Source organism: Hyla sarda, chromosome 2 (genome assembly GCF_029499605.1).
Source record: "Hyla sarda isolate aHylSar1 chromosome 2, aHylSar1.hap1, whole genome shotgun sequence".
Taxonomy (NCBI): domain Eukaryota; kingdom Metazoa; phylum Chordata; class Amphibia; order Anura; family Hylidae; genus Hyla; species Hyla sarda.
This window is the reverse complement of record NC_079190.1, coordinates 339,724,889-339,838,573: the sequence shown is the minus strand read 5'-3', so window position 1 is coordinate 339,838,573 and position 113,685 is coordinate 339,724,889. Positions and strand designations below refer to the sequence as shown.

Sequence of the window (113,685 nt, the reverse complement as noted above, 5' to 3'; positions counted from 1 at the left end):
CTGTTTCTTTCAGGAACTACTTGCCTCCCTGCCCTCAGGCCTTGGGCCTTCAATTTTTGGATGTTTAGCAGTAGCTAAATACATGCTTAATGCAAATTTCAACATTCATCTTTAAATGTAAGGGGTTGATTATGAAACCCTCTTGGGTACTGCGATTGCCTGCTCCTGGCTCATCCTGTGTCTTTCAGGAAACACTTGCCTCACTGATGCTTCTGGCCTTGGGCCTTTAATTTTTGGATGTTTAGCAGTAGTTAAGTATATGCTTAATGCAAATGTCCACATTGATCTTTAAATGTAAGGAGTTATGAAACCCTCTTGGGTACTGAGAATGCCTGCTCCATACTCATTCTGTGTCTTTCAGGAACTACTTGCCTCCCTGCCCTCAGGCCTTCAGTTTTTGGATGTTTAGCAGTAGCTAAATACATACTTAATGCAAATTTCAACATTCATCTTTAAATGTAAGGGGATGGTTATGAAACCCTCTTGGGTACTGCTCCTGACTGCTCCTGACTCATTCTGTGTCTTTTGGGAACTACTTGCCTCCCCGACGCCTCAGGCCTTGGGCCTTCAATTTTTGGATGTTTTGCAGTAGCTAATACATGCTTAATGCAAATTTCAACATTGATCTTTAAATGTAAGGGGTTGGTTATGAAACCCTCTTGGGTACTGCTCCTGACTCATTCTGTGTCTTTCAGGAAATAATTGCCTCCCTGATGCCTCAGGCCTTGGGCCTTCAATTTTTGGAAGTTTAGCAGTAGCTAATACATGCTTAATGCAAATTTCAACAATGATCTTTAAATTCTCGGCGCTCTGCTAGGGCCTTCTCCTACCCCACTGGGCCGATCCGAAGACCTCACTAAACCATCCAATCGGTAGTAGAGACATGCGGTGTGCACAAAGGGCAGGGACTTAATGAACCCGAGCATATGACCCGCGCTTAGTTGTGATTCTTCTTTCCTGGCAAATAATATCGCGAACGGGGTTCAGCGGGTTACCTGCACCTGTCGGTGAAAGATATACACACGCTGGTCCGTTCAGTGTAGCGCGCGTGCAGCCCCGGACATCTGAGGGCATAACACACCTGTTATTTCTCGATCTTGCGAGTGATTGTGCAATGTAAAGGGTTATTAAAGCCTCTTGGGTACTGCTGATGCCTACTCCTCACTGCTCCTGTGTCTTTCAGGAGCTACTTGACTTCTTGATACTTCTGGGCTTGGGCCTTTAATATTAGGATTTTTTAAATACATACATACTTGCTTAATTTAAATTTCAACATTTATGGTGCAATGTATGGGGTTATTAAACACTCTTGGGTAGTGTTCAAATTTTCTGATAATTATCACAGTAATAAACTTGAATTGTCCACAATAATAACCATTACACCATTGAACGATTGTTGCGTGTGATTTTTTAAGTAAAATAATTTTTAAAAAAAATACCCAGAGGGATGAACTGTGCTTCTTTATTTCATAAAAAATTATTTTATAGAAGAATGTCTTTTGGTGGTCCACCGTCCTGCATTATAGAGTCTTCTGTACTCTTGGATATGCGCTTGTTCTTAAACAAAGGTACAAAAACCAAAAATGGCCGGTCAGGGCTATGGATATGTGTGCCTACATCTTACGGCCACATGAGCCCTGTGGGTGCTTGTGAGATTAGGTCCTTTGTACCCACACAGCGGGGTCCGGGACACAAATTTTGATTTAAATTTCAAATAAAAAAATCACTCATTTCAATGGTCTCCTCATGCTGCAGCCAACTCCAGGCTGCGTCATTCTGGTAATATATAGAGAGCACTCGCTGTCCTAAATTTTCGTTAACATTTTTGGTAAAAAATGTTTGTCTTTTTTATTAGGGATTGTGAAGCTTTGGTGCGTACTCATGCATCAGCCAACTCCAGCCTGTGTCATTCAGGCAATGTATGGTTTGCTGATGGCCTGGGTCTGGGAATTTCAAATTTTCTCATAGGTAGCACCCGCTATCCAAAAGTCGTCTTGATAAATTTCTACAATTGTATTTTTTGGGAGGGATTGTGAAGCCATGAGTGTACTCATGCATCAGCCAACTCCAGGCTGTGTTATTCAGGCAATATATAGGTAGCACCCACTGTCCTAAATATTCTTAAAATTATTTTAAAAATGTTTGTTTTTTCTTTGGGATTCTGAAGCCCTGGTGTGTACTCAATGCTGCTTCCTACTACACTCTGTCAGCCCGTTGGTCCTGCGGCAGTGTGCTACTCCGCCTCCACATCCTCCACTGTGTCTTAAGCCTCCACTGCCCGGACAAGTCTCAGTTGCCCTTCAGCATACCATGTGTGCAGATCACGGCGGTGTCACGTTGTTCTTCACATGTTTTGCTTTGACGAGAAGTCTTGGAAACAATGGCCGGTCAGGGCAATGGAGACGTTGCGCCTAAATCTCACAGTCACATGAGCCCTGTGGGGGCTTGTTGGATTTGGTCCTTCGTATCCACACGCTAGGGTCCGGGACACGCAAATGGTTGTTTTAAATTTCAAATCAAAAAAATGATGGCGCTGCTGGGCCTGAGTATTTCAAATCTTCTCATGGGTAGTACCCGCTATCCAAAATCTTTTTCATAAATTTCTAAAACTGTGATGTTTTTTGGGGGGGGGATTGTGAAGCCCTGGTGTGAACTCGTGCATCAGCCAACTCCAGGCTGTGTCATTCAGGCAATATATGGGTTACTGATGCCGTTGTGGGGCCTGGTTCTGGTAATTTCAAATTTTCTCATAGGTAGCACCCGCTATCCAAAATCTTTTTCAAAAATTTCTAAAATTGTGGTGTTTTTTGGGAGGGATTGTGAAGCCCTGGTGTTTACTCGTGCATCAGCCAACTCCAGGCTGTGTCATTCAGGCAATATATGGGTTACTGATGCCGCTGTGGGGCCTGGGTTTGGTAATTTCAAATTTTCTCATAGGTTGCACCCGCTATCCAAAATCTTTTTCAAAAATTTCTAAAATTGTGGTGTTTTTTGGGGGGGAATTGTGAAGCCCTGCGGTGTACTCGTGAATCAGCCAACTCCAGGCTGTGTCATTCAGGCAATATATGCGTTACTGATGTTGCTGTGGGGGCTTGTTGGATTTGGTCCTTTGTACCTACACGATGATGTCCGGGACACTCAAAGTTTGTTTTAATTTTCAAATAAAAAAATGATGGCGCTGCTGGGCCTGGGTCTGGTAATTTCAAACTTTGTCAGAAGTAGCACCCGCTATCCAAAATCTTTAAAAAAAAATTCTAAAATTGTTGTGTTTTTTGGGAGGGATTGTGAAGCCCTGGTGTGTACTCGTGCATCAGCCAACTCCAGGCTGTGTCATTCAGGCAATATATGGGTTACTGATGCCGCTGTGGGGCCTGGGTCTGGAAATTTCAAGTTTTCTCATAGGTAGCACCCGCTATCCAAAACCTTTTAAAAAAAATTCTAAAATTGTGGTGATTTTTGGGGGGCGATTGTGAAGCCCTGGTGTGTACTCGTGCATCAGCCAACTCCAGGCTGTGTCATTCAGGCAATATATGGGTTACTGATGCCACTGTGGGGCCTGGGTCTGGTAATTCAAATTTTCTCATAGGTAGCACCCGCTTTCCAAAATCGTTTCCAAAAATGTCTAAAATTGTGGTTTTTTTGGGGGGGATTGTGAAGCCCTGGTGTGTACTCGTGCATCAGCCAACTCCAGGCTGTGTCATTCAGGCAATATATGGGTTACTGATGCCGCTGTGGGGCCTGGGTCTGGTAATTTCAAATTTTCTCATAGGTAGCACCCACTATCCAAAATCTTTTTCAAAATTTTTTAAAATTGTGGTGTTTTTGGGGGGAATTGTGAAGTCCTGCTGTGTACTATTGAACCAGCCAACTCCAGGCTGTGTCATTCAGGCAATATATGCGTTACTGATGTTGCTGTGGGGGCTTGTTGGATTTGGTCCTTCGTACCCACATGATGAGGTCCGGGACACTCAAAGTTTGTTTTAATTTTCAAATAAAAAAAATGATGGAGCTGCTGGGCCTGGGTCTGGTAATTTAAAATGTTGTCATAGGTAGCACCCGCTATCCAAAATCTTTTTCAAAAATTTCTAAAATTGTGGTGTTTTTTGGGAGGGATTGTGAAGCCCTGGTGTTTACTCGTGCATCAGCCAACTCCAGGCTGTGTCATTCAGGCAATATATGGGTTACTGATGCCGCTGTGGGGCCTGGGTTTGGTAATTTCAAATTTTCTCATAGGTTGCACCCGCTATCCAAAATCTTTTTCAAAAATTTCTAAAATTGTGGTGTTTTTTGGGAGGGATTGTGAAGCCCTGGTGTGTACTCGTGCATCAGCCAACTCCAGGCTGTGTCATTCAGGCAATATATGGGTTACTGATGCCGCTTGTGAAGCCCTGGTGTGTACTCGTGCATCAGCCAACTCCAGGCTGTGTCATTCAGGCAATATATGGGTTACTGATGCCGCTGTTGGGCCTGGGTCTGGGAATTTCAAGTTTTCTCATAGGTAGCACCCGCTATCCAAAATCTTTGGTTTAAATTTCTTAATTCATCTTTTAATCTTAGGGATTGTGAAGGCCTAGTGCCTACTCATGCTGCTGGCATCTCCGGGCTGTGCCATTCATCCACTATATGGTCTCCTCATGCTGCTAACACCTCCATGCTGTGTCATTCAGCCACTATATGGTCTCCTCATGCTGACAACATGTCCATGCTGTGTCATTCAGTCACTATATGGTGTCCTCATGCTGCCAACACCTCCACGCTGTGCCATTCAGCCACTATATGGTCTCCTCATGCTGCCAACACCTCCATGCTGTGTCATTCAGCCACTATATGGTGTCCTCATGGTGCCAAGACCTCCACGCTGTGCCATTCAGCCACTATATGGTCTCCTGACACTGATGCCACCACCAGGCTCTGTAATTGTGCTGCTGTGCGGCAGTGATTCTAAAAGCGATGCCGGTAATCTGCATGTTATTCTGAATAATAGTATTATTTCACTAACCCAGCACACTCCATATGCGTTTTAGAACACAGCAAAGTGTTCTATACCCCTATAGAGGCTGTATGTAGGCTAGAAATAGCCTTTTTTAATATAGATTCGCCGCAAAAAAATTCGGATCAAAAAAATTTATCGGAAAATTCGGCGAATCGGCGAAATTTGAAAAGTTTGCTCATCTCTAATCACTGCCCTAGAGGAGATCTGCATGGAGGAAAGGGCCAAAATACCAGCAACAGTGTGTGAAAACCTTGTGAAGACTTACAGAAAATGTTTGACCTCTGTCATTGCCAACAAAGGGTCTATTACATAGTATTGAGATGAACTTTTGTTATTGACCAAATACTTATTTTTTACCATAATTTGCAAATAAATTCTTTAAAAATCAGACAATGTGATTTTATGGATTTTCTTTTCTTATTATGTCTCTCATAGTTGAGGTATACCTATGATGAAAATTACAGGCCTCTCAGCTGTTTAATTGGAAGAAGTTGCACAATTGGTGGCTGAATAAATACTTTTTGCCCCACTGTATTACCACTTTTGGCTGGATATCTCCTTAAAGGCCATCCTGTTAAGGAGATGGGTCCCTCAAAAAGCTGGGCCAGTCGCACAGGGAGTTTTTAGTTTCTACACTGAGCACATCCCTTCCCTCCCCTTCCTAGTCACAGTCATACCTGTACTGTACCTATTAGGTTTCCTGGCCACATTTACTCTTTATCACTTTTTTTAATATGTTGACTATTGTGTCAGGCCTTTGAGGTGTATATAAATACCTTTGATGATTTATATATGACTTTAGTCTTAAAGGAGAACTATCATGCAGAAAAACATATACCCTATCCAAAGGATAGGGGATAAGTTTTAGATCCCAGAGGAGTCTAACCGATAGAACCACCCCGTGATCTCCTGCACAGGACGCCGCTTTCCCCGGGAAGGGGACCCTCGCATGAAGTGGCGGCCAACGTACCCTTCCATGTTTCTTTATTGCAGAGCAGGATATACAGCCTTCGGCTATCTCTGGCTCTCCCATACGTGGAAAAAATTCTCGTTGTGTTGTGTTTGATTTTTCCTTTAACACCTTAAAGACGCAGGGAGTGAATGTACGCCCTGCGCCCGCTCCCATTCTTCAACATGTTCTCAGGAGCTGAATGCATGTCATAGCGGGATGGTCGTGGTGGCTATCCGCCACTGGCACCCTTGGCTAATGCTGGACATCATCATTCAGGGTGATGTTTAGCATTAACACCTTAATGCCACATGTAACCTCTTAAGGATGCAGGCCGTACCTGTACGCCCTGCGCCCAGTCCCAGTCTATAACACGGGGTTACGCCGATTGTTGTGCCGCGTGCTTTTAACCTTTTAGATGCGGTGTTCAAAGTTGATTGCGCATTTAAAGTAACAAAAATACACTTCTGGCAGTGTATTTCTTTCAGATCTCTTTCAGCAGAAAGTATTGGAAGATATAAATGCCTTAAATTATCACTTAGACCCCCCTAATTTCACCGCTGAGGAAAAGAGAGCCCTTAGTTGGCTCAAATCCCTTAAAGGAACTGTGATTAAGAGATAAGATAAAGGGGGCAATATAGTGTTAATGACGGAAGAGTACTATAAAAGGGAGGTTATACGACAATTAACTAATGCTTCAAATTATGAATGCCTGAAATTGAATCCTATTCCTAAACTAACTACAAAACTGCAATTATTCTTAAGAATTTATGTGGAGAAAAATTTTATATCTAGCAACACAGCAAAAAGGTTATTTCCCCCCGAGCCCCAATACCCTTGTTGATACTTTCTACCAAAAGTCCACAAGAACATGGGGGGACATTTATCAAGGGATTTAGAGCTCTTTTTTTTGCTTACAAAAGTCGCACAAAAAGTCGCATTAGCACCTAAGGAAATTTTTGTGTGACTTTTGGCTGTAAGCAAAAAGCTACAAAAGAGCTTACAAAAGTGAATTTCATTTTTCACTTTGAGTGGTCAGGGATTTATAAAGTGTGAAAGTCGTACAAAAAGTCACAAGCTCTCCAAAACAGCGTAAATGTAAGCCAGCTCGGAGCTGAGGATATAGTTTGTTTTTATGCTTGTTTTTATAATCTTGTGTTTTGTAAATGCCTGCCTGGTGATCCTGACAGGTATTGATCCTGACCGGGATCTGTTTTCCCAGGAGGCGTGGGACTGATGAAGTAGGCACTGACCTACAAAACAGCTGTCACACCCTCCAGTTTGGAGGTCCACAGCGTCCGCATGCAGGCTTGCATGAGGCCGTTCCCCGCTGTTTTAAGCCGTTGAGATATGCATGAACAAATAAAGGACAAGTAAGAGAGAACGGTGTGGTCTCTATACATAAATTATAAAATTAAATAAAACCTATATAAATTGGGTATCATTGTAATCATATTGACCTACAGAATAAAGATGTCAATTTTATTTAAAACTGCAATGCATAGAAATTGAAGCCCCCAAAAGTTGGTTTGGCCTTAGATTTTGTGGTGAGATGATGTCATTACAAAGTACAATTGTGGGGCAAAAAACAATCCCTCATATGGGTCTGTAGTTGGTAAATTGAAAGTGTTATGATTATTAGAAGTACAGGAGCAAGTTGCGGGAGTCCCCACAAGGGGATCTTTCCCAGAAAAAATTGCTCAGCGTTTGGTATGAAAGCGCTTCTCCGTTGCGACAATAAGGTGTCAGAAACTTCTTTGATTAGAAGGGGGGGGGGGATTTATTAAACAATTAGGTAACAAAAATAATAAAGGACATAAAAAGAAAGTAGAAAATGGCAAATAGGAATGGACAACGCGTTTCAAAAGGGTATCCCTTTCTTCTTCAGGTCCGTTGGTATAATGTGACAAGTGTGCTTATATACAGTGTGAGGGGTGTTACAGTTTCACATTTTGGCAGTTCTTTTGTTACCTAATTGTTTAATAAATCCCCCCCCCCCCTTCTAATCCAACTGAGAAGCGCTTTCATACCAAACGCCGAGGAATTTTTTCTGGGAAAGATCCCCTTGTGGGGACTCCCGCAACTTGCTCCTGTATTATTCCCACCGCCTGCCAGCGGTCTCAGCAGAAAGCTGCTCCCGATCACCAACCTAAAGATTCAATCACATCACTATATCATCGGGATATAAAGGATAGCGGCACCCCCCTGCTCACCCCGATCTCCACCGCGCACTGGCCGCAAATTAACAGCACACATCGAGGGGGCCACCCAGCTGACTGTATCTGCCGGACCGCACCAGACCATCTGGGATGCACCAGCCGACGGTGCCTACTCCACTGAAGTAGAGCTCTACATCACTGGCACCAGCGAACATCCCTCAGCACCGGAGACCAGCAAGAACATCGGCAGCAGATCCAGCGGTTAGCGGCCCCGTAACCTTGCCGCACACCAGCATCACAAGCATCACAGAGTTGTGCCTGGTATACAGCACAACTCTGAAAGGTGAGCAGAAAATCTCCCTATCCTTTCCCGTTAAATCCCCCCTTTACCTCCTGTAATTAGAAAGGTAAAGGCACCATCAAGGCGCCACTTCTGTGTGTTTTTTTTCTTCCCACATATTCTACTCATGATTATTAGAAGGTGAGGTTAAGCAACCACTTGATTTCTGAAGAAGATTTGAGAGGCCTGCATACTTGGAACCCCCATAACCTTCCTACTTTTACAGTATATTGAGACCAATATTGCCAATAATACCAGTATTCAAGGATGAATATTATTACCATACATATTACCATCATATTGTTACTGACTAAATTCTGTATAATGAGACCAATATTACCAGTATTCAATAAATAATATTGCCACAACATGACCACTAGAGATGAGCAAATATAAGCTGACGAACCCGAATTTGTTACAAATTTCATTAAATATTCGATTCGCAAGGAATGCGAATATCGCCGCGATTCTATTGCGCGAATTGCTTAATTAAATTCCATTTACTGTGGTCCAGGCTCCAGGGCATCTAAAATGGCAGATCCACATGTCAGTCCATGGGCAAGGAATGCTGGGACAGGAAGTAGGCGGCATGACCCTGAATCACATGCAGGATGCAGCCTATCAGCAGCCAGTCACCCCTGTGATGTCACAGCCCTATATATTCGGCAGCCATTTTGCAGCTTGTCATATCATTCATTACACTGCATACAGATAGGATGGACATGTTTGTGTTGTGCTGCCAAATCCAGGCTGTGCCATTCAGACACTATATGGTCTCCTGATGCTTCAGCCAACTCCAGTCTGTGTCATTCAGCCAATATTTGGTTTACTGATGCTGCTGGGCCTGGGTCTAAATTTTTTTTATGGTAGCACTAGCTACCCTAAATCTTCAATTTAAATGTCAAAATTAATCTTTTAATCTTAGATATTGTGAAGCCCTAGTGTCTGCTCATGCTGCTGCCAAATCCAGGCTTTGCCATTCAGACACTTTATGGTCTCCTGATGCTTCAGCCAACTCCAGGCTGTGTAATTCAGCCAATATTTGGTTTATTGATGCTGCTGGGCCTGGGTCTGGGCCTAAAAAATTTTTATGGTAACACTAGCTACCCTAAATCTTCAATTTCAATTTCAAAATGTGTCTTTTAATCTTAAGTATTGTGAAGCCCTAGTGTCTACTCATGCTGCTGCCAACTCTAGGCTGTGCCATTTAGACACTATATGGTCTCCTCATGCTTCAGCCAACACCTCCACGCTGTGTCATTCAGCCACTATATGGTCTCCTCATGCTTCAGCCACATCCAAGCTGTGTCATTCAGCCACTATATGGTCTCCTCATGCTGCCAACACCTCCACGCTGTGTCATTTAGCCACTGTATGGACTCCTCATGCTGCCAACACCTCCACGCTGTGTCATTCAGCCACTATATGGTCTCCTCATACTGATGCCACCTCCAGGCTCTGTCGTTGTGCTGCTCTGCGTCAGTGATTCTAAAAGCGATGCCTGTAATCTGCATGTCATTCTGAATAACAGTATTATTTAACTACACCAGCACACTCCATATGCGTGCTAGGACAAAGCAAAGTGTTCTCCACCCCTATTGAGGCTCTCTGTAGTCCAGAAATAGCCGTTTTTAATTCAAAAATTCGGCGAATCGAATTTTTCAAAAGTTCACTCATCTCTAATGACACTACTGTTGCCACCACATAATGACTATATCTACTATGTAATTACTGAACAAATCCAATATAAAAAAACATACAGTGGTAGATAAGAGCTGAATGCAGGCTATGCAGATCGTATAAATGATTATATTGCAGTTACATTAAGTGCCTCATTGGAGATTTTTTCTCTGATTGGAGTTGTTCACCTCTCCTTTTCTTCTCCATCATGCTGGACCATCAAAAAGGACTTTTCCGTGATGCATCTTCGCAGAATATGCCAGACAAACATTTTAGGCTCCTTGCACCAGCACAATCCCCAACTCTATACAAACTTCCCATCTGTATTGCTCCAAACAGTAATTGTGCCCACTTCTAGCCACCATGTAGTTTTAATCCCACCTCTGTGCCCAAACATAGTATCAGGCCTCTTTGTTTCCCAATATAGAAGACATGCACACCTCTGTGCCTCCATTTAGTATGAGTCCCACCTCAAGCTCCATATAGTATTAGGCTCATCTCTGTGCCCCATATAGTATAAGGCCTCCTTTCTGCCCCAATATAGTAGTTGGGCCCACCTATGGCCCTCATATTTTAGTATGGGTCATCTTAAAGACTATTTTTAATGGGGGAACCAGAGTGTGAACGATGTGTGGTCCAATGTGCCTTTGGGCCACAATAACTTCTGTAACGACTGACACATAGATCAAACTCGTGTCTTAATCAGGCATTGGGAGCCTGAACGGTGAGTCTGACAGGTTAAGAATCGTACTTACAGATCCACCGCTTGTGCACCATAATCCCCATTCAGGGCTCATGCGTTGGATCTCACACAGCTTGCATCTGGCAGATGAGCCTTACGTGTCAATCACATGGACTGAGCGTGACATCACAAGAGAGAGGCATTGCAGCCAAATGCACTCACAGACACTTTTTATATACACACATACATGTATTCATTTCTGTTGCTCCTACCCATTTAGGGTCCGTTCGGCACAAAAAATAAATAAATAAAAAATAAATAAAGCCAAATGGTCCCTGAACAGGTCAGAGCACAGCAGGAACGTGAATCTAGTCTAAGCCACCATGCTGCTGACTAGCACTTATAGTAACATAGAGTCCTATATTTCCCTATTGTTTTTGAACAAAATGTTTTTGTGCTCGGAGCTTCACACTCGTACTTACATCGATACGCACACACCTGCATGGAACAACATCAAACTCAACAAAGCGGTGAGATCTGTGCCCAATAACCGCGATGGAGGCCACACCTTAAGAGGGCAAAAGGTTTACCTGGTAGGATAAAGAAAAGAATTCATAATTGTAAACCATTACCACAACTACTAACATAAACCCATATTTAGACTCTAAGTTCAGACAGAATAGTAGGATCTGCAAACTAGCTGTCCTAGTAACCGATGCCTGGTACGGATGAGCTATGATGGTCACGCCAACTCTGAAAGAAACAAACTGACACTGAAACAGGAGCAGGCTGACATGCTAGCTGATCTATTCATCTTTAACATACTTACTTCTGACAGAATGACATACTTATGACATCATGGCAAAAGTGAAACCGATAGATACCTGTCAGGCATAACATGAAGCTATCCAAGTGCCTGCTATTTAGAGGCAAAAATAAACTGTTAACAAAATGATATACAATACCAAAACTGCCTGACAGACCTTTAGTGATAATAACCTTGTGACGCCATATCGCCTGTACACAAACAGGCATGCCTGTAGACGTGACATAAGCATCGTGCCTGTAGATGTGACAGGTCTTTGCGTAACCCTCCTGCCTGTAGACGTGACAGGTCTTTGCTTATCCATCGTGCCTGTAAACATGACACATCTTTGTGTAACCATAATGCCTGTAGACATGACAGGTCTTTGCGTAACCATCGGGCCTGAAGTCTTGACAGGTCTTTGTGTAACCATTGAGCCTGTAAACGTGACAGGTCTTGCGTAACCATCGTGCCAGCAGATGTGTCAGTCATATAGGGTATACAACTGCTTATGTGTAACGAGCATATGTACAGTATAATGGCACAAGCCTATGTACAGTAAAACTATTGGTGAACATATGGTATGGCTACGAAACATTTGTACTGTATGAAAGCTACAAGCGTATGTCCAGTATGAAAGCTTGGAGCGCATGAACAGCATAAGCTATGAGCATATGTATGGTAAACAGTATGAAACTATGAGCGTACACAGTAACAGCTATAAGCATATGTTTCGTATGAATGACAAAAGCGTATGTCCAGCATGAAAGCTACGAGCGTATGTACAGTAAACACAATATAAAGCCATGAGCATATGAAAAGCACAAGTTATGAGCATATGTACGGTAAACAGTATAAAGCTATCAGTGTATACAGTAACAGCTATGAGTGTATGTTCCGTATGAATGTCACAAGCGTGTGTACAGTGTAACTACGAGCGTATGTACAACACACATGGTACAAGCGTATATACTGCATAACAACTACTACAGTATAACCACCACTAGCGTATGCACGGTATAAATGGTACAAGCGTATGTGCAGTTACAACTACTAGCATATGTACGATATGAAAGGTACAAGCGTGTGTACGGTATGACAAGCTATAAGCAAATAACGCTACTAGTGTATGTACCCTGAAACCTAGAGCGTATGTAAAGTACAAATGTAACTGGCGTACGTACAGTGTAAATTCTACAAGCATTTTTTTTTTTTACAAAAGCACAACTTAAATGCATAAATTGACAACACTAGTAAGAGGATATATACCTGAAGTCACTATTATAAAGCCGTATATAAAATGACTAGCATCAGGACATGCTCATGAAAAAACAAAACAAGCATATCGCTAAATTGCAGCTGTAACAAGTCAGAAAGCATTGGGGATACCGCTTATGCTCCGTATATCTGGTCCTATAGCTGAAGCCGGATCATGAGCACTGCATCTGAAGCAACGGCCCCATGCAAACCCTGGTGTCAAACAGCGGAGAACCCCCTTACTGCATACTTACTTACTACTGTGCTGCGCCCCGACACTCCATGCATAGCTCGCGGAACAACTGCTGTGCGGGCTCTCTTTCCCCCAAATCTATATATGAAAAGTACCTTTAGTGGCGACCTCCGTACTGTAGGTAAGCCACGATCTTACCAAGCGGTCGGCCAGGCACCTCGTCGAGAGGATGGTAGTAGACTATGGGAGATGTTGCGATGTAACCCTCAGAAACAGTGAGGCTCAGTAGAGGTGAGCAGCCGCAGCACTTCAACACGTGGCGGGAGAATCAAACGCTGGATGCAGCACATCTAACTTCCGAAAAAATGTCACGTACGCCCCACCAGTAGGTGCAGGGGTGTTATATATACCCCCTCCACATAACTTCTTAACACCCCACCTAGAAGTGCGGGGCCAAAGTATTCACGCCCCTCGCAGAAATACAGCCTGATAGGCTTAACACCTATACACTGCTCAAAAAAAGGAGGAAACTTGTTGCGAAACGACGTTGGGGTGGCGTCTAGGAGTGGGGTAAGACATCCGCATGGTTCACTTATGTATGTGCTGTGGGTTCCTGACTTGCCTTGAGGTCGTTGGATCTTTTTTGGTCCATTGTGACACTTTGGATCCAGGACTCCTGTAGCCTCCCTCCCTCTAATTTACCAACCAATATTACATAACTGAACTTATATTTGGCATTTTTTGCGGTCTTCTATGTTGGGCTAGTGTGCAATTTTGTCTGTTTACTCTCTGTGTGTATACTGTATGTTACGCCGAGCGCTCCGGGTCCCCGCTCCTCCCCGGAGCGCTCGCTTCACTCCCTCCGCTGCAGCGCTCCGGTCACGTCCTCTGACCCGGGGCGCTGCGATCCTGCTGCCAGCCGGGATGCGATTCGCGATGCGGGTAGCGCCCGCTCGCGATGCGCACCCCGGCTCCCCTACCTGACTCGCTCCCCGTCTGTTCTGTCCCGGCGCGCGCGGCCCCGGGTCTCTGCGATTTAAAGGGCCACTGCGCCGCTGATTGGCGCAGTGGTTCCAATTAGGGTTTTCACCTGTGCACTTCCCTATATTACCTCACTTCCCTTGCACTCCCTTGCCGGATCTTGTTGCCTTAGTGCCAGTGAAAGCGTTCCTTGTGTGTTCCTTGCCTGTGTTTCCAGACCTTCTGCCGTTGCCCCTGACTACGATCCTTGCTGCCTGCCCCGACCTTCTGCTACGTCCGACCTTGCTTCTGCCTACTCCCTTGTACCGCGCCTATCTTCAGCAGCCAGAGAGGTGAGCCGTTGCTAGTGGATACGACCTGGTCACTACCGCCGCAGCAAGACCATCCCGCTTTGCGGCGGGCTCTGGTGAAAACCAGTAGTGGCTTAGAACCGGTCCACTAGCACGGTCCACGCCAATCCCTCTCTGGCACAGAGGGTCCACTACCTGCCTGCCGGCATCGTGACAGTAGATCCGGCCATGGATCCCGCTGAAGTTCCTCTGCCAGTTGTCGCTGACCTCACCACGGTGGTCGCCCAGCAGTCACAACAGATAGCGCAACAAGGCCAACAGCTGTCTCAACTGACCGTTATGCTACAACAGTTGCTACCACAGCTTCAGCAGTCATCTCCTCCGCCAGCTCCTGCACCTCCTCCGCAGCGAGTGGCCGCTCCTGGGATACGCTTATCCTTGCCGGATAAATTTGATGGGGACTCTAAGTTTTGCCGTGGCTTTCTTTCCCAATGTTCCCTGCATCTGGAGATGATGTCGGACCTGTTTCCCACTGAAAGGTCTAAGGTGGCTTTCGTAGTCAGTCTTCTGTCCGGAAAAGCCCTGTCATGGGCCACACCGCTCTGGGACCGCAATGACCCCATCACTGCCTCTGTACACTCCTTCTTCTCGGAAATCCGAAGTGTCTTTGAGGAACCTGCCCGAGCCTCTTCTGCTGAGACTGCCCTGTTGAACCTGGTCCAGGGTAATTCTTCCGTTGGCGAGTATGCCGTACAATTCCGTACACTTGCTTCAGAATTGTCCTGGAATAATGAGGCCCTCTGCGCGACCTTCAAAAAAGGCCTATCCAGCAACATTAAAGATGTTCTGGCCGCACGAGAAATTCCTGCTAATCTACATGAACTTATTCACCTAGCCACTCGCATTGACATGCGTTTTTCTGAAAGGCGTCAGGAACTCCGCCAAGATATGGACTCTGTTCGCACGAGGCGTTTCGTCTCCTCGGCTCCTCTCTCCTCTGGTCCCCTGCAATCTGTTCCTGTGCCTCCCGCCGTGGAGGCTATGCAGGTCGACCGGTCTCGCCTGACACCTCAAGAGAGGACACGACGCCGTATGGAGAACCTCTGCCTGTACTGTGCTAGTACCGAACACTTCCTGAGGGATTGTCCTATCCGTCCTCCCCGCCTGGAAAGACGTACGCTGACTCCGCACAAAGGTGAGACAGTCCTTGATGTCTACTCTGCTTCTCCACGTCTTACTGTGCCTGTGCGGATGTCTGCCTCTGCCTTCTCCTTCTCTACAGTGGCCTTCTTGGACTCTGGATCTGCAGGAAATTTTATTTTGGCCTCACTCGTCAACAGGTTCAACATCCCAGTGACCAGTCTCGCCAGACCCCTCTACATCAATTGTGTAAATAATGAAAGATTGGACTGTACCATACGTTTCCGCACGGAGCCCCTTCTTATGAGCATCGGATCTCATCATGAGAGGATTGAACTTTTGGTCCTCCCCAATTGCACCTCGGAGATTCTCCTTGGACTTCCCTGGCTTCAACTTCATTCCCCAACCCTGGATTGGTCCACTGGGGAGATCAAGAGTTGGGGGTCCTCTTGTTCCAAGAACTGTCTAAAACCGGTTCCCAGTAACCCTTGCCGTAACTCTGTGGTTCCTCCAGTAACCGGTCTCCCTAAGGCCTATATGGACTTCGCGGATGTTTTCTGCAAAAAACAAGCTGAGACTCTACCTCCTCACAGGCCTTATGATTGCCCTATCGACCTCCTCCCGGGTACTACTCCACCCCGAGGCAGAATTTATCCTCTCTCTGCCCCAGAGACTCTTGCCATGTCCGAATACGTCCAGGAGAATCTAAAAAAGGGCTTTATCCGTAAATCCTCCTCTCCTGCCGGAGCCGGATTTTTCTTTGTGTCCAAAAAAGATGGCTCCCTACGTCCTTGCATTGACTACCGCGGTCTTAATAAAATCACGGTTAAGAACCGCTACCCCTTACCCCTCATCTCTGAACTCTTTGATCGCCTCCAAGGTGCCCACATCTTCACTAAATTGGACTTAAGAGGCGCCTATAACCTCATCCGCATCAGAGAGGGGGACGAGTGGAAAACGGCATTTAACACCAGAGATGGACACTTTGAGTATCTGGTCATGCCCTTTGGACTGTGCAATGCCCCTGCCGTCTTCCAAGACTTTGTCAATGAAATTTTTCGTGATCTGTTATACTCCTGTGTTGTGGTATATCTGGACGATATCCTAATTTTTTCTGCCAATCTAGAAGAACACCGCCAGCATGTCCATATGGTTCTTCAGAGACTTCGTGACAACCAACTCTATGCCAAAATTGAGAAATGTCTGTTTGAATGCCAATCTCTTCCTTTTCTAGGATATTTGGTCTCTGGCCAGGGACTACAGATGGATCCAGACAAACTCTCTGCCGTCTTAAATTGGCCACGCCCCTCCGGACTCCGTGCTATCCAACGCTTTTTGGGGTTCGCCAATTATTACAGGCAATTTATTCCACATTTTTCTACCATTGTGGCTCCTATCGTGGCTTTAACCAAAAAAAATGCTGATCCCAAGTCCTGGCCTCCTCAAGCAGAAGACTCCTTTAAACGACTCAAGTCTGCCTTTTCTTCGGCTCCCGTGCTCTCCAGACCTGACCCTTCCAAACCCTTCCTATTGGAGGTTGATGCCTCCTCAGTAGGAGCTGGAGCTGTTCTTCTACAAAAAAATTCTTCCGGGCATGCTGTCACTTGTGGTTTTTTCTCTAGGACCTTCTCTCCAGCGGAGAGGAACTACTCCATCGGGGATCGAGAGCTTCTAGCCATTAAATTAGCACTTGAGGAATGGAGGCATCTGCTGGAGGGATCAAGATTTCCTGTTATTATCTACACCGACCACAAGAACCTCTCCTACCTCCAGTCGGCCCAACGGCTGAATCCTCGCCAGGCCCGGTGGTCTCTGTTCTTTGCCCGATTTAATTTTGAGATTCACTTTCGTCCTGCCGATAAGAACATTAGGGCCGATGCTCTCTCTCGTTCCTCGGATGCCTCAGAAGTTGATCTCCCTCCGCAACACATCATTCCACCTGACTGCCTGATCTCCACTTCTCCTGCCTCCATCAGGCAGATTCCTCCAGGAAAGACCTTTGTTTCTCCACGCCAACGCCTCGGAATCCTCAAATGGGGTCACTCCTCCCATCTCGCAGGTCATGCGGGCATCAAGAAATCTGTGCAACTCATCTCCCGCTTCTATTGGTGGCCGACTCTGGAGACGGATGTTGGGGACTTTGTGCGAGCCTGCACTATCTGTGCCCGGGATAAGACTCCTCGCCAGAAGCCCGCTGGTTTTCTTCATCCTCTGCCTGTCCCCGAACAGCCTTGGTCTCTGATTGGTATGGATTTTATTACTGATTTACCCCCTTCCCGTGGCAACACCGTTATTTGGGTGGTCGTTGATCGATTCTCCAAAATGGCACATTTCATCCCTCTTCCTGGTCTTCCTTCTGCGCCTCAGTTGGCTAAACAATTTTTTGTACACATTTTTCGTCTTCACGGGTTGCCTACGCAGATTGTCTCGGATAGAGGGGTCCAATTCGTGTCTAAATTCTGGAGAGCTCTCTGTAAACAACTCAAGATTAAATTAAATTTTTCCTCTGCATATCATCCCCAGTCCAATGGACAAGTAGAAAGAATTAACCAGATCCTGGGTGATTATTTGCGACATTTTGTTTCCTCCCGCCAGGATGACTGGGCAGATCTCCTTCCATGGGCCGAATTCTCGTATAACTTCAGGCTCTCTGAATCTTCCTCCAAATCCCCATTTTTCGTGGTGTACGGCCGTCACCCTCTTCCCCCCCTCCCTACCCCCTTGCCCTCTGGTCTGCCCGCTGTGGATGAAATTTCTCGTGACCTTTCCATTATATGGAGAGAGACCCAAAATTCTCTCTTACAGGCTTCTTCACGCATGAAGAGGTTCGCGGATAAGAAAAGAAGAGCTCCCCCCGTTTTTTCCCCTGGAGACAAGGTATGGCTCTCCGCTAAATATGTCCGCTTCCGTGTCCCTAGCTACAAGTTGGGACCACGCTATCTTGGTCCTTTCAAAATTTTGTGTCAAATTAATCCTGTCTCTTATAAACTTCTTCTTCCTCCTTCTCTTCGTATCCCTAATGCCTTTCACGTCTCTCTTCTCAAACCACTCATCCTCAACCGTTTTTCTCCCAAATCTGTTCCTCCCACTCCTGTTTCCGGCTCCTCGGACGTCTTCTCGGTCAAGGAAATTTTGGCTGCCAAAAAGGTCAGAGGGAAAAATTTTTTTTTAGTAGACTGGGAGGGTTGTGGTCCTGAAGAGAGATCCTGGGAACCTGAGGACAACATCCTTGACAAAAGTCTGCTCCTCAGGTTCTCAGGCTCCAAGAAGAGGGGGAGACCCAAGGGGGGGGGTACTGTTACGCCGAGCGCTCCGGGTCCCCGCTCCTCCCCGGAGCGCTCGCTTCACTCCCTCCGCTGCAGCGCTCCGGTCACGTCCTCTGACCCGGGGCGCTGCGATCCTGCTGCCAGCCGGGATGCGATTCGCGATGCGGGTAGCGCCCGCTCGCGATGCGCACCCCGGCTCCCCTACCCGACTCGCTCCCCGTCTGTTCTGTCCCGGCGCGCGCGGCCCCGCTCCCTAGGGCGCGCGCGCGCCGGGTCTCTGCGATTTAAAGGGCCACTGCGCCGCTGATTGGCGCAGTGGTTCCAATTAGGGTTTTCACCTGTGCACTTCCCTATATTACCTCACTTCCCTTGCACTCCCTTGCCGGATCTTGTTGCCTTAGTGCCAGTGAAAGCGTTCCTTGTGTGTTCCTTGCCTGTGTTTCCAGACCTTCTGCCGTTGCCCCTGACTACGATCCTTGCTGCCTGCCCCGACCTTCTGCTACGTCCGACCTTGCTTCTGCCTACTCCCTTGTACCGCGCCTATCTTCAGCAGCCAGAGAGGTGAGCCGTTGCTAGTGGATACGACCTGGTCACTACCGCCGCAGCAAGACCATCCCGCTTTGCGGCGGGCTCTGGTGAAAACCAGTAGTGGCTTAGAACCGGTCCACTAGCACGGTCCACGCCAATCCCTCTCTGGCACAGAGGGTCCACTACCTGCCTGCCGGCATCGTGACACTGTACACCTTTTATTGTACGTTTGCTAGTATATATTTGTACAGCATTTACTTATTTGTGTATGTATACACCTGATTGGAGTGTATCTCCTTTTCTTTATATCTCCTCTGTATGCACTTTATACCCATCTTTATTGCCCATATAATAGACGCCTTAGTAGTCTGTCTGTTGCTGTTCCTATTTTACTTGATTTTATTAATAATATGCACTGTTCTCTAATAAAGTTTATACACTATTTTCATAATTTTTTTGTCTCAGTGTGACTCTTTGGGTATTATTTAAAAAAATTAAATAAAGGCAACACTAAGATAATACATCCTAGTTCTGAATGAATGAACTAATCGTATGAAATACTTTCGTCTTTACATTGAATGTGCTGACAACAAAATCACACAAAAATTATCAATGGAAATCAAATTTATCAACCCATGGAGGTCTGGATATGGAGTCACACTCAAAATCAAAGAGGAAAACCACACTACAGGCTGATCCAACTTTGATGTAATGTCCATAAAGCAAGTCAAAATGAGGCTCAGTAGTGTTTGTGGCCTCCATGTGCCAGTGTGACCTCCCTACAACACCTGAGCATGCTCCAGATGAGGTGGCTCCTGGACAGTCTGTGGTGCAGACTGAGCGAGACATGATGTCCCAGATGTGCTCAATTGGATTCAGGTCTGGGGAACAGGCGGGCCAGTCCATAGCATCAATGCCTTCCTCTTGCAGGAACTGCTGACACACTCCAGCCACATAAGGTCTAGCATTGCCTTGCATTAGGAGGAACCCAGGGCCAACCGCACCAGCATATGGTCTCACAAGGGGTCTGAGGATCTCATCTCAGTACCTAATGGCAGTAATGCTATCTCTGGCAAGCACATGGAAGGCTGTGCGGCCCCCCCCAAAGAAATGATACCCCACACCATTACTGACCCATCGCCAAACCGGTCTTGCTGGAGGATGTTGCAGGCAGCAGAACATTCTCAATGGTGTCTCAAGAATCTGTCACGTTTGTCACGTGCTCAGTGTGAACCTGCTTTCATCTGTGAAGAGCACAGGGCGCCAGTGGCGAATTTGCCAATCTTAATTTTCTCTGGCAAATGCCAAACGTCCTGTACGGTATCGGGCTGTAAGCACAACCCCTACCTGTGGATGTTGGGCCCTCATACCACCCTCATGGAGTCTGTTTCTGACTGTTTGATTGTACACTTGCACATTTGTGGCCTGCTGGAGGTCATTTTTCAGGGCTCTGGCAGTGCTCCTCCTTTCACAAAGGCAAAGGTAGCGGTCCTGTTGCTGGGTTGTTTCCCTCCTACAGCCTCCTCCATGTCTCTTGATGTACTGGCCTGTCTCCTGGTAGTGCCTCCATGCTCTGGACACTATGCTGACAGACACAGCAAACCTTCTTGCCACAGCTCGCATTGATGTGCCATCCTGGATGAGCTGCACTACCTGAGCCACTTGTGTGGGTTGTAGACTCTGTCTCATGGTACCACTAGAGAGAAACCACTGCCAGCATTCAAAAGTGACCAAAACATCAGCCAGGAAGCATAGGAACTGAGAAGTGGTCTGTGGTCACCACCTGCAGAACCACTCCTTTATTGGGGGTGTCTTGCTAATTGCCTATAATTTCCACCTGTTGTCTGTTCCATTTGCAAACAGCATGTGAAATTGATTGTCAATCAGTGTTGCTTCCTGAGTGGACAGTGTGATTTCACGGAAGTGTAATTGACTTGGAGTTACATTGTGTTGTTTAAGTGTTCCCTTTATTTTTTTGAGCAGTGTATTTAGATCTGAAGCATGATCCTCAGCAGTGCAAGGAAAAAGGCTAATCACTTATCCACCATGCTGCCCGACATACATACACTTGCAGTAACACAGAGTCCTGTATTTCCTTGCCTAGGGGTAGAGTACCAAAGCTACATTCGCAGAGGGTAGTGTGGTGCGGGAGGCTTGCAAAGCTTACTGTGATGTCAGCACTGCCCACCCCTGCGACCCAGATATGATGTCAACAGGAAGTTCTTCATGTACATAAACAAGCACACATTGGAAAAGCAGCAACAGAAGATGCCCAGGTGCACAAGGGCAAAAAAAGGTTGCAGGAAACAAGCAATGGAAAAGGAGGGATTACAAATGATGGTCAATTCTAGTAAGAAAAAAGGGTCATACAACCCCTTTAAGTCAATCTTCAACTAAGGCACAAATGGGGAGATTTATTAAAACCTATACAGAAGAAAAGCTGATTAGTTGCAGATAGCAAACGATCAGATTTCTTTTTTTCAGGGTATAAAAAAAATGTGAAAAATAAAATAAGAAATCTGATTGGTTGCTATGTGGAACTGGTCAGCTTTTCCTCCTCACAGGTTTTGATAAATCTCCCGCATAGTCTCAACCTTCAGACCTTTTTGCTGCAGTAGATTGGAAAGAGTCCTATTCATCTTTCTATATATCTGTAGACGTGACGCTCTGGTCTATGTAGAACTATGTAGTACTGAGTAGAAAACAAATGGGCACAACACTGAGGCACTTGCCTCTTCATGTTAGTGATCAAAACTCGTGACATATCACTATAACATATCAGAAATTTGTTAAGCAAAAAGCAAGGTTTATTTTTTTAGCCCACATCATGCACGCTCACCATAACTATTCTGACTGTGCCATTATTCTGACTGTGCCAAAACAGCAAGTTTGCATCAATGTGTTTCATTACTGTAACTAGGTCATGTGATCCCCAGCCTGACTCGCAGCAGATCAGAGTTTAATGTGTCAAAACAAAGTTGTGTCACGTGCTCCTCTGTATTTCTGCCCATCCTGTCTGGCAGATCCAGCTCAATGTCCGTCATGGGTCCCCTCTCCCTAGAACTATATTTATTGCATTAAGGAATGTATTAATATATAATGTATTTTATATGCACTGTTACCTTAAATCTGTGTCACTAAGGACCTTTGTTGTCAAGGGGAGTATGCAAGGTGAACAGGTGGCTTGTCGGTGACCAATGGGATCTCTCTAAACTGTCCCCCTTATATAGTGAGGTCAGGGTTCAGCTCTCTCTCTGGAGTTGTAGCTGAGTGTGAGGACCTAATAAGTTTGCCTGGTGTTTCTGAGGGAGGCCCAAGGCCTAGTCACGCAGCCCTGCATCTACTGCAAGTTAACCCCTGCAGGTGAAAGTCAAAGCCTGGTGGTAAGCACAAATACAGGGGAGAAGCCTAGTCAAGATAGTCAAGTGTCATTTACTAAAGTCAGCGTGGGTTGCATCATGGGTGATTAAACGTCAGTTCCCTTTTACTACCGTGTCAGCGCCTTGTTATCCCGTCGTTCACCGGAGGATCCATTGAATATTTCAGCCATATACATGATATATTAGGCAGTAGGAGAACAGTCAGTTCTTGAAGTTGATGTACTTGAAGCCGGGAAAAAATGACAGTAACAAGTCAATTGCTAAATCGTGATTGCTATATGACCGGGTCAGATCATCTCCAAAACAGCAGGTCCTGGTCATTGACACAAGGCTTATTGATGCATGTGGTTAGTGACGGCTAGCCTGTCTTGTCAGATCCTGCAGTAGCACAAAGATTTCAAGGTGTTGACTTCAAATTCCAAATATGTCAACCATATCAAGCATCTGTGGGTTCAGCTTAAAAAAAATAAAAGCCAGATTCGTAAAGGCCTATGCCTTCAACTTATATGCAAGGATCTGCTGTTAACATCTTGGTGCCAGATGCTTTTGATGGAAGCACATAGCACACAGAGCAAGATATGTTTTACCTTTATGTTAAATGACTCTGAGCCTACTTTTTATTAATGTATTTATTATGTTATCCCCATTACAGAGCAGATGTTAGATTTATTGAATATTTTTGTCACAGCGTAATTACAATATTTATTGAATTATAGTTTTTCTAACTCTTACAAATTTGCTTGTCATATAAACCTTTAGATTTGCAACACCTGCTACAACATTGGTACAAATGTGATGCTTTTTGTACAGCTTTTTTACAGAAGATTTAATACATTGTGCAATTTCTGACATTCAATAACATCTGTACATATTCTGCAAATGGAAACACTTCCTATAACTGTCCACTAGATTTGTTATAACTTGATGCAGTAAGGCCGGGTTCACACAGGAGAAAAATGTGCGGACTGTTCGCATGAAAAACAGATGCGGACATTCTGTACATTTGACTAACTGGTAGGCGCTAGGATCGCTCGGAAATGCAGTGTCTCATAGACTGCAGTGCATTTTTCTGAGGATGCCGAATCCCATTGAAATTAATGGGACTCTGCTGCTGCGGAATGTCTGTGCAGAATATTCCTGTGGAATTTCGCATGGACATTCTGCCATGTGAACATAGCCTTAAGTGTATGTTCACATGGGCAGAAAAAGCCTCAAAGGCCCCCATAAAATATGCAGTTTCCAGCTCCCATTGATTTCAAGTTTGACTGTTTAAAAAAGCATTAAAGAGCACTAAAAATTAGCACTTAAAAAAAGAAAGTGTCATACTTCTAAGCTCACACTGAAATCAATGGGAACTCAAAGACTCATGCAGAAATATGTGCAATCATTATGCCCAGGCTTCCAGATGCCAGCGATTCTCCGCCTCCGCAGTGTGATGCTTTGAGCCCCGTTTGCTGTTTTCTATTCTGACAGCCTGGGCCTAATGGCCACACATATTTCTGCATGGGACTCCTACTTTAAAGAAAACACATTAAATGAAGTGCTGAATTCCGAGGTGATTTTTGAAGCAGGTTTTCCTCAGGCCTATTTTAAAAAGCTTTTTCTTTTTAATTGTGGGAACATACCCTAAGTGTAGTTTGTATTAGGGTATATACCATTGTTGTCCGGGCCTGCTGGGAGTTGTATTTTTTGCTACAGCTAGAGGCATACAGCTTGGAAAACACTGAAATATGCTGAAAGTTACAACATTTATGCAACAAATCTTTTACATGTGAATATGTCCTTTAAATCATTCTAGTTTACGTACAGTAAGGCCCCTTTTCACATGTCAGTAGTTTGCATTAGTATCTTTAAGGCAATAATATAAAACTTGCAAGAAAAATGCCACCAGTTTGTAAAGCACTAACAATTTAGTCCCAAAGATGAGACCATTGACAAACTGTAGGAATACATGTTCACATGCAGAGAGCAGACATTCTGCACTTCTTCATGTCTTTGCACTCAATGCATCATTATAATCTGCTGTATACACATCCATACAGCTGCAGTCCAAGTCATCTTAGCTTAGTGACCTCATTTTTAGCACTTTTTAATTTAGCTATTGCTTATGTTTTTACTAGTGTACAGGAAGTTTAAAACAAAACAGCAAAAAAACAAACAAACAAAAAAAAACTTGAAATAGTCACTGTTATTAAAAATTCAATTGTTAAAGGGAATCTGTCAGCTGCAATTTACATTCCAGACTGCTGACACTGTTAGATAGCTGTTAGGACAATAAGACACATTCTACCTTGATTTGTGTGCACCAGAAAACAAAAGCATTTTTTCTATGGTATGGAAGCACAAAGTGTCAAAGAGGTGTTCCATAGCCCCTGAAGTGCTTAGGGCTAAAACGCCTCATTGCTTCCCCTTCCATTCCCTGTGCCTACATGATTGACAGTTAGCAGAAAGCCGAGCCCTGTTTCCAAATCTCACATCTGGGCACAGTGGTCCTGATTTATTTAAAAACTGGACAGATTTGCCAATAACAGCTAATCACCGCTCAGCTTTCATATCTCAATGAGCTGTGGTAAAATAAAAGCTGTACTGTAATTTTTCTCGTACACATTTTGATAAATAATTTTGACAAATAAATTTGTATGCACATTGCAGGAATGAGATTTAGAAACAGGGCACAGTTTCCAGCTGACTATCAATCAAGCAGGGACAGGGATGGGAGGAAAAGCGAGGAGGCGTTCCAGCCCTCAGCACTTCAAGGACTTGAGAACACCTCTTTGACTCCTTGCACCAGAGAATAAAAGCATTTTTCTATGTTACCGAAACAAAGAGACAAAGCATTCTGTCAGCAGCCTAAAATGTGAATTACAGTTCACAGATTCCCTTTAAACATATTAGGCATGGTAAGTGTACTACAATACAGTTCATGGTGAATTTAGTTATATATTTTAGATGTTAGGTTCCTTCACACACTGTAGATTTGCAGAGTTTTTGGTGCAGTAAGTTTCCACAGCGACCAGATGTTACACTTTGCTTGAGATTTTTTTAATAGGCTTTTCCAATTGGCTTTAATTGGGAAAACCAGAGCTAGGGTCTATTCACACGTACAGTATTCTGTGCAGATTTGATGCGCAGGATTTCAAGCTGTGTTCAGTTTGCATTGAAATCTGCACATCAAATCTGCGTGTCAAATCTGCACAGAATACTGTACGTGTGAATAGACCATTAATCTTTTTTCTTGACTTTTGCAATGATAGCCAATCAAGAGGTTAGTCAATTAATATCTGATCAGTGTGGTTCTAACAATAGAGCTACAGTGCCCGCATACACAGTGAATAGAGCCAGAAGCAAACAGTGTCATTATTTGTGTAGTAATTTTGATGGGCTACTACAGCTCCATTTGACTTCAATTCATGGCCACTGCATAATATACACAGCTGTTTTCTATTGTTGTATGGTGGTTCAGTGTAAATAGGGGGTTTAGAAATAGTAGTCATGAGTATAGTAGGGTGGGTCAATATATTATTTTCCGCTGGGTTAATGTAAAATAGGTGGTTTAAACATGGTGATCTGGTGGATAACTTGCCTTCTTAGACTCCAGTAATGTAATATGCTGTGTCCTGTCAGAAACCGCACTGTAAGGCTATGTGCTTAGATGTGTAGGATAAGAAAACCGAATGCCTAGGTGTCCGGATAGCTGAAAGAAAACTGGATCTATTGGGGCACACATGGTGGGGGATTCGTAGATTAGTCGCCAACACGTATAACATAAATAAAGGGGAATTTTATTATACAATCAGACGACCAGTTTCGGGAGTCCTAACTCCCTTTGTCAAGTCTTTCTCTCTCAAGGAAAGACTTGACAAAGGGAGCTGGGACTCCCGAAACACGCTGTCTAATTGTATAATAAAATTCCCCTTTATTAATTTTATATTGTGTCCGTGACTAATCTATGGGACCCCTGCTGGGTGCGCCCCATTAGACCCAGTTTTCTTTCAGCTATCCGGACACATAGGCGATAGGCTTTCTTTTCCACATTGGACCTTCATTGACGGTTCCGGGTCGGAGGCAGCCAAGGTACATATTTTAACCCATGCGATCAGAGATGTTGAGCTCTTAGCCCAACATCACCAGGCAAATGTATCTTTCTTCTATCATCTGCAACCATTAAATTGGGTAACAGCACTAGGCAGCGCCTCTTTGTACGATTTTCTCTCCTTCATTATATAGATGTGTAAGATGTTTTTCCTCCGTTTTTTTACTACAGCAAATTCTATTATACAATCTGAAAACAAGTTGTTATTGGGACACAAATGTCCCCCAAAAAAACTTGAAAAAAAAATTTTCAAACATTTTTGCTTTTTTGAACCGTAAACTTCTGAAAAACAAATTTGCACTTCATTTTATGATTGTAAAATTTTACTAAATATAAAAAAAAATGACAGATTTTCAGTCATAATTGGAGCTGTATAACTGCCGATTTGGTCGTTTTACAGAATAAAAATGACCAAAATACTCTGTGAACATTGCTTGAGAGAGAAGACTGTAATTGTGAGCAGTGTAGCTGTGTGAGAGAACTGTGCTGCTGCTGTGACTGTAGCCTATGAGATGTATGGACTTGCTTGCAAAAAATGTGTATTAGGGTATGTTCACACTACAGAATTAGCATGAAAAATTTCCTTGGTTAATTTCTCTTGGGACTCGCACATTTCTGCACCATGGTAAATGAAGATGAAATTATGTGCAATTGGTGCTTATTTCCACAGCAATTTATCACGGAAATAAACAATGAATAAACACAGGTACAATTAAAGGAAAGTGACACTATCGATATAGCATATACAATCAAAGAAGAACTTAGGGGAGAGCACTCCTGAGAACACACTATTCCAATAGGATCAGGCTAAAGGATAAATGCGCTGACAGTGTGAAGATCCAGTGTAACAATGACACCTGTGTTTTTACTATCGATATAGCTATAGTTATCCTGTATGCTTACAGTCCATTGTTGCACTTGGGGTGGTCGCGCGGAATAATCCTGTGTCCTACTGTAGCCTCGCCAGACCACTAAGCCTAGGCCGCCCCCCAGCAGTGAAATGAAGCCAAGGCCTCCTGGGACTGTCACATGGCTCCAAGGTACTGCTGAGATGAGACTTGGGCTTGATGGTCTGGCAGGGCTACAGGAGAAGACAGGGGTGGTCTGGGAGACCGCCTACAGTGTACCAACGGGATTGTAAGGCTATATTGATATACATATTATTTTTTACCAGTGTCATGGAAGTCATTTTCCCTTTAATGAATCAGACTGTGCTTAGGATTCTGCCAAAAGAATGAACATACATTTTCTGCTGCTGAAATTCTGCATTGTAAACAGGTCAGAGTAAGCCCATTTACACCAATGTTTAGGTTCATGCAGTTGGAATTTAAGAGCGCAATGCACACAGAAATTCTGTAGTGTAAACATACTCTTACAGTCTATAAATTCCAAAAATGTGTATGGCTAAAATCATTGCTTGCATATGGTGTTAAAATGGTCTTACATGTAACAATGAAAATCAGTACAGGTTTTTTTTTATAATTATCATTATGTGTATGTTTAAGGGCAGCATAGTATTGGCACAGGTCGGTACCCCAATTGTCCGTAAAAGAAAAAAAATGTAATACTGTAGCCTAGCTGCATCATATGGAGATTCAGAGCTGCCTGGCAATCACAGGTTATGAGGATAGGAAGAGGCAGGGAGATACAGAGGTATTGATCACTTTATGAGTACAGCAGACTCATAACTTTAAGTCGCTGTATTCTTTGATAGCTCCAATAAGGAAAACGGCACAAATTAATTCTTCTTTGGCTACAGGTTGTATTTCCTCATACTACAGTCAAGGCCGTAAATGTTGGCACCCCTGACATTTTTCTAGAAAATGAAGTATTTCTCACAGAAAAGTATTGCAGTTAACACATGTTTTGCTATACACATGCTTATTCCCTTTGTGTGTATTGGAACTAAACAAAAAGGGGAGGAAAAAAAGCAAATTGGACATAATGTCACACCAAACTCCAAAAATGGGCTGGACAAAATTATTGGCACCCTTTCAAAATTGTGGAAAAATAAGATTGTTTCAAGCATATGATGCTCCTTTAAACTCACCTGGGGCAAGTAACAGGTGTGGGCAATATAAAAATCATACCTGAAAGCAGATAAAAAGGAGAGAAGTTCGTTTCTTTGCACAGTCTTTGCATTTTTTTGTCTGTGTGTGCCGCACTAAGCATGGACAACAATCTCAAGGTTACAAGTCCATCTCCAGAGATCTAGATTTGCCTTTGTCCACAGTGTGCAACATTATCAAGAAGTCTGCAACCCATGGCACTGTAGCTAATCTTTCTGGGCGTGGACAGAAGAGAAAAATTTATAAAAAGGTGTCAACGCAGGATAGTCTGGATGGTGGATAAGCAACCCCAAAAAAGTTCCAAAGATATTCAAGCTGTCCTGCAGTCTCAGGGAGCATCAGTGTCAGCGCAAACTATCCGTCGACATTTAAATGAAATGAAACGCTACGTAAGGAGACCCAGGAGGACCCCACTGCTGCCACAGAAACATAAAAAAGCAAGACTACATTTTGCCAAAATGAACTTGAGTAAGCCAAAATCCTTCTGTGAAAACATCTTGTGGACAGATGAGACCAAGATAGAGCTTTTTGGTAAAGCACATCATTCTGCTGTTTACCAAAAAGGGAATGAGGCCTACAAAGAAAAGAACACAGTACCTACAGTGAAATATGGTGGAGGTTCAATTATATTTTGGGGTTGTTTTGCTGCCTCTGGCACTGGGTGCCTTGAATGTGTGCAAGGCATCATGATATCTGAGGATTACCAACAGATTTTGGGTCGCACTGTACAGCCCAGTGTCAGAAAGCTGGGTTTTTGTCCGAGATCTTGGGTCTTCTAGCAGGACAATGACCCCAAACATACATCAAAAAGCATGCAGAAATGGATGGCAACAAAGCGCTGGAGAGTTCTGAAGTGGCCAGCAATGAGTCCAGATCTAAATCCCATTGAACACCTGTGGAGAGATCTTAAAATTGCTGTTGGGAAAAGGCCTGAAGCAGTTTGCAAAGGAAGAGTGGTCCAACATTCCGTCTGAGAGGTGTAAGAAGCTTATTGATGGTTATAGGAAGCGACTGATTTAAGTTCTTTTTTCCAAAGGGTGTGCAACCAAATATTAAGTTAAGGGTGACAATAATTTTGTCCAGCCCATTTTTGGAGTTTGGTGTGACATTATGTTCAATTTGTTTTTTTTCCTCCCTTTTTTAGTTTAGTTCCAATACACACAAAGGGAATAAACATGTGTATAGCAAAACATGTGTTACTACAATCCTTTTCTGTGAGAAATACTTCATTTTCTAGAAACATTTCAGGGGTGCCATGATTGTATATTGCCCTTAAAGGTGTACTCTGGCCCTAAGACAACTAATCCCCTATCCAAATGATAGGGGATAAGATGTCTGATCGTGGGGGTGCCACCGCTGGGAACCCCTGCAATCTCTCCTGCAGCACCCCATGTCATCTGCTGCATGGAGCAAAGTTTGCTCCATGCCTGATGATGGGCAATACAGGGGCCAGAGTATCGTGATGCCATGACCCCGCTCCCTCGTGCCATCACGCCCCGCCCCCTCAATGCAAGTCTATGCCGTCCTGCCCCTGTATTGCCCGTCATCAGGCACAGAGCGAACTTCGGGGTGCTGCAGGAGAGATCACTGGGGTTCCCAGCGGTGGGATCCCCACAATCAGACATCTTATCCCCTATCCTTTGGATAGGGAATAAGATGTCTAGGGGCGGAGTACCCCTTTAAATAAAGCATGTGAACAGACCTATCTTGAAAAACCAAATTCACTAACATCAAAGAAAAATTCAAATGGGCAGTATCTGTTTATATCATGAGAATTGCACCCGCGTTTGTGCCCATTTTAGAATAATGGTCACAAATTTTAAGAATGGCACCAAATAGTTTTGGGCACTATGGGGGAAATTAATCAAAACCTGTGCAGAGGAAAAGTTGCCCAGTTGCCCATAGCAACCAATCAGATCGCTTCTTTCATTTTGCAGAGGCCTTGTTAAAAATGAAAGAAGAAATCTGATTGGTTGCTATGGGCAACTGGGCAACTTTTCCTCTGCACAGGTTTTGATAAATCTCCCCCTATAACCTTTTCTATCTGAGTACATTGCTGTGTAAAAACATGCACATCACTCGCCTGCAAAAAAATGAGTACACTTCTAATGGAGGTGGTTATTGTTCTAGAAATTGCATCAGACAGTTGGGGAATTGGGCAGCTTTTCTGATCTGAGGTGCAGGCTGAGGAGCAATAGTGTCATTGATCCAACAGTAGTGTTTATTTGGGGGGGGGGGGGTGATTTCCAGGTATTCCAGTTTTTGCTTCACTTCCAATAATTTATTACATGTCCCAAAGTACAGTCACTTGTGGCTTCACATGAAAGTACTGTTTAAACCTTGACACAGCATACCTGATGAAAAAGAGAAAGATAATTTGCAAGATAAGGATGATAATACAATATAAGGAAAAAAGTTATTAAATTATCATCGAACAATGTTCCAGTAACACTCATACACTGCAAAATGTTGCTGAAAGGCCACTCTAGCTACACGGTAAACGCAATATAAATATTTTAGAATCTTATCCCAAACCCCAAATTAAACCGATAATGCCAATGTGAACAGAGCCTTTGAATGAACCTGCTAAACAATGTAAATTCTAAGAAGCACTGTAGAAAAATTATTATTGATGTATTTCTTAAGGTTTATATGTTTATAATTATTTGGTCAATTGCATCGGTTAATGCTAGCTTACCAAAAAGCAGTAGATGCAAAATCAGAGAATGTTGCAGAATCTCGTGATACTTTTTTTTTTTTTTTTTTTATTGAACTACTGTACTAAAAAGCAGCATATGGATAAGGTTCATTCGTGATCATTTATGTTAGTCAAGTAATAACCCATTTGGACACCAGAGGTCATTCAAACTCTTTTTGTTGTACTTCCCTGAGTGTTTTACAGCTGCAATGATATACTTACTGTGCAAAGTTAAAGTCAATGTCTGAAAACCTGTGCTGAATAAGAGACCATAAACCCCAGAAATAGTGTGATGCCTGCAAAAAGTAAAAAATAAAAAAAAGAATAAAATGCAAATACATTTTATTTACAAACCTTAACAAACTTTAATACACCCAGACAAAGAAGCTCCGAAATATTAAAATGAAAACTAGTGGTTTTTATAGATATAATTTTCATCATTATACAAACAATGTATAAGCAAGAGTACACATATCAAGCAATTTTATCTTGGTTTCCTATTTCTACCAGAATATGGCAATATGGAAATTTCTTCCGGAGTTTAATGTAATTGTATTTAATATAATGTAAAACACATGTTTGCCTTTCTCTCTGCTCCTAAAGTAGTAACTCCCCACCTTTAAACTTACCAATACAAACTTATTAACTTGGATACAAAGATTGTCCACCTCTTTGTCGTCCGGCTCTCTCTCTTCTCCTTTTAATCTTCTGCAGGCACCCAAGTAATGCCGTAACCACTCCAGTTGAGTCTCTCTGTCAGGAAACAATCGATAGTCTGGCTCATTCACTCCTAGAAATGCAGGCAGAAGTTTAAACTATTATCTCTTTTACATCTATAATGTCACTGCCTTAAGGGGTACCCCGGGTAACTTAAACTTATCCCCTATTCATGGGATTGGGATAAGTGTCTGATTCCAGGGAGGTCTGTTCGCTGGGGCCCCTCATAATCTCTGGAACGGAGCAAGGCCACTCACTTGTGTTTGGAGAAGAGTGGCCTCCTCCCTTGGGAGATGTGCTGGACTGACAGCCTGCTCAGCTAGTCACTGGCTGCAATGGGACCCCAGTGGTTGGACCGCCCTGTGATCAGACACTTATCCCCTATCCTGTGGATAGGGGATATGTTTTAGTTACCTGAAGTATCCCTTTAAACATTATGACCATACACTGCACAAAAAAAGTTGTAATTCTGTTGGACATGCTAAGCAATTTTTAAAGGGGTAGTGTAGTGAAAGATAACTTATCTCCTATCCTTTGGGACCCACTGCGATCTCCTGAACGGGGCCCGGCAGTCTGCTGGAAGGGAGCGTGCTGACCTCCGCATGGAACGGCAGCTGACATCCCCCCTCCATAGTCCCATAGAGATACATGGAGGGGCGTGTTGGCCGCGGCTTCCTGCGTGGGTCAGAATGGCTGCTTCCGGCAGACTGCCAGGGCCCCGTTCAGGAGATCACGGGGGGTCCACTGCACTACTCTTTTAAGCATATAGTAAGGAATAATGGCACTGAAGAGTAATACTGTCAATATATGGCCGCCAAATATTATCGAGTATAATATTACTTGAGGTAGGGAAGGCCAAATGCATATGCAGGTCATAGACATTAGCTTTTTCATGGATTCTGTTAATATTCTAGTATAAATGAGACTAAGCAAGTTATGAGCTGTTGTCAGTGTTAGGAATAAGACATTGTCAGCCCAATCCTTATCCTCCTTTTAGGTTAAATGACTCCTGAATTGTTTGGCTGCCTATCACTCCAACTCAAACCAAACATCAAACCATAACTGCACATAGGTATCATCCAGATTAGTGAAGCTAAGTCCTCTGTGGCATCTATAAAATGCACTGAGCATGCAAGTCTACAAGCACTCTGCTTATCAGGCGGACATGCATTTTGCTATTCAATTTGAACATCAGGTGGCACCATACTACGTAATCAAAGGCATGACTCATCATTGGATAGTTTTTGGAACATGTAAATAATCAACATTGTTATTTGTTTATTAATATGCAATAAACATAATGAATGGTGGCAAAAACCTTTAAAGAGTACCTGTCATCAAACCATATTTTCTTAACTAACAGATTATATTCCCTACTCCTAACACCCCTCCTTCAAATAAAAAAAATTCCAAGCTTTAAAAAAGCTCTGTATCATACCTTTCCCCTTGCTCACATTGTGTGAGCTCCCGGCAGGAGAAAGTGGGCGTTCCCCAGCAGGCCCAACTTCATGCCCCACACGCACTTAGTTAGTTAGGTCTCCTCCTGGCCTGGCAGGAGACCAAACTCAGGGTTTGACTTACAGCAGGGAACAGAGCAGAGACACCTAATGGCCATTTTTCAATCATATTAAAAACATATAAAGGTTGAGAATTTTAACAGCAAGTAAATAGCAAAGTGTCTTATCATTACCTAAGGAACAATATATTAAATGTTAAGTTTGGTGACAGGTACTTTTTAAACCTATAAGATCTCACCAGCAATACAAAGAAGTTTTCAAGAAGAAGTGAAGCCTAAATTTCAGTGTCATTGTAGTAATAAGTGGAAGCACATAGCATAATTTATATAAAGAATATATTAATATTACCTGCAAATTCATTAAAATGATTAGCGATGTCATAGGCCTGGTAATTGTATCCAGCATACTCATAATCGATAAATCGTACATGACCTGTCAGTAAATAATAAGAACTTGTTGGCAAACATTGGTGAATCTATCCGTTTTTTTTCTTTTTTCTTTTTTTAACTGGAATCCCTTCAGTGCCCCTACCTTCTTCATCACTGTAGATGACATTCTTACATAGTAGGTCATTATGGCAAAGAACAATAGGTGATTCTAGGGAAGGCAAATACTTTTGCAGCCAGATAAGTTCTTCTTCCAACACCTTCAGGCTGGGAATCCCTGCTAGCTGGCTACAGATGATAAAATAGACATAATTTGCCATTATGCATATGAATAGAGATCCTGAGTTTGTCTCGTGTGGATGCATGTCTTGAGTAAAAAAGATACACAGATTAATGCAGTCATTGTCAAAGACGCGTCAACCAATGAAAATATTGCTAGAAATGCATCCTGAGTAATCTATCTTAAAAGGAGATGTCCCATAAAGAATATTGTTTATACTTAAATCCAGAGCCAAATCATGAGGAAGAAGACTGCAATGCTTTCGAAATGTGTTGTCCTTTTATCAATAAACCTTTTAGCTTTCCTCCTGTCTCCGAGACAACTTAATTCTCCATCCAGTCATAGCGGGAAGCATTGTTTTTCCTCTCCTATACTGTAAATGTATAGAGGTGGACACACATGCTTAATTTTTCTTCTCTCTCTTATCTACTGTGTATGTCGAGAGATTCCAGGTGAGGTGAGCCAAATGCCTCTGAAGAAACAGCATCTTCTCTGCATTTCAAACATGAAATGCTATTCTGCATTTTTTTTTACCCTTTCAGAGGTCATTCTACATGGAGTGGTAATAATGATCTCTGCTGTGATGGTGGATTCAGTGTTATCTATCTATTGGTGTCACCGTTCACTGTACTCCTGTCTGTGCTTAGAAGTAAGGCGGGGTGTAATGGATGTCGGTGTGAGCAGACGCAAGCTCTAGGAGCTCCCGCTACCCTGCATAAATTTACCCTGTATGCTTACCCTGCAGCAGCTGGTATCTGTCCTAAGTGTATCTGTCCTTTAGTACTGCAGTTTTAGTCTTCTCCAGCGTTCTTTTAACGCTCCATAGTTGTAACGTTTAGGGTCTAGGTCTGCACCGTTTTAGGGACTTGCAGTTTTCTATGTCCCGTTTAGTGTTAGACAGGGTGTTATTGGGGATGTTTTTTGTTCTGCCTTATTGCCGTTGTTTTTTGTTTGTGCCGTTTGTCTTTTTGTTGGTTGTATGTGGTATGTATGGTCCCGGAGCTCTGCCCTTCTCTGTCCATATCCTCCTGTGGGTTTTCTTGTGTGTACGCAAAGTTATTTTCCGCAATGGGGGCTCTGAAGGTGGTTAGCTGGAATGTACAGGGCCTAAATTCTAAGTTTAAAAGGGGCTTGTGTCTGGACTTTGTGAAACGCCAGTCTCCTCAAATGATATGCCTGCAGGAGACTTATGTTACGGGTCAGAAAGTTATTTCTCTAAAAAGGGCCGGAATAGCTAAGGGATATCATGCCTCAAATTCTAATTATACTCGGAGTGTCTCTATGTTAATCACCAATTCCCTGCTGTTGACGGTTACACAGGAAGCTTGTGATCACTGGGAGATTTGTGATTTTGCACTGTTCACTGGGTTCCTTCTCCTTTGCTCTTGTCTCTGTTTATGTGCCTCCCCCCTTTCAGGTCTCAGTACTGGAGCTCATTACTAACCTTCTGCTGTCTTTTCCCTCTGATCCTATTCTTTTCATAGGTGATTTCCATGTAGCTCCTGATCCATTGCTTGATCGCACCACTGCTGTTGACCCTGGCTCATCGTCCTTTAACACCTGGCGCTTGGCGTTGGGCCTGACCGACCTCTGGAGATGGAAGTACCCGGCCTTTTCTTCTACTTCTATTCTATAGGTTATTCTCTCGAATTGACATCCGTTGGCATCAGAGGACCTCCTCCTGGCGGTAAGAGATGTTTCCTACACCACTAGGGGGATCTCATACCACTCTGCTATATTGATAGTTCTGCACTTAGGCCCTAGTCCCCCCTCCCGTATCTGGTGCATGCACCCTGGTTGGTTGCAGACAGGGGCAGTGGTGGAGGCTCTGGATGTAGCTCATGTTGAATACTGGGAGCATAATGCCGATTATCCTGATGCACTGGTTCAATGGGATGCCTACAAAGCTATGGTTAGAGGTGCCTCTATAATGAGACTTGCGAGCCAGAGGAAACTTCTACTATTCGCTCCGGGTCTGATTACGGGCGATCACAGGGCGGGCGGCGTGTGACGTCACGCCTGCGCCCCCGTGTGACGTCACGCTCCGCCCCTCAATGCAAGCCTATGGGAGGGGGCGTGATAGCTGTCATGCCCCCTCCCGTAGGCATGCATTGAGGGGCGGAGCATGACGTCACACGGGTGCGCAGGCGTGACATCACACGCCGCCCGCCCTGTGATCGCCTGTAATCAGACGCGCAGCGAACACACTCCGGGGACTGATTATAAACGGGGTGCCGCGTGCAAGATCACGGGGGTCCCCAGCGGCGGGACTCCCGCGGTCAGGCATCTTATCCCCTATCCTTTGGATAAGGGATAAGATGTCTAAGCCCTGGAGTACCCCTTTAAATTGTTTCACTCGATAGCGGCTGCTGATGCTCTTCTGGACTCTATGAGGGAGGCGCTGATTGTAGTGCTACCTAAGCCTGTAAAGGACCCATTGCTGCCCGATTCTTATAGACCTATTTCCCTGTTGAATGTTGATATTAAATTATTGGCAAAAGTGCTGGCTACTCGCCTATATGGGGTCATTAACGCTATCATTCATCCTGACCTAACTGGGTTCATGCCACGTAGGGCCACTGATGTCAATGTGAAGCGGTTGCAACTTAACATAGCCGCGGAGGGGGAAGATTTTTCTTCTGGTGTGGTGGTTAGTCTGGATATTTACAAAGCCTTTGACTCAGTGTTGTGGCCCTATTTGTGGGAGGTCCTCAATTGGTCCCCGATTTTGTGCTTGGGTTTGCTTGCTATACGATAGTCCTAGGGCCCGTATTTGCACTAACTTGGATGTTTCCGCCCTCTTTCTCCTGGGTTGTGGGACAAGGTAGGGGTGCCCGCTATCTCCCTTTTTGCGCTGGCGATGGAACCCTTGGCGGCAGCAATATGCAGGGACACTGCTATTTGTGGTATACCTAGGGGGTCAATTATAGAAAAGGTTTCCCTCTATGCAGATGACACTCTGGTCTATCTAGCGGACGCTGGGGGCTCGCTCATGTCCCTTATTGATCTACTTGACCGGTTTAGTTCAATTTCGGGCTTGCGGGTCAACTAGACTACGTCATCCCTAATGGCTCTCTCCTCTGGAGTCACCCGACAGGGGTGAAGGTAGTTTCCTGTTTAAGTACCTGATGGATTACATGCCCCTGAACTTGGAGCCGCTTTTACGTTCTACTGTGGAGTGACTGAATTACTGGTCCTCACTTCATCTCTCCCTAACTGGTAGGATTAATATTTTTAAAATGATTTACCTCCCTAAATTTCTTTATCTATTTCATTTAGCTCCCATGATTCCCCTTAGGAAGTATTTTAACACACTATGTGGTGCTCTGGCATCCTTCTACTGGCAGGGAAAACCTCCCAGGCTTGATCGGGCTCTTCTACAGGCTCCTAAGCAGCAAGGTGGCTTAGCTGCCCCTCATGTCTATAACTACTTTCTTGCCTTTTAGTTGGTCTACGCAGCATGGTGGATCAATCTGGATCTGTCGAACTCGGTGACGGCCTTAGCTGGAGCGATGATGGGTTTCTATGAAGTGCTTACTAACATACTCTACAGGTATCACTCCCACTCTTCTTTTCCTCTCCCTCTTCAGACTATAGCTAAAGTGTGGTTCGTGGTGTCGGGTAAATTCCCACAGCCTCTGGTATCTCCTAGATCACCCTTGTGGGGGAACATACATTTACCTCACCTACATGGGTTACAGGAGGCCAAGTTCTGGGGTTCTCATGGTGTAAAATTTGTGATCCACTTGTTTGGAGAGGATCAGATTTTCGATTTTCTTATGCTTTTCGGACATAATGGAACGTTATGGCAACCCTGAAAATGCCTTTTACAGGTATCTTTAGCTTCGGCATGCAGTTCAGGTGCAGTTTGACTACCTGATGTTTACTCCAGTATTTTTCAAAGTGGAGTTACTTCTGGGCACTACGGACCTCTGTAAACCCCTCACTTAGGCCTATGCTCTCCTCCAAACTCTAGGGCCTAGCCCGTTCTCACAAGCATGTCAGATAGCAAGTCAGATATCCCGGATTTGTCTGAGGATCAATGGAAGGAGGTCAAAGGCTCTTAGTATTCTACAGTAGTGAGTAGTAGAGATATGCTGATCAAATCTAGATATGCTTTGCGGTTGTATTATACCCCTGCTAAGCTGAAGCGTATTGGTGTTTCTCTATCTGATTTGTGCTTCCGTTGTTCCTGTGAAGTCGGTACCTTCTTGCATGCTGTGTGGGAGTGTCTCATTGTTGCAATCTTCAGGAGGGAGGTGATGGGGTTTTTGGCGGATAATCTAGACTTCCCCTTCCTACTCACCCCTATGGTATGCCTGCTGGGAGTCCTTAATGAGGGGTTTCTAGTTCTCATAGATGCTTACTGATCCGATTTCTACTGTTCTGTGCCCACAAAGTGGTGGTAATGACCTGGAAGGATACCTCTCCTCCCCGCTGTTTTGTTGGCTGACCTTGGTCAACAAGTATGTCTTGTTGTACCAGGCCCTCTACGTGAGTCATAAATGCCCTAAAAAATTTGACAAGGTCAGGACCATCTGGCTTTTGCTGGATGTGTCAGCGGACCCTCCGACTAGACAGTCCCAATAGTCTGCTAAGTATACTGTGATTTCTTGTAAGTGTGTGTGTGTGTGTGTGTGGGGGGGTTGTCGGAGTTACCAGGAGGTGTATCTGTGTGTATGTATGTTTGTCTGTGTTGGGCTTTCTTCGGTGGGTCTCAGAACGCCCTGCCGAGTAACCGGTGCAACTTGCTGTATGTTATGATTTTGGTTATTATGCTGGAACCGGTCTCCGGGACCCTTGGGGTTGTTGTTGTTTATGTTCTATTCCATTCCACCATTGGTGGTGTTTGTTATATATACTACAAAATTTAAATAAATACTTAAAAAAAAATAAGTAAGGCGGGAAAAGTCTTCACAGAACAGGAAGTCTCACCTAAGTTTTAGGCCTAGTGGCCAGAATGTAAACTGCAAGATTTTAGGACTATTATAAAATATAGATGGTAAAATCAGAAAAAATATCACCCAAAAAAATATGGTTAACATGAAAATATGATTTAAACAATAGGTAATTTTCTGATGACACATAACCTTTAAAAAGTGCAAATGAAATCGTAGAAGCAGAGAAGAAACAAAACTAGGCATGCATGTCCAACTCGCCACTTTCTGGAATCGATATAGTGGAGCTATTAAAAAGAAAGAGCAGGTAACGCTACAATAATATCATTCCTAGAATATCTAGTAATAGCAGCATGTTTGTTTTGCTGGTGCACCTACTGATACTCAGAATAAAAGAGCGTTGATGCTGACAAGTTATTCCTGCACAGCCATGGCCCTAGTCACTTTGGAACTATAAATACAGATCCATACATACAAAGCAAGAGGCAGATGGTGGCTGGGACGCTGTGCAGGGAATAAACAAAATTGGCCCTTATTCTTTTTATTTTATGACTGGTGGCTGTTGCAAAGGGCATACCTCACTGATCAAAATGTTATGACATATGACATATGTTACTATATGGAAATGTCCCTTTTAAAATCATTTTCTTTAAAAGGATGTTCAAATAGAACTGTATTTTTATGATCCATCATTAAGACAGTGCCCTCTGCTTTAGTAAGAAAAAGTAAGAAAAAAGAAAAAAAAAATTTCTAATCAACTGGTGCCAGAAAGTTTAACAGATTTGGTAATTACGTCTATATAAAAATCTTAATCCTTCCAGTACTTATCAGCTGCTGTATACTCCAGAGGAAGTTGTATAGTTCTTTTTAGTCTGACCACAGTGCTCTCTACTGACTCCTCTGTCCATGTCAGGAACTGTCCAGAGCAGAGAGGTTTGCTATGGGGATTTGCTCCTACTCTTGACAGTTCCTGACATGAACAGAGGTGTCAGGCAGAAAATAACTATACAACTTTCTCTGTAGTATACAGCAGGTGATAAGTACTGGAAGGATAAAGATTTTTAAATAGAAGTAATTTACAAATCTGTTTAACTTTTTGGCATCAGTTGATTTTGTTTAGGGTAACAGAAAAACAGAGCAGATTTCTTCAAAAAACTGCTGTGTGTTGTATTGCAGCTGATTTCCATTAGGCTAGGTTCAGACTACGGAATCTCCGCCTGCAATTCCTCTGTGAAATTGCAGGCGGAAATTCCGCTTGCTAAAATGTATAGTGTAGTGAATGGGTTTCTGTTCACAAATTCACACTTCGGAATTTGTGAAGCAGAATTTGTGAACGTAAAATCCGCTAGGAAATTTCCGCCTGAAGTAAGGGGTTGCTCTTTCTTCAGGCGGAAATCCACGCGGAACACATTGTAGTCTATTGGAGACTGCAGTGTCCGTGCGGTCCTAGCGGCGACTGATTCAGTCAGCGCTGGCCGCACTCGGAATCTCCGGGCGGAAATTTTCTGCCCGGAGATTCCGTAGTCTGAACTTAGCCTTAAAGTAAATGGAGCCAAGTTATTACCACACACAACCCGAGGACAGGTGTGGTACCTTTTTTTTGGTGGAAAATATTAGCTGTTTGAAAAAATTAATTTTTTATTCCTTTATAAAACTGCACTTTTCAACTGCACTGACAACTGCTAAAAAGAAGTAGGGTTATGTTCACACTTAAAGGTAATGGTGCAACACTATCTAAAAACATGAAATAAGCCTCATGTATGCAATTTCTATACTGTCCATACCTGCTGCTCAATGTAAAGCTATTTCTTCACTATATACAGTATTTTACAATAATCCACTGACCTCCAACTATAGACTGTGTTCTTGTGTTTTTAGGTTTCTCCAGCAATCTTGATAATGCCTCTGGTTTGCAGTATACACCTTGCAACAGAGCTTAGCTAACTGTTGTATTATCTAACATGTCCATAGCAATCTCTAACACTCATTAGTATAATCTGGATAAAGACAATGCAGTTTCTCAGGTAACCAATAAGCCAGGCGAGTAATCTTACTGAATATTCTATGAAAGAGAAGTGTATTCAGAGCTATTTTATACAGTCATTTAAAATGCTACACGACGTTGGGCAAATCTGATTAAACACAAATTACTGACACAGTAATACATCTAATTTATAAAAGGGAAGCAGTTGCCCATAGAGACAATGGTGAAGATTTATCAAAACCTGTGCAGAGGAAAAGTTGACCAGTTGCCCATAACAACCAATCAGACTTATTTTTAAAAAGGCCTCTGAAAAATGAAAGAAGCAATCTGATTGATTGCTGTGGATAACTGCAACTTTTCCTCTACACAGGTTTTGATAAATCTCCCCCTATGAGTTTAAGTTTTTTGCTTTTTCTTAACTAGGCTGGAAAACGATTGGTTGCTATGGGCAACAACTCCAAGTTTTGTTTGCATTTTTTATGTTTATGCAAGGTCTACAGTGTTAAGATTTGGGATTCTTTTACACATGGCACTACCGGCTGTAGTTATTAGCAAACGGCTGTAAATGCAGCCTACAATTGTCAATGACTAGCAAGCAAGCTGCTATTCACTGAAGCCTGCACCCTGACTTGCCACTGTTTAAAGGGGTACTCCGGTGGAAAACTATTTTTAAAATATTAACTGGCTCCAGAAAGTAGAACAGATTTGTAAATTACTTATATTAAAAATCTTTACTTGTATTAACCCCTTAAGGATCACGGATGTACCGGTACGTCCTTGGTCCTGCTCTCCTGATATAACGCGGGGTTACACAGTAACCCCGCGTCATATCACGGCGGGCCCGGCGTCATAGTGAAGCCGGGACCCGCCTCTAATAGCGCGCAGCGCCGAACGCGGCGCCGCGCGCTATTAACCCTTTAGCCTAAAAGCAAAAGTGAAAGTTGCCGGCTAGCTCAGTCGGGCTGTTCGGGATAGCCGCGGCTAATCGCGGCATCCCGAACAGCTTACAGGACAGCGGGAGGGCCCCTACCTGCCTCCTCGCTGTCCGATCGCCGAATGACTGCTCAGTGCCTGAGATCCAGGCATGAGCAGTCATGCGGCAGAATCGTCGATCACTGGTTTCCTATGAGAAACCAGTGATCAATGATAAAGATCAGTGTGTGCAGTGTTATAGGTCCCTATGGGAGCTATAACACTGCAAAAAAAAGTGAAAAAAAAAGTAAATAAAGATCATTTAACTCCTCCCCTATTAAAAGTTTGAATCACCCCCCTTTTCCAATAAAAAAAACACAGTGTAAATAAAAATAAACATATATGGTATCACCGCGTGCAGAAATGTCCGAATTATAAAAATATATCATTAATTATTAAAAAGATATCATCAATGGCGTGCGCGCAAAAAAATTCCAAAGTCCAAAATAGTGCATTTTTGGTCACTTTTTATATCATTTAAAAATGAATGAACAATAAGTCCTATCAATGCAAAAATGGTACCGTTAAAAATGTCAGATCACGGCGCAAAAAATGAGCCCTCATACCGCCCCATACACGGAAAAATAAAAAAGTTATAGGGGTCAGAAGATGACAATTTTAAATGTATTCATTTTCCTGCATGTAGTTATGATTTTTTCCAGAAGTCCGACAAAATCAAACCTATATAAGTAGGGTATCATTTTAATTGTATGGACCTCCAGAATAAAGATAAGGTGTCATTTTTTACCGAAAAGTGTACTACGTAGAAACGGAAGCCCCCAAAAGTTACAAAACGGCGTTTTTTTTTCAATATTGTCGCACAATGATTTTTTTTTTCCGTTTCACCGTAGATTTTTGGGCAAAATGACTGACGTCATTACAAAGTAGAATTGGTGGCGCAAAAAATAAGCCATCATATGGATTTTATGATTTTTTAAAGGCAAGGAGCAAAAACGGAAAACCCCCCGGGTTCCTTAAGGGGTTAAATTAATCCTTCCAATACTTATTTGCTGCTGTATGCTCCAGAGAAAGTTTTTTTCTTTTTGAATTTCTTTTCTGTCTGACCACAGTGCTCTCTGCTGACACCTCTGTCCATTTTAGGAACTGTCCAGAGTAGAAGCATATCCCCATAGCAACCTATCCTGCTCAGTTCCTGACATGGACAGAGGTGTCAGCAAAGAGCAGTGTGGTCAGACATAAAAGACCTACTCAACTTCCTCTTGAGCATACAGCAGCTGATAAGTACTGGCAGGGTTAAGATTTTTAATAGAAGTAAGTTACAAATTTCATATATCCATTGAATACTTTAGCTCTGTATAACTGCCATATTGAATGGTTATTGGCGTTGCTGTAGTGCAGAGTTATTGGTGTTGCCTAAAGCCTCCTGTCCTTCTGAACCAGGCTGACCAGAATTTTTAGCCACTGAACTAATACTACTTTATGTTTTCACACACCATTCTATGTAAACTCTGCACAGTTATGTTGTGCTTAGGTGACCTTTACACCTCAAGATGGCTTTTGGTCTAAACAACTGAATCTCTTGACAATAGTAAACCCATTTCAGCTTTGCTCAATAGTAATAGTAACACCAAGCCTGTGCTTTATTTGTGGTCATACCTGTCCTGGATTTCTTCTTCAGTATGCAGGATTGATAGATACTTGTTCAGTTTCTGCCACAGAACTACCTTTGGAAGACAGCCATTATGGGCTGGGATACAGTGATATTTGGCCATCTCATGTGCGATCAGGCTGTCAAATAGGAGAATCCAGTCTTAAATGACAGGTAATTAAGTCCAATTACTACAGATCTTCCATGGAAATATGTAATAGTAATAACTATATAGTGACATCCATATGTAATAGGCATGATCAGTACAGTTAAAATCAATTTCATTATTTAATTAACTATTGTGCACACTGGAGATATTCTTCTAAGGTTAAATGTCAGTATTTCCCATCATATGTATAGTGAAGGCTTTATGCACATAACACAACCATGTTTAACAAAGCTGTACAGTAATGCATGGGAGACCCTGTGGCTGCAAACTACAGAACCATAGGCTGCTATATAGAGACCGACAGACATGATGATGATATGGTGCTGTACATAGAGACTGACATACATAAGGATGGGATGGTGCTGTATATAGAGACTGACAGAAATGATGATGGGCTGGTGCTGTATACAGAGACTGACAGACATAATGATGGGATGGTGCTGTATATATATATAGACTGGCAGACATGATGATGGGATGGTGCTGTATATATATAGACTGACAGACATGATGATGGGATGGTGCAATATATAGCCTGACATACATGATGATGGGATGGTGCTGTATATAAACTGAAGTAGTGAAGGGGGAATACTTTTTGTCAAACCGGAAGTAAAGTGACAGGTGCCACGCCCCCTTTTCGAACAGAGCCTCACTAGGCCACGCCCCTTTGTGACATCATGTCATGCCCCCTCCCTGCACAGCTTTACCCCCTTTTCTCCCACAGTCACTGACGTAATCTTCTAAATGGCTGTGAATATTTATAGTAATATATAAACATGTCTCGACATGTCTGCGTAGCAGAATGTCTTATAGTAAAAAACAGACAGCAGTGTATCATTTATAAAGCTTTATTAATAGAAGTGATCATATATTCAAACACGTTTCAAAGAACTGTTTCAGAGTTGTGAGAAATGTTTCTAAGACAGTAATGTTCAAATACACACCAGCTGTTGTAGCACGGGAGTTGTAGCACAATAATTTGTCATGTTATCCATTTCAGTGTATATATTTCACCAGAGTCATGAGATGTGTTTCTAAGACGGTATGGCTCTTTGTATACACACCTGTTCTTAACTGCAGTCATGTAATGACTGTTTATACTTTCTGAGAGTGACAGCATGTTCTATAAATTTATAGCCACATGTGAATATATCAGGTTTTCAACAGCTGCACAGAAGGTAATATAAATAATTATATCACATTATATAGAAACAGAGGCTTTTGTATGCTATATTCATACATGCAGATATAATCTGATAATCCATCAATACAGCTGAATAGTTTGTTTATACAATATGGGGGACATGTATCAAAGATTTATCCCTGTATTGTGTTTAAAAATTTGCACAAGCTGTTTTTTTGCCTTCTTTTTTTGCGTACATTCTGGTGGAGCATTTCCTCCAGATGTTTAGGTTTCGGTGTACCTTGGAGTGACATATTTAGTATGCACAAATTTATTAACTGCGTACATTTCATTTACCCGCAGAAATCATGCGCAATGACCATATTTTTTATGCAAATATAAGCCATCTTGGACTGCACGTAGCAAGATGCTCTAAATCATCGGTTTCATTTTTCAAAGAGTAAATTGAGATTACTATATTTGCCCGCAATTTATTAAACTCACTGCGATTGATTGATAAATTTAGCGCTTCTGCGCATAATTTAGAATTTGGCAAAAGGGGTAAACTGCTTCTACCATACACAAATAATGATACATGTCCCCCTATGAGTCTATATCAATGAATAAAGATGCCTTTATGTAAGGGATCTTGAATTATTTTAGTGTTGGATCTAAAACAGATAATTTATAGTATCGCACATTGCATAATATTAATACAGCCTTCTAATATAGCGTTTTATGACCCATAACATTAATACCACCATCTAATATTCTGTCCCATGAGCCACGGCCTGATATTATGTCCCATCAACCATAATATTAATACCACTGCCTAAAATTGTGTCTCTAGGTTGAAGTCTTTTTTCAACCTTACAAACTGTTACTATGTGTCTTTTATATAGTTTTTGATACATATATCAAACACATTTCATAGAATAAGAGATTTTCTTTTGTACATTTGTAAAGTTAAATAACATTTGCAGGAATAAGGTAATACTAACTCTTAATATTGTGCCCCAGCACCCATAACATGAATACCACACCTAATATTGTGCCCCAACAGTCATAACAAGAATACCACCGCCTAATATGTTTCAGCAGCCATAAAATTAATACTGCCTTCTAATATAGAGATCCATGACACATAACATTAATACCACCCTCTAATATTGTGTCCCATGAGCTATAATATTAATACCACAGCCTAATATTAATACCGCAGCCTAATATAGTGTCTCTAAGTTGAAGTCTTTTTCAGCCTTACAAACTGTTACGATGTTTCCCTTTGGAGCATTCTAGATTTTGTTTTCTTTCTTTGTAAACCATGATATTCTCAAAGTTCACAACTTAGAGTTACAATAATTTACACCGCTCTACAAGCGCTTTAGGCACTGTATACATGACAAAGATTTAGGAAAATATTACACCCAATAATATACAGCGCAACCAAGTATTGTTCCAAATGTAAGGAAAATAATTACAGTGACCCCCCGACCTACGATGGCCCAGACATACGATCACTTCAACATACGATGGCCTCTCAGAGGCCATCGCATGTTGAAGGCAGCATCAACATACGATGCTTTTGTATGTCGGGGCCATCGCATAAACGGCTATCCGGCAGTGCAGACTGCTTCAGCTGCCACGGGATAACCATTTACTGTGCCCTGTGTGGTCCGCTGACAATCACTTACCTGTCCTCGGGGCTACGGCGCGTCCTCTTCGGGATCCCCTGCCTCGTAGGCGCTCTCCACCGCCATCATCACGTCGCTACGCACGCCGTCCTGTTATCCAATAGGAGCGGTGTGTGTAGCGACATGATGGGGGCGACGTGAGAGCGAGGATGCTGGGGAAGCAGAGGCCTTGCCGGAGCGCCGGGGACACCCCGGGGATGCGGTGACAGCGATGGAAGGCGACATCCAGGGCAGCGGTGACGAGCGGTGACGGTCCGGAGCGGCGGGGACATGTGAGTATAACCTCCAATACCAGTGGTCTTCAACCTGCGGACCTCATGTCCGGGCATGCTGGGTGTTGTAGTTTTGCAACATCTGGAGGTCCGCAGGTTGTAGACCACTGTCCTATCCTTTACATTGCACGGACCCCTCAACGTACGATGGTTTCAACAAACGATGGTTCATTTGGAATGGATTACCATCGTATGTTGAGGGACCACTGTATATCCAAATCGAGCTGTATAAACAGAGTTTCCAGCAGAAGCACATTTTTTTCTGTACAGAAGCCAAACATTCCACAGAGTAGTGAAAACAGGGTACAGGCAGGTTTTTCTATTACACCCTTAAAAACTGTGCAAAAGCAGCGTACATAGCCGTATCCCAGAACAGCTGTATAAACAAAGCGTTTTCCAACAGTCGATCCCCCTATTTCTCACATTAGACACCCCTAAAAGTAACATAGCTGTGTATGTAGGGGCTATATCAATGCACAGAGATGCCTCTCTGTCAGGGATCTTGAATTATTTTAGTGTGGGATCTAAAACAACTCATTTATAGTATTGTACATTGCATAACTTTAATACCACACCTAATAGTGTTTCATCAGACATAACATTAATACAGCCTTCTAATATAGAGATCCATGACCCATAACATTAATACCACCCTCTAATATTGTGTCCCATGAGCTATAATATTAATACCACGGCCTAATAATCTGTCCCATCAACCATAATATTAATATCACTGCTTAATATTGTGTCTCTAGGTTAAAGTATTTTTGCAACCTTACACACTGTTACAATGTTTCCCTCTGGAGCATGTCAGGTTTTGTTTCCTTTCTTTGTTAACAATGATATTCTCAAAGTTCATAATTTACAGTTACAGTTATTTTACACCGCTCTATAAGTGCTTTAGGTACTGTATACATGACAAAGATTCAGGAAAATATTATCCCCAATAAATACATTGCAAGCAAGTATTGATTCAAATGTAAGGCAAAAATATATCCAGTCATACAAATATTACTAATATATAGACTAAAAGAAAATACTATATTGATGATGTTATATAATTATAATACATAAATAATTCTAGAGTAGGTGTATTTTTGGCTTCTGAGTCAAAGGGGAGATTTATCAAAGCTGTCTATGTACCGCATCAATATAGACCAAACTACAGAGTGTTAGGCCGGTCTATTGTGTGCCTAATTTATCAAAAGTCGCACGGCTCTTGATAAATTCCGCGCACAGACTTCAGGATCTATGCTTTAGACTGTATATAAACCTGCTTGAGCATGGTCTGACATTTCAGCGTACTTTCAGCCGATGCGAAAAGTCGCTATTGATAAATTCAGCACCAATGCATTTTTCCGTCTAAAATAGACTAGAATGCATCATGTTCTAAAAATCCTCTAAAGCAGCACATATTTTGACTGCGACTTTCTGTGCGACAAATTTAGATGGGAAAAACAGCCTAAATCCTTTGACAAATCTCCCCCAAAGTATTTACATGAACAGGTCCCATTCATTTAATATAAAGCTTAATTTTATACAATAAAAGGGTTGCTGGAGAACGCAAGTAAGTAACATAGACAAAATAAGTCTGAGGCAAGGATCTCCTCTCTAAGAATTATACAAGCTCACATTCTATAATGAAGTCACTACCCATGTAACTGCCTGGCAGTGCTGAAAATCATGGTAGATTCTTAGGCTCCCGGTAACATGTAATGTTCTGTTGGACTGTAAGGTTTCACATCTTCAATGTAGCCATCTATGCCAGTAGGGGTCAATTCAAACATACAAGGCCTGAGAGCGTATGTTTTAGTGGTAGACCAAGTGAGCTACATTGCTAGTGTTTGTCATTTTACTGCTGCAGTTTTAAACTCCAATAGTAGAGTTTAATTTATAAAATAAACGTCACACAAATTTGTGGTGGATTTACAAATGAGTCTATTATTTTAAGCATTTTCTGTTTGGTTTGCTTTATTTGTAATTTAAAGTCAGGCTAATCCAGCTCCTAATTTTGGCTAAATAATGACCAAAATTCAAGGTGCCATTTGAAGTTTGTCCCTAACTAGCTGATAGGAAAGCAATATGAGAACAAAAAGGAATAAATTAATTGAAAAATGCACACAACATTCCATTAGATCTTTGAGGCCTTATGGTATATTCACACATGTAGATATAATCTGATAATCCATCAATACAGCTGAATAGTTTGTTTATACAATATGTGCATGGGTTTAACCACCACAGAGACAAAGTCCTGCAACACATTTCAAATTTGCGCTGTTTGGACATACCCAAAGGTAATTAGTTTCAAAGTGCACAATTTATAGTTACATTTATTATGCACCCACTCCATAAGTGTTTCAGGTACTATATACATAACAAAGATTCATGAAAATATTGTGCTATCCAGGTAATATTCAGGGCAAACGGGCACTGTGCCTGTTGTAAGTAAAAGAAATGTGGACAATCGTAGAAGATTTAGTAACATATAAACTTAAAGAAAATACTATAGTAAAAATAATGATGTTATATTTTTATAGCACATGATGAATAATGGCATTAAGTATTGTCAGTGACAGTAATATTAATAGGACATGTATGAACACATAGTAAATACCAGAGTTAAAGGGGTATTCCAGGCAAAAACTTTTTTTTATATATCAACTGGCTCCGGAAAGTTAAACAGATTTGTAAATTACTTCTATTAAAAAATCTTAATCTTTCCAATAGTTATTAGCTTCTGAAGTTTTCTGTCTAACTGCTGTCACATCCCGGGAGCTGTGCATGATGGGAAAATATCCCCATAGGAACTGCACAGCTCCCGGGACGTGAGTCATCAGAGAGCAGTTAGACAGAAAACAACAACTCAACTTCAGAAGCTAATAACTATTGGAAGGATTAAGATTTTTTAATCGAAGTAATTTATCAGACTGTGTATAATTTACAAATCTGTTTAACTTTCCGGAGCCAGTTGATATATAAAAAAAAAGTTTTGGCCTGGAATACCCCTTTAAAGTATTTTAGGTTTTGCCAATCATTCTCACATGAACAAACATCACAGGACCCGCTATGAATTGACTCTAAACACGGCACAATTCTTTGGTATTCTCACAAAGGCCGGCCTTATGCTTACTGCACTAATAAACAGCAGGCTGCATTCTCCAGAGGCGCTGAGACACGTGACTGTAAGCTAGTGGCTTCTCCCTAATACTACGTAGGGGCCCTCACCTCTGTAGCAATGTGTAGTGCCACACCATGAAGAAACTGCAGGCGGTGTAAAAGTTTACAATAGTGGCTCTTTCCATTCCTTAAATAACCAACACAAATCTGTTTTTATCACATGAAAAATGTATAACATTCCCTTATTATTATTTAACATGTATTTATTTATTCAGCTTTTCTATTATTTGTTGTTGAATGATTTGTAAACACAGCCAATTATTCAGGGTTATATTAACCTGTTAAGGACGCAGGGCATATCCATACGCCCTGCATGCCGAGTCCTTAAGGACGCAGGGCGTATGGATACGCCCGTGGGAATTCCGGTCCCCGCCGCTAGCTGGTTGGGGACCGGATCGGAATGCCTGCTGAAATCATTCAGCAGGCACCCCGGCACATCTCCCAGGGGGGTCCTGAGACCCACCCATGTCGGCGATCGGAGAAAATCGCATGTCAATTCAGACATGCGATTTTCTCCAATTCCGGGCTGATTGGGTCTCTGGTGACCCGATCACCCGGAAAATAGGGATGATCGGAGTTGTCAGTGACAGCCCCGATCAGCCTAAGGGATAGGAGTGATGTCACAGTGCTGCAATCTCTTCCTATCCCCTGCCATTAGTCAGAACTGGGTTCTGACCAATGGCAGCGCAGGACAGGGGGTTGCCATGGAAACCCCCCATTCTGCCCACCCCTGGATGTCGATGGGATCGTAGGAAGAAGATGGAGGCCGTACCTGCAGGAGAAGATGCCTGGGGACCCTGGATCTTCGTCGGAGACTGCTGGATACTGGATCAGGTAGGGAAGCGACGGTGGTGTGGGGGGGGGGGGGGAATTGAAAGTGAAAGTAAAACTTTACTGTGGCAACCACTAGGAAGGCCAAACTGCAACTCCCAGCATGCCCAGACAGCCATAGGCTGTCTGGGCATGCTGGGAGTTGTAGTTTTGCAACATCAGGAGGGTCAAAGTTTGGAGACCAATGTTACAGTGGTGCCCAAACGGTAGCCCTCCAGATGTTGCCAAACTACAACTCTTAGCATGCCTGGACTGCCTTGAGTGTTCTAAAAGATGAGCTTGAGAGGGACCCTAGAGACCCAAGGTGCATTGTAGAGGAGCAAATCTGAAGCACATATACTGTTTTTCAACCCTGTTAGGGTTTTGGAGAGGTCATGAGGCCATTCCATAGAGTCTTTAATGGGGCTGTTCCACTAGAGTCCCAAAACTGTTACTATAACACTTGCCACACAGTGGCACTATACAGGAAACACCGTAATCACACTGACAATTTTAACATAAAACAGCTCTAGGAACATTTTTGCTTATTTTGAAAGCAGCAAATTGATTGTTATTTTAAAGTTTTTAATATAACCCTGAATAGTTGGCTGTGTTTTCAAATCATTAAACAACAAATAATAGAAAAGCTGATTAAATAAATACATGTTAAATAATAATAAGGGAATGTTATACATTTTTCATGTGATAAGAAACAGATTTGTGTTGGTTATTTAAGGAATGGAAAGAGCCACTATTGTAAACTTTTACACCGCCTGCAGTTTCTTCATGGTGTGGCACTACACATTGCTACAGGTGAGGGTACTACGTAGGTTTAGGGAGAAGCCACTAGTTACAGTCCAGTGTCTGTTACGCCTAGCGCTCCGGGTCCCCGCTCCTCCCCGGAGCGCTCACGGCGTCTTTCTCCCTGCAGCGCCCCGGTCAGTCCCGCTGACCGGGAGCGCTGCACTGTCATGGCCGTCGGGGATGCGATTCACACAGCGGGACGCGCCCGCTCGCGAATCGCATCCCAGGTCACTTACCCGTCCCGGTCCCCTGCTGTCTTGTGCTGGCGCGCGCGGCTCCGCTCTCTAGGGCGCGCGCGCCAGCTCTCTGTGACTTAAAGGGCCAGTGCACCAATGATTGGTGCCTGGCCCAATTAGCCTAATTGGCTTCCATCTGCTCCCTGGCTATATCTGATCTCCTCCCTTGCACTCCCTTGCCGGATCTTGTTGCCTTGTGCCAGTGAAAGCGTTTAGTGTGTCCAAAGCCTGTGTACCTGAACTTCTGCTATCCATCCTGACTACGAACCTTGCCGCCTGCCCCCGACCTTCTGCTACGTCTGACCTTGCCTCTGCCTAGTCCTTCTGTCCCACGCCTTCTCAGCAGTCAGCGAGGTTGAGCCGTTGCTAGTGGATACGACCTGGTTGCTACTGCCGCAGCAAGACCATCCCGCTTTGCGGCGGGCTCTGGTGAAAACCAGTAGCTTCTTAGAACCGGTCCACTAGCACGGTCCACGCCAATCCCTCGCTGACACAGCGGATCCACAACCCGTAAGCCGAATCGTGACAGTAGATCCGGCCATGGATCCCGCTGAGGTGCTGCTGCCAAGTCTCGCTGACCTTACCACGGTGGTCGCTCAGCAATCGCAGCAAATTGCCCAACAAGGACAGCAGCTGTCGCAGTTGACCGCCACGTTACAGCAACTTCTGCCTCTGCTACAGCAGCAACCATCTCCTCCGCCAGCTCCTGCACCTCCTCCGCAGCGAGTGGCCGCTCCTAGCCTCCGCTTGTCCCTGCCGGACAAATTTGATCGGGACTCTAAACTCTGCCGTGGATTTTTGTCTCAGTGTTCCCTGCATATGGAGATGTTGTCGGACTTGTTTCCTACAGAACGGTCTAAGGTGGCGTTCGTAGTAAGCCTTCTTTCAGGAAAGGCCTTGTCTTGGGCCACACCGCTCTGGGACCGCAATGATCCTGCCACAGCCACAGTCCAGGCCTTCTTCGCTGAAGTCCGGAGTGCCTTCGAGGAGCCAGCCCGAGCTTCTTCTGCCGAGACTGCCCTGTTGAACCTGGTCCAGGGTAATTCTTCAGTGGGCGAGTACGCCATCCAATTTCGTACTCTTGCTTCCGAGTTATCATGGAATAACGAGGCTCTCTGCGCGACCTTTAAAAAAGGCCTATCCAGTCGCATCAAGGATGTGCTGGCCGCACGAGAGATTCCTGCCAACCTCCAAGAACTCATCCATTTGGCTACCCGCATTGACATGCGTTTTTCTGAGCGACACCAAGAGCTCCGCCAGGAAAAAGACTTAGATCTCTGGGCACCTCTCCCACAGCATCCTTTGCAGTCTACGCCTGGGCCTCCCGCCGAGGAGGCCATGCAAGTGGATCGGTCTCGCCTGACCCAGGAAGAGAGGAATCGCCGTAGGGAAGAAAATCTCTGTCTGTACTGTGCCAGTACCGAGCACTTCTTGGTGGATTGCCCTATCCGTCCTCCACGTCTGGGAAACGCACGCACGCACCCAGCTCACGTGGGTGTGGCGTCTCTTGGTTCCAAGTCTGCTTCTCCACGTCTCACGGTGCCCGTGCGGATTTCTCCTTCAGCCAACTCCTCCCTCTCAGCCGTGGCCTGCTTGGACTCCGGTGCCTCTGGAAATTTTATTTTGGAGTCGTTTGTTAATAAATTCCGCATCCCGGTGACCCGTCTCGTCAAGCCGCTCTACATTTCCGCGGTCAATGGAGTCAGACTGGATTGCACCGTGCGTTACCGCACAGAACCCCTCCTGATGTGTATTGGACCCCACCACGAAAGGATTGAGCTCTTCGTTCTCCCCAACTGTACCTCTGAGGTCCTCCTCGGTCTGCCGTGGCTCCGGCTTCATTCTCCCACCCTTGATTGGACCACCGGGGAGATCAAGAACTGGGACTCTGCCTGCCTTAGGAAGTGCCTCTCCCCCCCTCCCAGTCCCGTCAGGCAAGCCTCTGTGCCTCCTCATGGCTCCCGTCCTTGTGTCACCCTGCCCCGTGCCAAGCTTCACCCTCTGCCCTCCCTCCCCATTCCAACTCCTGCTGCACTGCCTGCCGTTGAGGAAACCCTCCATTCTTTCCCGGTGTCCTCATCCCAGGGGAGGCAGTTACCGGACAAAAAAAAGGGGAGACCTAAGGGGGGGGGTACTGTTACGCCTAGCGCTCCGGGTCCCCGCTCCTCCCCGGAGCGCTCACGGCGTCTTTCTCCCTGCAGCGCCCCGGTCAGTCCCGCTGACCGGGAGCGCTGCACTGTCATGGCCGTCGGGGATGCGATTCGCACAGCGGGACGCGCCCGCTCGCGAATCGCATCCCAGGTCACTTATCCGTCCCGGTCCCCTGCTGTCTTGTGCTGGCGCGCGCGGCTCCGCTCTCTAGGGCGCGCGCGCGCCAGCTCTCTGAGACTTAAAGGGCCAGTGCACCAATGATTGGTGCCTGGCCCAATTAGCTTAATTGGCTTCCATCTGCTCCCTGGCTATATCTGATCTCCTCCCTTGCACTCCCTTGCCGGATCTTGTTGCCTTGTGCCAGTGAAAGCGTTTAGTGTGTCCAAAGCATGTGTACCTGAACTTCTGCTATCCATCCTGACTACGAACCTTGCCGCCTGCCCCCGACCTTCTGCTACGTCTGACCTTGCCTCTGCCTAGTCCTTCTGTCCCACGCCTTCTCAGCAGTCAGCGAGGTTGAGCCGTTGCTAGTGGATACGACCTGGTTGCTACTGCCGCAGCAAGACCATCCCGCTTTGCGGCGGGCTCTGGTGAAAACCAGTAGCTTCTTAGAACCGGTCCACTAGCACGGTCCACGCCAATCCCTCGCTGACACAGCGGATCCACAACCCGTAAGCCGAATCGTGACAGTGTCTCAGCACCTCTAGAGAATGCAGCCTGCTGTTTATTAGTGAAAGTGCAGTAAGTATAAAACTGGCCTTTGTGAGAATACCAAAGAATTGTGCCGTGTTTAGAGTCAATTCATAGCGGGCCCTGTGAGGTTCGTTCATGTGAGAATGATTGGCAAAACCTGAAATACTTTTACTCCAGTATTTACTGTTCATAACCTATTAATATTACTATCACTGACAATGCTTAATGCCATTATTTATCTGCTAGAAATATATAACATCCTTATTTTTATTATAGTATTTTCTTTAACCCCATAAGGACCAAGCCCATTTTAACCTTAAGGACCAGGCCAATTTTATTTTTGCGTTTTTGTTTTTTCCTACTTGCCTTCTAAAATCCATAACTCCTTTATATTTCTATCTACAGACCCATATAAGGGCTTGTTTTTGCATGACCAATTGTACTTTGTAATGAAACCTCTCATTTTACCATAAAATGTACGGCAAACCCCAAAAAATATTTTTTTAGGGAGGAAATTTCAATGAAAAGCAAATTTTTTCATATTTTGGAGAGTTTAGTTTTCACACTGTACACTTTCGGTATAAATGACATGTGTTCTTTATTCTGTGGGTCAATATGATTAAAATGATACCCATGGCTAGATACTTTTATATTTTTGTACGGGATCATTAACATTATATTTTGATAGTTCGTACATTTGCGCACCCGGCGATATCAAATATGTTTATAAAAAAAAAAATTTTATGCTTTTTGAGGGTAAAATGGGAAAAACTTTTTTTTTATTTTTACATTTTTCAACTTTTTTTTTACACTTTTTATGTCCCCATAGGGGACTATCTATAGCAATCATTTGATTGCTAATACTGTTCAGTGCTATGCATAGGACATAGCACTAATCAGTATTATCGGGTATCTTCTGCTCTGGTCTGCTCGATCTCAGACCAGAGCAGAAAACCCGAGGAGACGGACGGAGGCAGGTGAGGGGACCTCCGTCCGCCATTACAGATGATCGGATCGCCGCGGCAGCGCTGCGGGCGATCCGATCATCTATTTTAACATGCGCATTGCCGCAGATGCCGTGATCTGTACTGATCACGGCATCTGAGGGGTTAATGGTGGACATCTGCGCGATCGCGGATGTCAGCCATTACAGGCAGGTCTTTGGCTGCTGACAGCAGCCGGAACCCGCCGTGTATGACGCGAGCACCGCTCCGATGCTCGCTGTCATACACAGGATGTAAATCTATGTCCTGGTCTGCAAAGCACTGCCAAACCAGGACGTACATTTACGTCCGTGGTCGTTAAGGGGCTAAGTTGATATGTTACTAAATCTTCTACAATTGGCCACATTTCTTTTACTTACAACAGGCACAGTGCCCGTTTGCCCTGAATATTACCTGTATAGCACAATATTTTCATGAATCTTTGTTATGTATATAGTACCTGAAACACTTATGGAGTGGGTGCATAATAAATGTAACTATAAATTGTGCACTTTGAAACTAATTACCTTTGGGTATGTCCAAACAGCGCAAATTTGAAATGTGTTGCAGGACTTTGTCTCTGTGGTGGTTAAACCCATGCACATATTGTATAAACAAACTATTCAGCTGTATTGATGGATTATCAGATTATATCTACATGTGTGAATATACCATAAGGCCTCAAAGATCTAATGAAATGTTGTGTGCATTTTTCAATTAATTTATTCCTTTTTGTTCTCGTATTGCTTTCCTATCAGCTAGTTAGGGACAAACTTCAAATGGCACCTAGGAATATTCTTGGAATTTTGGTCATTATTTAGCCAAAATTAGGAGCTGGATTAGCCTGACTTTAATTTACAAATAAAGCAAACAAAACAGAAAAATGCTCAAAATAATAGACTCATTTGTAAATCCACCACAAATTTGTGTGATGTTTATTTTATAAATTAAACTCTACTATTGGAGTTTAAAACTACAGCAGTAAAATGACAAACACTAGCAATGTAGCTCACTTGGTCTACCACTAAAACATACGCTCTCAGGCCTTGTATGTTTGAATTGACCCCTCCTGACATAGATAGCTACATTGAAGATGTGAAACCTTACAGTCCAACAGAACATTACATGTTACCGGGAGCCTAAGAATCTACCATGATTTTCAGCACTGCCAGGCAGTTACATTGGTAGTGACTTCATTATAGAATGTGAGCTTGTATAATTCTTAGAGAGGAGATCCTTGCCTCAGACTTATTTTGTCTTTATTCTTTGTTCTCAAGCAACACTTTTATTGTATAAAATGAATCTTTATATTAAATGAATGGGACCTGTTCATGTAAATACTTTGACTCAGAAACCTAAAATACACCTACTCTAGTATTTACTATGCGTTCATACATGTCCTGTTATTATTATTACTGTCGCTGATAATAAATGGAATTATTTATGTATTATAATTATATAACATCATCAATATAGTATTTTCTTTTAGTCTATATATTAGTAATATTTGTATGACTGGATATATTTTTTCCTTACATTTGGAACAATACCTGGTTGAAATGTATTTATTGGGGATAATATTTTCCTGAATCTTCGTCATGTATACAGTACCTAAAGCACTTAGAGAGAGGTGTAAAATAACTGTAACTGTAAATTGTGAACTTTGAGAATATCATTGTTTACAAAGAAAGAAAACAAAACCTGGCATGCTCCAGAGGGAAACATTGTAAGTTTGTAAGGTTGCAAAAATACTTCAACATAGAGACACAATATTAAGCATTGATATTAATATTATGGTTGATGGGACATAATATCAGGCCGTGGTATTAATATTATAGCTCATGGGACACAATATTAGAGGGTGGTATTAATGTTAGGGGTCATGGATCTCTATATTAGAAGGCTGTATTAATGTTATGTCTGGTATTAAAGTTATGCAATGTATGATACTATAAATGATTTGTTTTAGATCCCACACTAAAATAATTCAAGATCCCTTAAATAGAGGCGTCTCTATTCATTGATATAGCCCCTACATACACAGCTATGTTACTTTTAGGGGTGTCTAATGTAAGAAATAGGGGGATCGACTGTTGGAAAACGATTTGTTTATACAGCTGTTCTGGGATACGGCTATGTACGCTGCTTTTGCACAGTTTTTAAGGGTGTATTAGAAAATCCTGCCTGTACCCCGTTTTCACTACTCTGTGGAATGTGTGGCTTCTGTACAGAAAAAAATGTGCTTCTGCTGGAAACTCTGTTTATACAGCTTGATTTGGATATATTTCTCTTCTTTACATTTGGAACAATACCTGGTTGCGCTGTATATTATTGGGTGTAATATTTTCCTAAATCTTTGTTGTGTATACAGTACCTAAAGCACTTAGAGCGGTGTAAAATAATTGTTACTCTAAGTTGTGAAGTTTGAGAATAACATGGTTTACAAAGAAAGAAAACAAAACCTAGAATGCTCCAAAAGGAAACATCATAACAGTTTGTAAGGTTGAAAAAAGACTTCAACCTAGTGACAATATTAAGCAGTGGTATTAATATTATGGTTGATGGGACATAATATCAGGCCGTGGTATTAAAATTATAACTCATGGGACACAATATTAGAGGGTGGTAGTAATGTTATGGGTCATAAAACGCTATATTGGAAGGTGGTATTAATATTATGCAATGTGCGATACTATAAATGATCTGTTTTAGATCCAACACTAAAATAATTCAAGATCCCTTACATAGAAGCTTCTCTAGTCATTGATATAGACTCCTAGGGAGAGATTTATCATTATTTGTCTATTGTAGACACAGTTCTACCTAGAGCTGGGCGGTATACCGGTTCATACCGAATACCGAAATTTTTGGGCTGCACAATATGAATTTTTCCCATACCGCAATACCGGTTGGGCCCCTCCCCCTTGGGAATGAATTATCAGCCCAGTGCAGCGCTGTCCCCACATCGGGGAACTAATCATACGTGACCCGCCAGCGCTGTTCTGCTCCCCCCCAACTAATTATCAACCCAGCGGGGTACTAGTCACATATGTCACCCGCAAGCACTGCCCTCCTCCTCTTTGTTGCGGGCCGACACAGGCGCTGGAACTCTATACTGTATGCCAGTGGTCTCCAACCTGCAGACCTCCAGATGTTGTAAAACTACAACTCCCAGAATGCCCGGACAGCCAACGCTGTCCGCTTACGCTGGGGACAGCCGTCAGCCTATCACCGGCCGCAGCGACGTCCCGCCCCTGCCAGTGATAGGCTGAGCCCACTGTCATGTAAGAAGCTCTGGCCGGCTTCTTACATGACAGTGGGCTCAGCCTATCACTGGCCGGGGCGGGACATCGTTGTGGCCAGTGATAGGCTGACGGCTCTCAGACGTTCCCGTCCCCAACGTGAGGCCGACGTAGGTAAGTTAAAGTTTATTTTCTTTATCTTTTGCAGCCCGGGCATAGGGATACAGAGTACAGCAGTGCTCTCAAACCTGCGGGCCTCCAGCTGTTGCAAAACTACAACTCTCAGCATGCCCGGACAGCGTTGGCTGTCAGGGCATGCTGGGAGTTGTAGTTTTGCAACATCTGGAGTCCGTAGGTTGGAGACCACTGGCATACAGTATAGAGTTCCAGCGCCGGTGTCGGCCCGCAAACAAAGAGGGGAGGGCAGTGCTTGCGAGTGACATACGTGAGTAGTACCCCGCTGGGCTGATAATTAATTGGGGGGGAGCAGAACAGCGCTGGCGGGTAACATGATTTGGTGGGGGGGAGCAGAACCGCTCGCGGCGATGGTCACATGATTTGGGGGGGGAGTGAAAGAAATACCGTTATATACCGTGGAACCGCTATAAGTTACAAAAATACCGTGATACACATTGGTCATACCGCCCAGCTCTAGTTCTACCCCTTTACACTGCTTGTCTAATTTATACTCTTGCTCAGAATTTACTAAGGCTGTGCACTCCTTTGATAAATCTTGTGCAAATATAGAAACGCCCTCCCTCGCTCTACCGTACACTCCTTCTCTACCTCACTGGAAAAGTGGACGTAAGGATTTTGTTCTATTGCTTTGAGGTCGGATTCCATTGAGGTTTTTTTGTCCATCAGCAAAAACGTCAGAAAAACTGTCCCAGCTTTTTCCTGCGTTTTGTCAGTTTTTCTTGCATTTTTTCTTACGTTTTTGCTCGCGTGTGGAAACAAAAAAATGTACTAAACTTTTTGTTGTTGTTTTTTTCTTCAAAATTTAGATACGTGAATGCGGAGGACTATGTCAGATTTGGTTGATTGCGACGATGAACAGCGTTTTTTTTTATGTCAATAAAAGGGTTAACGAGGGCTGTGGGGGGAGTGTTTTTTTAAATAAAATGTTTTTTTCAATGTGTTGTGTTTTTTATAATTGAATTTTCAGGCTTAGTAGTGGAAGGCGTCCTGTTAACCGGATCTATTACTAGGCCGGGGCTTAGTGTTAGCCCCAAATCAGCTAGCACTAACCCCCAATTATTACCCCGGTACCCACCGCCACAGGGGTTCCGGGAAGAGCCGGTACCAACAGGCCCGGAGCATCAAAAATGGCGCTCCTGGCCCTAAGCTGTAACAGGCTGGCGTTATTTAGGCTGGGGAGTGCCAGTAACAATGGTCCTTGCTCATCCTCAGAACGTCAGGCTGTTGCTGCTTGGTTGGTATCTGGCTGATACTGAAAAAATTAGGGAACCACACACTTTTTTTTTTGTTATTTATAAAAAAAAAAAAAAACGCATAGGGTTCCCCCTATTTTCAGTATCAGCCAGATACCATCGGGGCAACAACAGCCTGATGTTACCAGGGTGGGCGAGGACCATTGGTACTGGCCATACCCGGCCTAAATAACGCCAGCCTGTTACAGCCTAGGCCCAGGAGCGCCATTTTTGACGCTCCGGGCCTGTTGGAACCGGCTCTTCCCGGCACCCCTGTGGCGGTGGGTACCGGGGTAATATTTAGAGGTTAGCGTTAGCTGATTTTGGGGCTAACGCTAAGCCCCAGCTTAGTAATGAATTCTGTCTATATGACAGCTTCCACTACTAACCCTGAAAATTCATTATAAAAAACATGACACATTGAAAAAAATTTTTTATTTAAAAACAACACTCCCCCACAGCCCTCATTAACCCTTTAATTGAAATAAAAAAAAACGCTGGTCATTGTCGCAGTTCACCGAATCTGACGTAGTCCTCCGCATTCAGGTATCTGAAATGAGAAGAAAAGAAAAACAAGAAATATGGGTTAGTACATTTTTTGCGCTCTCCCCTGGGAAGAGCACACATAATGCAGCGTGTTCCTAAACAGGGAGCCTCTAATTGTTGTTAAACTAGTTGTTAAACTAGCAACAGCTGGAGTCTCCCTGTTGGAGAACACACTGCCAGAAACGCATAATGTGAACAGAGATCTGTCCCTCTTCCCTTGGACTACTACTCCTATCATGGGACAGAGTCTGTCTTATGATGGGAGTAGTTGTAGTTCCGCGGCGCTGCTGAGGGATGGCACTTGCACATCCCCTGGCTGCAGGACTTTTAGAGCCACTACTCCCATCATGGACAGACTCTGCCCATGATGGGAGTTGTAGTCCAGGGGATGAGGTGCAGCTCGCACCGGGTCATTCTGCAGAGACCCGCTGCGATACGCATTTATTAACTGTAAAACCCAGCGGTACATGCGGCTTCACTGCACTGCCGCCGGCTCCCATAAACATTGTCATAATTCATAATCCCCGCCGCCGGGACATGGGAGCTTTGATTGGTCAACAGCTATTCACCAATCAGTGCTCCCGTCTCCCGGCGGGGATTAGGAATTATAAGAACTTTATATAGGAGCCCGCGGGCAGCGCAGTGGAGACGCATGTACCGCGGGCTTGTATAGTTAATATATGCTGATCGCAGCAGATCTCCAGAGAATGATCTTCTGCGATCTGCCTCTCTGCCCTTGGACTACTACTCCCATCATGGGACAGAGTCTGTCCCATGATGGGAGTAGTTGTAGTACCGCGGCGCTGCTGAGGGATGGCACTAGCACATCCCCCATGATGGGAGTTGTAGTCAAGGGGCTGAGGTGCAGATCGCACCGGATCATTCTGCAGAGACCCGCTGCGATCCACATTTATTAACTGTAAAAGCCGGCGGTACAGGCGTCTACACTGCGCACTCCACCGGCTTCTATATACAGCTGTCATAATTCTCAATACTTCTATTAATAAAGCTTTGTAAAATGATACACTGCTGTCTGTTTTTTACTATAACACATTCTGCTATGCAGACACGTTGGGACATGTTTACATATTACTATAAATATTCACAGACATTTAGGAGATTACGTCAGTGACTGTGGGAGAAAGGGGGGCGTGGCATGACATCACAAAGGGGCTTCGCTTAGTGAGGCTTTGTTAGAAAAGAGGCGTGGTACCTGTCACTTTACTTCCGGAGGGCGGTTTGACGAAAAGTATTCCCCCTTCACTACTGACCGACAGACATGATGATGGGATGGTGCTGTATATAGCCTGACAGACATTATAATGGGATGGTGCTGTATATAGACTGACAGACATGATGATGGGATGGTGCTGTATATAGAGACTGACAGACATAATGATGGGATGGTGCTGTATATAGACTGACAGACATGATGATGGGATGGTGCTGTATATAGACTGACAAACATGATGATGGGATGGTGCTGTATATAGACTGACATATATGATGATGGGATGGTGCTGTATATAGAGACTGACAGACATAATGATGGGATGGTGCTGTATATAGCCTGACGTGCATGATGATGGGATGGTGCTGTATATAGACTGACAGACATGATGATGGGATGGTGCTGTATATAGACTGACAGATATGATGATGGGATGGTGCTGTATATAGACTGACAGATATGATGATGGGATGGTGCTGTATATAGACTGACATATATAATGATGGGATGTGCTGTATATAGACTGACCAACATGATGATGGGATGGTGCTGTATATAGGCTGACAGACATCATGATGGGATGGTGCTGTATATAGAGACTGACAGACATGATGATGGGATGGTGCTGTATATAGACTGACAGACATGATGATGGGGTGGTGCTGTATATGGAGACTGACATACATAATGATGGGATGGTGCTGTATATAGAGACTGACAGACATGATGATGGGATGGTGCTGTATATAGAGACTGACAGACATAATGATGGGATTATGCTGTATATAGACTTACAGACATGATGATGGGATGGTGCTGTATATAGACTGACATACATGATGATGGGATGGTGCTGTATATAGACTGACAAACATGATGATGGGATGGTGCTGTATATAGACTGACATATATAATGATGGGATGTGCTGTATATAGACTGACCGACATGATGATGGGATGGTGCTGTATATAGGCTGACAGACATGATGATGGGATGGTGCTGTATATAGAGACTGACAGACATGATGATGGGATGGTGCTGTATATAGACTGACAGACATGATGATGGGGTGGTGCTGTATATGGAGACTGACATACATAATGATTGGATGGTGCTGTATATAGAGACTGACAGACATGATGATGGGATGGTGCTGTATATAGAGAATGACAGACATAATGATGGGATTATGCTGTATATAGACTTACAGACATGATGATGGGATGGTGCTATATATAGACTGACATACATGATGATGGGATGGTGCTGTATATAGAGCCCGACAGACATGATGATGGGATGGTGCTGTATATAGACTGACGTGCATGATGATGGGATGGTGCTGTATATAGACTGACAGACATGATGATGGGATGGTGCTGTATATAGACTGACAGATATGATGATGGGATGGTGCTGTATATAGACCGACAGACATGATGATGGGATGGTGCTGTATATAGAGACTGACAGACATGATGATGGGATGTTGCTGTATATAGACTGACAGACATCATGATGGGATGGTGCTGTATATAGACTGACAGACATGATGATGGGATGGTGCTGTATATAGACTGACGTGCATGATGATGGGATGGTGCTGTATATAGACTGACAGACATGATGATGGGATGGTGCTGTATATAGACTGACAGACATGATGATGGGATGGTGCTGTATATAGACTGACATACATGATGATGGGATGGTGCTGTATATAGAGCCTGACAGACATGATGATGGGATGGTGCTGTATATAGACTGACGTGGATGATGATGGGATGGTGCTGTATATAGACTGACAGACATGATGATGGGATGGTGCTGTATATAGACTGACAGATATGATGATGGGATGGTGCTGTATATAGACCGACAGACATGATGATGGGATGGTGCTGTATATAGAGACTGACAGACATGATGATGGGATGTTGCTGTATATAGACTGACAGACATCATGATGGGATGGTGCTGTATATAGACTGACGTGCATGATGATGGGATGGTGCTGTATATAGACTGACAGACATGATGATGGGATGGTGCTGTATATAGACTGACGTGCATGATGATGGGATGGTGCTGTATATAGACTGACAGACATGATGATGGGATGGTGCTGTATATAGACTGACAGACATGATGATGGGATGGTGCTGTATATAGACTGACGTGCATGATGATGGGATGGTGCTGTATATAGACTGACAGACATGATGATGGGATGGTGCTGTATATAGACTGACAGACATGATGATGGGATGGTGCTGTATATAGACTGACAGATATGATGATGGGATGGTGCTGTATATAGACCGACAGACATGATGATGGGATGTTGCTGTATATAGACTGACAGACATGATGATGGGATGTTGCTGTATATAGACTGACAGACATGATGATGGGATGGTGCTGTATATAGACTGACAGACATGATGATGGGATGGTGCTGTATATAGACTGACATACAAGCTGATGGGATGGTACTGTATATAGACTGACAGATGTGATGTGGAGATGCTGCTGTACATAGGTTGACAGACATAGGATATAAAAGCCAAATAATATAAAATGCATGTGATCATAAATTTAAATACTTGCATATCAGAAAAGTTTATGACTTCCTATTACATAAACACATAAAGAAAAATATTTTAAAAAAATGGTATTCTTGTTTTCTTGGGAATGGAGAATATAATAAAGTTTAGATAGTATTAAACTGTGGCATGCTGTAAATATAATAAGTAAAAGTGGAGTTTTACTTTCATCCCTGTACATGGCAAGGATTATGTATAAAAAATAGTGCACAAAAATAAAGTTCTTATTATCAATCTAATTGCAACCATTTACCCTAAGTTTTACAGCCTTGCTCTAAAAGCTAAATGTTACCGTAATATATGAGGTTGGCGCACATGCTCTGGTCCCAGTGCCAAGCCGCGAATGAACTCATAGCAAAGTCCATTTTGAAAAGTACAATACAGTTCTGGGGCACAACCATGAGCTCGCAACAGCTGGAAACTTGTCACCTCATCATCACGATCCACAAACAGTTCAGTCCTTTTACCATAGACACGCACAAGTACTGCATCTTTCATACAAGTATCCACATAGCAGGCAAGCAGCTTGTTTGTGATGCCTTCAGTGAACAACTGCGGATATATAAGAAACAGAAAAAGACAATTTCAATTTTACTAGTCATCAATATATATGCAATATATATAACAGCATTTTAGCACAGTATTAAAAGAATCTCCTGTTGCTACATGGAAACTACCACTCTTAGGCTGGGTTCACACTACGTTTTGTAACTACGGTTCCCGTATACGGCTGGGAGGAGGGGTCGGGGCTTAATCGCGGCGCCAGCACTCAGCCGTATATGGGAACCGTATTTAATGCATGTCTATGAGCCGACCGGAGTGAACCGCAGCCTTCGGTCGGCTGCTTTTTCGGCCGTATGCAGTTTCGCGACCGTTGGCAAAAACGCGGTCGACCACGTTTTTGCCTGCGGTTGGGAAACCGCATACGGCTGAAAACGCAGCGGTTCACTCTGGTCGGCTCATAGACATGCATTAAATACGGTTCCCCTATACGGCTGAGTGCGGGCGCCGCGATTAAGCCCCGCCCCCCTCCTCCCAGCCGTATACGGGAACCGTAGTTACAAAACGTAGTGTGAACCTGGTGTGTGATACTCTGTGAGTCTTATTGACTCATTGATACAGTATCCTAATTCCAGCTCCAATCCAGATAATTATGGTAAAATATGGATCAAAGCAGGAGAGAGCAAAAAGCTAATGTTTTGTTAATGGTCCTTAGTCATAGCCATACATCTGTCTTAGGATGCTCATTCACCGATAATCAGCCTGTGTAAAAAGGCATTAAGTTAGAACAAACTAATCCTCTTACGCAGGAAAGTCCCATTTTTATTGAGTAAGTCCTTAGTGACTTGCTGAAGGCATCTAGGCTGTTAGGCCATGTTCACATCAGGCATCATAAAACAGACCAAATGTCTATCAAGGTCAAGGTCTATTAAACTACAGCTATGCGGCAGTATACATCTAAATACCTTGTTGATGGTATTATGACATCTAGTATCAGTGGACAGCGAAAATGAGATTTAAACAGAGTCTGAAATTGGATGTGGGTGATAATCTACAGCGCTCTGGAACATGTTGGAAATACATCGTTGCAAACACATAAATAAATGCTTGGCACTAGGGTCAAAATGTCTAGAAATGAATGCAAACCGGCTTGCCTTTCCATTTCATTACTATGTAGCCAGTGTAGCTTCTGTGAGGAGCTGCAAACTATAATACAATTTTTTTCTACATACACTAAAAAGGCGTAAGTGCTTTGTACTTGCAGGCCTTACACAGTTATACTAAGTATTTTGCATGAAGATTTTAATGAGACCTGTACTATGTAAACAATAAATCTCATATTAACAATATGTGCAACCTTTGTATCCTGTTGACATGCCTGAAACTGTGTACGTTAGCAGTCCTATCTGTATGTTCTTTTCATCTCACTTCTGTCATTGGTAAGATCACGCCCCACTATAACATCATCCGATTGGCTGTGTCAGTCCCACCCTTCTAGTAATACACACTAGAGGCAGGACACTCCAGGGTCAGGCAAGGCACAATCACCTTTGAACTGTATGAATGTGTCTATGACTGGTGAAACTGTAAACAGAATTCTAGAGAATGTTTTTTTTCCCTTTTTAAATAAAACTTTGTACTCGCTGTAAAAGTAACTGTAATGTAAAACTAACTAATGTGTCAGCAGTGAGTTGAAAGGTCGCGTTATATTACATGTGTACAACACAGACCTATATTCTGTGTAGTGGTGTGTTCTGTCGCTGCACCCAGCCGCCCACCAATAAAATACTGTCTGGAAAACAACCAGTGAAAAAGTACTGCAACCACTCCTATACATTGGTGAAGTATTGACAATGACATTTCAATGGGAGCTTCAAAAAATAACCATGTGGAAAATCACCTGCACGGTTCTCATCTTAATTTGAGTCAAAGGGAACAGTTTTTTAAAGTAATTTAGTGTGGTTTTTGCTTCCGAAATTGGCACAGGTTCTGTATCAAAAGCCCCCTGGTATAAGTGGTGTAAACATACCCTAAGGCAGTGGGGAGGAGTGGAACAGCAAGGGTAAAACAGATGAATAAACTGTATTTTGTTATTTTATCACCCTTTCAGACTTTAATATTTTTTTAAATACCGTAGCTCAGACAACACTATTAACGGCATATTTACACAGGCAAAAACTGTATCCTAAACACGCCAAAAAAACACATGGTTACTACCTCCCACTGACTTTGCGGTTTCCAGAAACCAGCACTGAAAAAGGAAGTGACATGTCAAATTCAGAGCGGTTTCACTTACAAGCTTACATTGGAATCAATTGGAGGCTGACAAAAAGAAAACAGCTGAAAAGCCACGTGAAAAAACATTTCAAAACCAGCACTTCACAGGGGGTTAATGTCTATACAAGACCTATAAGATGACTATCACACTATCTGAAATCTAAATATGGTCTACCCAACAGTGACTTCTACAAGTTTCTGCAGGTAACGGACTGCTTGGGCAAACACTGATATGGACACAAATAACCATATCAGCGAAGTTTCTTGCCTTCCTGACCATGCCCTGTCCCAAACAGAGGGGGATCTCTTTCTACTACCTTCTCATGAATATAAGAGGGTGTGCTCCGACACGGCCCCGCTCAGACAATGGTCATCTGAACTCCCCGCTGCTGCTTCCCCCCACCAGTGGCTGAATGCTTTTCTGATACTTATAAACTGTTCAAGAGAACAAACCTTCAAGAAGCAATAGTTAAATCCTAACTCAGGTGGTAGAACACTTTCTAGGCTCTGTGGGATCTACCCAACATGGTTCTCCCACACCACCCCAGTGCTGGAGGGGATGCAGCCAGGATGGCACCCTGTTACATGTTCTCTGGGACTGTCCTATCCTACTGTCTAAGTGGTGGAAGGTTTCTTCACTACTATTTTGCCTATTGGGCTGCCCAATTAGACTAAGTTCCCAGTTGGCTGTCCTCATGATAGACCTACACAAGCTCCCCATGGCTCAAAAAGCCTCTGTATGCAGCCACAAGTTATTTGGGACTTTGACCTAGTTGCCTGGGGTTCTCGTGTCCTTCCTGCTATCTACCCTAGTTACTTTTTGAAGATTTATCCTTTCATAGAATCTCAAAAGGACGCACTGTAGAACCCTAATGCTGATACGACTCATGGTATTTGTTTTACCAGTATTCTCATTGGGGTTCATTACAGGTACAGGTGCAGCTTTCTTACGTAATGATTGTTTGTATTATATATGTTACTGTGTATATGTGAAAAAATTTTGAATAAAATATCTATCGAAGAAAACCAGCACTTTAATGCAATGCTCGGTCATGGACACTGAAGTTAGAATTTTGCACCATCCCTTTTAAATCACTGTGTACTATAATGCTCTGAAAAATAACTGTCAAAAGTCAGTCAACAAAGATAAGCCACACAAACTGCTAAGGATGGAAAGTAGGGCTGCCTAATTTGGGGAAAGTGTTATATAGCGATTAGTAAAAATTGTGACTGCGATTAAATAAACAAATGGTTGAAATCCCCTATATTTTACATCCAATATCCCTCATTCCATGTCCAATCCCCCCCCCTCCCTATTTTATGTTCATCCACCTTATGGTGTGGGGGGAAAAAAAACATTTAAAAAAAAACTGGTGCTTACCTAGCCCCGGTCTCTCGTTGGTCTGCCATAGCTCCGATTCTCCTCCAAGCATGTCTTCTCTGTGCTTCCTTCTTGCAAGACAAGCAGCTGGCCGCAGGACCTTCCTGCTCTGCCAATCAATGGCCACGACACCACTGTGGTCAGTGATTGGCTGATTAAAAGGTCATGCAGCCAGCTGCTTGTCTCAGAAGAATGACGCACATGGGACCACTGGGAAAAGAACTGGAGCTGTGGCAGATTAATGGGGGTCTGGGGCTAGCTGAGCATCAGTTTTTTTATGTTTTCCCCATGCCCCAGCACCATATTACACAAACCGGGTCGGATGGGAGGTAGTGTATGCTAGATAGACACAGGGGTCAAATGGGAGGTAGCAGATGCAGCACAAACATAGGGGTCAGGTAGGAGGTAGTGGATGCCGGACACACACAGGGGTCAGGTGAGAGGTAGCGGACCCTAGAAACACACAGGGTCCAGGTGTGAGGTAGTGGACGCCTGACACACACTGGGACTGAGTGGGAGATAGCAGATGCCGGACACATGCGGGGTCTGGGTGGGAGGTAGCAGATTTCGGATACGCGGGGGATGGGTCTGGGCCGGGCCACCGAAATAATTTTTTCAAAGTTATAATATGCAGCATTTGCAGCGAGCATAATCGTATATGGCTAACATTGATTTGATTGCTTTTAAAATAAATCATGTAGCCCAAATGGAAAGCCAAAGCCTTAACCCCTGAAGCACTACGATTTAAGGACCGAGCGTTTTTTCAGTTTTTGCACTTTCGTTTTTTCCTCCTTAACTTTTAAAAATCATAACCCTTTCAATTTTGCACCTAAAATTTCATATTATGGCTTATGTTTTGCGCCACCAATTCTACTTTGCAGTGACATTAGTCATTTTACCAAACAATCTCTGGCAAAACGGAAAAAAATTAATTGTGTAACAAAATAAAAGAAAAAATTTCAATTTGTAACTTTTGGGTAATCCGGTTGTATGCAGTGCATTTTTCGGTAAAAATTACACATTTTCTTTATTCTGTAGGTCCATACGATTAAAATGATACCCTACTTATATAGGTTTGATTTTGTCTTACTTCTGGAAAACTACATGGGCGAAAATGAATACGTTTAAAATTGTCATCTTTTGACCCCTATAACTTTTTTATTTTTCTGCGTACAGGGCGGTAGGAGGGCTAATTTTTTGGGCCATGATCTCAAGTTTTTGGCGGCACCATATTGTATTGATTGGACTTTTTGATTGCTTTTTTTTATTCATTCGTTCATGATATGAAAAGTGACAAAAAATACGCTATTTTGGAGTTTGGAATTTTTTGCCCGTACGCCATGCGGTTTAATTAACAATATATTTTTATAGTTCAGACATTTCCGCACGCGGCGATACCATATGTTTATCTTCATTTCAATTTTTATTTATTTTTTTTTAATGGGAAAAAGGGGGGTGATTCTTACTTTTATTAGGGAAGGAGTTACATGATTTTATTAACTTTTTTCACACTTTTTTTTTTTTGCAATGTTATAGCCCCCTCTAGGGGCTATAACACTGCACACACTGATCTTCTACACAGATCACTGCCATGCATTAACATGGCAATGATCAGTGTTATCGACGGTCGATTGCTTAAGCCTGGATTTCAGGTTTGGAGCAATCAATCGCCGATTGGATGTGCCGGAGGCCGGTAACATATGCTGCTCTGGACAGTTCCTAAAATGGACAGAGGTGTCAGAAAAGAGCACTTTGGTCGTGACAGAAAAGAAATCTAAAAAGAAAAAAGAGTTTCCTCTGTAGTATACAGCCGCTAAGAAGTACTGAAAGGATTAAGATTTTTTAAGAGAACTCATTTACAAATCTGTTTAACTTTTTAGCACCAGTTGATTTAAAAAAAAAAAAAAAAGTTTTCCAGTTTTCCACTGGAGTACCCCTTTAAGTCTAAGATGGAAAGTGGCGGACACCCTAAAGGTGGCTTTATATTTTCAAAGATGATGGCTGAATCCTCCCCATACACATGTATGCTTGGTTTGGCTAAGCATGCATTTTGCACCTACAGGCCCATATGAGGGCTTATTTTTTGCGCCACCAATTGTACTTTGTAATGACATCAATCATTTCACCATAACATTTACGGCAAAACCAGAAAAAAATATTTGTGGGGCCAAATAGGGAAAAAACGCCATTTTGTAACTTTTGTAGGTCCATACGGTTACAAGGATACCTAATTTATATAGGTTTTATTTTATTTTACTACTTTAAAAAAATTATAAATACATGCACCAAAATTAGTATGTGGAAAATTGTCATCTTCTGACCCCTATAACTTTTTTATTTTTCCATATACAGGGATGTATGAGGGCTCACTTTTTGCGTCATGATCTGAAGTCTTTATTGGTACCATTTTTGTTTTGATGAGTCTTTTTAATCACTTTCTATACATTTTTTAGGGTATACAAAGTGACCAAAAATACGCAATTTTGGACTTTGGACGCCATTGACCGTGCGGTTCAATCAACATGATATTTTTATCGTTTGGACATTTACGCACGCTGCGATACCACATATGTTTATTTTTATTTTTGATTACAGATTTTTTTTGGGGGGAGGGGGAAGGGGGTGATTCAAACTTTATTACTAAAGGGGTTAAATCACATTTATTAACTTTTTTTTTACACTTTTTTTTAGTCCCCCATATAAGACTATTACATGCAATGCTCAATGCTATGCCATAGAATAGCATTGATCAGTGTCATCGGTGCTCTGCTGCTCCAGCTTGGATCTCAGCGAGATGCCGCAATTTCACCGCGGCGGTCTCAAACAGCCCACTGAGCTTGCTGGCAACTGTTTTCTCCCATTTTAGATGCCGCAATGAACTTTGATCGTGGCGTCTAAAGGGTTAATACCGGACATCAGCCCGATCAGCAATGTCCGGTATTAGACACTGGTCCTGCGTCCTTATAATATTTAATATATAAATGCACGTCTTCATATTTAGTGAAATACATAGTGTCAGTATAAGATCAGAAACAAGAAGCAAGACATTACAGTGAGCTATAAAATGAAAGGTAGCAACATATGTAAAGGTACATAAAAAGAATTAGAATTAGAATACACCAAAGCACTGCTAGTAACCATTTACAATGCTAAAAACCACAGGGGTATCTCTACTATAAAGAACATGAGGGGAATTTATCATTGTATATAGAGCTTTTTTTTATATGTATCTTTTACCGCAAATTTGTGCAATGTTTTTTTTGCGCTTTTTTCCCCCTGCAAAATCTGATAGAATTTGTCATAGCAATATCTACATTTAAGTTTACAATGGAGCACTTTCTCCTTTAGAATCAAATTTATTAACTGCGTTTTTTTTTTATGCAAAAGAATGCGCAAAAGCCCTTTTCTTGTACAAATATACACCACCTTGGAGGACATGTACCAAAGTGTCAGAAAGCATCTGCGAATGTGAAACTTGTGTTCCCCTTTGTATTTTTGAAAGAGGCAGACTGTTTCAAACAGTGAACATCGCCAGGAAGAAGACAGGGCAGGGTCTTACAGTGTGCGGAATTTGAAGGTAAACATTTTTAAATCATAAATAAGTAATTAAAGAAAAGGGGAAGAAAAGTAATATTACTGAAAAAATTATGTAGTGGATGAAATAGTCCCAATAGGTGGCACGGTAGGGCCGTCACTGTAAAGGTGAAAATGTTTGTAAAACAAGCAATAACAAAATATATAATCAGCTGTGGTGTTCAGAAACACAATACAGATGTGAGCAGGCAGGCAGAGTGAGGAGAAACTATAAGGGGAAGGTACGGACTACACAGGCTCTAAGGCTGCATTCACAACTCGTTTTTAAGATACGGGTGCCGGATGCGGCTGGGGGAGGGGCAAACCAGGCACTCCCGTACCCCAGCCGGATCAGCCAGTGACTCCATTTACTTTAATGAGCCGACCGGAGTCATACATTGACTTTGGTCGGCTCAGTTTTGACCCGTATGCGGTTTCCTGGCCGGACCTAAAACCGTAGTATACTACGGTTTTAGGTCCGGTCCAAAACCGGATACAGGTCAAAACTGAGCCGACCGGAGTCAACGTATGACTCCGGTCGGCTCATTAAAGTAAATGGAGTCACTGGCTGATCCAGCTGGGGTACGGGAGCACCCGGTTTGCCCCTCCCCCAGCCGGATCCGGCACCCGTATGTAAAAAACGAGGTGTGAATCCAGCCTAACGCGGGAAAAGGTCATGTGAACAGCATGCCTATAATACACATTAGGTAGAAAAACATGCAACATAGAGAGAAGAGGTGATCTCTATGGGTGCACTCAATTTACTAAGCAACGTGTGCAGGCTCAGTAAATTAAGCATAGCAAGATAGACCCAGCAATAAGGGGTATATGTAGCTCTACCTTACACCGATTTTGATAAATTCCCCTACATGACCTTAAGTTTGGCTGCAGGAACATGGACTCTAACCCTCTGTTTTCATGCAGTGGTTTTCAGTAAATTCCAGGTAATTGCCAGGAGTTAATGTTCTCTGTACACATACCCAATGCTGTTTCTGTCTCTGAGTCACTATTGGGCAGTTTGGTTGGATATTCTTGGAAGTGTAAATGAATGCAGTACACTGAATAAACAGCAGACTGTTATTAATAGTAAAATGCATCTGAGACCAAGGCCATTATTTATCATTCCACATACTCAGAGATACAAGAGCTTTCTGCAATATTTCTCCATAGTGCAATAAGGGCACTCTAAGTCGGAGTTCAAATAAACCAAGAGCCAGGTAGCCAATGTGACCAGAAAAAATGTTTAACTCTTTTTTGTATTGACGTGTATTAATGTTTTTAAGAGACATAGTCAAATTGGCTCTAGAGATCTGCCCTTCATTCTATAAGGTACAAACACAAGTTGAAGCACTTATGCAACTATGATATACACATCGCTAACCTACAAAAGAACCTGCTAACAATCATTTGTAAATGTATGCATAACTCATATAAACACTTGAATAAATCCCTGTCTACACTGAACTTGTTTGCAGAATCAGTGTATTAAAGGGAAAATGATGTCCGATTCACCTGCACAAACCACAGGGTTTTAGCGTGGGTGAACCAGATTAAAACGATGTTTCACTTACCCGGATTGATGCCGCTGTTCCGGAGATACAGAGTATATTAGCCTCTGTTGCAAATATGTAAATATTGTCTTTTGTGTAATGGTGGCAGGATCTGGCCTGTCTCCTCTGCTCCCATATGCCCCCATCTTGTGAATATTCATGGACCCCTTCACCCATGTAAGTGTAAGGTGGATGACTATTTCAGTGCAAAGGGGAATGACAGGGATGCTGGGTATGCAGAGTATTGCCTCCATTGCGCAAAAGACAAGATTTCAATATTAGCAATAGAGGCTAACACTGGGTGTATCTCCAGAACAGCAGTGCCAATCAGCAGGAAATCCTAGAAAAAATCCATGTGGCGTTTTCTCATGAAACCGTGTCAAGTATATAGAGAATGGTGTGATCAAGAAAAAATAACATAAACAAATCCCGACACAAGGGTACAAAGGAGAATGTCAAGAATCTTTCTTAAAGGGGTACTCCGGTGCTTAGACATCTTATACCCTATCCAAAGGATAGGGGATAAGATGCCTGATCGCAGGAGTCCCGCCGCTGGGGACCCCCGTGATCTTGCACGCGGCACCCCGTTTATAATCAGTCCCCGGAGCATGTTCGCTCCGGGACTGATTACCGGCGACCACAGGGCGGGCAGCGTGTGACGTCACGCTCCGCCCCTGAATGCAAGCCTACGGGAGGGGGCGTGATAGCTGTCAAGCCCCCTCCCGTAGGGTTGAATTGAGGGGCGGAGCAGACATTACACGGGGGCGGGGGCGTGACGTCACACGCCACCCGCCCTGTGGTCGCCGGTAATCAGTCCCGGAGCGAACACACTCCGGGGACTGATTACAAACGGGGTACCGTGTGCAAGATCACGGGGGTCCCCAGCAGCGGGACTCCCGCGATCAGGCATCTTATCCCCTATCCTTTGGATAGGGGATAAGATGTCTAAGCACCGGAGTACCCCTTTAAGAACAGACGGAGCACAGTCAGAAAAACTGCAGCTGAAGTTGGTCCTCCACCTAACATACACTGTCTCACATAAGTGTGTACACCACTCCCTCCCATGTATTCCAACATGATAACAACCCCAAACATACCACCAAGACGACCACTGCCTTGTCAAAGATGCTTAGGGTAAGGGTGATGGACTCGCCAAGTATATCTCCAGACCTAAATTCTATAGAGCATCTGTGGGGCATCCTCAAACAAGGTGGGGGAGCACAAGGTCTGTAACATCCACCAGCTCTGTGATGTCATCATGGAGGAGTGGAAGAGGACTATAGTGGTAACCTGTGAAGCTTTCATTAACTCCATGCCCAAGAGGCTTAAGGCAGCGCTGGAAAATAATAGTGGTCACACAAAATATTGACAATTTGGATCCAATTTGGACATTTCCCCTTAGGGGTGTACTTACTTTTATTGCCAAGGTTTACACATTAATGGTTGTATGTTGAGTTATTTTGAGGGGAAACAACATTAAACACTGTTAAATAGGCTGTGCACTCACTACTCCCTACACTACATTGTAACATAGAAAAATAGAATGTGTCGGCAGATAAGAACCATTTGGCCCATCTAGTCTGCCCAATAATCTAGTCTGCAGAGTCCTGCCTCCATTGCGCAAAAGAAAAGATTAAAAGATTTCAATATTAGCAATAGAGGCAGAATGTCATTTATTCAGTTGATAATATAGAAACAGGCGGACCACTCACCAGTCCGATGCTTTGCACTTTATTCAGAAAGTGATAACACTGGCTATATATACGGATAGATGGAACGGCAGGGCAGGAGGTGTTAGAGAGCCCCGTCCAAAGCGACGGTGCCATTTCACGCCCTCTGGGCGTTTCTTCAGGCCCCGAAGTGAAATGGTGCCGTCGCTTCGGACGGGGCTCTGTAACACCTCCTGTCCTGCTGTTCCATCTATCCGTATATAGCCATTGTTATCACTTTCTGAATAAAGTGCACAGCATCGGTGAGTGATTCGCCTGTTTCTTTATTATCATTTGGATATATTGCCTCGCTAAACTTTGTCAGCGTGAGCACCGCCGGTGTAGTGACTGATGCGAATGGGCGCATAACCTTTTGACAGCAGCACATACTGAACCTATCATCCCGAAGCAGTGCCATGTGTCATTTATTCAGTGTTGTCACATGAAAAACATATAATAAAATATTTAGAAAAAAGTTAGTGGTGTGTTCTCACTTATGTGAGACACTCTTTCTGAGTGCAAAACTCAATGTTCCTTAGCAGGGATGGGCTATAATATCTGACACCCAGTTTTAGTGCCACTGGGAAACAGAGAACAAAAACTCTGGAAAAACATTACTTCAGAATTTGAAGCAAGCTTCTTTTTGGACAGTAGAAACTGTCCAAAACACTGCATCTGACCAGATTCATCCCTTTATGGTAGATGTTTACCCTTTGGTAGGAGAACACTTTCAGAAGGACAATCTAAGTCATAAGAGTCTTTTAGTCACTGTTTATAAAGTACCAAGTCATGAAACAGCTTTTTGGTTTTCTTTTATCCCTTACCACCCCCCCCCCCCCAATGATAACCCCCTTGCTGCCTCTATTTTTTGCTTTATATATTGCTTTTTTCATCGGCTCTCTGTCTTTAGCACACTGTGTGTGAGCCTTGGAGCACTGGCGGGGGGCATTCCCTGGCAGGTGTGACGTCACTGAAGGCCTTGTTGGGAGAACTTCCGGCCTCTCTTTTCCATGCTGCGCTCACACTAGGGAGCGCAGCACAGAAGAGGCAGCCAATCATGGCAGACTGCTTCTCCATCCCCTCCTCTCTGTATGTGTAGAGGAGGGAGATCAGAGTGGACCTGCCGCACTGCTGCAGACAGAGATCACTCTCCTCTGCATGATTGACAGGGCAGAGAGCGAGCGAGTGATGTGCTGAGATCAGGTCCCCCACATTTCCTAAGTTTGGTTTCCTGCCATGCCGGCAAGAGACCAAAACCCCAGCACGAAGAAACAAGGAATGCCGGCGGGACCTGAAAGGGTGACACCTAGTGGCCAAAAGTTTACACTGAAATAAAACATATGAATAAATTAGTCCTCAGATCTTAAGAACATCTCTAGGATGAGGTAGGACAGGTAATTTAGTACATGTCAGTACCTAATGTGCTGCAACTCTGAGAAGTTCTCCTGTCCCCATTGGCCAACATTCCTGCAGAACGAATTTAACACATAGAGGAATCTATCCCACAACAAAATACTGTGGTTCTGAATGTTGAGATAGGTCCACAGCGCTACTTGATGTGGGCCTCTAATTCACCAAATATTTTTAACACAACTGTCGGAATCATTGCAATGTTGCCCTTATATTTAGCACTGCTCTTGCACGCAGCAGAGTTACTTACACCTTTTATTTCCTTGACAGATTCTCTTTTACTTATTTTGCTGATATATAAAGCATTCCTCCTGTTGTTAGTCCCTTCAGGGTGTTTATTTTCCATATCGTTCTTAGATGTGCAGCTAAGGTGAGGAGGAGGCGGGAATGCGGCACTCTGATAAGCTGGAGAGCGGAGCTACGGAGTATCGTCCCCACCACCTCTGCGCTGGCCGGAAGTAAGGAGGTGCCATGTGACCCTGGCGTCCCGCACGGCATAGAGAATCACGCTCCCGGATAACATTATAAGAGATGATATGAATAAGTTCAGAGATTGCATTAAGGATGTTGAGATAAAAGTTCCCGGAGATTATGGCTGAACAGAAAAGACATTATATTCAGATATTCAGCAGTTAAAGAAGGACAATTTGCCCCTAAAACTTAAAGTGACTGACCTAGAGGACAGATCGAGGAGGTCCAATATCAGGATAGTAGGGCTGCCTGAGGGAACCGAGGGGAAGGAGCCTTTCAATTTTGTGAAAAATGGTTTACAGAAATGTTTAATAACATGACTTTAGCACATGTTTTTGCCACAGAAAGAGCGCACAGAGTCCCGGGGAAGGCTCTTCCCGCGAGGGGCCCCGAGAGCTTTTTTGGTTTAAATCTTACTATCCGTAGATAGAGACCAGATTCTAAGGTAAGCCAGGTCTAGACCTAACTTTAAATATAAAGGCCTTCCTTCGGAGAAGTTAGAAGATTACATGCTGCTATCCAGCCAGAATGCGCATTAACTATAATGACTCATTGTTCTTCTTTCCAGATTCACAGTCTGCGTCGGACTGGTTAGAGTCTAAGAGTTTTTAGGAGAGGGGAACCAAGAATGTTTATTTCTTTAGTCAAGCGGGAGAAGGGGGAGGGAATTAGGAGGAATTAGAGGACGTATAGGAAGAGATCCCATGTGGATCAGAAAGAGGGGGGGGGGAGAGGCGGAGGGAGGGGGCGGTTCTATATATGAGAAGGGGAGATGTTTTTTATTCTTGATTAAATGGCTGAAAGGTAAATGTCTTTATGTGGAATGTGAGGAGTATGGCTGACAGAGTGAAACGGTGCACAATAAATGATTTAATCACTAGATATCTTCCGGCTATAGTGGCACTGGTGGAGGCCCATCTGACTGCAGAGACAATATCGGTAGCTAGAAGAAAGTGGGCATCCTTAGAGTACCATTCATGCTTTTCGTCCTATTCAGCAGGAATTTACATACATAGGCAGATCGATTTTGCACTTAACCGATTGCCGTCTAAGGACGAGCCGGCTCGTCCTGAGACAGCAACCGTTGTATGGCTCCAGACTCGAGGCCGCGCCATACCGACCAGATCCCAGCTGATTCCTGTAGTTGGGGGCTGGCGTTAATAGCCGACATGCGGCGATTGCCATGGTTGGCTATTAACCCTTTAGATCACCACTGTCAAAGTTGACACCGGCATCTAAAGGGACATTTAAACCATCCCTGGTAGTCCAGTGGGGTGTATGGCCCCCCCCCCCCTGCAGCACAATTGCGGGGGGTGATCCACTGCTGAGGTAGCCGGAGGGCTTACCTCGCGTCCTATGCTGGCTGTTGCATTGTGAATGATAAAGCCTGGCAGGACCAGGTTTTATGAATCAAGCGCAGACCACACAGATCAATTTGGTTCTATGAAACCACATTGATCTGTATGAGGAATCTAATGATTCCTCCTAAAAGTTCCCTAAGGAGACTAAAAGTGTAAAAAGAAAAGTTGAATGAAAAGTTTAAAAAACACCCATTAACCCCTTAAGGACTCAGGGTTTTTCCGTTTTTGCACTTTCGTTTTTTCCTCCTTACCTTTTAAAAATCATAACCCTTTCAATTTTCCACCTAAAAATCCATATTATGGCTTATTTTTTGCGTCGCCAATTCTACTTTGCAGTGACATTAGTCATTTTACCCAAAAATGCACGGCGAAACGGAAAAAAAAATCATTGTGCGACAAAATCGAAAAAAAACCGCCATTTTGTAACTTTTGGGGGCTTCCGTTTCTACGCAGTGCATATTTCGGTAAAAATTACACCTTATCATTATTCTGTAGGTCCATACGGTTAAAATGATACCCTACTTATATAGGTTTGATTTTGTCGCACTTCTGGAAAAAATCATAACTACATGCAGGAAAATTTATACGTTTAAAAATGTCATCTTCTGACCCCTATAACTTTTTTATTTTTCCACGTACGGGGCGGTATGAGGACTCATTTTTTGCGCCGTGATCTGAAGTTTTTATTGGTATGATTTTTGTTTTGATCTGACTTTTTGATCACTTTTTATTCATTTTTTAATGTTATAAAAAGTTACCAAAATACGCTTTTTTTTACTTTGGATTTTTTTTGCACGTACGCCATTGACCGTACGGCTTAATTAATGATATATTTTTATAGTTCGGACATTTACGCACGCGGCGATACCACATATGTTTATATTTTTTTTTTTTTACACTGTTTTATTTTTTTTATGGGAAAAGGGGGGTGATTCAAACTTTTATTAGGGAAGGGGTTAAATGACCTTTATTAACACTTTTTTTAAACTTTTTTTTTGCAGTGTTATAGGTCCCATAGGGACCTATAACACTGCACACACTGATCTCTCATCCTGATCACAGGCGTGTATTAACACGCCTGTGATCAGTGTTATCGGCGCTTGACTGCTCCTGCCTGGATCTCAGGCACGGAGCAGTCATTCGTCGATCGGACACCGAGGAGGCAGGTAAGAGCCCTCCCGGTGTCCGATCAGCTGTTCGGGACGCCGCGATTTCACCGCGGCGGTCCCGAACAGCCCGACTGAGCAGCCGGGATACTTTCAGTTTCACTTTAGAAGCGGCGGTCAGCTTTGACCGCCGCTTCTAAAGGGTTAATACCGCACATCGCCGCGATCGGCGATGTGTGGTATTAGCCGCGGGTCCCGGCCGTTGATTAGCGCCTGGACCCACGCGATATGATGCGGGATCGCGGCGCGATCCCGCTTCATATCGCGGGAGCTGGCGCAGGACGTAAATATACGTCCTGCGTCGTTAAGGGGTTAACCCCTTCCTTATTAAAAGTTTAAATCATCCCCCTTTTCCCAAATTCCATATAAAAAATATGTAACCATAATAAAAATAAACATATGTGGTATCACTGCATGCGTAAATGTCCGAACTAAAAAAATATATAATTACTTAAACCGTACAGTTAATGGCGTACGTGCAATAAAATTCCAAGGTCCAAAATAGCGTATTTTTGGTCACTTTTTATATCATGAAAAAATTTATAAAAAGCGATCAAAAAGTCAGATCAATACAAAAATGGTACAGTTAAAAACTTCAGATCACGGCGCACAAAATTAGCCCACTAACTGCCCCGTATGTGGAAAAATTAAAAAGTTATAGTGGTCAGAAGATGACAATTTTAAACATATTAATTTTCGTGCATGTAGTTTTCTAGAAGTAAGACAAAATGAAACCTATATTAGTTGGGTATAATTTTAATCGTATGGACCTACATATAAAAGAAAAGGTGTCATTTTTACAAAAAAAATTACTGCATAGAAACGGAAGCCCCACAAAATTTACAAAATGTTGTTTTTTTCTTAAATTTTGTCGCAGAATGATTTTTTTTGTGGGGTTTCGCTGTAGATTTTTGGGTAAAATGACTGATGTCATTACAAAGTAGAATTGGTGGCGCAAAAAATAAGCCATCATATGGATTTTTAGGTATGAAATTGAAAGGGTTATGATTTTTAAAAGGTAAGGAGGAAAAATAAAAGTGCAAAAAATGGAAAAACGCTCGGTCCTTAACCCCTTAAAGGGGTACTACTGTGGAAAACTTTTTTTTTTTTTAAATCAACTGGTGCCAGAAAGTTAAACAGATTTGTAAATTTTCCTTAGCAGGGATGGGCTATAATATCTGACAGCCAGTTTTTGTGCCACTGGGAAACAGAGAACAAAAACTCTGGAAAAACATATTTCAGAATTTGATGCAAGCTTTTTTTTGGACAGTAGATCTTATCCAAACACTGCACCTGACCAGATTCATCCCTTTATGGTAGCTGTTTACCCTTTGGTAGAAGAACACTTTCAGCAGGACAATCTAAGTCATAAGAGTCTTGTAGTCACTGTTTATAAAGTACCAAATCATGAAACAGCTTTTTGGTTTTCTTTTATCCCTTACCATCCCCCCCCCCCCCCCAATGATAACCCCCTTGCTGCCTTTATTTTTTGTTTTATATATTGCTTTTTTCAGCGGCCCTCTGTCTTTAGCACACTGTGTTTGTATAAGCTTCTTATAAGCTGATTGCTGATTGGGCTGCTCGCGGCGAATCGGCTCCGTTGTTGGGCGCATGCGCAGTTCGTCCTCGGTCGGGAGGGTCATCTGCGGATGTGCCATTGTGTTTTCAGCTTCGGGACTGATGCGCTAGGGTATTAACACTCCGAAGGTTTGCTAGGCGCTCTCTGGCAGATGACCCTCCCGACCGAGGACGAACTGCGCATGCGCCCAACAACGGAGCCAATTCACCGTGAGCAGCCCAATCAGCAATCAGCTTATAAGAAGCTGAAAGGAAGGAGGTCCGCGATTATGACGGTGGAATATTCATCAGCGCGGGAGGCGAGCACGTACGGAGCGTGGGGCAGGCCGGCCTCGAACATAACACCCTGCAGGGTGACGTAGCGATGGAAAGATGGCGGCGGCTGAAAAAAAACTGTGGTCGAAAAAAGCCAGCAAACTAATGAAGCAACCAGCTTCCGGGTTTGAAAATAAGGTAAAAAATAACCCAACTACAGTAGCGTTACCAGCAGGAAACAAAGGGGTAATAACATATAGCCACAGCACTACCTAACTGCCCCAAGAAGGTTAAAGCAGTGAAGAACCCCTTTAATTGTGATTACATTTTTCAAGGTTCGGGCGAGGAGACTGTCTGGGGTGATAAATAGTTTGATAGAAAAAGAATAGACAGGGTTCATCCCGGGGAGATCGCTCTTCACAAATATTGAAAGAACTTATAGGAACATACAGAAGGGTGAGGGAGTCCTCCACTCCATCCTGTCTTTAGATGCTACTAAAGCTTTCGATAGGGTGGAGTGGAGGTTTCTATGGAAAGTACTGGAAAAGTTTAGGATGGGAGCTGGGTTTATAAATTATATTAAATTGATGTATGACTCGCCGACGGCAAGTGTGATAGTTAACAGTCTGCCATAGAGAGAATATTTACTGCAACGTGGAACTCGCCAGGGTTCACCCTATCTCCCCAATGTTATTTGCATTATATATTGAGATCTTGGCAATAATGGTGAGGAATTTGGAGGGCATTTGGAGGGTTTTTTGTAGAGGGAAGTAAGGAAAGGCTAGCACTATATGCAGATGACATTTTACTTTTTCTTCAAGTTCCTGTAAGTTCCATGCCAAAGGTTTTAAATACTTTTTAAGGTTTTGGGACTGTTTCAGGTTTGGAAATCAACTGGGGTAAATCCTCCATTTCCCCCCATCTTGCACAGGCAGGAGAGGTCCCTTTAAAAATCATTGGGGAGAACCAGGATTTAGAGTATTTGGGAATAAATATCACGGTAGATGTGGGAAAGTACAGGTCTTTTATCCTAGATCCCTTAGCATTAGCTTAGTAAATTAGAAAAAAAAGATAATCCTGTGGGGTAGGTTACCCATTTGGATGCCAGACAGGATGGCTTTGATAAAGATGGTGGTATTACCAAAAGTATTATTCCTTCTAAATGCCTCTCCAGTTTGGATACAGGAATCATGGTTTTATTAATTTTCATAAGCAATTAAATACATTTATTTGGGGGTACAAACGATGTTGGGTAAAGTATGAGAGGTGGTATGTCCCGAATAGGAAGGGTGGATTTGCCTTAGCCCGAGTCCTGGATAAAATTATAAAGGGTTGGTCGGGAATAAATATTCAACAGGAATCTGGCATTCGTCAAAATCTTATAGATTCTCTAGAAGCGAATTTGATAGATACGAAATTTTCATATGGGGGGATGCTAAAGAAGGGGTGGGACCAGTTGAGAAAGAAAGTTTTGAGCAAGGGCAGAACAGAAGTTACGCCCCTGTGGGGAAATAAGAATTTGAAGGAATTTCTAACTATTCCCGATAGGATATTTTGGGAAATTTTGGGGTTAGGTATGTTGCACAAATTTTGGATGGAGAGAGTTTGATCTCTTTGGACACATTTAAACGACAATACGGTTTTAGGGACTGTCATTGCTTTAGATATATACAGTTGGCACATGCTTTTCACCAAACAGAGAATAGGGCAATATTGAAAATTGTGAAGAACCCGATTCTAACATATTTGATAGATGGAGTCACTAGTAAGAAATCAATGGTGGTGTTTTATAAATTGATCACAGGAAATAGCATATTACGCAAATCAGAAACTATGCACAAGATGAGAATTGGAGGTAGGTCTGTTACACGTGAGGCAGTGGGAAGGGATAATGCAGAATGTGAATAGGATATCTGTGAATAGTAATTTTAGATTAATGCAATAAAAAAATTTGTTTAAATTATATTTATCACCAAAATCACTAAGAAGTTTTGGGTATAGTGGAAGTGCGATCTGTCCAAGATGCTCAGCTGGTGAAGCCGAATTTGCTCATATCATTTGGAAATGCCCCCAATAGTAGCATGCTGGAGGGGAATTTTTACATATCTTGATAAGTTATTAAAACAACAGGTGGAGTTTACCTTTATTCAATCAATTCTAGGAGGCCTGGGAGAGAAGGATAAAAATAAAATCCTCCTTATGAAATTGTTATTTTTCGCAAAAGTACCTATTTTGTGGGTATGGATGTCGGATAAAGTACTGAGGGTTGAGGAATGGAAATCGTTAGTAGATAAGATCAGGAAATATGAACTTATGGCGATAAATGGACATAAAATTTTCCCCTTCTCTGAATAGGGTGGGTGGGGGGCATGGGGTTAAGAAGCTGTGTATTCATGTTTTCTATTTGTATGTTATGCATGTTAAGATAAAATAAGAAAGAAAAAAAAATGGCACATAATAATAATATGGCACACAGGCATATTATAGCCACGTATACGAGTCCATATTACGACCAAAGTCCCAGCCTGACCATAGGTCTGTTGGCCTAAATTGACACCTATCAGTTTGGGACATCAACCCCGGTCCGGCAGGAGTTTGAGCAATCTGCATAAAAAAAAAAACTGCAAGATATAATCAGCAGCAGAATATCTGCAGCATATATAGTAAGTGTGAACAAGGTCAGGCTGATCAGCTGATGAGGAAGGAAGTCTTGGCTTTATAAATTAAAGATACTGATTGGCTACTATGGGTAACAGAGATACTTACTATAAGACAGCTTGATTAATTTTCTCCAATGTACAGAGCTGAGGGTTCTGTCTCCTGTACACTGTATATTTCAGTGTCGAGACCCTGCCAGTTATTGATGGGCTATCCTCTGACTCACTGCAAACAATTGTTTAGGAATAGTTTGTGGACAATGACAGGCAGGGTTCATGAGTTCAAGGTGGTGACTTGGCCTCCAAATTTCCCAGATCTCAATTTGATCAAGAATCTATGGGATCTGTTGAAAAAAACAAGCCTGATCCATGAGGGCCTCACAATCTACAAGGATTATATGCATGGTGGACCCAGATACCACAGGATATCTACAGATGTATTGTGGAGTCCAGGCCTTGATGTGTTAAAGGGGTACTCCGCCCCTGGCATCTTATCCCCTATCCAAAGGATAGATCGCCGCGGTCCCGCTGCTGGGGACCCCGGGGATCCCAGCTGCGGCACCCCGCTATCATTACTGCACAGAGCAAGTTCGCTCTGTGCGTAATGACGGGCGATACAGGGGCCGGAGCAGCGTGACGTCATGGCCCGTCCCCTTAATGCAAGTCTATGGCAGGGAGCATGACGACCGCCACGCCCCCTCCCATAGACTTGTATTGACAGGGGCGGGCCGTGACGTCACGAGGGGCGGAGCCGTGACTTAACGATGCTCCGGCCTCTGTATTGCCCGTCATTACGTGCAGAGCGATCTCGCTCTGCGCAGTAATGATAGCAGGGTGCTGCAGCAGCGATCCCCGGGGTCCCCAGCAGCGGGACCCCGGCGATCTGACATCTTATCCCCTATCCTTTGGATAGGGGATAAGATGTCTAGGGGCAGAGTACCCCTTTAAAGATTATTTAAAGTGTACCAGTCGTTAGCAAAAACTTTTTATATAATGTAGATAATACCATTATATGTATATTTTTAATATACATTGGTTAAAAATGTGTATAATGTTGGCTGAAAAAATGCTGTCCCTGCAGCTATTGCCTGTGTGTCTGTATGAGGAGTCCAAATACAGGAAGTGAGGGCGGGGCAAACAGGACTCTGTGCAGGCTTCTGGCTTGTCAATCCTCCTGCTGTGTGAGCTGGGGGCATGTCACAGAGCCTCACTGCACAGAACCTGTGTCCTCAGTGTACAGAGCCCCGCTTGTCCATCCTCACTTCCTGTATTTGGACTCCTCAGAGGGACACACAGGCAATAGCTGTAGGGACAAAAATATACACATTTTTTTTAACCAATGAATATTACAAATGTACATATAATGTTATTTTCTATATTATATAAAAAGTTTTTTGCTAATGACTAGTACAGTTTAATGGCATAAGGGGCATCTTGACTTTTGTAAACAAGTGGTTTTATAGTGCTATGTAAGACTATGTATGTCTCCCATAGTGAACACAGTCTTGGAGATGAATTCATTTTGGCGAGTTGTGGGTGTCACGATGCCGGCTGGCAGGTAGTGGATCCTCTGTGCCAGAGAGGGATTGGCGTGGACCGTGCTAGAGGATCGGTTCTAAGTCACTACTGGTTTTCACCAGAGCCCGCCGCAAAGCGGGATGGTCTTGCTGCGGCGGTAGTGACCAGGTCGTATCCCCTAGCAACGGCTCAACCTCTCTGGCTGCTGAAGATAGGCGCGGTACAAGGGAGTAGACAGAAGCAAGGTCGGACGTAGCAGAAGGTCGGGGCAGGCAGCAAGGATCGTAGTCAGGGGCAACGGCAGGAGGTCTGGAACACAGGCTAGGAACACACAAGGAAACGCTTTCACTGGCACTAAGGCAACAAGATCCGGCGAGGGAGTGAAGGGGAAGTGAGGTGATATAGGGAAGTGCACAGGTGTAAACACTAATTGGAACCACTGCGCCAATCAGCGGCGCAGTGGCCCTTTAAATCGCAAAGACCCGGCGCGCGCGCGCCCTAGGGAGCGGGGCCGCGCGCGCCGGGACAGAACTGACGGAGAGCGAGTCAGGTACGGGAGCCGGGGTGCGCATCGCGAGCGGGCGCTACCCGCATCGCGAATCGCATCCCGGCCAGAGGCGGTATCGCAGCGCCCCGGGTCCGTGGAACCGACCGGAGCGCTGCAGTGAGAGGAGTGTAGCGAGCGCTCCGGGGAGGAGCGGGGACCCGGAGCGCTCGGCGTAACAGTACCCCCCCCCTTGGGTCTCCCCCTCTTCTTGGAGCCTGAGAACCTGAGGACCAGACTTTTGTCCAGGATATTGTCCTCAGGTTCCCAGGACCTCTCTTCTGGACCACAACCCTCCCAATCCACTAAAAAGAAGGTTTTCCCTCTGACCTTTTTAGATGCTAAAATTTCTTTGACGGAGAAGATGTCCGAGGAGCCGGAGACAGGAGTGGGGGGAACAGATTTGGGAGAGAAACGGTTAATGATAAGTGGTTTAAGAAGAGAAACATGAAAGGCATTAGGAATACGAAGAGAAGGAGGAAGAAGAAGTTTGTAAGAGACAGGATTAATCTGGCGCAAAATCTTGAAAGGACCAAGATAGCGTGGTCCCAACTTATAGCTAGGGACACGGAAGCGGACATATTTGGCGGAGAGCCATACCTTGTCTCCAGGGGAAAAAATGGGAGGAGCTCTTCTCTTCTTATCCGCGAATCTCTTCATGCGTGAAGAAGCCTGTAAGAGAGATTTTTGGGTCTCTCTCCATATGATGGAGAGATCACGAGAAATTTCATCCACAGCGGGCAGACCAGAGGGCAAGGGGGTAGGGAGGGGGGGAAGAGGGTGACGGCCGTACACCACGAAAAACGGGGATTTGGAGGAAGATTCAGAGATTCTGAAATTATACGAGAATTCGGCCCAAGGTAGAAGATCTGCCCAGTCATCCTGGCGGGAGGAAACAAAATGTCGTAAATAGTCACCCAAGATCTGGTTAATTCTTTCTACTTGTCCATTGGATTGAGGATGGTATGCAGAAGAAAAATTTAATTTAATCTTGAGTTGTTTACAGAGAGCCCTCCAGAATTTAGACACAAATTGGACGCCTCTATCCGAGACGATCTGCGTAGGCAACCCGTGAAGACGAAAAATGTGTACAAAAAATTGTTTAGCCAACTGAGGCGCTGAAGGAAGACCAGGAAGAGGGATGAAATGTGCCATTTTGGAGAATCGATCAACGACCACCCAAATAACAGTGTTGCCATGGGATGGGGGTAAGTCAGTAATAAAATCCATACCAATCAGAGACCAAGGTTGTTCGGGAACAGGCAGAGGAAGAAGAAAACCAGCGGGCTTCTGGCGAGGAGTCTTATCCCGGGCACAGATAGTGCAGGCTCGCACAAAGTCCACCACATCAGTCTCTAGAGTCGGCCACCAATAGAAGCGAGAGATGAGTTGCACAGATTTCTTGATGCCCGCATGACCTGCGAGATGGGAGGAGTGACCCCATTTGAGGATTCCGAGGCGTTGGCGTGGAGAAACAAAGGTCTTTCCTGGAGGAGTTTGCCTGATGGAGGCTGGAGAAGTGGAAATCAGGCAGTCAGGAGGAATGATGTGTTGAGGAGAGAGTTCAATTTCAGAAGCATCTGAGGAACGAGAGAGAGCATCGGCCCTAATGTTCTTATCAGCAGGCCGAAAGTGAATTTCAAAATTAAATCGGGCAAAGAACAGAGACCACCTGGCCTGACGAGGATTCAGCCGTTGGGCAGACTCGAGGTATGAGAGGTTCTTGTGATCGGTGTAAATAATAACTGGAAATCTTGATCCCTCCAGCAGATGCCTCCATTCCTCAAGTGCTAATTTAATGGCTAGAAGCTCTCGATCCCCGATGGAGTAGTTCCTCTCCGCCGGAGAGAAGGTCCTAGAAAAAAACCCACAAGTAACAGCATGCCCGGAAGAGTTTTTTTGTAGAAGGACAGCTCCAGCTCCCACTGAGGAGGCATCAACCTCCAATAGGAAGGGTTTAGATGGGTCAGGTCTGGAGAGCACGGGAGCCGAAGAGAAGGCGGACTTGAGTCGTTTAAAGGCGTCTTCCGCTTGAGGAGGCCAAGACTTGGGATCGGCATTTTTTTTGGTTAAAGCCACAATAGGAGCCACAATGGTAGAAAAATGTGGAATAAATTGCCTGTAATAATTGGCGAACCCCAAAAAACGTTGGATGGCACGGAGTCCGGAGGGGCGTGGCCAATCTAAGACGGCAGAGAGTTTATCTGGATCCATTTGTAGTCCCTGGCCAGAGACCAAGTATCCTAGAAAAGGAAGAGATTGGCATTCAAACAGACATTTCTCAATTTTAGCATAGAGTTGATTGTCACGAAGTCTCTGAAGAACCATACGGACATGCTGGCGGTGTTCTTCTAGATTGGCCGAAAAAATTAGGATATCATCAAGATATACAACAACACAGGAGTATAACAGATCACGAAAAATTTCATTAACAAAGTCTTGGAAGACAGCAGGGGCGTTGCACAGGCCAAAGGGCATGACCAGATACTCAAAGTGTCCATCTCTGGTGTTAAATGCTGTTTTCCACTCATCCCCCTCTCTGATGCGGATGAGGTTATAGGCGCCTCTTAAGTCCAATTTAGTAAAGATGTGGGCACCTTGGAGGCGATCAAAGAGTTCAGAGATGAGGGGTAAGGGGTAGCGGTTCTTAACCGTGATTTTATTAAGTCCGCGGTAGTCAATGCAAGGACGTAGAGAGCCATCTTTTTTGGACACAAAGAAAAATCCGGCTCCGGCAGGAGAGGAGGATTTACGGATAAAGCCCTTTTTTAGATTCTCCTGGACGTATTCAGACATGGCAAGAGTCTCTGGGGCAGAGAGAGGATAAATTCTGCCCCGGGGTGGAGTAGTGCCCGGGAGGAGGTCGATAGGACAATCATAAGGCCTGTGAGGAGGTAGAGTCTCCGCTTGTTTTTTGCAGAAAACATCCGCGAAGTCCATATAGGCCTTAGGGAGACCGGTTACTGGAGGAAGCACAGAGTTACGGCAAGGGTTACTGGGAACCGGTTTTAGACAGTCCTTGGAACAAGAGGGCCCCCAACTCTTGATCTCCCCAGTGGACCAATCCAGGGTTGGGGAATGAAGTTGAAGCCAGGGAAGTCCAAGGAGAATTTCCGAGGTGCAATTGGGGAGGACCAAAAGTTCAATCCTCTCGTGATGAGATCCGATGCTCATTAGAAGGGGCTCCGTGCGGAAACGTATGGAACAGTCCAATCTTTCATTGTTTATACAATTGATGTAAAGGGGTCTGGTGAGACTGGTCACTGGGATGTTGAACCTGTTGACGAGAGAGGCCAAAATAAAATTTCCTGCAGATCCAGAGTCCAAGAAGGCCACAGAAGAGAAGGAGAAGGCAGAGGCAGACATCCGCACAGGCACAGTAAGACGTGGAGAAGCAGAGTGGACATCAAGGATTGTCTCACCTTTGTGCGGAGTCAGGGTACGTCTTTCCAGGCGGGGAGGGCGGATAGGACAATCCCTCAGGAAGTGTTCGGTACTAGCACAGTACAGGCAGAGGTTCTCCATGCGGCGTCGTGTCCTCTCTTGGGATGTCAGGCGAGACCGGTCGACCTGCATAGCCTCCACGGCGGGAGGCACAGGAACAGATTGCAGGGAACCAGAGGAGAGAGGAGCCGAGGAGAAGAAACGCCTCGTGCGAACAGAGTCCATATCTTGGCGGAGCTCCTGACGCCTTTCGGAAAAACGCATGTCAATGCGAGTGGCTAGGTGAATAAGTTCATGAAGATTAGCAGGCATTTCTCGTGCGGCCAGAACATCTTTAATGTTGCTGGATAGGCCTTTTTTAAAGGTCGCGCAGAGGGCCTCATTGTTCCAGGATAATTCAGAAGCAAGAGTACGGAATTGTACGGCATACTCGCCAACGGAAGAATTACCCTGGACCAGGTTCAACAGGGCAGTCTCAGCAGAAGAGGCTCGGGCAGGTTCCTCAAAGACACTTCGAATTTCCGAGAAGAAGGAGTGTACAGAGGCAGTGACGGGGTCATTGCGGTCCCAGAGCGGTGTGGCCCAAGCCAGGGCTTTTCCAGACAGCAGGCTGACTACGAAAGCCACCTTAGACCTTTCAGTGGGGAACTGGTCCGACATCATCTCCAAGTGTAATGAACATTGGGAAAGGAAGCCACGGCAAAGCTTAGAGTCCCCATCAAATTTATCCGGCAAGGACAGTCGTAGTCCAGAAGCGGCCACTCGCTGCGGAGGAGGTACAGGAGCTGGCGGAGGAGATGGTTGCTGGAGCTGTGGTAGTAACTGTTGTAGCATAACAGTCAGTTGAGACAGCTGTTGGCCTTGTTGCGCAATCTGTTGTGACTGCTGGGCGACCACCGTGGTGAGGTCAGCGACAACTGGCAGAGGAACTTCAGCGGGATCCATGGCCGGATCTACTGTCACGATGCCGGCTGGCAGGTAGTGGATCCTCTGTGCCAGAGAGGGATTGGCGTGGACCGTGCTAGAGGATCGGTTCTAAGTCACTACTGGTTTTCACCAGAGCCCGCCGCAAAGCGGGATGGTCTTGCTGCGGCGGTAGTGACCAGGTCGTATCCCCTAGCAACGGCTCAACCTCTCTGGCTGCTGAAGATAGGCGCGGTACAAGGGAGTAGACAGAAGCAAGGTCGGACGTAGCAGAAGGTCGGGGCAGGCAGCAAGGATCGTAGTCAGGGGCAACGGCAGGAGGTCTGGAACACAGGCTAGGAACACACAAGGAAACGCTTTCACTGGCACTAAGGCAACAAGATCCGGCGAGGGAGTGAAGGGGAAGTGAGGTGATATAGGGAAGTGCACAGGTGTAAACACTAATTGGAACCACTGCGCCAATCAGCGGCGCAGTGGCCCTTTAAATCGCAAAGACCCGGCGCGCGCGCGCCCTAGGGAGCGGGGCCGCGCGCGCCGGGACAGAACTGACGGAGAGCGAGTCAGGTACGGGAGCCGGGGTGCGCATCGCGAGCGGGCGCTACCCGCATCGCGAATCGCATCCCGGCCAGAGGCGGTATCGCAGCGCCCCGGGTCCGTGGAACCGACCGGAGCGCTGCAGTGAGAGGAGTGTAGCGAGCGCTCCGGGGAGGAGCGGGGACCCGGAGCGCTCGGCGTAACAGTGGGAACTGTGCGCCACTACCTGCAGCATGTGCCCGGCTTATTGGCAGGGCATACCTAATAGGAAAAGTGGGTGATAATACTGATGGATCATATACAGTCCATGCAATTCTGAAGCCTTGGACACAGTATTTTTTAAATGTATTTTCACCAGAACACTTGTATAAATACATCAATAATTTTCTCACAATTTGGACATAGTAGTAGGTGACTAGAGACTTATGGACACAGGGTCTGAACGCTGTGCCCACCAGCTACAGGGTCCTCGCCAGGGTTTATATACCAGTAATATAGATACAGCACTCCCTAGTCATAGTAGGTGCACAGGTAGGATCCCAATCCTTATCACATCATATTGATAAAAAAAAACTTTGCAAACAACTTCAATGCAATTGGTTTTTATTAGCAATCCCAAAAGGTAACGTTTCAGGCACAACTGACCTTCTTCAGATCTATGTACAGAGATATAAAGAATAACGTAGATCGAATGTCAGTAATCTGAGATATACACAGTACTAAGGGGTACTCCAGTGGAAAAAAAAATTCTTTAAATCAACTGGTGCCAGAAAGTTAAACAGATTTATAAATTACTTCTATTAAAAATCTTAATCCTTCCAGCACTCATCAGCTGCTGTATGCTCCACAAAAGTTCTTTTCTTTTTGAATTTATTTTCTGTCTGACGACAGTTCTCTCTGCTGACACCTCTGTCCATGTCAGGAACTGTCCAGAGCAGGAGAGGTTTGCTATGGGGATTTGCTTCTACTCTGGACAGAACTCAATGGATACTCTGGACAGAACTCAATGGATAGCTAAATAGCATGAAATCAAAATACATAAGAAAATAATATACAAAAGATCAAATATAATCAAAAATAATGATAAATAAAAGTACAACATAAGGATGAATCTCCAGTGTGTGAATACATATCTATGTGCCATGGTGATGATAGTCATATATCCATGAAAAATACTGTAAATGGCAGGAAAAATATGCACAAAGGGAATATCTATAACCATTTCAAATGCAATATAATGTACAGTAGTCCTATATATATAAAGTAGAACAAAAGTGAAAGTTTATCATGGTAATAAAACATAAAATCAATTCCTAGTAACCATGTAAAGATCAAAGTACTGAAGGTGGAAATAAGGGGGATGAGCACCATCTCACCGGATTGCTACAGAGGAGGATGGGTAAACAGTAAAGAGAGAGAGTCCATAACCGTGCAGTAGGAGTAAGTGGTAATGCGACCTATAGTCTAGTCACAGACTTGTGTCTCGCTAATAGCCTGCACGGAGCAGTAAAATGACTGCTGCATTTAAACACTATATACAGTGTCTCATTTGAAGTTAAAAAAGTAAAAAATATTTTAAAAATATAATAATAAAAATGAAAATCACCAAATTTCTTATTTTTATATTTATACAAATACACTGCCATGAAGATAGCAGGAGCATATAAATAGAACTGGGAGGGCTCTGTGAGCGGCCAAAGGGGATCTGAGAAGTGAGGATGTCATCCTGTAGTTCACAGGAAGTCAGCTGACCCAGGACAGACCACTTCCTCTGAAACATTAAACACTGATTTTCTATGGGTCAGGCTGGTAATCACATGACTCAGTACAGTAGTAAAAGACATGGATGCAGTTGTGCTGGAATGCAACAGATGGCAGAGTTGGAAGAGTAAGGCTAAGTTTCTACTTGATTTTTTTGTGGCCCAAAAAAATGCCAGAAAACAGCACAGCATTTTCCTGTGTATGGCGTAAAAAAAAAATAATAATAATAATAATAAAAAAAAAAAAAAGGATGCAGTAGTGATGGAAAAAAATGTATTTAACGAAATGCACATTTTTATGAAGAAATTTTTATTCATTTTTAAGCAGGGATCAATTTATGTGGGCGGGCAGGGAACTAAAAATGTAGCCGACAATAATAAAGATGTAATGTATGTGTGTGTTTTTCACTTTTTTTAAATATTTTTTTTAGGTAGTATTACTACTCCCAGCATGGAACACACTGTTTCATGATGGGAGTAGTAGTTCCTGTACTAATAGACATATTGCCCCGGGTGTCACTCCTGACATCCGATGCGATCGTCCATAATATAGCAGAGATACGGAGCGGCTTTCTCCTGCGCTCGCATCTCTGCACTAAACTCTGGGCCAGCCAGTGATGTGAATAGAAATTCACTGATTCATATTCTCCGCCCAGAGTGGTGATTGGCCAGATGAGGGAAATATGAGTGGGCGGCCGGAGCACAGAGCAGAGATGCGAGCGCAGGAGAAAGCCGCTCCGCATCTCAGGGATGAAAGACGATTGCAGTGGGTGTCAGGAGTGACACCCGCTGTGATTTGTCCTTAACTGCAGGTACTACTGCTCCCAACATGGAGGACACTCTGCTCCATGCTGGGAGCTGAAGTACCTGCATTAATAAACAAATCACAGCAAGCGTCACTCCTGACACCAGCTGTGATCCTCAAGTATAATGTATAGATGCGGCCGGCCGCTCTTCTATGATCCCCTGAACTGACGTATTTATACACCTATTCATATTTCCCGCAGAGTTGTGATTGGCTGTAACCATCTGGCCAATCACTGCTCTCTGCAGGATATATGAATAGGTGTATATATACGGCAGTGCAGGTGACCATAGAAAAGCGACCGGTGCATCTATACATTATACAGGAGGATCACAACAGGTGTCAGAAGTGACACGAGCGATCTGTCAATTATTACTGGTACTACAGTCTGTTCCATGCTGCTGGGAGTAGTAGTACTACCTAAAAAATATAAAAAATAAAGAAAAAAAAGTGAAAAACACTATATTTTTATTATTGTCAGATAAATTTTTTGTGCCCGCACACATAAATTGATCCCTGTTTTAAAAATGTATAAAAATTTCATTATAAAAAAGAAAAATTTTATTAGATACAGTTTTTTTCCATCACTACTATATCTTTTTTTATTTTATGGTACCCTATGAAATTTTATTTAAAAAGATATCTCCATCACTTTTTTTGGATCGCTAAAGTCAAAAAAAGAATAAAAAAAGCCAGCAAAAACGCCAAAGTTAAAACCCACATGTCGTTTTTCTTGGCGTTCTTTTACTCCCATAGACTTCTACCAAGATTTCAGGGGAAAAAATGCCATAGGCTTAACATTCTGCAACTTTGCAAAACCATCAAGGAGCTACAAAAGAGTGAAGAAACGCCAAAAGGATTTAAAAAAAAACACCAAACTGAAAACGCAAAATGGAAAAAGAATTTAGCAATTTCTCATTGATTTACAGCTAACATTTGGCCGCACCACTTAGCCTAAGGCAAAAAGAAAATAAACCTGAAGCACTTCTTTATGGAGGTTCACACTGCGGAATCTCCGGGTAGAAAATTTCGGCACTAGGACCGCGCCGACACTGCAGTCTCCAATAGACTGCAATGTGTTCCGCTAGTATTTCTGCCTAAAGAATGAGCAACGCCGTTCTTCAGGGGGAAATTTTCAAGCGGATTTTCCGTTCACTAATTCCGCTTCACAAATTCCGAAGTGTGAATTTGTGAATGGAAACCCAATCACTATACTATACATTTTAGTAAGCGGAATTTCTGCCTGCAATTTCAAAGCAGAATTTCAGGCGTAAATTCCGTAGTGTGAACCTAGCCTAAGGGGTTAATTTTATCTACTATTCTACTCCATCGTTATAGTTATTATAACTGACCACTATAAGTGTCACGATTCGGCAGGCTGGAGGTGGATCCTCTGTGCCAGAGAGGGATTGGCGTGGACCGTGTCGCTGGACCGGTTCTAAGTTGCTACTGGTTTTCACCAGAGCCCGCCGCAAAGCGGGATGGTCTTGCAGCGGCGGTAGCAACCAGGTCGTATCCACCGGCAACGGCTCAACCTCTCTGACTGCTGAGATAGGCGCGGTACAAGGGAGTAGACAAGAGCAGGGTCGGACGTAGCAGAAGGTCAGGGCAGGCAGCAAGGATCGTAGTCAGGGGCAACGGCAGGAGGTCTGGAACACAGGCTAGGAACACACAAGGAAACGCTTTCACTGGCACAATGGCAACAAGATCCGGCAAGGAAGTGCCAGGGAAGTGAGGTAATATACACAGGGAGCAGGTGGAAGCTAAATAGGCTGATTGGGCCAGGCACCAATCATTGGTGCACTGGCCCTTTAAATCTTAGAGAGATGGCGCGCGCGCGCGCCCTAAGGAGCGGAGCCGCGCGCGCCAGGACATGACAGCCGGGGGGCGGGACAGGTGAGTGACTTGGGATGCGATTCATGAGCGGGCGTGTCCCGCTATGCGAATCGCATCCCCGCCGGCAGTGTCAGTGCAGCACTCCCGGTCAGCGGGTCTGACCGGGGCCCTGAAGAGAGAGGAACGCCGCGAGCGCTCCGGGGAGGAGCAGGGACCCGGAGCGCTCGGCGTAACAGTATCCCCCCCTTAGGTCTCCCCCTTTTTTTGTCCGGTAATTGCTTCACGTGGGACGAGGACACTGGGAGCGATTGTAGGGTTTGCTCATCAAAGGCAGGCAGTTCAGAAGGAGTGGGAATGGGGAGGGAGGGCAGAGGGTGAAGCTTGGTATGGGGCAGAGTGTTACCAGGACGGGGGCTATGAGGAGGCAAAGCATAGTCCTGATAGGCCTTGGGGAGACCAGGTGTAGGAGGGGGCACTGAGGCTTGCCTGACGGGACTGGGAGCAGACGTGAGGCATTTCTTGCGGCAAGCAGGGCCTCAATTCTTGATCTCCCCGGTGGTCCAGTCAAGGGTGGGAGAATGATGCTGGAGCCATGGCAGACCGAGGAGGACTTCAGAGGTGCAGTTGGGAAGGACGAAAAATTCTATCTTTTCGTGATGGGGTCCAATGCACATTAAGAGGGGTTCTGTGCGGTAACGCACAGTACAGTCCAACTTCACTCCGTTGACCGAAGAAATGTAGAGCGGCTTGACGAGACGGGTCACCGGGATGCAGAACTTATTCACCAAAGAGTCCAGAATAAAATTTCCAGAAGCACCAGAGTCCAAGCAGGCCACGGCTGAGAAGGAGGAGTTGGCAGAAGGAGAAATCCGCACGGGCACAGTGAGACGTGGAGAAGCAGACTTTGTACCAAGAGACGCCACACCCACGTGAGCTGGGTGCGTGCGTGCGTTTCCCAGACGTGGAGGACGAATAGGGCAATCCACCAAGAAATGTTCGGTACTGGCGCAGTACAGACATAAATTTTCATCCCTACGGCGAGTCCTCTCTTCATGGGTCAGGCGAGACCGATCCACTTGCATAGCCTCCTTGGCGGGAGGCACAGGGGTAGATTGCAAAGGATACTGTGAGAGAGGTGCCCAGAGATCAAGGTCTTTTTCCTGGCGGAGCTCCTGGTGTCTCTCAGAAAAACGCATGTCAATGCGGGTGGCCAAATGGATAAGTTCTTGCAGGTTGGCAGGAATCTCTCGTGCGGCCAGCACATCCTTGATGTTACTGGATAGGCCTTTTTTAAAGGTCGCGCAGAGAGCCTCGTTATTCCAAGATAATTCGGAAGCGAGAGTACGAAATTGGATGGCGTACTCGCCTACTGAAGAATTACCCTGAACCAGGTTCAGCAGGTCAGTCTCGGCAGAAGAAGCTCGGGCTGGTTCCTCGAAGACACTACGGACTTCAGCGAAGAAGGACTGGACTGTAGCTGTGGCAGGATCATTGCAGTCCCAGAGCGGTGTGGCCCAAGACAAGGCCTTTCCAGACAGAAGACTCACTACGAACGCCACCTTAGACCGTTCTGTAGGAAATTGGTCCGACAACATCTCCATATGTAGGGAACATTGAGACAGAAAGCCACGGCAGAGTCTAGAGTCCCCATCAAATTTGTCCGGCAGCAACAAGCGGAGGATAGGAGCGGCCAGTCGCTGCGGAGGAGGTGCAGGGGCTGGCGGAGATGGTTGCTGCTGTAGCAGTGGCAGAAGTTGCTGTAACGTGGCGATCAACTGCGACAGCTGTTGTCCTTGTTGGGCAATTTGCTGCGATTGCTGGGCGACCACCGTGGGTAGGTCAGCGAGACTTGGCAGCGGCACCTCAGCGGGATCCATGGCCGGATCTACTGTTAGGATTCGGCAGGCTGGATGTGGATCCTCTGTGTCAGTGAGGGATTGGCGTGGACCGTGTCGGTGGACCGGTTCTAAGTTGCTACTGGTATTCACCAGAGCCCGCCGCAAAGCGGGATGGTCTTGCTGCGGCGGTAGCAACCAGGTCGTATCCACCGGCAATGGCTCAACCTCGCTGACTGCTGAGAAGGCGTGGGACAGAAGGACTAGGCAGAGGCAAGGTCAGACGTAGCAGAAGGTCGGGGCAGGCGACCTAGGAATAGCAGAAGATCTGGAACACAGGCTTTGGACAACACTAAACGCTTTCACTGGCACAAGGCAACAAGATCCGGCCAGGAAGTGCAGGGGAAGTGAGGTAATATACACAGGGAGCAGGTGGAAGCTAATTAGGCTGATTGGGCCAGGCACCAATCATTGGTGCACTGGCCCTTTAAATCTTAGAGAGCTGGCGCCCTAAGGAGCGGAGCCGCGCGCGCCAGGACATGACAGCCGGGGGCCGGGACAGGTGAGTGACTTGGGATGAGATTCGCGAGCGGGCGCGTCCCGCTATGCGAATCGCATCCCCGCCGGCAGTGTCAGTGCAGTGCTCCCGGTCAGCGGGTCTGACCGGGGCGCTGCAGAGAGAGGAATGGGGGAGCAGGGACCCGGAGCGCTCGGCGTAACAATAAGGTCTGGTTCACAATGCAATTGAGTCATCTATCAGGGAATATTTCCCAATGTATACCTCTAATGTAAGGCTCCACTGTATGCCACTGCATAGGCCCTCATACCGGGCAGCAAACATTTTTTAATCTGTGTCTCTGCATGGAATAACATAGTATTCCACATGGAAAAAAAATAAGATATACCATGATAGACCAGCATATGCAAAAAGGATCAATGGCTGCATACACAAACGTAGGGTTGAAACGTAATGCACCACATAACTGGTCTTTTATTACAATGACAGGTACATAATTGTAGCCTGTATATTCAGAAGAGAAATACACTGAATCCATAGTAACATAAGGTCAAATAACTATGTAGTCCCATGGCTGTAGGGTGCGGTGATGTTTCATTCCAATGGTAGCCACTGAAGAACACGGTCACGTCATGTCTCTATTCCAAGTCATCACATTAAAGGGGTAGTCCAGGGAACTGAACTATCCCAGCACCTATCTACTTACCCGTCCTTGGCATGCTCCGGTCCCCACCTTCTGGACAAGCGCACGTGTCAGGCATTCAGCCAATCAACGGCTGCGGCTCATCCAGGAAGGTGGGGGCTGGAGTGTGCCAAGAATGTTTAATGGGTCGTGTGGCTAGGGGATGAGGGTCTGATGAGTTCAGTTCCTTGGACTACCCCATTAAACCCTTCACGACTATGGATGTGTATACTGGTCCATGTGCCGTTAACGGGGAATGGCACGGGCTCCCGACTCGGGCACGCCTCATACCGGCCGGCCACCGGCTGGTTCCTGTAGCTGGGGGCTGGCCTTAATAGCAGACATGCGGCGATTGCCGCGGGTGGTTATTAACCCATTAGATCGCCGCTGTCGAAGCTGAGAGTGGCGTCTAAAGGTGCCTTTATCCCATCCCTGGTGGTCCAGTGGGGTCGCGGTGGGGCTGCGATCCACTGCTGAGGTAGCTGGAGGGCAAAAAATGAAAAAAATTAGCTGTCATATCGCCCTGTACGCGAAAAAAATAAAAATGTTATAGGGGTCAGAAGATGACAATTTTAAATGTATTAATTTTCCTGCATGTAGTTATGATTTTTTCCAGAAGTACGACAAAATCAAACCGATATAAGTAGGGTATCATTTTAACCGTATGGACCTACAGAATAAAGATAAAGTGTCTTTTTTTTACCGAAAAATGCACTGCGTAGAAACGGAAGCCCCCCAAATTTTACAAAATGGCTTATTTTCTTAAATTTTGTCGCACAATGATTTTTTTTTCTGTTTCGCTATAGATTTTTGGGTAAAATGACTGATGTCATTACAAAGTAGAATTGGTGGCGCAAAAAAATAAGCCGTCATATGGTTTTTTAGGGTCAAAATTGAAAGGGTTCTGATTTTTAATAGGTAAGGAGGAAAAAATGAAAGTGCAAAAACAGAAAAACGCTTAGGGGGAGATTTATCAAAACCTGTGCCAAGTAAAAGTTGCCCATAGCAACCAATCAGATCGCTTCTTTCATTTTTCAGAGGCCTTGTTGAAAATGAAAGAAGCGAGCTGATTGGTTAGTATGGGCAACTCAGCAACTTTCCCTCTGGAAAGGTTTTGATCAATCTCCCCCTTAGTCCTTAAAGGGGTACTCCGGACCTAAAACATCTTATCCTTTGGATAGGGGATAAGATGGCTGACCGCTGGGGTCCCGCCGCTAGGAACCTCTGCAATCTTGCACCCACCTCTTTGAGCTGCACGCCGCCCTGCCAGCTCACAAACTGCCAGGTGCCAACCACCGGGCCGGAGTATCGTGACGTCACAACTCCGCCCCCGTTTGACGTCACGCCCTGCCCCTGCTATGCAAGACTATGAGAGGGGACGTGATGTCACACGGGACGTCCTTTAGGTAGGGGATAAGATATCTTAGTGCCGGAGTACCCCTTTAAGGGGTTAAGGCTAGTGGGCAGCTCAGTAAGTATATGGCAGTGTTAGTAATAACATACTTCGGCTTTTTGTAAGGTTTCACACACTTTAGTTACAATGGCAGACAACTCTTTGAATGAAGTGCTGCCAGGAGTGGATGTGCCCAGGACAGGTGGTCAGCGGCAGGTGTGACACAATGAGGGTGGCGCTAGAGAGAAGTTTCAGGGCTGTGACAGATGGGAGGTGTGAGGGCCATGTCTGCAGCGACAGCTCGGGGGGCTCGCTGTGACCATGGCGCTGTCAGACCTCCTCCAGCCCCCGCTCGCTGGGCCCTAGGCCTGCTGAGATCTGTAGTGCTGCAGCACGTGACCTCGGCGTGTATCGGGTGTTACCTTGGTGTGCACATGACGGAGGTCCCAGTCCGGTCTGAGCTCCCGGATAAGGCTAAGGGCGCCTGGAATGACGTTCTGTTCATCCACAGCAATGCTGAGGGAGCGCACTGAGGGGCTGTCACTGGGACACTGCTGCTCACCCATTCCCTGCTCGTTCTGACACCGAGGCCCCCTCCTCAGGTGGGAAATACCCACTGGAGGGGGGAGTGGGCCGGCACTTGTCACCCACTGTCACCTTTCCCTGTCACAGGGTGGAGGGAGGAGAGGAGCCCACGGACGGCACATATGACAGAGCTCCCCCTGCTGGCAGCTATGTGCAGTACAGTTTACTCAGATTACACAGCACACGACAGACGTCTCTAATACAGTCACCTGTTCTCGGTGTAATACATCATGTATTAGTGTAATACAGTGTTTCCCAAACAGTGTGCCTCCAGCTGTTGCAAAACTACAACTAGCAATACAGGACAGCCGTTTTGAAACTACAACTCCTAGCATGCCTGGACAGCCAAAGTCCCCCCCCCCAAATGCATCATTTGAGGGACATAATTTATGTACATTGAGTCTGAAAAGGAGGATATGCACACTATATTTTATTACGCTGTTCGTCCCGCTTAGGCTATATTTGGTTGCTTGGTCACATGGTGGGACCCAAAGGAGAGGAGCGCCATTTGGATAAGATGTCTGATCGCGGGGGTCCTGCCGCTGGGGACCCCCACGATCTTGGCAGTGCCACCCCAGACATCCGGTGCACGGTGTGAACATTGCTCATTTCCAGATGACTGGCGATGCGGGGCGGAGGGTCGTGATGTCACGGTCACGTCCCAATTGTGACGCTACGGCCATGCCCCCTCAATGCAAGTCTATGGGAAGGGGCGTAACGGCCATCATGCCCCCCCCTCCCCATAGACTTGCATTGCGGGGGCGTGGCCGCAACGAGCCTCCGGCGCTGCACCCGACGCTCTAAACGAACGCCGATCAGACATCTTTCCCCTATCCTTTAGATAGAGGATACAATGTCTAGGGCACAGTACCCCTTTAATGATTGGAAAGCATTCTAGCTGTCAGAACAATATTGCACCCCAGAAGTGAACCCATTTTAAAAAACTACACCCCCTGATGTATTCACCTAGAACAGTAGTATGTTGAACCCTTATTGTGTAGCTGGAATTATTTCAAGCTCAGTGGAAAAATTAAAAATTAGCTTTTTTTTCCCTACAAATGCTTTATTTGTGGGACATCATTCTGGTACATTGCTTCTGAAATGGAGGAAATGTGCCCCTTATTTTATTACGCTATTCTTCCCGGGCTGGGCAGTACCCTCCAGGCCATATTTGGTTGCCTGACCGCCTAGTAGACAATTCCAAAAATACCCATAAGGTATTCCCAGGGGTTGAAATTATTATATCAAATTCCTGTTAAGGTTACGCCTTCCTGGGACTAAATCCCCGAAACTAACAAATTATTAAAATGAAACTTTTATTTCTTCCTTAAAAAGCTTAATTAGGTGAAAAATCCCAAAATATGGTGATTTAAAACCACAGGAATTGGGTCAGATCGGGGTTATTTAAGAACATTCCCCTTTATAATCTTGAATGATTAGATATATATTTCCATCTGCCACCTTTAATAGTGGATTATATTTCCTACTTTTCACTCTATTATATATCAATATTTCTGTCCCAATCTACTGTTAAAAGGTAGATTGGGACAGAAATATTGATATATAATAGAGTGAAAAGTAGGAAATATAATCCACTATTAAAGGTGGCAGATGGAAATATATATCTAATCATTCAAGATTATAAAGGAGAATGTTCTTAAATAACCCCGATCTGACCCAATTCCTGTGGTTTTATATCTCCATATTTTTAGATTTTTCACCTAATTAAGCTTTTTAAGGAGGAAATAAAAGTTACATTTTAATAACTTGTTAGGGTTCCTGAGTTTCGGGGATTTACTCCCAGAAAGGCGTAAGCCTGAACGGGAATGACCACCTAGTAGGACCCAGAAGGAGAAGAGCGCCTTTTGGCTTTTAGTACATCATTAAATGAATTTTAAACCCCACTCCATGCCTACAAAGAATCGGAGGTGGCAGAACGATAACGCACCCTCACAAGTGACCCCATGTGGACCGCAAGATTTTTGTCTCAGAAAGAAATATGTATTAGCTGGATCAGCTGTGACAGTTGAAGTTCCTCGTGGATATATCAATCATGTTGTGGGAATAAGCACCTGCTCATGATAAAAATATCCATGATTGGGTGTTAAAAAGGAAAATTCGTGAAAAAAAAGGATTTATTTTGTTTGGGGGAGGGGGGGGGGAATTATAGTCTCCATTTATACTGCATTTCTTCAGTATGTTAGAGGTGTCCGTTGGAGTCACAGGCCTCCATACTTGGCAGACAAAAGGCCATCAACTGGCCTCCTTCAACCATGGCAACCATAACGCCTATCAATCCTATAGATGCCATGGCAACCCTCCCCCTGTCAATTCTATGAATGCCGTGATCAGTACTGATCACGCATCTATTTGGCTAACACTGCTGAGACGGTGTGATCTCAATCTCGGCAGCTGCGGCGGGATCCCAGCTTTCACTGACAGCCAGGTCTGCTACATGTTGCCAACGACATGTTTTTGTGTGACGGATCTGATCCGTCACATGTCAGGACGGGATTAATGAGCTTTTACTATCCAAAAGAAAACATTTATGCATCCTCGTCGGAAATGTCTGCGAGGAAACTACTCTGTCTGAACAGAGTAGCTGAAATCCCTATGAAAGTCGATGAGAGTGTAATGCAATTCCTAAAGGACATTGCCTGAGGATTCCACCTTGCTTTCCTATAGTATTGTGATATCACAGTACAGGACATGGTCCTGTACTACACCTAGGCCCTGTCAGGTTAAGTCCCTCAGTGACCTGGGGTGGGTGGTGACCATGGCGGCCATTTTGAAGTTGGCCATTTTGAATCCAACTTTTGTTTTTAAAATAGGAAGAGGGTCATGTGACACATCAAACTTATTGGGAATTTCACAAGAAAAACAATGATGTGCTTGGTTTTAACGTAACTTTATTCTTTCATGAGTTATTTACAAGTTTCTGACCACTTATAAAATGTGCTCAATGTGCTGCCCATTGTGCTGGATTGTCAATGCAACCCTCTTCTCCCACTCTTCACACACTGATAGCAACACCGCAGGAGAAATGCTAGCACAGGCTTCCGTACGGTATCCGTAGTTTCAGGTGCTGCACATCTCGTATCTTCACAGCATAGACAATTGCCTTCAGATGACCCCAAAGATAAAAGTCTCAGGGGGTCAGATCGGGAGACCAATGTGGGTTAGTGTCAGACCAATAGTGGTGGTGAAGTTAAAAAACAAAACCACCGCTATTGGTCTTACACTAACCCACATTGGATAGATCCCTCCAAGACTGTTGGAACACAAAAATTGATGGTATGGTATATGGGGTACAAAGATAGTGGGGCCATTCTTCATCAATGGAAACCTCAAGGCCACTGGATATGCGAAATTGCTACATGATCATGTGTTTCCCTCTTTATGCACTGAAGCTGGCACGTTCCCTGGGTTTTTCCAGCAAGATGGTGCACCACCACATTATGGGTGTCAGGTACAAGCATTCCTAGATGAACAGTTTCTTGGAAAGTGGATTGGTCGTTGTGGACCAGTTGAATGGCCCCCAAGGTCTCCCGATCTGACCCCCTTAGACTTTTATCTTTGGGGTCATCTGAAGGCAATTGTCTATGCTGTGAATATATGAGATGTGCAGCACCTGAAACTATGGATACTGGAAGCCTGTGCTAGAATTTCTCCTGTGGTGTTGCTTTCAGTGTGTGAAGAGTGGGAGAAGAGGGTTGCATTGACAATCCAACACAATGGGCAGCACATTGAACACATTTTATAAGTGGTCAGAAACTTGTAAATAACTCATGAAAGAATAAATTTACGTTAAAACCAAGCACATCATTGGTTTTCTTGTGAAATTCCCAATAAGTCTGATGTGTTACATGACCCTCTTCCTATTGATAAAAACTAAAGTTGGATTCAAAATGGCCAACTTCAAAATGGCCGCCATGGTCACCATCTATCTTGAAAAGTTTCTCCCCTCACATATACCAATGTGCCACAAACAGGAAGGTAACATTACCAACCATTCCCATTTTATTAAGGTGTATCCATAGAAATGGCCCACCCTGTATAGTCAGTATAAAGGACCTTTGGAGGACTCCATTAAATGTCTAAAGGACCTGTGAAATGTCACATGTTATGTTTATCTTATCACATGTTACCCAGAGGACACCAGTTTAACACATGGCCCGCAGCTTGACCAATAGGCTTGGGCTCAGCCCCACACTATATAAGGGGCGGCCATTACAATTCTCTCTCTTTTTCTCTTGTACCATCATCACTTTACTGAGACCAGCAAACACCAGAGATCTCAGTGCTAGTGTCCAGTATCTACAGTCTAGTCAAGCCTCAATTCAATTACCTAAAGTCTATTACAAGTATAATTGGTCCCAGCAAGCTGCAAGGTCCTTCTGTGTTCCTGGCTATCTGACCTCAGTAAAGCCTCCGTTAAACCATAACCTGGTTGTGGGCTCTCCTTTTCACTGCTTAGCTATTGGAATAGCGGAGATACCATTTGGGTGCTTCCGGCATCCAAAAACCACTGTAGTGTCACAAACATTAGGGGTTAATAACACCTGGTCCTGGGGTTAATACTATCTTGTCCCATCCACCTACACCGCTACACTCCGTGGTCCCGCCAACACCGTGGGTCACCATAAAATAATAACCTGAAACCGTCTGGACCTGCAGTATTATGGTTATCTGCAGGATTGTATGCAGGCTTTCATTATGCCCACCAGTATAATTGACACTGGGGTCCACCCTAAATGTCACTTGTTCATTTTGGACCTTCAAGGGATCATGTCATTACTCATGCTACCACATTTTCCTAGCTTGAGAGGGTAACATTTTATCATGAACCTCTTAGCAATCCAAAACCTCAATGTACCTCCAGTCAGCCAGTATAACTGCTTAAGGAACTACAGGTCCAAGCTGGCCTGGGAACCACATCTGCAGTCTGCTCTTTGCTCACTACAGAGGGAAACTAACAGATGTCCATGACATATTCCACTACCTTGGCTAGATTATATCCTAGCACAGCACTGCACCACCAAGAGGCATTCTTTTCCAGCTCGCCTCCCCTTCTACAGCTAGTTTCCCAAGTGTCCGGTCCCCACTGCAGTCCTCTTCTTTTGCAGTACCGGTACATGTTGTGCAGACATGAATTACAAAGAAGAGGACCACAGCGGCGACTGGAAACTCAGGAAACTGGCAGTGGTCTGGGGAGTGGGCCAGGTAAGCATGTATTTTTGTTTATTTTCCCTGCAATCCTAACAACATATCCAAAAACCCAAAGGATAGGAGATAACATGTCTGATTGCAGGGGATCCGGGCTGGGTCTCCAATCTGGGGCTTCCGTGATCGTGATGTGACGTCACACCCCCTCCATACATGTCTATGGGAAGGCGTGATGACTGCAGCTACGGCCCGGAGATTGCGGAGGGTCCCAGTGGCCGGACCTCCGTGATCAGACATGTTATCCTCTATCCTTTGGATAACATGTTGAGGTGCAGAATAGCCCTTTAAATGCATAAAAGTTCTTTGAGGGAATAGTTTAGCTTTAGGCTATGTTCACACGCTGAAATGTCCACACGGAAAATCTCTGTGTGGACATTCCGCAAACTGCGGGCACGGGCATAATATGACCGCATGGGAATGTGCCGTCTCATAGACGGCTATGCATTTCGTGCGCTGTCCGCAGAAAGAATGAACATGTTTATTCTTTCTCCGGACACAGAAATCAGAATTTCCGTGTCAGAAACATCTGGCACAGAAATTCTGCCATGTACACAGTGCAGCAGAATTCCATTGACTTCTAACATGTGAACATGGCCTTAAAAGTGCTTACTATCAAAAGTGGTCAACTTCCTAAAAACTATCACTCTAGGTCAGTTTCATCGAAAAAAGCTGTAGCTCATGGTAAACTGGGCTATCACTTTATAAGATGGTGAAATCTGTGCTCAATACACCCAAAGAAGTGCCCTGATTATGCCCCATTTATTGAATTGCAGCAGATTAGCTCCATTGAACTTTAAAGGGGGAACTCTGGTGGAAAACAATTGTTGTCAAATCAATTGGCGCCAGAAAGTTAGACAAATTTGTAAATTACTTATATAAAAAAAAACTTTAATCCTTACAGTACTTATCAGCTGCTGTATGCTACAGAGGAAGTTGAGTTGTTCTTTTCAGCCTGACAACAGTGCTCTCTGCTGACACCTCTGTCCATGTCAGGAGCAAGAGCTAATACCCATAGCAAACCTCTCCTGCTCTGGACAGTTCCTGATATAGACAGAGGTGTCAGCAGAGAGCACTGTGGTCAGACTGAAAAGAACTACTCAACTTCCTCTGTAGCATACAACATGCTCAACAGCTGATAAGTACTGGAAGGATTAACATTTTTTAATAGACGTAATTTACAAATCATTTTAACTTTCAGGAACCAGTTGATTTGGAAAAAAAAGGGATACTCCGCTGCTCAGCGTTTGGAACAACAGCCATCACGTCCCCTCCCTTAGATTGCATTGAAGGGGTGTGGTGTGACATCATGAGGGGGCGGGGCTATTACTAGCGATCTCCTGCTCTGCACGATGCGCTGCAGGAGATTGCCAGCAGGACCTGACTGTCAATGCGCCGGTTCCAGCAGCATTAACCCCATAGATGCCGTGATCAATCCTGATCACGGTATCTATGGTGTTGACAGAGGGAGGGTACCGCGATACGATCATGGGTCAACATTGGTTGCTATGGCAGCCGGAGGTCAGATGATGACCTCCTGTCTACCTGCTACGGAAGCCTGTGAGATCCATCCAGAGGCTGGATCGCACAGGCTGCAATGTGTGACTGCAATCTGTCATACTGTGCTACAGTACAAATGTATTTATTGCAGCATATAACCTGTAAAATGTGAAAAAAATAATAATAAAAGGTTCTTCAATAAAAGTATAAAGTGTAAAAAAAAATGCTCGTTTCCGAATAAAAGCCCTGTATTATCATAAAACCCCCCACAAATCATATACATACTAGGTATTGCCATGTCCAAAATGGTGTGTACTATTAAAGCAAATAATGTAAATTATCCTAAAAATTCCCAAATATTGGTGTAAATAGTGGAATAAAAAGGATCAAAAGGTAGCAGGTATTGTAAAAATGATACCAATAAAAAGTACAGCTTGTCCCACCAAAAATAAGCCCTCACTCAATGGCGTCAGACAAAAAATAAAAAAGTTACGGCTGTCGGAAAATGATAACACAAAAAAAGGGAAAAATTTATTTTGCTCAGAAAAGGAAAAAGAACATAAAAAGCTATATGAAATGGGAATCACCATAATCGTACCGACCCACAGAATAAATATAACATAACTTTTACCACACAGTGAACACCATAAAAAAAAGAAAAAAATTTCTACGCAGTACATTTTTCGGTAAAAATTACATCTCATCTCTAAAATGATACCCTACTTATATAAGTTTGATTTTGTCGTACTTCTGGAAAAAAATCATAACTACATGCAGGAAAATTTATACGTTTAAAATTGTCATCTTCTGACCCCTATAACTTTGCTATTTTTCAGTGTACGGGCCGGTATGGGGGCTCATTTTCTGCACTGTGATCTGAAGTTTTTAGCGGTACCATTTTTGTATTGATCGGACTTTTTGATAGCTTTTCATTCATTTTTTCATGATATAAAAAGTGACCAAAAATACGCTATTTTGGACTTTTGAATTTTTTTCACGTACACCATTGACCAAGCGGTTCAATTAATGATATATTTTTATAAATCGGACATTTTCTCACGCAGCGATACCACATATGTTTATTTTTTTTTACACAGTTTTTTTTTAAATGGGAAGAGGGGGGTGATTCAAACTTTTATTAGGGAAGGGGTTAAATTATCTTTATTAACTTTTCTTCCTCTCTTTTTTTTTGCAATGTTATAGCTCCTATAGGGGGCTATAACACTGCACACACTGATCTTTTACATTGATCATTATTATCCCATAGGATAACATTGGTCAATGATTCTGCCGCTTAATTGCTCATGCCTGGATCTCAGGCACTGAGCAGTCATTCGGCGATCGGACACACAGAAGGAAGTTAGGGGCCCTCCTTGTGTGTTCCAGCTGTTCATGACCGATTTCACCAAACAGCCGACTGAGATAGCCAGTTTACTTTCCCTTTAGACGCGACGATCAACGTTGAACACCGCGAATAAAGGGTTAATAGTGAGCGGCACTGCGATCAGTGCCGCGCGCTATTAGCCACAGGTCCCGGCTATGACGCCGTGGCCCCACGTTATAGAAAGGGAGTGGACTCAGGGCGTACAGGTACACCCTGAGTCCTTAAGTGGCTAAAGCGTACCTGTCATAGTGCAAAAAGAGAAAAAGAAAAAGAAAGTGATATGCTACTCAGGACCCAATCCTGATCATGTGCATATAATTTTTATGTGTCTCGGACCTATACATCCAGAAATATAAGCATTTATCTGCTGGTGAGTTACTTTTTTATTGTGCAGGCTGGAGGGGGCGTGTCAGTCTGTCTCCCTCACAGGAGCAAGCCTGGGCAGTCAGCCAATCAGTACTCTCTACTCTGTAACCCTTTCCTCTCTGGTTTTATGCTGTGTCATGTGTCAGAGGAAGATACTTGGAGCTTGCCTGCAGTAATCAGAAGACATTATGGTGAATTCATAACAGGATAAAATTTATAAATATAAGAATAGATCTTTATAAAATTAGTGCAAGGATTTTTTAGATAAAAGTACAGCATTTTTATGAATACATGTTCTGTTTTATCTTCTCCTAGTAAAGCTGGATGCTAATCAGCATAGCTGTCACTATGTGTGTCATTCATATTTCACAGACTCCTGAATGTCTGATCAACTTCTTTGTCATTCAGGAGTCCGAGAAAGCTTTGACTATTTCAACATGCTGGGAGTTGTAGTTTAGTAACAACTGAAGCTGCAATGTTTGTAAATAACTGTGTTAGAGCAGTGTTGCCTCCAGCTGTTGTAAAACTACAGCTCCCAGCATGTCCACACATCCTTTATCTGTAGTTTTGCATACACTCAATAGAAATCTCCTATACTGGATACCGGTATGCTTTACGGCCGGTATCCAGTATACTGTAAAATCTAGACTAGTCTGTCTGGCTAAAAGACACGCGACCCCTAGTGGCAGCTATTTTGAGCTTGAATTTCAGGTGAAAATAAAAAAAAAAAATTTAACAGGTGCATATTGTGAAATGTCATATTATAATGAGTCCTGCAATATATGAAAAGTTTTTAACAATGACAGTGCCTCTTTAAGGTAAAAAATATGTCCGTCCTTAAGGGGTTAATAGGGCTAATCCACATGCAAATCTGTAGCACAAATCCTAGCTTTAGCTGTGAATTTCTGCAACAGATTTCCCTGAAAACCTTTACTTTCTATTAAAAACTATTGCTACACATGACATTTTGTGTAGATATAGCACTGAGTATGTAATGAACACAACTTTATGTGCGGAACAAAAGAAATAAAAAAATAAAATTAAAAAAAACACAAAGACTTGTGTTGCTTTTATTTTTACACATTTAGTGCAGAAACATTCTTTGCAAAACAGGTGTTGAAACTAAGTGTAAAACATTTCTGAAAACTGCTATGTAATCTGATATGCCTCCCAAATTATAACCTGCACCTGTTACACATAAACAAGATCCCATACCTATACATATTATCTTTTTCTGAAATCCAGCACATCAAATAAAATATTACTATGTCCAAGATACCTGTTCATTTAATCATAAGGCATTCTGATATTATGAATACATATTTAATTATATATACTGAGATACACCTAAAACAGTGGTTCTCAACCTTTTTGACGACTGTACCAGCAAAGGCTGAAAGTATGTCCGCGGGTACCCCCCTAGCGCGGAACTTGCGTGCGAGGGGTACCCGCGGACAAAAGGCTTGTTCTTACCTTTATACTAATGCATTCCCCCCATCTTAATCCCCTTGTGCTATTATTTCCCTCTCCCTCTTAATCCCCTTGTGCAATTATCCCCCCTCCCTCTTAATCCCCTTGTGCTATTATTTCCCCTCCATCTTAATCCCCTTGTGCTATTACTGTATTTATCGGGGTATACCACGCACCGGCCTATAACACGCACCCTCATTTTACCAAGGATATTTGGGTAAAAAAAGTTTTTTACCCAAATATCCATGGTAAAATGAGGGTGCGTGTGTGCGCGTGTATACCCCGATATACCCCCAGGAAAGGCAGGGGGAGAGAGGCCGTCACTGCCCGCTTCTCTCCCCCTGCCTTTCCTGGGGTCTAGAGCACTGCTGTCGGCCCTTCTCACCCCCTGGCTATCGGCGCCGCTGCCCGTTCTGTCCCCCTGACTATCGGTGCTGGCGCCGACAGCCAGGGGGAGAGAAGGGGCAGCGGCACCCATTGCCTCCCCCCATCCCCGGTGGCATAATTACCTGAGTCGGGTCCGCGCTGCTGCAGGCCTCCGGCGTGCGTCCCCTGCGTCGTTGCTATGCACGGCGCGGCGCACTGACGTCATGCGCCGCGCCGTTCAGCGCATAGCAATGACGCCGGGGACACACGCCGGAGGCCTGCAGCAGCGCGGACCCGACTCAGGTAATTATGCCACCGGGGATGGGGGGAGGCAACGGGGCAGCGGCGCCGGCAATGGGTGCCGCTGCCCCTTCTCTCCACCTGGCTGTCGGCGTCGCTTCTCTCCCCCTGGCTATCGGCGCCGGCAATGGGGCGCCGGCACCGATAGTCAGGGGGACAGAATGGGCAGCGGCGCCGATAGCCAGGGGGTGAGAAGGGCCGACAGCAGCACTCTAGACCCCAGGAAAGGCAGGGGGAGAGAAGCGGGCAGCAACGGCCTCTCTCCCTCTGCCTTTCCTGGGGGTGTATCGGCGTATAACACGCACACAGACTTTAGGCTAAAAATTTTAGCCTAAAAAGTGCGTTTTATACGCCGATAAATACGGTATTTCCCCTCCATCTTAACCCCCTTGTGCCATTATTATCCAATATGGCAATAGGGAATCAGAGGGAGGGAGGAATAATAGCACAAAGGGATTAAGATGAAGGAGGAATAATAGCACAAGGGGATTAAGATGGAGGGGGGGGATAATCACCCCCCCCTCCCCTCCATTTTAATCTCTTGTGCCATTATTCCTCCCTCCCTCTGATCCTCTTGCACCATTTCCCCCCTTCCATCTTAATACCCTTGCGCCATTCCCCCTTTCTCTGATCCCCTTTTGCCATATCGGATAATAATGGCACAAGGGGATTAAATTGGAGGGGGGAAATGGCAAAAGGGGATTAAGATGGGGGAGGAATAATAGCACAAGGGGATTAAGATGGAGGGGGGATAATCAACCCCCCTCTCCATATTAATCCCCTTGTGTCATTATTCCCCCCTCCCTCTGATCCCCTTGTGCCATTATTATCCGATATGGCAAAAGGGGATCAGAGAAAGGGGGAATGGCGCAAGGGTATTAAGATGGAAGGGCCGCGCTACTGTACAGTGAGCTGCCGTGGCTATTCGCTGGCAAATACTGGCCAATGCATGGCCGGTATTTGTCAGCGCTTCGCGTACACCCAAGCAACAGGTTGAGAACCCAGGACCTAAAAGAAGTTGTTATTGTAATAGGGGAAATATAATTGAATACAACTAAGTTTCTAAATGAATGTAAATGTACAATGCATTTAGAAAGCTTTTTTTTTTTAAATACTATTTTCACATTTTATTATGCTATAGCCTTGTGATAAAATAAAATGTCCCTGCCAATCTGCACTCATTACCCCATTATGAGAATGTGAAAAAATGTAATTTAAGAATTTTTTGCTAATTTATTGATAGGAAAAAATACAATTTGGCATGGAAGTCACATAAGTATTCAGACCCTTTGCTATGATATTTTAATTCTTGCTTTTCCGCCTTCCCAATTCTCATGATCATCCTTTAGATGTTTCTACACCTTGGTTGGAGTCACCTGTGGTAAATTCCATTGATTTGGAAAGACACACTCCTGTCTATAAAAGGGTCAGTAGCTGGCAATGCAAACACCAAACCATGAGAGAAAGAACTGCCTGTAGAGCTCAGAGACAGAATTGATCTTAGAGCTGGCAGCCAACCAAACTAATTATTCTGGGGAGAAAGACGTGGCTAAGAGAGGTGACCAAGAACCCAATCATTACTCTGGCTGAGCTCCAAATATTCGGTGTGTATATGGGAGAAACTCCCAGGTCAACCTTCACTGCATCACTCCACCAGTCTTGGTGTTATGGCAGAGTGGCCAGAAAGAATCGTGTCCTAAGTAAAAGGTGACCTGAAGTTTGTAAAAAAAAAAAAAAAAAAAAACACATAGTCCTAGGCTATAGGACTGT

General features: G+C 44.1%; 1 protein-coding gene and 1 long non-coding RNA gene across 2 annotated transcripts; one reads left to right on the top strand and one right to left on the bottom strand.

Moving 5' to 3' along the window:
• Positions 1-30,000: 30,000 nt before the first annotated feature.
• On the bottom strand, positions 30,001-101,409 carry ETNK2 (ethanolamine kinase 2). Its single transcript, XM_056558135.1, has 8 exons — positions 101,144-101,409; positions 65,333-65,592; positions 43,875-44,006; positions 34,269-34,411; positions 34,086-34,169; positions 32,133-32,293; positions 31,726-31,799; positions 30,001-31,159 (listed from the first exon to the last, which is right to left on the bottom strand). The coding sequence occupies exons 1-8, from the start codon at positions 101,285-101,287 to the stop codon at positions 31,090-31,092; spliced, it is 1,068 nt and encodes a 355-aa protein (XP_056414110.1). The 5' UTR covers positions 101,288-101,409; the 3' UTR covers positions 30,001-31,089.
• Positions 34,436-39,961, top strand: LOC130356492 (uncharacterized). Its single transcript, XR_008888898.1, has 3 exons — positions 34,436-36,090; positions 37,850-37,956; positions 39,471-39,961. It is a non-coding gene; the product is annotated as an uncharacterized LOC130356492 (long non-coding RNA).
• Positions 101,410-113,685: the final 12,276 nt, after the last annotated feature.

What these genes read in the sequence shown, in the direction of transcription:
- ETNK2 (XM_056558135.1), bottom strand. Translation starts at nt 101,287, where the DNA reads ATGGGTGAGCAGCAGTGTCCCAGTGACAGCCCCTCAGTGCGCTCCCTC. An exon ending in TCCGTCATGTGCACACCAAG is followed by an intron (nt 65,593 to 101,143) that starts GTAACACCCGAT and finishes ATATATCCGCAG; the next exon opens with TTGTTCACTGAAGGCATCAC. An exon ending in TCATTTTAATGAATTTGCAG is followed by an intron (nt 32,294 to 34,085) that starts GTAATATTAATA and finishes CTGCATTTCTAG; the next exon opens with GAGTGAATGAGCCAGACTAT.